The 141,344-nt window shown below is 47.8% G+C and overlaps 5 protein-coding genes, 1 long non-coding RNA gene and 1 pseudogene across 12 annotated transcripts in view; 5 read left to right on the top strand and 2 right to left on the bottom strand.

The window, feature by feature from the left end:
* ZNF567 (zinc finger protein 567) overlaps positions 1-16,337 on the top strand; it is a 23,405-nt gene extending 7,068 nt beyond the window's left edge. Inside the window, exons 2-4 of the mRNA XM_070062485.1 lie at positions 7,184-7,316; positions 7,590-7,673; positions 13,980-16,337. Of these exons, the coding sequence (XP_069918586.1) occupies positions 7,274-7,316; positions 7,590-7,673; positions 13,980-15,712 (1,860 nt within the window). The 5' untranslated portion in view covers positions 7,184-7,273 and the 3' untranslated portion in view covers positions 15,713-16,337. The remainder of the gene's footprint in view (positions 1-7,183; positions 7,317-7,589; positions 7,674-13,979) is intronic.
* Positions 7,266-26,226, top strand: LOC127488169 (ubiquitin-ribosomal protein eS31 fusion protein-like; annotated as a pseudogene).
* Positions 26,227-43,241: 17,015 nt separating this feature from the next.
* On the bottom strand, positions 43,242-64,677 carry ZNF146 (zinc finger protein 146). 4 transcript variants are annotated; one of them, XM_070062487.1, is made up of 4 exons: positions 64,461-64,547; positions 62,123-62,246; positions 54,435-54,615; positions 43,242-45,643 (listed from the first exon to the last, which is right to left on the bottom strand). In XM_070062487.1, exon 4 carries the CDS (start codon positions 45,512-45,514, stop codon positions 44,636-44,638), a length of 879 nt encoding a protein of 292 aa, XP_069918588.1. In that variant the 5' UTR covers positions 45,515-45,643; positions 54,435-54,615; positions 62,123-62,246; positions 64,461-64,547; the 3' UTR covers positions 43,242-44,635. The 4 variants fall into 4 exon arrangements, with proteins under 4 accessions (XP_069918588.1, XP_069918589.1, XP_008247785.1 ...); XM_070062488.1 differs by lacking the exon at positions 64,461-64,547 and adding an exon at positions 64,381-64,428; XM_008249563.4 differs by lacking the exon at positions 62,123-62,246 and having other exon boundaries at positions 64,461-64,677.
* Positions 64,678-64,881: 204 nt separating this feature from the next.
* Positions 64,882-96,104, top strand: ZNF565 (zinc finger protein 565). Of its 4 annotated transcripts, XM_008249566.4 has the most exons (7): positions 64,898-65,015; positions 73,084-73,108; positions 75,904-75,994; positions 79,314-79,366; positions 84,695-84,821; positions 85,505-85,600; positions 94,513-96,104. In XM_008249566.4, the coding sequence occupies exons 4-7, from the start codon at positions 79,358-79,360 to the stop codon at positions 95,781-95,783; spliced, it is 1,503 nt and encodes a 500-aa protein (XP_008247788.1). In that variant the 5' UTR covers positions 64,898-65,015; positions 73,084-73,108; positions 75,904-75,994; positions 79,314-79,357; the 3' UTR covers positions 95,784-96,104. The 4 variants fall into 4 exon arrangements, with proteins under 4 accessions (XP_002722297.2, XP_008247787.2, XP_008247788.1 ...); XM_008249565.4 differs by lacking the exon at positions 75,904-75,994 and having other exon boundaries at positions 64,890-65,015; XM_002722251.5 differs by lacking the exons at positions 73,084-73,108; positions 75,904-75,994 and having other exon boundaries at positions 64,882-65,015.
* A 22,925-nt stretch (positions 96,105-119,029) lies between these two features.
* On the top strand, positions 119,030-120,513 carry COX7A1 (cytochrome c oxidase subunit 7A1). Its single transcript, XM_051836093.2, has 4 exons — positions 119,030-119,182; positions 119,732-119,818; positions 119,947-120,031; positions 120,400-120,513. Exons 1-4 carry the CDS (start codon positions 119,168-119,170, stop codon positions 120,453-120,455), a joined length of 243 nt encoding a protein of 80 aa, XP_051692053.1. The 5' UTR covers positions 119,030-119,167; the 3' UTR covers positions 120,456-120,513.
* Positions 120,514-121,123: 610 nt separating this feature from the next.
* CAPNS1 (calpain small subunit 1) lies at positions 121,124-129,570 on the bottom strand. Its single transcript, NM_001082264.1, is given in 11 exon segments — positions 121,124-121,671; positions 121,757-121,815; positions 125,024-125,140; positions 125,271-125,349; positions 125,431-125,499; positions 126,801-126,865; positions 126,948-127,005; positions 127,152-127,241; positions 127,553-127,586; positions 128,545-128,758; positions 129,430-129,570. Coding segments are annotated over 10 exon segments (795 nt in total). The 5' UTR covers positions 128,742-128,758; positions 129,430-129,570; the 3' UTR covers positions 121,124-121,644.
* LOC108175738 (uncharacterized) lies at positions 128,844-134,438 on the top strand. The gene is made up of 5 exons (XR_011384015.1): positions 128,844-128,930; positions 131,407-131,551; positions 132,676-132,761; positions 133,157-133,289; positions 134,335-134,438. It is a non-coding gene; the product is annotated as an uncharacterized lncRNA (long non-coding RNA).
* The last annotated feature ends 6,906 nt before the right edge of the window (positions 134,439-141,344 follow it).

The raw sequence follows: 141,344 nt of genomic DNA, 5'->3' as shown, positions 1-141,344 counted from the left end.
TAAACTATTTGTATATTTGGTATCTAAAATGTTCTTTTTTATTTTAGAATTTTTAATTTTCACTCCATTTGAGAGACAGAGACAGACTGATAAAGAACTTCATTCACTGATTCACTCCCCAGATGCCCACAACAGTCAGAGCTGGGCCAGGCCCAAGCCAGGAGCTCAGAACTCAGAATCTGAGTCTCCCACATAGTTGGCATGGTCCCAAGAACTTGAATCATCATCTGTTGCCTCCCAGGGTACACACTAGCAGGAAGCTAGATTGGAAGTGGAGGAGCTGGGACTTGAACCAGGCAAATATGGGTAAAGTGGTGACTTAACCATTTTATCACACACCCATCCCAAAATATGTGTCTTTAACACTGAATATATTTGAGTTTTCTTTTTTAGACATTTTAATAATGTCTTCCTTCTTAAAGGAGTGCTTAATCCATTTTGGGTGGCCAGTTTTTTTTTTGTTTTTGTTTTTTTTTAAGACAGAGAGAGAAACCAATCTTCTATCCACTGGTTCTCTCCCCAGATTACCGCAATGGCCAGGGCTGGGCCATGCTGAAACCAAGAGCAAGGAACTTCTTCAGGTCTCCCACATGGGTGGTAGGGGCCCAAGTACTTGGGCTGTCTTCCACTGCTTTTCCCAGGCTATTAATAGGGAGCTGAATTGGAAGTGAAGCAGCTGGGACACAAATCAGCACCCATATGGGATGCCAGTGTCATAGTTGGCAGCTTTACCAACTATGCTACAACACTGGCCCAACTCTGCTTTTTTTTTTTTTTTTTTTTTTTTTTTTTTTTTTTTTTGACAAGCAGAGTGGGCAGTGAGAGAGAGAGAGACAGAGAGAAAGGTCTTCCTTTGCCGTTGGTTCACCCTCCAATGGTCGCCGCGGCCGGCGCACCGCGCTGATCCGATGGCAGGAGCCAGGTGCTTCTCCTGGTCTCCCATGGGATGCAGGGCCAAAGCACTTGGGCCATCCTCCACTGCACTCCCGGGCCACAGCAGAGAGCTGGCCTGGAAGAGGGGCAACCGGGACAGAATCCGGCGCCCTGACCGGGACTAGAACCCGGTGTGCCAGCGCCGCAAGGCGGAGGATTAGCCTAGTGAGCCGCGGCGCCGGCCTATTTTTTAAATTATAATATTTAATTTTTAACAGGTTCAGTGTGGTTTGTAGGTACAATCCTAAGAGCATAATATCCCCTTCCTCTCTCCCTCTTTGCTATTTTTAACTGTTTAACCTATTTTTAAATATAATTTATTTTTTTATTATAACAATTTTAGGTTCAAAGCAGTACTGAGCAGAAAACAGAGAACAGAGTGTACAGGTTCCCCCACTACAGCATCCTGTACCACAGTGGTATATTTGTTATAGTAAACTACCTTGACACATCATTATCACCTAAAGTCCATTTTTATATTAGGGTTTACTCTTTTTTTTTTTTTTTTAAGATTTATTTTTATGTATTTGAAAGACAGTTACAGAGAGAGGTAGAGCCAGAGAGAAAGTCTTCCATTCTACTGGTTCACTCCCCAAATGGCTGCAGCGCCCAGAACTTAGCTGATCCAAAGCCAGGAGCCAGGAGCTTCTTCTGGATCTCCCACGTGGGTGCAGGGGCCCAAGGAGTAGGGCCATCTTCTACTGCCTTCCCAGGCCATAGCAGAGAGCTGGAGTGGAGCAGCCGGGACTCAAACCGGTGTCCATATGGGATGCCGGTACTGCAAGCTGGGGCCTTAACCTGCTGCACCATAGCGCTGGCCCCTAGAGTTTACTCTTAGTAAGTGTATATTCTGTGGATCACCATTATACTGTCATACAGAACAGTTTCACTGTCCTAAGAATCTGATTGATTCTGCATGTTCATCCCTCTTCTCCCTGCCCCACTGAACCCTTGACAACCACTGATGTTTTTATTTATTCCAGAGTTTTGCCATTGATCTTGCACCATTATAGTTTCGTTTACTTATGCCCTATGTTTTGTTTTTCATTTGCCATGTATGTGATATTTATGTTTGTAATGAATGGTATTAAAATGTTTAAACCAAGAATCTAAAGCCCACAGGCCAGGTGTGGGCGCTGTGGGGCAGTGAGTTAAGCTGCTGCTTGAGATACCTGCATCCCACATTGGAGTGCTGATCTGGGTTCTGGCGACTCTGCTCCTGATCCAGCTTCCTGCATGCATCCTTGGAGGCAACAGATGACGGCTCACGTGTTCAGGGCTCTGCCACCCACATGGGACACCTGGATGGAGTTCTGGACTCCTGGCTTCATCCTGGCCCAGCTTTGCCTGTTGCAGGCATTTGGGGAATAAACTAGCAGATGAAAGACCTCTTTCTGTTATTTTAAAATAGATGAAAATATATAAATATTTAAAAGCATTTAAAAATTTTTTTAAGATTTATATTTTTATTTGAAAGGCAAAGTTACAGAGATGCAGAGGCAGAGAGAGAGAGACATATCTTCATCTGCTGGTTCACTCCCCAGATGGCAGCAACAGAGCTGGGCCAACTTGAAGCCAGGAGCCAGGAGCTTCTTCCAGGTCTCCCATGCGGGTACAGGTGCCAAAGGACTTGGGCCATCTTCTACTGCTTTCCTGGGCCATAGCAGAGAGCCAGATTGGAAGTGGAGCAGCTGGAACTGGAACCGGTGCCCATATGAGATGCTGGCACTGTAGGCAGCAGCTTTACTCACTAAGCCATAGCACTGGCACCTAAAAATAATTTTAAAAAAGTAAATAAGCCTGCAGGTAAATTCAACCTGCTGCCTGTTTTTATACACATTTGGAGCTACGAGTAGTTTTTACCTTTGAAATGTTTGAAAAAATTCAAAATAAAATTTTTTCACATGAAAATTATATAAAATTCAAATTTCAGTATCCAAAAATAAGTTCTATTGACATACAACTTTGTTCATTCACTTACATATTATTTATGGGTTCTTTTATGCTAAAATAGCAGAAAATATTCATCAGCTACTTTAAAAGATAAATGATATATTTTAAAGAAGAAAGATAATTAATACTTATGACTATTATGTATATCTTCTCATTTTTGTCATTACTTCCTGAAGACTTTAGTTAACACCTGGTGTTATTTTTATCTTCAGCCTAAAGAACTTCCTTTTTCAGCTTATTTAATGATAGAAATTTTTTTTTAAAGATTTATTTTATCTTAAAGCCAGAGTGACAGAGAAAGAGATTTTTCATCTGCTGGTTCCCTCCCCAAATGACCACATCAGCTAGGGCTGGGCCAGGCCAAATCTAGGAGTCCAGAATTCTATCTAGGTCTCCCACGTGGGTGGCAGGGGCCTAGGTACTTGGGCCATCCTCCACTACTTTTCAAGGCGCATCAGTCAGGAGCAGAAACAGAAGTGGAGCAGTCAGGACTTGAACCAGGACTCCAAACATTGGATACCACTGTTGTAGGTGGCACCTTAACTCATTGTGCCACAATGCCAGCCCCTTGCCTTGATGGTGCAGTTCTGCTGCTGTTAAATTCTCCCAGGTTTTATCTGTGCTGCCTTTACATACTTATACTGGATATAGAATTCCTAGTTTGCATTATCTTTGGGTTTTAGCAATTTAATTTGGATTTGGCCAAGTGTACTCTTTATTTTGGGACCATACACTGTGTCACAAATTTTTTGCTAACTTTGAATATGTTGGGCCATTATTTCCTTAACATTTTTCATTTTCATTCCCTTTTGAGGGACTCCAGCTGCAACTGGGTTGGATTACTTTGACCCATAGACCTGTGTGATTCTATTCACTTTTTCATGTTGTTTTGCTGTTGTTCTACTCAAAGTTCTTATTTTCTGTTGATCTGTTTATAAGGTTACTGATTCTTTTGTGATGTGCTTTTGAGTGTTTTCTACTGAAATTTTTCATTTCAGTTAGTGTGCTTTCTCATTCCTGAGTTTTCATTTGTTGCTTTCTTAATAGTTTATATTTTGAGATTCCACTTCAGAGTTTACATACTTTCTTTGAACACATTTAGAATAGCTTTTTTTTTTTTTTTTTTTTGGACAGGCAGAGTTAGACAGTGAGAGAGAAACAGAGAGAAAGGTCTTCCTTCTGTTGGTTCACCCCCCAAATGGCCGCCACGGCTGACGCTGCACCAATCCAAAGCCAGGAGCCAGGTGCTTCCTCCTGGTCTCCCGTGGGGTGCAGGGCCCAAGCACTTGGGCCATCCTCCACTGCCTTCCCGGGCCACAGCAGAGAGCTGGACTGGAAGAGGAACAACTGGGACTAGTACCCGGCACCCCAACCGGGACTAGAACCTGGGGTGCTGGCGCCGCAGGCAGAGTATTAGCCTGTGAGCCGCAGCGCCGGCCTAGAATAGCTGCTTTGAAGGTTTTTTTGTTTTTTTTCCTTTGGCAAAATCAAACCCCAGAGCTCACAAGGGATCAGTTTCTCTGTGTTTACGTGAATATAGATCATATTCCATATTCCCCTTATACATTCTGTTTTGTTTGAATGTACACTGTTTTCTGCTGGAAACTGCAACTGATGAGTAATAAATTAATCTAAATTTTTATGTTGTTCTGAGGATAATTGTGGTTCCCCTCTCCCCGCCCCGCAAGTAGACAGTTAACTTGCTTAGAATGAAACCTCAGGGGCCGGCGCCGTGTCTCACTTGGTTAATCCTCCGCCTGCAGCGCCGGCATCCCATGTGGATGCCGGTTCTAGTCCTGGCTGCTCCTCTTCCAGTCCAGCTCTCTGCTGTGGCCCAGGAGGGCAGTGGAGGATGGCTCAAGTGTTTGGGCCCCTGAACCTGCATGGGAGACCAGGAGGAAGCACCAGGCTCCTGGCTTCGGATTGGAGCAGCGCCAGCTGTGGCGGCCTTTTGGGGAGTGAACCAACGGAAGAAGACCTTTCTCTCTCTCTCTCTCACTGTCTATAACTCTACCTGTCAAATAAAAAAACTATTTAATTTTTTTTTTTTAAGATTTTATTTATTTGAGAGGTAGAATTACAGAGAGAGGGAAACACAGAGAGAAAGGTCTTCCATCTGCTGGTTCACTCCCCAAATAGCTGCAATAGTCAGAGCTTAGGTGATCCAAAGCCAGGAGCCAGGAGTTTCTTTAGTGTTTCCCACGTGGCTGCAGGGGCCCAAGGACTTGGGCATCCTCTACTGCTTTCTCAGGCCATAGCAGAGAGCTGGATTAGAAGTGGAGCAGCTGGGACTTGAACTGGCACCCCAATATGGGATGCCAGCACTGCAGGCATGGTGTTTTTTTTTTTTGTTTTTTTTTGTTTTTTTTTTTTGATAGAGTGGACAGTGAGAGAGAGAGACAGAGAGAAAGGTCTTCCTTTGCCGTTGGTTCACCCTTCAATGGCCGCCAGGGCTGGCGCGCTGCGGCCGGCACACCGCGCTGATCCGATGGCAGGAGCCAGGTACTTCTCCTGGTCTCCCATGGGGTGCAGGGCCCAAGCACCTGGGCCATCCTCCACTGTACTCCCTGGCCACAGCAGAGAGCTGGCCTGGAAGAGGGGCAACCGGGACAGAATCCGGCGCCCCGACCGGGACTAGAACCCGGTGTGCCGGCGCCGCAAGGCAGAGGATTAGTCTAGTGAGCTGCGGCGCCGGCCAGGCAGCAGCTTTACCCGCTACACCACAGTGCCTCCCATATAATTTTCTTCTTTACCTAACACATTTGTGTGAGGAAGATGGAAGTCTTCCTTCTTGGTGAAACCTAAGTAATTATTCCACTTTTGTGATACATTGTATCTTGTATATATTTTCATGTTGTACCTGTCACACCATTTTGAAGGTTTGTGCTTATATATATACTTTCTTTCATGTATTATATGCCTCTGAGACTATAACTTCTCCTGAGCAGGGGCAATTTCATTTGCTTTGGCACCTCCTTAAACCAGTACAGTCTTTTTGTTTTTAAACCAGTACAGGTTTGGGGCATAAAGTAACTTCACAGGGCAGGGGAAATCTGCCTAGTTGACAATTAAGATGGCCTAAGATGACAATTAAGATGACCTGTATCCCATATCAGAGTGCCAGGGTTCAATACCCAGCTCCTGCTCCTGACTTCAGCTTCCTGCTAATGCAGACCCTGGAAAGCAATGGTAATGACTCAAGTAACTGGGTGTCTGCCACCCAAGTGGAACGCCTGGATTGAGTTACTGTCTCCCAACTTAGGCCCCTGGCCCAGTTCAGTGCCACTGCAACTATTTGTGGGGTGGAAGTAGTGTTAGGGAGAACCAGCAGGTGGGAGTGCCCTCCCTCTCCTGACTGTTCTTAAATAAATAAATATATAGATACATAGATAAAGGAACTTGACACTGAATGCTTTCTTTTTTTTTTTTTCTTTTTTTTTTTTGACAGGCAGAGTGGACAGTGAGAGAGAGAGAGACAGAGAGAAAGGTCTTCCTTTTTTTGCCGTTGGTTCACTCTCCAATGGCCACCGCGGCCGGCGCATCGCGCTGATCTGATGGCAGGAGCCAGGAGCCAGGTGCTTTTCCTGGTCTCCCATGGGGTGCAGGGTCCAAGTACTTGGGCCATCCTCCACTGCACTCCCTGGCCACAGCAGAGAGCTGGCCTGGAAGAGGAGCAACCTGGACAGAATCCGGCGCCCCGACCGGGACTAGAACCCGGTGTGCCGGCGCCGCAAGGCGGAGGATTAGCTTAGTGAGCCACGGCGCCGGCGGGACACTGAATGCTTTTAGAATGCATTATTAGAGAGTTCAGTGGCAGGTATTTTCCCCCACATTATAAATCACAAAATTATAATCTTCACTTTACAAAGTTTCATAATTAATACTATAATGGGGCAGAGTTAAAAGTGGTTCCCGGGACTGGTGCTGTGGCGTAGCAGGTAAAACCTACAGTGCCAGCATCCCATATAGGCGCCAGCTCGAGTCCCAGCTGCTCCACTTCCAATCCAGCTCTCTGGTATGGCCTGGGAAAGCAGTAGAAGATGGCCCAAGTCCTTGGGCCCCTGCACCCATGTGGGAGACCCAGAAGAAGCTCCTGGCTCCTGGCTTCAGATTGATGCAGCTCCGGCCATTAAGGCCAATTTGGGAGTGAACCGGTGGATGGAAGACCTCTCTCTCTCTGCCTCTCCTTCTCTCTCTGTGTAACTCTGACTTTCAAATAAATAAATAAATCTTATAAAAAAATTTTTAAAAAGAGTGGTTCCCAGTGTTTGGTCAATCTGATCACAATTCCAATCAGTTACAGGGATCATTGTCATTCAAAGATGTGACTGTGGACTTTACTCAAGAAGAGTGGCAGCACCTTGATCCTGCTCAGAAGACTCTCTACATGGATGTGATGTTGGAAAACTATTGCCACCTCATCTCTGTGGGTAAGAAAAACCATTTGGAACGTCCAGTATCATTCATTTCTTCTTCTAGTACCTGAAATATGTGTAACCTTGAATTTCAGGGATACAGGGTGATGAATTCCTTTTGGGAGCAGAAAGGATTCTTGTGTCTTAACTTGCTTTATGTAAGCTGCTAAGTTTACTGTTACACAAATTAGTATCATCATTTATAGTAACTGAACATAACACCTTACTCCTTTATCAAAGATATTGAAGCCAACCAACTTCAGTTAAGTCTTTATTTTTCCATATCAGGGTGTCACATGACCAAGCCTGATGTGATCCTCAAACTGGAACGAGGAGAAGAGCCATGGACATCATTTTTAGGTCATACCTTAGGTGAGTTTCTAATTGCCCAGCAGATGATACCTAATGCAGAGCAAGTTTTAAAGGGGTCAAACTGAGGTTAGTACTTTTGAAGTGTTTTAGGATTATCTATTTAAATGGCCTTCATAAATACAAAACTTAAAACGAGACTCTTAAATATTGTTCTTCCCAAATACATTGTTTTCTAGTTTTTTTGTTATATCAAGACAGTTGCCAGTTTGTCTAAAAGGCGGTATATAGGGGCCTGTATTGCGCTGTAGTGAGTTTAAGCCACCGCCTGTGCTATCAGTACCTCATATGAGTATTAACTGGTTCATTACCTAGCTGCTCCACTTTGGATCCAACTCCCTACTGGTGGCCTGGAAAAGCAGCTAAAGATGGCCTAAATGCTTTGGCCTCAGCCACCCATGTAGGAGACCTGGATGAAGCTCCTGGCTATTGGCTTCAGCCTAGCCTAGTGCCAGCTGCTGCAGCCATTTGGAGAATGACCCAGCAGATGGAAGACAGACTCTCTTTCTCTCCCTCTCTCTCCATATCTCTATAACTCTGCAGGGCTTTTGTTTGTTTTTAAAGAGTTAGAGGGAGAGACAGAGAAATCTTCCAGCCACTGGTTCACTCCCCAGATGGCCACAATGGCTAGGGCTGGCCCAAAACTAGGAGTCAGGAACTTTATCTGGTCTACCACATGGGTGCAAGGGCCCCAGTACTTGGGCCATCTTCAGCTGCTTTTCCAGGCCATTAGCAGGGAGGTACACTGGAAGCGGAGCTGGGACCAAAACTGGTATATGGGATGCTGGCTATCACAGGCGGGGGCTTTAACTGCTACGCCATGAGGTGGCTCCATTCTGCCTTTCAGATAAATAAATAAATCTTTTTGTTTTAAAGGCTTATGGCTCATTTCTACTAAGTTTTTTCTTGATTAATGTCTCTCTATATAGCATTCTTAGTCCTTATGATGATATCATAGATTTTTTTCAAGTATTCTTTTTCTTTAAAAAAGACAAACTTCTTGGTTGGGCCTGGTGCTGTGGATCACTTGGTTAATCCTCCACCTGTGGCGCCAGCATCCCATATGGGCGCCAGGTGCCAGGTTCTAGTCCCAGTTACTCCTCTTCCAGTCCAGCTCTCTGCTGTGGCCCGGGAGGGCAGTGGAGGATGGCCTAAGTGCTTGGGCCCCTGCACCTGCATGGGAGACCAGGAGAAGCACCTGGCTCCTGACTGGCTTTGAATCAGCACAGCACTGGCTGTAGTGGCCATTTGGAGAGTGAACCAAAGGAAGGAAGACCTTTCTCTCTCTGTCTCTCTCTCTCTCTCTCTCTCTCTGTCTGTAACTCTACCTGTCAAATAAATTAAAAAAAAAAAAAAGAGAGAGAGAGAGAGCAACTTCTTGGCTAATTGTGGTGGAATGAGAAGGCCATGCCAAGAAGGCCACTGGCAGGCTAGCATCAGTTAGGACTGGCTTCGGAAACCCCCTGGGAAACCACCTGGCAACAGAGCCTGCCTGGCAATGGGCTATGATTGATTAGGGCATAAACTGCCTCTTGACCAGATTGGCTGCCTCGGCTATAAAAGCTGCTGTACCAACTGAAATAAACGAGTCTGCCAGCTGCTTGCCTCTGGCCCGCTTTCACCGGACTCCCGGGGTCTGTGTGGTAACTCTGCACCTCTTGCCCCCACCTCGCTCCTCCTCTCAGAACGAATCAACAGCAATAGTTAATGTTCTGTTTAGTTACTTACTATTTCCTTTCTTTAGCTTTCCTTCATTATACCTCAGATTTGTTTTCTGTACCAGGTCTAAGTTACCATTCTCACCATAAATCTAGCTGTTGGGCGGCTGGCATTGTTTCATAATGGGTTAAGCTGCCTCCTGGAATGTCAGGTTCACATATGGGTGCTCATTGATTCCCAGCTGCTCCACTTTTGATCCAGCTCTCTGCTGATGTGCCTGAGAAAGCAATGGAGGATGGCCCAAGTACTTGGGCCCCTGCACCCACATGGGAGACCTGGATGATGTTCCTGGCTCCTGGCCTTGACCTGGCCCAGTTCCGACCATTGAGGCCATTTAGGGAGTGAACCAGCAGATGGAAGATCTCTCCCTTTATCTCTGCCTCTGTGTGTGTGTGTGTGTGTGTAATTCTGTCTTTCAAAAGAAAAAAAAAATCTAGCTGTTAATTTTCAAATTCATTTGGCTCAGCTCAGACTGATAATTCCACAATTATCATTTTCTTCCATTAAATTTTTGTGGCTCATTTTATATAACTGGTCATTATTCCTGAAATCAACACTTGGTTTTGCTAAAACAGACCTCATTCCTTATTACCATGTTCCTTGTGTGCTTAATGCAAATTTTCTCTTTTCTTCCCCACTGTGACCATTATTATCTGAACAATGCCTAGCACATGATAATATCACACACACACACACACTTTAATAGATGTTGTTTCACTGTACTTCACTCTTATTTCACTAATTTGTCCTCAAGGGATCTGCTTCTAAATTATAATCCCAGGGCCAGTGCTGTGGTGAAGCGGATAAAACTGCTGCCTACAGCACGGGCATTCCACGTGTCTGCCGGTTCAAGCCCCAGCTGCTCCACTTCTGATCCAGCTCCCGCTAATGCACCTGGGAGAGCAGCCGAAGAAGGCCCAAATACTTTGGCTCCTGGTCCCACATGGGAGACCCAGAAGAAGCTCCTGGGTCCTGGCTTTGGATCAGCTCAACTCCCCTCTGGCTATTGCAGCCATTTGTGGAGTGAACCAGAGGATGGAAGATCTCTCTTCTTTCTCTCTAACTCTTTCAAATAAAATAAATAAATCTTTTAAAAAAATTATAATCCCATCTGTTGTCAGACATAAGCTCTTGGCTTTATGTAAATGGCTCTAACACTCATTTTTTCGTATTACCACTGTAATCCCTCAGGATTTGTACAGTCTGTCTTTTTGCCTATTTTGTGATATGTCAGAAATTAAAACCACTTTTTTCAGCTCTTAAATTTGTTTCCATTATCTATTTCTAAATTATTTTGTTCCAGCCATGATGTCAGTTTGAATCTTCTTTGTCCTCATTTTTTGTGGATCTGTTTACAATTTGTGATCAGTCTGTGAAATACATTGATCCAACAGAATTCTCATTTGTCACTGATTTTATACAAAATGAGCACTCCTATTTCATGTCTTCATTATTGTAATTATGGTCTGGTTTTGTGATAATTTTGTCCTAACTCATGCAATTTACAGTGTTATTTTCCTAACAGTAAATATAACCACGTGTTTTATATTTTTTATTACTTATTTTACAAAATTTATTTTCTTTGAGACATGAAGCCATCTGTTCTTTTCAGCTCTTTTTTGTAGAAACTTCTTTCTAATGTCCGATTGATCTAATCTTTCAAATATTCTCCACAAATGTAGGCATTAAATGGGTACTTTTCATTGTGTTGTTCTATCCTTTCCTATAATACATGTTGTTTAAGTCTCAAGATTTTTTCTCTATGAACTATTCTTTGATTTCTTCATGTATCTACCTTTCCGTATTCTGAATTCTGTGCTACCTATACTCTGCTCCCCAACACATACATACCTTGCTTTAATATGGCAATATAATTTGATGCCATATAGTATATGCCTTATGCTTAAGGATTCCTTCCCCCCAAAGATAAGATCCTGTGTTTGAATTTCTCTCTTTTTTTTTTTATTTTTTTTTTTATTTTTTTTTTTGACAGGCAGAGTGGACAGTGAGAGAGAGAGACAGAGAGAAAGGTCTTCCTTTGCCGTTGGTTCACCCTCCAATGGCCGCCGCGGCCGGCGCACCGCGCTGATCCGATGGCAGGAGCCAGGAGCCAGGTGCTTTTCCTGGTCCCCCATGGGGTGCAGGGCCCAAGCACCTGGGCCATCCTCCACTGCACTCCCTGGCCACAGCAGAGGGCTGGCTTGGAAGAGGGACAACCGGGACAGAATCTGGAGCCCCGACCGGGACTAGAACCCGGTGTGCCGGCGCCGCTAGGCGGAGGATTAGCCTAGTGAGCCGCAGCGCCGGCTGAATTTCTTTACTATAGTATATTCAGTACTTCATTGTTACTTCATTGTTTGTGGAGCTATGTAGGGGAGATATGTTTTTCATTCATTCATAAAGCATATACTGGTTAAAATTCTTTCAGCTATACCTGCTCATGCCATGACCCTAAATATGCTTTTTCAGGTGATTAGACTCTATACCACCTATCAGTGATACACAAAATAATTTAAACTCAGAGGGGTTCAAAAATATAACCAGTTAATTGTTAGTTTCTATAAGAGGGTTACTATCAAATCTGTATTTTTCATGAAGTATTTGGCAATATGCAAGATTCTTAAAATTACTTCTCTAGACCATAAATAAATTCACATTTTAAGGAAACAGCTTAAAGAGGTGGGGAAATATGTGAAGTGTTTTTGAAATCATAGAATGTTGGTATTTTCTTCAGGTTTTTCTAAATATGAGTAGAAGGAAGACTGAGGCTACTTGAGTCAAAGAACATAAACACAGGACAGGGAGTAAGCAAGGTATGCTTAGAACAGTTAAGTGACTGACATAAACATACTTCTTCGGGCTGACATTGGTCAGATATGTGAACAACCCTGAAAAGCTGTGTGAATATTAAAAGTAAGCCTGATATAAAGTTTTGTGGGGCTGGCACTGTGGCATAGTTAGGTCTCCTCTGGTGGTGCCAGCGTCCCATAAAGGTCCCAGTTCAAGTCCTAGCTGCTCCACTTCCCATCCAGCTCCCTGCTGATGGCCTGGGAAAGCAGTAGAAGATGGCCCAGGTGCTTGTGCCCCTGCACCCACGTTGGGGACCTGGAAGAGGCTCCTGGCTTTTGGTTTTGGATCAATCCAGCTCCAGCTGTTGCAGCCATTTGGGGAGTGAACCAGCCAATGGAAGATTTCTCTGTGTCTCCCTTCCTCTATAACTCTGCTCTCAAATTAATAAAGGAAAGGTTTTTTTTGTTTTTGTTTTTGTTTTTTGACAGGTAGAGTTAGACAGTGACAGAGAGAGAGAGAGGTCTTCCTTCCATTGGTTAACCCCTCAAATGGCCGCTACGGCTGGCGTGCTGCACCGATCCAAAGCCAGGAGCCAGGTGCTTCCTCCTGGTCTCCCATGCAGGTGCAGGGCCCAAGCACTTGGGCCATCCTCCACTGCCTTCCTGAGCCACAGCAGAGAGCTGGACTGGAAGAGGAGCAACTGGGACAGAATCCAGCACCCCAACTGGGACTAGAACCCGGAGTGCTGGCGCCAAAGGCGGAGGATTAGCCTAGTGAGTCATGGAACCGGCAAAAGTTTTATATATAAGAGAAATTCCTTGGTTATGTTAAATGGACTCAGGAAGAAACAGATTTTTGATGCTAGTTTTATCATTGTTTCATTAGATTAAATGATTGCAGGGTAACTAACATCAAATATAACTAAAATTTATAAGAGAAATAAAAATTTAAACTTATTGAATGACCTAGAACCAAATTGAACAAACTTGTCTTTCTGGTGTACCATATGAAAAACTGGAATGAAGGAATGCTACTTTATTGGAGAAAGCTTTAAACCAATATTTTCCCTAAAACTGAAAAGGTAAAAGCAGCTAAAAAGAATAGTAATTATAATTGATGGTCATGAGAGTTTTGTTATTGAAGTATTCTGAAATAACTGATGTAGCAGCAACCTGGAAATTTCAATTGAACATATTCTAGTCTGTTTGAAATTTCTTGTTAGGGTATTTTTCTACTTTTCCCCTCACATGAGAATATTATTCCCAGCTATTTGAAGGATTAGAGCTTAGATAATGGAATTTTTTCATAAATACTTAGGAAGTAGTTGATACTTAAAAGGTTTAAGTAGCAAATAATAGCTACATGGAAAGGGAAAGTGTGTGGAACAATCAAAAGTGTTTTACTTCAGTAATCTAGGGATCCATATATGAAAATATAGGCATTCTGTGTACTCCAAAAGTAATCCTTCCTCTAATATTTTCTTTGAACAAACATTACTACTCGTTCTTTTTGTCTTAGAGTTTTATGCCCTTGATAGAGTCACCTTATTTTCTTTGAATCCACATATCTAACCATCAATCCCTTTTCCACATTCTTTGACTTCTGTTTGGCTTTCTGTATGAAGTTCTATTGCAAGGTGGACAACGTGTTTCAAGGATCATTGCTTATTTTTTTCATCTGTTTCCCACTGAAGCAAGAGTTTTTGTTTAAGTTTAATGTTTATATTCCAGGTAGGCAGTAATTTGTCCTGGGTCTTTATGTGAAGATTCATAAGTTGTTATAAATTATATTCTTTTCTAGAAGAAAACTGGAAAACTGAAGACTTTTTAGTAAAATTCAAGGAACATAAAGATAAGTATTCCAGATCAATTGTATGCATCAACCATAAGAAACCAATTAAAGAGAAGAGTAACATATATGAAAAGTCAAAATCAATCATTCTAGGCAAAAACTCTGTTGATTCAAAAATATTACCTCCTGAATATGATACTCATGGAAAGATTTTGGAAAGTGTTTCAGAATTAATCATCGGTAATCTAAGTCCTGCAAGAAAGAGACTTAGTGAGTATAATGGATATGGGAACTCACTCCTCAGTACGAAGCAAGAGAAAGCTCATCCTCAAGTCAGATCCCATAATCAGAATGCCAGGGCTTTCAACCATAATGAAGGGCTTATGCAGTATCAGAAGATGGGAACTCCAGCTCAGTCATTTGGATATGATGAAAGTGAGAAATCATTCCTTAAAAGGGGAGGCTTAGTTACAGTTACACATAACAGAGCATACAGAGGGGAAAACTCATCTGTGTTCAATAAAAAGAGAAGAGCAACTAATATTGAAAAAAAACATACATGCTCTGAATGTGGGAAATCCTTCTGCAGGAAGTCAGTATTGATTCTTCATCAGGGAATTCACACAGAGGAAAAACCCTATCAGTGCCATCAGTGTGGAAATGCATTTAGAAGGAAGTCATATCTCATTGATCACCAAAGAACTCACACAGGAGAGAAACCCTTTGTTTGTAATGAATGTGGAAAGTCTTTCCGTTTAAAGACAGCTCTCACAGATCATCAGAGAACACATACAGGGGAGAAATCATATGAATGTCCACAGTGTAGGAATGCCTTCAGATTGAAGTCACACCTCATTCGTCACCAGAGAACTCATACAGGAGAGAAACCATATGAATGCAATGACTGCGGGAAGTCCTTCCGTCAGAAGACAACACTGTCTCTACATCAGAGGATTCATACTGGGGAGAAACCCTATATTTGTAAAGAATGTGGGAAGTCTTTTCACCAAAAGGCAAACCTTACTGTCCATCAGAGAACTCACACAGGGGAGAAGCCATATATTTGTAATGAGTGTGGGAAATCCTTCTCCCAGAAGACAACCCTTGCTCTTCATGAGAAAACTCATAATGAGGAGAAACCTTACATTTGTAATGAATGTGGAAAGTCCTTCCGCCAGAAGACAACTCTTGTAGCACATCAGAGAACACACACAGGAGAGAAATCTTATGAATGTCCTCACTGTGGGAAGGCCTTTAGAATGAAGTCATACCTCATTGATCACCACAGAACTCATACAGGGGAAAAACCATATGAATGTAATGAATGTGGGAAGTCATTCAGTCAGAAGACAAATCTCAATCTGCATCAGAGAATTCACACAGGGGAGAAACCCTATATCTGTAATGAATGTGGGAAGTCCTTTCGCCAGAAAGCAACCCTCACTGTACACCAGAAAATACATACAGGGCAGAAATCCTATGAATGTCCTCAATGTGGGAAAGCTTTTAGTAGGAAGTCATATCTCATTCATCATCAAAGAACTCACACTGGAGAGAAACCATATAAATGTAATGAATGTGGAAAGTGCTTCCGCCAGAAGACGAATCTCATTGTACATCAGAGAACTCACACAGGTGAGAAGCCTTATGTTTGTAATGAGTGTGGGAAGTCCTTTAGTTATAAGAGAAATCTCATTGTCCATCAGAGAACTCACAAGGCAGAAAATATGGAAATGCAATAAATGATTTGATTTCTTTGTGAGGTCTTCACAAGTTATTGTTAATTTTTAGGGTTTTTTAAAGAAAGCATGTTTTACAGTTCTATGTAATTTTAATCACAAACGTAATCATGGTTGTTAAGTACCATACCACATAACTACTGTTTATTAGTGAATAAAATGGGTATAATCATTTTAGTGAAGTCTTACAGCTATGAACTATTTTTGAAAGTTTTTAACTCATACTTTATTTTTTAAAAAATACATGCAGAGGCAGAGGCAAATTATGAAGTGGTTATAAGCATTGGTTTCTCCAGATGAGAAACAAAATATCTATGAACTATTTCTCATTGTACTCTGTGTAATAAAGAGTAGTTAGTTTCTTTTCCAAAGATTACCATTTCCCTGGCTTGTAATGTCATAAAGTAGTTTTTTGCATGTTTTATATATGATCATACATCATGAATGTGTCTTGCTTCACTCAACATTTTAAAGACTTGTACATTATTGCATGTGGCAGTAGTGTATTTTAATTTTGTATGCTATTCCATTTTAAGAATATATTGGCTATTTATCCTATTGCTGGATATTTGTATTTTTTTATAATTTTCTGTTTTAATAAAAATACTGCTATAAGTATTTGTTTATATATTTTGGTTTTTGTGTTTGTATTTATGTTTGATTTACACCTAGGACTGGAGTTACTAAGTCCAAGGGTACATGTAAGTCTTTTCAGCTAGAGTAGATACTAGCAAACATCCAGAAGTGTCTCAACATAAAATTATTCATTTTAGAGATGAACAACTCCAGATGTAATCATTGTAGACAGGTCTTTAGTAGGGATTCAAACTGGAAAAACTCAACTAAAAAGAAACCTAATAATTGTGTTAATGTACAAGACCATTCTGGATATATGGACTCAAATATAAAAGCCTTTACCTATAACTCAACACTTAGACAAAACTAGATCATTCATATTTGAGGGAAATCCTTTAGGTCTCATTATATAAATATATATTTAGCAATAGCTTAACTTCTACCTGATTCAACATAAAAGAATTCATGCAAGAGAGGCCGGCGCCGCGGCTCACTAGGCTAATCCTCCGCCTTGCGGCGCCGGCACACCGGGTTCTAGTCCCGGTCGGGGCGCCGGATTCTGTCCCGGTTGCCCCTCTTCCAGGCCAGCCCTCTGCTGTGGCCAGGGAGTGCAGTGGAGGATGGCCCAAGTGCTTGGGCCCTGCACCCCATGGAAGACCAGGAAAAGCACCTGGCTCCTGGCTCCTGCCATCGGATCAGCGCGGTGCGCCGGCCGCGGCGGCCATTGGAGGGTGAACCAACGGCAAAAGGAAGACCTTTCTCTCTGTCTCTCTCTCACTGTCCACTCTGCCTGTCAAAAAAATAAAAAAAATTCAAAAAAAAATAAAATCATGCAAGAGAAAGGGATTAGGAGAAGGGAGATACACTAGTAAAATTTCAGTGAACAGAAATAACAAAAGAGAATTGTGAGAAATATTTTCTATATACTAGATCCTTTTGTACTTTAATCTACCTCAAAGGAAATGTGGGTCTTTAAAAACTCAAATAGAAAATAGCAAAATTTGATGTTTGAAAATTGGAAACCTGCTAAGATAATAACTTCTCAGCATTGTAAGAATAGTATACTCAACATTAACTATATTATTGAAGGCCCACTTTGAGAACGATCTCTTATAACCAAATGTACAGCATATGAACATGCTGTCATTGTAGGCATTTAAATGAACTTTTTTTTTTTTTAATGGACAAACTATAAGCCATATCTCAATAATCAGGAAGACAGGTCATGGTTCTGGCCTATGCAAAGGGACCACAATTGTTAACATAAAAGCATTTCCACATACTTTTCAGTCCTGCTCTCAAATACTCAGTGCAATAAACAGTGATAAGGAAAAACACATGATAAAAATTTAGACCTGACGGCCAGCGCCGCGGTTCAATAGGCTAATCCTCCGCCTAGCGGCGCCGGCACACCGGGTTCTAGTCCTGGTCAGGGCGCCGGATTCTGTCTCGGTTGCCCCTCTTCCAGGCCAGCTCTCTGCTGTGGCCCGGGAGTGCAGTGGAGGATGGCCCAAGTGCTTGGGCCCTGCACCCCATGGGAGACCAGGAGAAGCACCTGGCTCCTGCCTTCGGATCAGCGCGGTGCGCCAGTTGCGGCGGCCATTGGAGGGTGAACCAATGGCAAAGGAAGACCTTTCTCTCTGTCTCTCTCTCTCTCACTGTCACTCTGCCTGTAAAAAGAAAAAATTTAGACTAGATAGGGGCGTAGGTAAAATATGTAATTCCTTATCTGAGCAAAACCTCACTGAATTTCAGCCCTATTTGTAATTATGTTTAGAGAGGGGGTATGATGAGAACAGGCAGGATGAACATAGTAGAGTGAAATAATTAGAGCAAATAGGTAAGGTCACAGACTTACATTGAGAACTGTGAGGACCTAGGGCTTATTTCATTTGAAAAGAAATTTATTTCTAGATGATTCAATATTGTAATACTCGCAATGGTGACTAACAAGAATTGTATTAATGAGCAAAGATGCAAGTCACTCATTCCATGGGTGAGCAATGAATGGTGAGAATGGGCTGAGCATTGTGGCTTCAAGTCCTGAACTGATGCTCTTGAACACCTTCCCAGATGTTTCACTATGTGACACAAAAAATAAAAAGTATTTGTGGCATCTCTACATGTGCCATCCTCCTCTTGACTTAGTGATTATATCATCAAATAGCTATGTTCTGTGGAACATTGTATCCACATTACCGTTTTATTTTTCAGTATTTATTTATTTGAAAGAATTAGAAGGACAGAGAGAGATCTTCCATCTGCTGGTTCACTTCCCAAATGGGCACTAGGGCCAGGGCTGAGCCAGGCGGAAGCCAGGAGCTTTAACTGGGTCTTCCACATAGGTGGCAGGGACTCAACACTTGGGCCATCCTCCACTGCTTTTCCCAGGCCATTAGCAGGGAGCTGGGTTGAAAGTGGAGCAACGGGGACACAAACCATCACCCATATGGGATACCAGTGTTGCAGTTGGTAGCTTTACCTGCTATGCCACAACATCAGCCACACAATTTATTTTTATAGATAGGACATGGATTCATATATATATATTTTTATTTATTTATTTTTTATTTTTTTCTTTTGACAGGCAGAGTGGACAGTGAGAGAGGGAGAGAGACAGAGAGAAAGGTCTTCCTTTGCCGTTGGTTCATCCCCCAATGGCCGCCGCGGCCGGCGCACCACGCCGATCCGATGGAAGGAGCCAGGTACTTCTGGACTCCCATGGGGTGCAGAGCCCAAGCACTTGGGCCATCCTCCACTGCACTCCCTGGCCACAGCATATATATTTTTAAGTGCAAAGAACTAGAAATTATGGCGTACTAATGGACAGCTTTTTAAATAGCTAAACTTTTTTTTAAGACTTAATTATCTGAAAGATTTACAGAGAGGTAGAGCCAAAGAGAGAGAGGTCATCCAATCCGCTGGTTCACTCCCCAAATGACCATAACCGGCAGAGCTGAGCTGATCAGGAGCCAGGAGCTTCTTCCAGGTCTCCCATGGTGAGTGCAGGGGCCTATGGACTTGGGCCATCTGCTTTTTGCAGGCCATGCCGAGAGCTGGATAGGAAGAGAAGCAGCTAGGACACGAACTAGCATCCATGTGGGATGCCGGTGGTGTAGTCTGGGGCTTTAACCGCTGTGCCATAGTGCTGGCCTCCTTAAATAGCTAAACTTTAAAAGTACAATTATAAACTTACAGATGATCAAGGATGTTTTCTTATGTAAGAAAACTCCCAGTATAGGCTATGTAAATAAGTTTTGATTATTTGTATAGTAATCTTTGGACATTTCCACATTTGTGCTTAAGTTTTAAGTCTCAACATGTCCTCTTTGTGGAAAATTTTTAACTTGGGACTGGTGGTGTGGCACAGCAGGTAAAGCTGTCGTGTGTAATGCTGGCATGCTATATGGGCACCAGTTCCAGTCCTAGCTGCTCCACTTCTGATGCAGTTCCCTGATAATGGCATGGGAAAGCAGCAGATGGTCCAAATGCTTTGGGCCCTACCCATAACATAGGAGACCTGGAAGAAACTCCTGGGTTTTGTCTGGCCCAGCCTTGGTGGTTGCAGCCATTTTGGAAGTGAACCAGCGGAATAGAAGATCGATCTCCCTCTCCCTTTCCCCAGCCCTCCCCCTGCCTCCTTTTCAAATAAATAAACCATTAAAAAAAGTTTCTTATGAAATCCATGGTTGCATCATGGTAATTCTGCACTTTTTCAAAAAATTTTAAAAAAAGAGCCAGTGTTGTGTAGCAGGTTAAGCTGCTGCTAGTGATGCCAGAATCCTGTATGGGTGCTGGTTTGTGTCCCTGCTGCTCCACTTCTGATCCAGCTCCCTGCTTATGCACCTGGGAAAGCCGCAGGAGATGGCCGCCACATGCTTGGCCCCTGCTACCCATGTGGGAGACCAGGAAGGTGGCTCCTGGCTTCAGCCTGGCCCAGCCCTGGCCATTGTGGCCATCTGGGGAGTGAACCAGTGGATGAAAGATCTCTGTCCCTCTCTCTCCGAGTTTCAAATATTTTTTTTTTAAACAGGCAGAGTGGACAGTGAGAGAGAGAGAGAAAGGTCTTCCTTTTTGCCGTTGGTTCACCCTCCAATGGCTGCCGCGGCCGGCACTCTGCGACCGGCGCATCGCGCTGATCCGAAGCCAGGAGCCAGGTGCTTCTCCTGGTCTCCCATGTTGGTGCAGAGCCCAAGCACTTGGGCCATCCTCCACTGCACTCCCTGGTCACAGCAGAGAGCTGGCCTGGAAGAGGGGCAACTGGGACAGAATCCGGCGCCCCAACCGGGACTAGAACCCAGTGTGCCGGCGCCGCAAGGCGGAGGATTAGCCTATTGAGCCGGGCGCTGGCCTCAAATAAATCTTTTAAAAAATAATTCTAGGGGCTGGCGCTGCGGTATAGCAGGTAAAGCTGCCACCTGCAGTGCTGGCTTTCCATATGGGCACCAATTCAAGTCCCATCTACTCCACTTCCAATCCAGCTCTCTCTATGGCCTGATAAAGCAGTAGAAGATGGCCCACGTACTTGGACCTCTGCACCTGCATGGGAGACCTGGAAAAAGCTCCAGCCACTGCGGCCATTTGGGGAGAGAACCGGCAGGTGGAAGAACTCTCTCTGCCTCTGCCTATCTGTAACTGTGCCTTTTGAATAAATAAATCTTTTAAAAATAATTCTAATTTTTAAGCAGGTGCCGCATTGTTCCACTGCAACATCACTATCCAACATTTTCAATGGCGATATACAAGGACTCAGATTTCATGACACCATAGCATCACTTATATTCCATTAAAAAATCATTAACATGACAACCATAGTAGGCGTAAAGTGGTATCATGATATTTATTTGCATGTCCCCAATTAATAATGTAGGTATCCTTCATTCTTGGAAAACTTTGGATTAATACTTATTTCTTCCAGTGCCTCAAAATGTGTCATTTCTTTCTGTGGTTTCTCATAAGAAATCTGCACTTTCAGGTTTTCCCCCCTCTCAAAAGTAAGGGACTTTTCTCTTGCTACTTTCAAGAGTTTTATGTGATCTTTAGTTTTCTGAATTTCAACTATTATGTGTTGTGTTGCTCTGCGTAGAGGAGGAGGACGAAAATTGTTGAATGCAGTTTCTTCAGTCTGTTTGTCTTTAACCAACTTGGAGGGGGGATTTTTAATCATTATTTCAGTACTTTTCCAACCATTTTTTTCTTCAAGATTTTCATTACAGTGAATGTTAGATCTTCTGTTCCTGAGCCATCCTAGCACACACACACACATACACACACCCCTGTTTCGTCTCTTGTTCAGACTGAGTAATCTATTGTCCTATATTACAGGTCACTGTTTCCTTTGTCCTTTCCATTTCTTCTCTTTGCCCTCCGTGGAGCTTATTTCAACTGTATTTCCCAAATTACTCTGTTTATCTTGTATATATTCTAATTTCTTTTCTGGACATCCAAGTTCTGTGGAGACTGTTTTCTATTTGTTTCAAATGTGGTTATTGTCGCTCCCCCTCTTCGTGGAGGAGCAACACTGGACCCTGCGCTGTTCTTTCGTCTGCTCGGCCCTCCCCGGGATTGCTGTTGGTTCTTCCCGGGTTGGCTACTATCCCTTCCACCTCCGTGGAAGGGCAGTTCCCCCTGGCCGCATTCCCCACTTCCGCAGGGGAGCGGCACACCGCCGGCCGGCTTTCTCGGGGGCTGCACGGGTTCCCTTAGATGTTCCCCATAGATGTTCCTGGTGCATGCCGTCTCTCTCCTCCCTTATAGTCCTCCTCTGCCAATCCCAACTCGGCTGCCCACACGCCGAGTACGCTGCTCTCCAATCAGGAGCAAGTCCTACAGTTTATTGGTTGAACTGGAGGCAGCTGGGTAGAAGCTGTTTTCTCCTCTCCCAGCGCCATATTGTAGGAGAGCAGATGCATAGAATAAGTCTTAATTCCAGTAACTTAGTCTAGTCCGAGCTGCTCCCCACAGATCCCCCTTTCTTTTTATTTTTTTGGCGTTGATACGCGCCTGTCTTCGGTGTCCCGCAGCACACACTCTGCTCTACTTGCTAGAGTTGCCACAGGTTCTTACAAGTCCTATCAATGAGGCAAACCGAATCCGGGTCCTCTCTTCGCCATGTTGTGAGGAGGTTTTTAGGCGCTGATGCATGCCTGTGTTCGGTGCCCTGCAGCGCATGCTCTGGTCGAGCCTGCAGGGGCTTACAAGCCCTATCAGGCAAACCGAATCCAAGCCTTCTCATTGCCTTTTTGTGGGGAGGCCTTACTGATGTTAATTCGTGCCTGTCTTCGGTGACCTGCGGTGCATAAGCTGCTAGCTGCCCGCAGGTGCTCATCGCCTCACTTAATCAGGCAGACCGAATCCAAGCTTTCTTATTGCCATGTTGAGGGGAGGCCTTTCTATTTCTCTATTTCTCTATCTCCGGGCATTCCTATTTCTCCCATTCCACTTCTATCTTCCAGCATTCCTATTTCTCTCACTTTACTTCTAAAACTTCTGTTTCTCTTATCCCTGCGGCTTTCCGGCGCCCGCCCCGAGACTGCTTCTCGGCGACTTCCCGGCTCTGAGCCGCTTCAGCCCGCGCTTCTCCGATCTGTGCGGCTTCCCGGCTTTGCGCGGCTTCCCGGCGCCTCGCCCCGCCGGCGGGTTCCCGGCTCTGCGCGCACGCTCCGCGGTCTCCACGCACTTCGCGCCCGCACCACGGCCTCGCGCCAGCGTTCCCTATCTATTCACGCCCCGTGCTCTCTCTGCACGCGGCGGCTTCCGCGAATGTTTCCGCCACCACCGGCATTCAGTCCAAGTTCCCCGGACTAACCTGGAGAATCCTGGCGGCCCACGTCTCTGCCTCTGGTTCCAGATCTTCGCCTCTTGCTCCCCGGGGTGACTTGAAGAATTCCAAGGTGGCTTGGCCTGCACTCGCGGCTTCATCCTCCCTAACATTTTTCTCTACCCGGCATGCTTCCCCAAGTTTTCTTCCAACAATATTTCTCCCTCATTTCTCCTGGCTTCTCCCCACAGTCCATATCCGAGTCCAAGTTTCCTCTAGGTTTCACTTTCACTTTCAACCTGCAGTCCGTATCTAAGTTTCTTCTTGCTTTCACTTTAAATCCTAACTTCTTTCCCACAGTCCATATCCGAGTCTCTGCCTAGGCTTTCAATAGCTTCTTCCGGCACCTAGGCTCTTTGCTAGTCTCTCTCTCCGGTATTTTCCTACTTCTTCCCGTTTCTTCCCTCCTAAGTTTGCTATCCGTCCTAGGTTTCCTATCCGAGTCAGGTTTCCTAATCCGAGTCACGGCACCATTATGTCGCTCCCCCTCTTCGTGGAGGAGCAACACTGGACCCTGCGCTGTTCTTTCGTCTGCTCGGCCCTCCCCGGGATTGCTGTTGGTTCTTCCCGGGTTGGCTACTATCCCTTCCACCTCCGTGGAAGGGCAGTTCCCCCTGGCCGCATTCCCCACTTCCGCAGGGGAGCGGCACACCGCCGGCCGGCTTTCTCGGGGGCTGCACGGGTTCCCTTAGATGTTCCCCATAGATGTTCCTGGTGCATGCCGTCTCTCTCCTCCCTTATAGTCCTCCTCTGCCAATCCCAACTCGGCTGCCCGCACGCCGAGTACGCTGCTCTCCAATCAGGAGCAAGTCCTACAGTTTATTGGTTGAACTGGAGGCAGCTGGGTAGAAGCTGTTTTCTCCTCTCCCAGCGCCATATTGTAGGAGAGCAGATGCATAGAATAAGTCTTAATTCCAGTAACTTAGTCTAGTCCGAGCTGCTCCCCACAGTTATGATGTTCAGGAACTTTTAAGACGTCTCCTTTCTATATTAGATAAGAGTCTAACATCTCTTTCCTCTCTATGCTCTTTTCTTTTCTTTTTTCTTTTTTTTTTTTCTTTTTTGACAGGCAGAGTGGACAGTGAGAGAGAGAGACAGAGAGAAAGGTCCTCCTTTGCCGTTGGTTCACCCTCCAATGGCCACCGCGGCCAGGGCGCTGTGGCCGGTGCACCGCGCTGATCTGATGGCAGGAGCCAGGTACTTATCCTGGTCTCCCATGGGGTGCAGGGCCCAAGTACTTGGGCCACCCTCCACTGCACTCCCTGGCCACAGCAGAGAGCTGGCCTGGAAGAGGGGCAACCAGGACAGAATCCGGCGCCCCAACTGAGACTAGAATCCGGTGCCCCAACTGGGACTAGAATCCGGTGTGCCGGCGCTGCGGCTCACTAGGCTAATCCTCTGCCTTGTGGCACCAGCTCTATGCTCTTTTTCTTAATGTTTATTTTCATCTACTTGAAAGGCAGAGGGAGACACACACACACAGACATCTCCCATCTACTGGTTCACTCCCTAAATGCCACAAAAGTCGAGGGCTGGACCAGGCTGAACCCAGAAGCCCATAACTCCATCTGGGTGTCCCACATAGGTAGCAGGCAACAAAAACTTGAGCCATCATCTGCTACTTTCCAGCATGCATTACCAGGAAGCTGGATCAGAAGTCGAGTAGCTGGGACTCAGACTGGCTGATAAGGATGTAGGCATTCCAAGTTGTGGCTTAACCCCTCAGCATACCACAAGGCCTTGCTCTTGTGCTCTTTTGATTATCTTTTTTAATTATTGATTTCTAATTGAAATGTGGACATTTGTCTATTATGACATTGTAAATCTTATTTAAACCTCTTTTAGCTGGCTTTCTCTGACACTACTCTGGAGTAGAGGGTATGGTGGGAGGGGGGAGTGTGCCATTTTGTTAGGCACACCAGGATTAGAAATTCAGGTTTCTGCACTCTCCACTGACACCTGATAGGGTATTGCTCCTTTCTATTAGGTATGAATGGGAGTTCTGGCTCCATAATAAACTTCTTTGGAAACCTCTCTGGTTAAAAGATAGGAGTGTTGTTCACTTACCCTCCATATATACCACAAAGCAGGAGATGGCTGTGTTTAAGCTAAGAAGTGTTGAAGGTCTGACTGTACTACACCTGTGGCACTGACCCAGCAGGTGATTTGAGGAACACCTTTTCATACTGAGTTAGGGGATGAAAAATCCAGGCTCTCCACATGAATCCAGAAGCCCATTTAATTGAGAGCTCAAATGACAATCCTGGTTCCATTCCATTCCGTCTTCCTGAACCACCCTGGCAGGGGCACTGGGGGTATTGCTATTGCTTGTTGACAGCAGAAATCCAGGGTCTTTACAGGGCCTCAATAGCATGGGTATGAGGCATCTTTTTCCGGGGGTCTTTGGCTGGAGTAGATCAGTTTCCCCACAGCCTCACCAACAGAGTGTATTGTCAAGTGTTTATTATTATTGTTATTTTTGTCAATCTGATAAGTACAAATGGCTTATCAGTATATTTTAGTTATATTTCTTAGTACGACTGAATTGTAACTAACATGTTCTCAACATGTTTAAAAGACATTTTAACTTTCTGATCCATCATCTGTTGTGGGATTGCCACCAAGATGCAGATTTTCATAAAAACCATTACGGGGAAGACCATCTCACTTGAGCTTGAACCCTCGGATACAAAAGAAAATGTAAAGGTTGAGATCCAAGATACGGATGGAATTCCTCCTGATCAGCAAATATTGATCTTTGCTGGCAAGCAACGGGAAGATGGAAGAACTGCATCTGATTACAGCATTCAAAAGGAGGATAATCTTCATCATGGTGCTGTTATGGAAGAAGTCTTAGACCACACCCAGGAAGTACTTAGAGTACTGTAAGGTGGAGGACAAGGGTTGTCCTGAGTGCTGTAAGGTTGGAGAGAATGGCAGAACTAGTCGGCTTGGTTGGGAGTGCCCTTCTGATGAATGCGTTTATGCCCAGTCACTTTAACAGACATTATTGTGGCAAATGTTTTCTAACTTACTGTTTTGACAAACCAAAAGACAAGTAATTGTATATGAAGAGTTCATTAAAGACATTAAAGACATGAACTAATATTTTAAAGAAAAAGCGATTTTAATATATTTTTATGGCTTGCCGAAAGGTAAAACAACTTTAAAAACCTTAATACATTTCTTGGTGGGTGCATCCATTTTCAAACTGCTATCTGTGAGTGGTAGAATTGAGCAAATAGTAAATGTAATGATAACTCATGAGCCAGGTCTCGGATTAGAGGACAATACAAATATGAAATGGGAAAAGGTAAGAAACAAACTTGTTAGGTAGCATTGGAATTTGATACATCAAGATGGTGTTGTTTTAATATAGAATTATTGTAATATGTATATCTCCTAGCTCTGTCCATTATAAAGGCCTAGAAGCAGTGGCATCACAGTAGTAGTAGTAAGTACATCAGTGCACTAGTCCTGCTTACGAACACCATTCGTACTCAGAGGAACTAAGGTTCATTGAAAAAATAGCTAATTTCAGGGCTGAGTTAGAAACAGCACAAGATGAAACTGGAACATGTCATTGGTCTACAAAGTAAGGATAAGCTCAAAAAATGATGAATATGTAGCCAAATGATAAAGAAAAACAAATCTATAGTAATGTATTAAAATCCATTAAATATTTAAAAAGGAATTTGTGAATTCATATGAAATAAAGGGACAGATAAATAATGGAACGATGGAGAGGTCGGATTCGGGGAGTAGCAGGTTTAAGCCATTGCCTGAAAAACCAGCATCCCAAACAGGTGCCAGTTCCTGTCCTAGCTGCTCCACTTCCAATCCAACTCCCTGATAATGGCCTGGGAAAGCAGCAGAGGATGGCCCACATACTTGGGTCCCTGTCACCCACGTAGGAGAAGTGAATGAAGCTCCTGGCTCCTGGCTTTGCATCAGCTCAGCTGAGCTCTAGCTGTTGTGGTCATTTGGTAAGTGAATCAGTGGATGCAAGACCTCTCTCGCTCGCTCTCTGGCTCTACCTCTCTGTAACTCTGTCTTTCAAATAAATAAAATAAGTCTTAAAAAAAAATGAATGATGGGGACTGGTGCTGTGCGTAGCAGATAATGCCACCACCTATAATGCCAGCATCCCATATGGGCACCAGTTCCTGTCCTGGCTGCTCCACTTCCAATCCATCTCTCTACTAACGTGCTTTCAAAAGCAGTGGAGGATGGCCCGGGTACTTAGGCTTCTGTACCCACATGGGAGACCAGGATAAAGCTGCTGGTTCCTGGCTTCAGCTTGGCCCAGCCCTGCCCTTTGTAGACATTTGGGGAGTGAACCAGCAAATGGAAGGTATCTGAGTCTCTATCTCTCCTCTCTGTTAGCTCTGCCTTTCAAATAAATCTTTTTAAAAAATGAATGATGGTGTTAGAAAATCATCCTTTTGTAGGCTGGTGAAACGGCTCACTAGGCTAATCCTCTGCCTGTGGCGCCAGCACCCCAGGTTCTAGTCCCGGTCAGGGCGCCGGATTCTGTCCCGATTGCTCCTCTTCCAGGCCAGCTCTCTGCTGTGGCCCGGGAGTGCAGTGGAGGATGGCCCAGGTGCTCGGGCCCGGAGCCAGCATGGGAGACCAGGAAGAAGCACCTGGCTCCTGGCTTTGGATCGGTGCAATGCGCCACGGTGGCCATAGCGGCCATTTTGGAGGTGAACCAATGGAAGGAAGACCTTTCTCTCTGTCTCTCTCTCTCTCTCTCTCTCACTGTCTAACTCTGCCTGTCAAAAAAAAAAAAAAAAAAAAAAAAAAAAAAAAAGAAGAAGAAGAAGAAAACAAAATCACCCTTTGTAAACATTTCAGTAACAACTGATTCATGCAACAATCATTAGTGGATGCTAAAATTTGGGAATGACAATTCAAATGAAACTTTCAAGTTACTTATTACAAAAGGATAATGATAATTTTGGAGTGGAGAAACCTGAGAGATAACTTATCAAAGACATTAGTGCCGACAGTATATAAACCAACATCACACGCCTTCTGATGTGATGCACTGATGCATCACTTCTGCAATGGTAGTTCTACAGAAAATGTATAACCTGTATCTAAAATTAGAAAACACCTGACAAGTCAAAATTAAGGTTACTAAGAATAAGAGTTCTATTTAGGTAAATAGCAAGCAGAAAAGTAAGTACTCTGTAAATCTAAATTTGAACTGGAAATATCACTCTGTATAATCCAGCAGCAATACCTATCACTGTATACAGATTATGGTATCAGTAGACCATCTCCTGCTAAAATAAGCCAGAATTTCTTGGGAGAAATGGCTGTTTCTAATGTTGAATAGAAAATGTACAAAATGAGCCTGCAGTATTTCCTTCAAACCAGGTAACAATGCAACTATTTAAAAATCAGTTGACAGGGGCTGGTGTTGTTGCACAATGGGTAAAGCCACCACCTGTGACAACTTGTATCCCATATGGGTGCCGGTTTCAGTCTTGGCTGCTCCACATTTGATCCAGTCCCCTGCTAATGTACCTGGGAGAGCAGAAGATAACCCCAGTGCTTGGGCCCCTGCACCCACATGGGAGACCCAGAAGAATCTCCTGGCTTCTGGCTTCAGCCTGGCCCAGCTCTGGTCATTGTGGCCATTTGGGGAGTAAATCAGTGGATGGATGCTTTTTCACTCTGTCTCTTCCTCTAATTCTGCATTTAAAAGTAACTAATTAATTAAATCTTAAAAAAAAATCAGTTGGCTAATGGCAAAGGACTCAAGAGCGAACTGGAAAGGCTTCAAATAGCTAAGCTTGGCTTCCAATACAAGAAAGGCTTCCATTACAGGCTTAAATCTGGAAGATAACTGAAGCACATCAAATACATTTCAATTTGTGGCAGGCAATGTGGTGCTGTAGCACAGTGGCCTAAAGCTCCAGCCTGCAGCACCAGCATCCCACATGGGCACCGGTTCAAGTGTCGGCTGCTCCACTTCTGGTCCAGCTCCCTGCTAATGCGGCTGGGAAAGCAGCAGAAGACGGCCCAAGTGCCTGGGCCACTGCATCCACGTGGAAGACCTGGAAAAAGCTCCTGCTACTGGCTTCGGATCAGTTCTGCTCCAGCTGTTGCAGCCATTTGGGGGAAGTGAACCAGCGGATGGAAGACCTCTCTCTCTGTCTCTACATCTCTCTGTAACTCTTTCAAATAAATAAATCTCTTAAAAATCCATTTCAATTCATGAGTTTATAATAATATTATGACCTTGTGATGCAACAGGCTAAACTGCCACTTGTGATGTCGGCATCTCGTACCAGAGTGCCTATTTGACTTTCAGCTACTATGTTTCTGGTCCTCCTTGCTAAAGTGCTTGAGAAGGAACAGAAGATGGCCCAGTTACAAGGGCCCCTGCCACCTGTGGAAGACTGGGATGGAATTCCTGCTCCTGGTTTCAGCCGGGCCTGGATCTGGCTGTTGCAGATAGTCGGAAAGTGAACTAGTGGATGGAAGCGGATGCTCTCTCTCTGCCTTTCAATTATATAAGTCTCTTAAAAACCCAGCTGGAGGCCAGCGCTGTGGCGTAGTGGGTTAGAGCCCCAGTCTACAGCACCAGCATCCCATATGGGCACCAGTTAGAGTCCTGGCTGCTTCACTTCCGACCCAGCTCTCTGCTATGGCTTAGGAAAGCAGTAGAAGGCCCAAATCCTTGGGCCCTGCACCCACGTGAGAGACCCAGAAGAAGCTCCTGGCTCCTGGCTTCGGATTGGCAAAGCCCCAGCCCTTACGGCCAATTGTCTCTGTCTCTTCCGCCAAAGAGTTTTTTTTTTTTTACTTGAGAGTCAAAGTTACACAGAGAGAGGAGAGGCAGAGAGAGAGAGATATCTTCCATCCATTGGTTCACTCCCCAATTGGCCGCAATGGCAAGAGCTGCGCCGATCTGAAGCCAGAAGCCAGGAGCTTCTTCCAGGTCTCCCACTTGGGTGCAGGGGCCCAAGGACTTGGGCCACCTTCTACTGCTTTCCCAGGCCATAGCAGAGAGCTCGATCAGAAGAGGAGAAGCCGGGGCTAATCCTCTGCCTGCGGCGCCGACACACCGGGTTCTAGTCCCAGTCGGGGCACCAGATTCTGTCCCGGTTGCCCCTCTTCCAAGCCAGCTCTCTGCTGTGGCCAGGGAGTGCAGTGGAGGATGGCCCAAGTGCTTGGGCCCTGCACCCACATGGGAGACCAGGAGGAAGCACCTGGCTCCTGGCTTTGGATCAGCGCGGTGCGCCGGCCGCAGCGCAGCAGCCATTGGGGGATGAACCAATGGAAAAGGAAGACTTTTCTCTCTGTCTCTCTCTCTCACTGTCCACTCTGCCTGTCAAAAAATAAATAAATAAAAGAAATAAATAAAAAAGAAGAAGAGGAGCAGCCAGGACTAGAAACAGTGCCCATAGGGGATGCCAGTGCTTCAGGCCAGGGCGTTAACCCACTGCGCCACAGCGCCAGCCCCTAAAAGGGAACTTTAACATGGAGAGATTTTGCATACTAGATCTAGGAGGTAGCAGATAGTTGGATTCCTGCTACCCATGTGGGAGATCTAGATTGAGTTCCCGGCTTTGACTGGCTCCGCCCTTGTTGTGGTGGCCATTTGGGGAGTGAACCAGAAAATGAGAAATGTCTCTCTCCGCCTTGCTGTGTCTCCACAAATATGTGCCTCTTTAGTGTATGAAAAATACATCGTTTATGAAATATTCTTGCAAAATTACTTAACCCAAACTTAAAAAAAAAAAAAAGGTATGAAAGGCAGTTAAGGGGAGAGACAGATTTTCCATCTGCTGGTTCGTTCCCCATTGTAAACAATATCTAATTGTGAGAATAGCTATAAACCTTTGTTAAGATCATTTAGCAAATAAGTACTAGTTACTCTTGTTCCTCTGAAGATCAGCAATAGTGAAGTTTCCTCCTGGGATCTCCAGCTGTGGAGTTGAAGTCCTCACTGTGGATGAGTTCAGCTGCAGGGCTGAGTTATCTGATAGAACGTCAGGCTGCCAGAATCAGCTGAGGGTAATGTTACAATCCTCACTAGGTATGTAATAATCCTGAGCCAAATTTAGGCAAAAAACCCTTGTCAGTCAGGAATTCACAGAAATTCATGTAGCTGGATAATGAAGTCCACAGTGAACAAGAAAAGGGGTAACTTTGTTTTCATCAAATCGGGATATAGTTCCAAACAAGATCCATCACACACACCCCTTTATGAGGATTTCCACTGCCTTTTTTTTAAAGATTTATTTATTTTACTTGAAAGAGTTACACAGAGATTGGCGGGGGTGAGATATCTTCCATCCAATGGTTCACTCCCCAGATTGCTGCAACGGCCGGAGCTGCGCCAATCTGAAGCCAGAAGCCAGGAGCTTCTTCTGGGTCTCCCACGTGGGTGCAGGGGCCCAAGGACTTGGGCCACCTTCTACTGCTTTCCCAGGCCATAGCAGAGAGCTCGATCAGAAGAGGAGAAGCCGGGGCTAATCCTCTGCCTGCGGCGCCGACACACCGGGTTCTAGTCCCAGTCGGGGCACCAGATTCTGTCCCGGTTGCCCCTCTTCCAAGCCAGCTCTCTGCTGTGGCCAGGGAGTGCAGTGGAGGATGGCCCAAGTGCTTGGGCCCTGCACCCACATGGGAGACCAGGAGGAAGCACCTGGCTCCTGGCTTTGGATCAGCGCGGTGCGCCGGCCGCAGCGCAGCAGCCATTGGGGGATGAACCAATGGAAAAGGAAGACTTTTCTCTCTGTCTCTCTCTCTCACTGTCCACTCTGCCTGTCAAAAAATAAATAAATAAAAGAAATAAATAAAAAAGAAGAAGAGGAGCAGCCAGGACTAGAAACAGTGCCCATAGGGGATGCCAGTGCTTCAGGCCAGGGCGTTAACCCACTGCGCCACAGCGCCAGCCCCTAAAAGGGAACTTTAACATGGAGAGATTTTGCATACTAGATCTAGGAGGTAGCAGATAGTTGGATTCCTGCTACCCATGTGGGAGATCTAGATTGAGTTCCCGGCTTTGACTGGCTCCGCCCTTGTTGTGGTGGCCATTTGGGGAGTGAACCAGAAAATGAGAAATGTCTCTCTCCGCCTTGCTGTGTCTCCACAAATATGTGCCTCTTTAGTGTATGAAAAATACATCGTTTATGAAATATTCTTGCAAAATTACTTAACCCAAACTTAAAAAAAAAAAAAAGGTATGAAAGGCAGTTAAGGGGAGAGACAGATTTTCCATCTGCTGGTTCGTTCCCCATTGTAAACAATATCTAATTGTGAGAATAGCTATAAACCTTTGTTAAGATCATTTAGCAAATAAGTACTAGTTACTCTTGTTCCTCTGAAGATCAGCAATAGTGAAGTTTCCTCCTGGGATCTCCAGCTGTGGAGTTGAAGTCCTCACTGTGGATGAGTTCAGCTGCAGGGCTGAGTTATCTGATAGAACGTCAGGCTGCCAGAATCAGCTGAGGGTAATGTTACAATCCTCACTAGGTATGTAATAATCCTGAGCCAAATTTAGGCAAAAAACCCTTGTCAGTCAGGAATTCACAGAAATTCATGTAGCTGGATAATGAAGTCCACAGTGAACAAGAAAAGGGGTAACTTTGTTTTCATCAAATCGGGATATAGTTCCAAACAAGATCCATCACACACACCCCTTTATGAGGATTTCCACTGCCTTTTTTTTAAAGATTTATTTATTTTACTTGAAAGAGTTACACAGAGATTGGCGGGGGTGAGATATCTTCCATCCAATGGTTCACTCCCCAGATTGCTGCAACGGCCGGAGCTGCGCCAATCTGAAGCCAGAAGCCAGGAGCTTCTTCTGGGTCTCCCACGTGGGTGCAGGGGCCAAAGGACTTGGGCCATCTTCTACTGCTTTCCCAGGCCATAGCAGAGAGCTGGATCGGAAGTGAAGAAGCCAGGTCTCGAACCGGCACACATATGGAATGCTGGCCCTGCCACTGCCTTTTCAATAATGCTCTGACATGTACTTTCATGTTGAGAGGCAAAATATAGAAACAGGGGCATGGGCATTAACAAGAGGTTTAACAGAGAAGTATAAAAAATTTGAGGACATAATTCAAAACTGCCCCAGATGGTAATTACTTGTGGTACATCAGGGTGGGGAAGTTAAGTTTCAAACTCCTTGTCAATCCTTCTTTTCACCTCCATGCTTTACACCTACCTTTTGAGACACTTAGTTCCTCCAATCTATGAGCTGTGGTAGTGATCTGTTTATACCTTTTTTCTCTCTGGTATTCTTTCCTGCAAGCACTTTTATCTGAGCTTCTTCATTCTACTGTCAATGGACAGTGTTCCATCTCATTGCCATCTTTGAAAAGTTTCTTGGGGCTGGTGCTGTGGCATAGAAGTTAAAGCTGCCACCTGCAATGTTGGCATCCCATATATGGGCACCAGTTTGAGTCCTGGCTGCTCCATGCTGATCCAGCTCTCTGCTATGTCCTGGGAAAGCAAGAGAAGATGGCCCAAGTCCTTGAGACCCTGCACCAACATGGAAAGTCCCAGAGGAAGCTCCTTGCTCCTGGCTTCGGATTGGCGGAGCTCTGGCCATTGCAGCCAGTCAGGGAGTGAACCAGTGATGGAAGACCTCTCTCTCTCTTTCTGCCTCTCATCTGTGTAACTCTTTTTTTTTTTTTTTTTTTTTTTTTGGACAGGCAGAGTGGACAGCGAGAGAGAGAGAGAGAGAAAGGTCTTCCTTTGCTGTTGGTTCACCCTCCAATGGCCACCGCACCGCGCTGATCCGATGGCAGGAGCCAGGTGCTTCTCCTTGTCTCTCATGGGGTGCAGGGCCCAAGCACTTGGGCCATCCTCCACTGCACTCCCTGGCCACAGCAGAGAGCTGGCCTGGAAGAGGGGCAACCGGGACAGAATCTGGTGCCCCAACCTGGACTAGAACCCGGTGTGCCGGCGCCGCAAGGTGGAGTGTTAGCCTAGTGAGCCGCGGCGCCGGCCTGTGTAACTCTTTCAAATAAATAAATAAATCTTTAAAAAAAATTGTTGACAAATCTCTTTTATCAGTTCATATTGTCCTACCTTCTCAGTTACATAATATTAGGGAAGTTTCTGAAGGAAGCAGAAATAAATGCATCAATCCACTATTTAATACTCCTATGTCCTATTTGTATGTTTATGCCTCTGGTCATTTTGTCCTCCCTCTAAACAAATAAATAGACTTCTTATGAACTTACTCTTTCAGCTTGTTACTCATTTTCTGATTTTTTTCATTTTGCTGATTTCTGAGTTATAGAATGTTAATTTAAAAGCATACAAAGGTACACGTACTAATCAAACGTTAATGTTCTACCCAAAGTTACACTATTCAGGAGTGTTACACTATATAGGAGTGCTTTCCTTTTCCTTACACTTTCCTTTTCAAAATCATAGGGCTCCAATGGACAAAAGCTGGTTAGGGTGCGGAGAAAAGTGAAGCCATTACACACTACTGGGTGGAATGAAAATTAGTACAGCTGTTATGGAGGACAGTACATGGGTTTCCTTAAAAAATTCAAAGCAGATCTACCATATGACCCAGCTATCTCACTTCTTAGTATATCAAAAGGAAGTTAAATTAGCATATGAAAGAAATACCTGCAGGAGCTAGCATTGTGGCATAGAGATAAAGCCACTACCAGCAATGCCGACATCCCACATGGGCGCCAGTTCTAGTTCTGCCTGCTCCACTTCCAATCCAGCTCCCTGCTAATGTGCTTAGGAAAGTGAAGCAATGGAAGATAGCCCAAGTGCTTGGGTGCCGACACCCATATAGGAGACCTGGAAGAAGCTCCTTGCTCTTGGCTTCAATCTGACCCAGTCCTGGCCGTCGTGGCTATTTGGGGAGTGAACCAGCAGATGAAAGCTCTCTCTCTCTCTCTCTGAAAGTCTTTCAAATAAATATTTTTAAAAAGAAATAAAGAAATACCTGCACACTCAGGTTCTTTGCAGCACTATGCAAAGTAGATAAGATATGGAACAAACGTAGATGTCCATTGGTGGATGGATGAGTAAAGAAAATGCGGTGGGGCCAGCATTGTGGCATAGTGGGTAAAGCCCTGCCTGAGATGCCAGCATCCCATATGGGTGCCAGTTTGAGTTCCCAGCTGCTCCACTTCTGAATCAACTCCCTATTAATGTGCCTGGGAATAAGTGGAACATGGCCCAACTCCTTGGGCCCCTGCACCCACATGGGAGACCCATAAGAGGCTGCTGGCTTTAACCTGGCCCAGCCCTGGGCCCTTGCGACCATTTGGAGAATGAACCAGTGGATGGAAGATCTTTCTGTGTGGGTGTGTGTCTCCCTCTCTCTCTCTCTCTGGAACTGTACCTTTCAAATAAACAAATAAGAGTGCTGGTTCAGTCCTGGCTGCTGTGCTTCCGATCCAGCTTTCTACTAACACGTCTTAGAAGGCAGCAATGGCTCAAGTACTTGGCTTCCTGCCATCTGTGTGGGAGACCTGGATGGAGTTGTGGGTTCCTGGCTTTGGCTTGGCCCAGCCCTGGCTGCTGTAGGCACTTGGGAATTGAATCAGCAGATGGAAGATCTCTATCTCTCCCTTCTGTCACTCTGCCTTTCAAATAAATAAATCTAAAAAACAAAAATGTTATTTAATATAAACACTTTCATCACTATGAAAAATTTTGTAATAGTATTTTTATTAGATGCATGATATTCCATTGTATAAACACAAAATGATTTACATGATAATTTATCTCTTATTGGATATGAACTCGATTGTCTTTGCATATACGTAATTCTACATATCTCTCAGTATATCCATGAAATAAATATCCAGAAGTTAGAGTTACTGAAAATGAAAGATCATTCCTAGGTATTGCAGTCTTTGATTCTAAAAAAATCATTCTACATCTTTTGGAGCTGGACTTCTGTACGAAGATATTCTTTCCTCAAAGGATAAAACCAGATTTTTGGGGTCTATCCTAAATATATATATATATATATATATATGCCATACATGTAAAGTTTTCTTGTAGCTACATTTAAAAACAAGTAAAATACATTTAAAAATAAGTAAAAATTAATTTTAAAATATTTCACTTAATTCAATATTTCCAAATATGCTATGCAATAAATATAAAGTATGTACCAATGGGAAACATCATTCTCATATTTTCATACTAAGTCTGAAACCTAAGAATATTTTAAGTTTTTTTTTTTTTTTTTTTTTAGTCAGAATTACAAAGAGAGGGAGACAAAGAGAAATCTTCTAACTGCTGGTTCACTCCCCAGATAGCCGCAAGAGCCAGTGCTATTGTCCAAGCCAAAGCCAGTAGCCAGGAGCTTCATCTGGGTCTCCTACATGGGTGGCAGGGGGTCCAAGCATTTGTACCATCTTCTGCTGCTTATCCCAGGACATTAGCAGGGAACTGGCTCAAAAGAGAAGCAGTTGGGACACTAACCAGCATCCATATGGGATGCCAGCATTGCAGGCAGCAGCTTAACCCACGACACACAACACTGGCCTGTAAGTACCTTTTTACACCTACAGCACATCTCAGTTCAAACCAGCAACATTTCAAAGAGCTCCTCAAGTACATTTTATATCCCCTTGAAGTGGTGGCTACCCTACTGCAGAGCACATCCCCCATGCCAGGGCTTCCACTACCGTTCACATAGAAGCACCTAGAGGAGAGGTCACTTGGTAGGCTTTAATAATTTCCAGGAGAAGGAAAACCAAACACACTCGTATTTCACTTTCAGGGAAGAAAGCAAATATCTACTCACCTCATAGCTCATAGATTTCCATTTTGTTTCTTCATCCCTGGCACCTTTCTCCAAAATGGCAGAAGTAGAGGAGGAAGAAATCACAAAATACTCTCTTGTAGCCCTGACTGACCAGGACAGAAACGACAGCCTCAGGGCCCACACTGTGGTGCAGTAGATTGGGCTGCCACTTGCAAGACTGTCATCCCATGTCAGGCTGCAGGGCTGGGTCTTAGCTAGGCCACATCTGACCCAGCTTCTTGCTAATACACCTGGGAAGGCAGTGGAGGATGGTCAAAATACTTGGGTCCCTGCTCTGCATGTAGGAGACCAGGCTGGAGTTCTCCGCCTGGACCAGCCCTAGCTGTTGTGAACATTTGGAGAATGAACCAATGGATGGTCTCTCTCTGGGAAGGAAAGGGGAGGGGTGGAAGGAAGGAAGAGTGGATGGGTGGGAGGGAGGGAGGGAGGAAGTCTTAATCCTCCTTCCCAGTATTTGTAACGGACCTAGAGTTAGAATCAAGGAAACAGACCCCAGGATCAGAGACCGGCCAAGCTCTGCACAAGGGGTTCTGAAGGTAGAGCAATTCAGGAAGTGTAAGGGGGTGTTTTCCTTCTATTACAGGAACTAAACTAGGACAACTTTGAACCCTAATTTTCACACTAAGGCCTGGTGTAGGGCACAGATTCTCTTCACCAGAAATCTTGACTTTGGGTCTTGTTCCTACCTGAGAAGCATTTCTGTGGAACTGAGGCGCTCATGACAAGGTGGGTGGAGAGAGGAGCAAAAGTAATATGATATTCACAAGCCTCTAGAAAGCCTGGGACTCGCAGTCAGCCTTAGGGTGCACACCACTCACTCTTAGGATGCCCAATATGCGTCCACTTCTGGTATAGGATGAGTAGGATCTGTTGCCCTAAAATTCACGCACCTGTTTAAACTCTTAAGAACTGATGTTAATGGCTGAGGGATTATAGGTGGAGCCTTGATCTGATTTTGGTGCCTAAGAGGTGGGCGAACCCAAGGAGTTTGGTTCTCTCCAGAGGTTTGATTTATCTGAGTTCAAGGCGGCCTAGGTTCTCCCTCTCACTTCCTGGTTCACAATGTGACTGTCTGCACCCCAACACCAGCAGCCTTCATCGGCACAAAATCATGGGATCACCTGACCCTGTAACCTCCACTGTAAGCTAAAATAAACCGGAGATCCTTTCTGTTAAACCAGACTAAGACAACTCCTAACAAGATTCAGGAGGAGATAAAAAGAAAAAAAAAAAAAAAAAAAAAAAGTACCGGGTCTGCTCCCTGAGACAGAAACAGGGAAGGACCCTTTTATCAATACCACAAACATGGAGATAATATCCTGTACCCATTCCCTGCCAGTTGCTACTACAGTCAACACTGACCCGTGACCACACACACAACACTTCCCTCACAGTCTCACTCAAAAAGTCCAAAAAAACCCACCATTACCCAACAGAGATGCCAGAAACCCTAAAGTGAACACAAAACTTCTCCCACAGCTACTCACCTCACACATTTCTACCTGCCTTCACAGCCTCCAACAGCCGTACATGCAACGGTGACATCATAATCCCTCAGTCTGACACAGCCGCATAACGCAGTACGCATGCGCACTTGCCTGCACACGCACTGGCCGCCACTGTGCAGGCTCAGCAACCCCAGCCTGGAGGCCCCGCCCCCTGCTCCAGGCTCTGGAAGCTAACCTCTGGCCTCTCACCGGTTGGTCCGGTAGGGTTCAGTATTGGCTGAACGCTAGTGCCCAAGCTGTGTGAGCAGAGCAGCCCTACCAAGCACTCCTAGGCAAACAGTCACCTCTGCACCAAAGGCTTCTGGGAAATGTAACCCAGGGATCCCACAGCCGCAGCTCAGCGCCAAGGTCATAGATGCAAACCAGGCAACCCGAGGCATCGTTAACTGCGACTCCTTAAGGGATTCTGAGCAGACTCACCCCGACCACCAGAGCGCCAACCAAAGCACGAATCTGAGCAGTGGTAATGAGGTGGGGTGGATCCCAGAAGATGTAGAGTTGAAGCCAGGACTTTCCGGTTGCAGTGACCGTCACTTTTAGAGTCCGCCAGGTCTGCTATTACAATGCCCGGCGAGACCCTCCGACTAGAACTGAACCTCTTCCACGACTGGCCAACTTGTGTCCTCTACGTGCCAGTCGGTGTGCCCTTGGGATGTGTGGGAGTTCCAGAGGGAGAAACCCCTCGCGCAGAGTGGAGGGAAGCATGTGGGACAAAGTTAAGTAGTATTACTCCTGTAGGGGGCAGCGAGGGGGGGTCCTTATGTGAGGCTGTGGGTCACAAGGAAATAAAGTTAAATAATAGAGTTAGAGTTGCACAAGTTTTCTAGCCACTGAATGGGGATTTAAGAAGAGAACAGAGGAAATATAAAAATCACCACGTAGAAAATGTTCCCAAATGACAAACATTGGTTAACAAGATGAAAGTAAATGGAGTACCAAGCACAGTGGGTAAAAAAAATACAACTCAAGGCATATAATTGGATAATTCCTAATACTCTGGGATGGTAGACTACCAATACTAGCCAAGAAGCAATACGTACTTTAAAACAACTCATCAATTACTTTGAACACTGTGGACCAAAAACAAAACCAACTACGGGAGCACAGGACTCAAATATAAATAACCCTAATGTGATTCCATCCTCCGGGGCTGTCCTTCTTGGGGCAGTAGTCAGCTATCTACACCTGCCTTCTCTCCCACTGAGTACACACCAGTACCCCAGGATTCTGTGGACTTGGACTCGAGGTCCAGGAACTATTTTAGGTTATGAACTAAAGACCAACAAAGACGAACACTGATAAAAATGAGCACCAAGTATCTTTACGAATAGTTTGAGGGCTGGTGTTGTGGTGTACCGGGTGAAGCCATTGCCTGTGATGTAGGCATCCCATATGGGCAGTTTGGTATCCCGGCTGTGCCACTTCTGATCTAGCTCCTTGCTAATGGCCTGGGAAAAGCAGCAGAAAGCCTAACTGTTTGGGCCCCTGCACCCACGTGGGAGACCAGGATGAAATTCCTGGCTCCTGGATTCGCCTGGTCCAGCATTGGCTAGTTGTGGTCATCTGGGGAGTGAACAAGAGGATGGAAGATAGATCCTTGTCTCTCCCGCTCTGCTTCTCCCTCTAAAATAAAATCTTTAAAAAAAATTTAAGTTTAGGTATGCAAAGGATGAATTGCATGTTGAAGCAGAGGCAATGAATTATGGATAGAGTAACCCTGGCACCTCTGAAAATGTCTATAAAGCCACTTATTTCCCTTGGGCGCTTTGAAATAACACAATTGTGGTCTTAAGTTTGAAGTGTGGTTTGGGGCCTGCGCATGTTAGTGGATTGCACTTAAGAACTGTGCAACAAGATGCAGTCAGATTAAAGATTTAAAACTCGAGTAGATCTAGAAAGCTATTTGTGCCTGGAAGTGGTCGCAAGGTACCATAGAAAAAATAATTAACTGATGAAAAAAAAATAATTAACTGATGAAAAAGTTGATGATGATTTTGACGAGCAAACTAGTTCCAGTGAGGAAACCTGAGATACTCAAGCCAAAAATGCACAAAAATCAAACCACAATGGTTTTGCCTTAAAAGCATCAACACTGGGGCTAGCGCTATGGCATAGTGGGTAAAGCCGCCGCCTGTAGTGCCAGCATCCCATATGGGCACCGGTTCGAGACCCAGCTGCTCCACTTCCAATCCAGCTCTGCCACAGCCTGGGAAAGCAGATCGCCCAAGTCCTTGAGCCCCTGCACCCACGTGAGAGAACTGGAGGAAGCTCCTGATTGGCTCAGCTCCAGCCGTTGTAGTCATCTGGGGAGTGAACCAGCAGATGCAGGACTGACCTCTCTGTGTGTAACTCTGCTCCAGCTATCGTGGCCATTTGGGGGGAGTGAACCAGTGGATCAAAGACCTCTCTCTGCCTCTCTGTAACACTGCCTTTCAAATAAATTAATCTTTTTTTTTTTTAATAAAAGTCAAAACTTCAAAAAACACAAAAATACACCCAACGGGCATAGTTTTGTAGGACATTAAAGCAAAAATGCAAGTATAGAAAAAGGTGCTTCTCCTCCCAAAGTGAATGCCAAATTCATCAACTATGTAAACAATTGCTTCTTTAAAACTGAGTAGCAGAGCCGGCGCCGTGGCTCAATAGGCTAATCCTCCACCTTGCGGCGCCGGCACACCGGGTTCTAGTCCCGGTTGGGGCGCCGGATTCTGTCCCGGTCGCCCCTCTTCCAGGCCAGCTCTCTGCTATGGCCAGGGAGTGCAGTGGAGGATGGCCCAGGTGCTTGGGCCCTGCACCCCATGGGAGACCAGGAAAAGCACCTGGCTCCTGCCAGGATCAGCGCGGTGCGCCGGCTGCAGCGGCGGCCATTGGAGGGTGAACCAACGGCAAAGGAAGACCTTTCTCTCTCTGTCTCTCTCTCACTGTCCACTCTGCCTGTCAAAAAAAAAAAAAAAAAAAAAAACAAAACTGAGTAGCAGGCTACTCAAGATCTCTGGCAATACAGGGAATCGCTTCAAGAAAATCGTTTAAACAGCTTGTTAAAATTTTCCCCTATTTTTCTAGCAGTTGCTATTAGGCTTTCCTTTTTATAATACAGAATGAGAATTTTCTCTACTGTGTTTGATAATTGTCATCCATCTGGGGCCCCTGCCACCCACATGGAAGACCAGGATTAAGCTAGCTTCTGCCCATGCTGCTGGTTGTGGCCATCTGGGGAGTTAACTAGTGGAAGATCAATTTCTGTCTCTCCCTCACTTTCAAATAAATCAATCTTTAAAGAACTACAAAGGAGAGACAGGCTGATCTTCCTTCCAACCACTGGGCTCACTCTCCAAGTGGCCCCAACAACCAGGGCTAAGCCAGGAGCTTCATCTTGGCTTAATAAATCTTCATCCCATATGGGATGCTGGTGTTGGCAGTTTTACCAGCTATGTCACATCAACCCCTTAATACTTCAAAAAAGAAAAACTATACAGAAGTGGAACAGACTCAAAGAAGCATAATGGCTCTGATAACCAGAGTGATATAAAACACCAAAGGCTCAGACTAACCTCAGAACAGCACTTGTGTGGGGGAGACCCAAAGCTAGTTAGTACTTGAAAACACAACTGATACTGGATCCAGAGCAAACATTTAGCCTACAAGTTAGGATGCCCACATCTCATGTTGTAGTGTCTGGTTTAATTTCCAATTCTGGCTCCTAACTCCAGCTTCCTGCTACTGTACTGTAGATCCTGTGAGGCTCAAGTGATTGAGTTCCTGCCATGGACATGGGAGACCTGGGTTGAGGCCTCAACTTCTGGGGCCAGCACTGTGGCACAGGCTAGGCTGCCTATGCCACTGATATTGCCAGTTTGAGTGCCAGCTGCTCCACTTCCAATCCAGTTCCCCGCTAACGCATCCGGGAAAACCAGCAAAAGATGACCCAAGTGCTTGGGCCCTTGCCACCCACACAGGAGACCCAGGTGGAGTTCCTGGCTTCCACCCTGTCCAGCTCTGGCCATTGCAGCCATTTGAGTCAACCAGCAGATGGAAGCTATGTCTTTCCTTCTCTCTGTAATGTTTTCAAATAAATCTAGGTCTATGGCTTCTGACTCCAGCTCCAGCCCTTATATAAGCCTACCATTGCAGGCATCTGTAGTATCTTTCTATCCCTCAAACAAATTTAATCTCCAGGATAAAATCCAAAATTATTCGATAAACAAAGAACTAGAAAAATGTGACCCATTATCATGGGAAAATAAGATCAACAGATGTCAAAGTTAAGAGTACCTAGATTTTTAAATGTCAACTAAAGACTTTTTGAGATTAACACTATGCTACATTAAGTAAACATGAACACACTTGAATAGATGGAATTATAGACTTTGAATATGAAAACCCTTAACAATGAAAAATACAAGAGCTACAGTTTAAAAAATGTTAGGATGGGCTTGAAAGCAGAACTGATATAACAGAGGAGTCACTTAACAAATGTTCAATAAAAATTACTCTTGGAACCAGCATTTTAGTACAGTGGTTAAGCCACTACTTGTGATCCTCATCCAACCCAGCTTCCTGCTAATAGTCCTGGGAAGGCAGCAGAAGACAGGCCAAGTACTTGGGCTCCTGCCATGTTCCTGCGTCCTGGCTTTGGGCTGCCCCACACCTGGCTGCTGTGGCCATTTGGGGGTGTGAACCAGCAGACAAATTTTTGTCTCTCTGCCTTTCTGATCAATCAATAAATCTTTGTTGTTATTCATAAAAATGTCTAAGCCCAAATGATGTGTCACAAATGTTAGGAATGCAAAGACACAGACTATAGTATACATAACATTTTAAAATAAAACAGATTTGGAGTATGCTGTCATTTTTAATTTTAATAAAATAGATAATTTCATATTACATAGAGAGCAAGTCGATTCACACATCGTTGATAAAATTTTAGAAATATATTCTATAAAAAGTTTAGTATTTGGGAATTAATTCATTATAACATGATTTCTACAGGTACAGTGTTCCCATCCTCACCCCCATTCTTATTAATTTTGAAATTTAAAAAATACAGAAAAGTACAAAAAATAAGACAAGATATCCATATACCACACTCCAGAAGTAGCCACTATTTTCATACTTACTTGCAAATCTTTAGGAGATGCTTCTATAAAAAGCCAAAGTCCCCTTTAACCACCCACCTCCCACATTCATGCCCTACCCTCTCCACTCTTCACAGACGACCAATGTCAGGTCTGTATCCTTCCAATTAATTTCAAAAACATTTACATACATATGTGTGTGCACGTGTGTGTATGTGTGTATATATACATATATATCTATTACCAATGTTAAGTACTGTTTTGTTAAGAGTTTTAATTCAAATTTACAAACTCATTGTACTATATGCATCACTCTGCAACTTGATTTTCCCCTCAATTTCTGGAATATTCCTGTTAATGCATGTTAATCTCATTTGCTCCATTTTTACAAATATATGTACAGTATTCCATTCCAAGAATCTTCTTTTCTATTCCCAAAAAGCATTTAAGTTATTTCCAATTTTTGGCTGCGATAAATCAAGCCATAGTAAATATTCTGGCGCATATTTTCTTTGCATACATACAGGTAGAATTGCTAAGTGTTTTTGAATGTTATAAGCAATGTTTCCCTACTCTTAATGTCACAACTATTTTACCACATCTTTTGAGATATTCCTGTTTTCAATCCTTGTAGATTTTACTTTTGTGTATAGTTCTGTTATTTTTTCCTTTTGGAGAACAAGTTATCTCCAAACAGTTTCCAAAATCATCTCATTTCTTTACCCACTGATGCCATTTCTGTCATATCCCAAATTCTAACACATGCATAGGTCTCTCTGGAAGATTCCTTCTGTTCTGCTGAATCAATTCCACAAGTTTTATATTATTTGTAGGTGATCATATCTACTTTTGTCTCTTCCTTTCCAATTCTTACAACTTAATTTTCTTATGCTGGTGAAGATCTCCAGATCTATGCTGATAATAGTAATAGGCATCTGTTTTCTGCTCCCAATTTTAGTGGAAATGTGTCTAAAATTTCAGCATTACCTTTGCTGTTTGCTGTAGTTTTTTTGTTGTTGGATACAGGCTTTTTATCATACAACTGTCCTTTTCTTCAGCATGAACTTGCTGGTGTCCCCTAAGTTTTCAGTATTTGTTAAAGTTTATTTCATTTGTATTTCAAATTCCTGGTGAATTTTCAAAATATTTACAGGGTTTTTAATGAGTATGAATTTTCTGGTGTCGAATGTGGTGTGACTTCTGGCTGAAAGCCTTCCCACACTCACTACACTGATAAGGCTTCTTACCTGTGTGGATTCTCAAATGCAGAGCAAGGGTTGAGAACTGAGAGAAAGCTTTCCCACATTCATTGCAGCCATAGGGTTTCTCACCGGTGTGGCTTCTCACATGTACAGTAAGAGATGAACTCTGAGAGAAGGCTTTTCCACAAACATTGCATTCATAAGGCTTATCACCTGAATGAATTCTCACATGCACAATCAGTGACGTTCGTTGAGAGAAGGCTTTTCCACATTCATTACATTCATAGGGTTTTTCTCCAGTGTGAATGTTCTGATGTTTTATGAGGTACTTCTTCTGGCCAAAAGCTGTTCCACATTCATTACATTTAAAGGGTTTCTCTCCAATATGAATTTTCTCATGCTCAGTAAGGTTTGATTTGCCACTAAAGGTTTTCCCACACTCCTTACATACAAAGGGCTTTTCTCCCGTGTGAGTTCTCTGGTGTCTGATGAGGTTGGACTTCTGAATAAAAGCTTTCCCACAATCTTTACACTCAAAAGGTTTCTCTCCAGTGTGAATTTTCTGATGGGTAAGCAGGTTTTCCTTCTGGCTAAAGGATTTCCCACAATCATTACATTCAAAAAGCTTCTCTCCAGTATGGGTGTTTTGATGTTTAATGACATACTGCTTTTGGCTAAAGGCTTTCCCACATTCATTACACTCAAAAGGCTTCTCTCTAGTATGAAAATGTTCATGCTCAGTGAGATTTGATTTGTGGCTGAAGCCTTTCCCACATACCTTACAGGAAAAGGGGTTTTCCCCACTATAAATTCTCTGCTGACTGCTGCGTGACATCTGAATAGAAGCTTTCCCACATTCACAAGGTTTCTCTCCAGTAATAATTTTTTGATGAACGAAGATCTACTTTCAGCTGAAGATATTTCCACATTTCTTATAAATATAAGTCTCCTCCATGGATATGACCTTTTAAACGCAAAGTAAGAAAAGTTTGAGAAAATTTTATCATTCTCAGTACATTCAAAAATTTGCTAATATTCAATGAAGTTTCGTGATAATCAGTGGTTACTACCCAGCATGAATTTTCTGTTTAATGAGATTTTTAATCCAGTTAAACACTTCTCAATATTCCTTAGAAGCACCGAATTTCTTCTGATGCTTTTTACATTAAATGAGATAACATGTAAGGAACAGGTTTCCCTACATTCAGTAAATTTATATAATTTTTCTCCAGTGAATACTCTGGGATCAGATGGGGCATAACTCTCAACTGAAGGCATTTCTACATTAATATATTAAAAAAAATTTTCCTTTTCTTTTCTTTATTTGAAATGCTGAGTAGGAGAGATCTTCCATCTGCTGGTACACTCCCTAAATGGTCCTAACAGCCATGACTGTGCCAGACTGAAGCCAGGAGCCAGGAGCCCCATGCAGGTACCCACCATGGGTGCAGGGGCCCAAGGACTTGGGCCATCCTCTGCTGCTTTCCCAGGAGCATTAGCAGAGAGCTGGATCAGAAGTGGGGCAGCCAGGATCTGAACTAGCACCCACGTGGGATGTCAGTGCCACAGACAGTGGCCATACCCACTGGTCCCTAATTTACATTTAAAGGGAGTTTTACCATAAATGAGTAAGCAATGTTAGAGGATTTCTAAACTAAGTCGTTAAGTCTTTTGTATACAACTTCCCTTATGATTAAGTCTAAATTGTGCTTCAAACTCAAAACTTCAAAAAGATATTGCCTTAAAAGAAATAAAGTTGAGATCAGAGGAATGACTTCTCAGTTCTCTTATATTAACTTTTTTTCCTCAGTCTGTAGTTTACTAGAGATGAATGCACTTGCCTTCCAAATATTGTTGCCCCAAATATTGTTGTCTGCTCATCATCATCTTAGGCTTCACTTAAAATGGAATACACACAATCATTTTAAAAGAAGATAACAGTTGGGGCCGGCACAGTGGCATGGCGGGTAAAGCCATTGCCTGCAGTGCTGGCATCCCATATGGGCGTCAGTTCAAGTTTTGGCTGTTCCACTTCCGATCCAGCTCTCTGCTGTGGCCTGGGAAAGCAGTAGAAGATGGCCCAACTCTTTGGGCCCCTGCACCCTCATGGGAGACCCGGAGGAAACTCTTGGCTCCTGGTTTCGCATTGGCACAGCTCCAGCTGTTGCAGCCAACTGGGGAATGAACCAGTGGATGGAAGACCTCTCTCTCTCTGCCTCTTTGTAACTCTGACTTTCAAATAAATAAGCAGGGGCTGGCACCGTGGTGCAGCAGGTTAACGCCCTGGCCTGAAGCGCCAGCATCCCATATGGGTGCCGGTTTGAGACCTGCCCACTCCACTTCTGATCCAGCTCTCTGCTATGGCCTGGGAAAGCAGTGGTCCAGGTCCTTGGGCTCCCGTACCTACGTGGGAGACCTGGAAGAAGCTCCTGGCTTCCGATCGGCACAGTTCTGGCCGTTGCGGCAATCTGGAGAGTGAACCTTCGGATAGAAGTCCTCTCTCTCTCTCTCTGCCTCTCCTCTCTGTGTGTAACTCTGACTTTCAAATAAATAAATAAATCTTTCAAAAACAAACAAACAAACAAATTTTTTTTTAAAAAAAGTTAAGGCCAAAGACCAGTGATGTGGTGTAATGGGTAAAGTTGCTGCCTGTAGTGCCAGCATCCCATGTGGGTGCCAGTTGAGGTCCTGGCTGCTCTACTTCTAATCCAGCTCTCTGCTATGGCCTGGAAAAGCAGTAGAAGATGGCCCAAGTCCTTGGGTCCCTGCCCCATGTACGAGACCCAGAAGAAGCTCCAGGAACCTGGCTTCAGTTCAGCCCAGCTCCAGCCATTGCGGCCATTTGGGGAGTGAACTAGTGGGTGGAAGACCTCCCTTTCTCTACCTCTGCCTCTGTAACTCCACCTTTCAAATAAACAAAAAGGGGCTGGCACTGTGACATTGAGGGTAAAGCCGCAGCTTGTAGTGCTGGATCCCATATGGCGCCAGTCAAGTCTCGGCTGTTCCACTTCTGATCCAGCTCTCTGCTATGGGCTGGGAAAGCAGCAGAGGATGGTCCAAGTCCTCGAGACCTCTCTCTCTGCCTCTGCAACTCTACCTTTCAAATAAATAAATCTTTAAAAAAAAAAAAAAAAAAACTTAAGGCAAAAAGTGCTCAGAATCATGTTTGGCACATGGTAAGCACTCAATAAATACTACTGTTATTTGTGCATTGAGAGGATTAATTCTGGCAGCCTATCAGTATGAAATAATCCGTATGACTAATGTCTTCAACTACATTTTGGGAAGGAGGGCAGGCATTTAGGCTAGTGGTTGACAACTGAGATACCTATGTCCTGAATCAGAATGCCTTTTCATACCTACTTCTGACTCCAGACTCCAGCTTTCTGCTAATGCAGACCTTGAAGAGAGGCAGCAGTGATGGCCCAAGCAGTTGGGTTTTGCCGCCACATGGGAGACCTAGACTGAGTTCTGGCTTCTGACTTCAGCGTCAGTCCAGCCTCAGCCATGGTGGGCATCTGAAAGTAAACCAGCGGGGGCTGGTGTTGTGGCACAGTGGGTTTAGCCGCTGCAATGCCAGCATCCCACATGAGTGCCAGTTCAAGTCCAAGCTGCTCCACTTCCAATCCAGCTCCCTGCTAATGTGCCTGGGAAAGCAGCAGAAGATAGCCCAAATCCCTGAGCCCCTGCCACCGACATGGGAAGACCCCAAAGAAGGTCCTTGCTCCAGCCTGGCCCAGCCCCAGTCATCGCAGCCACTTGGGGAGTGAACCAGTGGATGAAAGATTTCTCTGTCTTGCCTTCTCTTTCTGAAACTTTTTCAAATAAATAAATCATTTTTAAAAACTAAAATAAATCAGTGGATAGTCAGTCTTCTGTGTCTCTCAAATAAGTGAATAACTTAAAATAAAATAGATTTGGGGAAGGGAATCCCTATGGAGGATACTAGGTGAAAAATTAACATTCACAGGGTCACAAAGCTTACTTGACTCTTGAGAAAAATCTTTTCCAATTCTGAACTTAACAAACTGCGTGACAAAGAAAAATTACCAAATAGGATAAAAAGGATGACCACATAAAAATGAGAAAGTCTACCTGGATGCTTAAGAAAGGGAAAAGATTAACCAACAACTGCTTTCTCCCAAACCACATTAAAATGACATGAAAAAAAGGAAATGAGATAAACTTACAAAAAAACAATATCTGGGGAGCTTGGCATACAACAGACATTAACAAAATTTTCAATAATGAAAAACATATGGAAGCTTTTCAATGCATAGCAGAGTAGTATCTGAGAAAGTTCATGTAAAGGTATTATAGCAAGCAATGCCAATGTCAAGCAAATCTGTTTTCTGTCACAAAATGAGAAAGACTCAAGAAATGAAAGGAATCAAGTATCTCAGGAAAAGGAATTAAGGATAGGAGCTGAACAAAAAAACAATAAAAAGAAATGCTGCATTTGCATCCTCCCAGCCAGGATGGCAAAAGCAGTGCAAAGTTCTTGGGCCCCTGCTCCTATGTGGGAGACCCAGAAGAAGCTTCTGGTTCCTGGCTTCAGGCCCAAATCCAGCCTTGTGGCCATCTGGGGAATGAACTGCAGATGGAAGATCTCACTCTATCTCTCTGCCTTTCAAATAAAAAGATAAATCTTAAAAAAAAAAAAAAAAAGTTCAAGAGACCAAAAAATTTGAGAACATATATTCAAATATTTCTCATTATTCATTAAATGAGTATTTTTTGTCTTTTTACTATGTGTGCATTTCTAGGCTCTACGGATTGATAGCACTGGACAAAACTGACAATTCCTTGCCCTCATCAAATTTACAATCTAGTGGACAAGAGAAAAACAAGAAAGGAGACGATTTGTTAAAAAGTCTTAAGTGGGGCCGGTTCTGTGATGTGGCAGATAAAGCCCCAGCCTGCAGCATCGGCATCCCATATGGGCAGCCGAGTCCCGGCTGTTCCACTTCCAATCCAGCTTCCTGCTATGGCCTGGGAAAGCAGTAGAAGATGGCCCAAGTCCTTAGACCTCTGCACCCACGTGGGAGACCCAGAAGAAGCTCCTGGATTCTGGCTTTGGATCAGCCCAGCTCCAGCTGTTGCAGCCACCTGGGGAGTGAACCAGCAGATGGAAGACTTCTCTCTCTCTCTCCAACTCTGCCTTTCAAATAAATAAGTCTTTAAAAAAAAAAAAAAGCCTCTTAAAAAGGCATTTTATCTACTAGGCCACAGGGCAGCAAAGGAAGGGCATTTTAATTTTTTTTCTTTTTTTGACAGGCAGAGTGGACAGTGAGAGAGACAGAGAGAAAGGTCTTCCTTTTTTCCGTTGGTTCACCCCCAATGGCCACTGCGGCCGGCGCACCACACTGATCCGAAGACAGGAGCCAGGTGCTTCTCCTGGTCTCCCATGGGGTGCAGGGCCCAAGGACTTGGGCCATCCTCCACTGCCTTTCTGGGCCACAGCAGAGAGCTGACCTGGAAGAGGAGCAACCAGAACAGAATCCAGCGCCCTGACCGGGACTAGAACCCGGTGTGCTGGCACCGCAGGCAGAGGATTAGCCTATTGAGCCACAGCGCTCGCCATAAGGGCATTTTAAATAGAAGTTAAGTGAGTCCACAGGCCCTGAAGTCTGCCAAGTGTATTAAATATATAACCTATGAATTATACTTTGGTATATCACATTCCTCATGTCTTCCTGATAATAATAATAGCAAGAAGTACTTATAATTCTAGTGTCACATGAGGAAGGCTGTGAGCAGATAGCTGCTACTGACATTCTAAGGAAAAGTCCTCACATGTGGTGCCCCCCCAAAATCATAAGGCTCAGTGTAAAGAGCCAAAGTGCAGCTCCTTGTTTATGACAACAGAATCCAGGAATGCAGCCTGGTTGAAAGGAGACTTACTGGACCCACTGGCATTTCTGAATGACAGGGAATCATAGACTGAAGCAAAGAAATGCAGATAACATCCTTTTTCTTTTTTTTTAAATCAGGCCGAGTTACAGACAAAGGAGAGACAGAGAAAGATATCTTCCATCTGCTGGTTCACTCCCCAAATAGCTACCACTACCAGAGCTCTGCCAGGTTGAAGCCAGCAGCCAGGAGCCTCCTCTGGGTCTCCCACAGAAACCCAAGAACCCAGGCCATCCTTTGCTGCCCTCCCAGGCACACTAGCAGGGAGCCTGACAGGGACTCGATGTGGGATGCCGGCACCTCAGGCTGTGGCTTTAACCCACTGTGCCACAGCACTGGGCCCAAAGACACCATCCTTGAATAAAGTAGCCTATTAGTATAGATGGACAGATGAGGTCATAGTTTTCCATGTCTACTTGAATATGAACAGAAGATGATCAACAGGGATGCCACTAAAAACAAGTCCAAAAAAAAACTCCTGAACTCTCAACATTCCAATAGTTTTCTACTTCAGTAAATAGGAATCATCAACTCCAGTCAGTTTTCCTCTTATAATCTATAACAATCTACCCTTTAAACTATCTCTCTCTCTTTTTTTTTTTGGACAGGCAGAGTTAGACAGTGAGAGAGAGAGAAAGGTCTTCCTTTTTCCGCTGGTTCACCCCTCAAGTGGCTGCTATGGCCGGTGCACTGCAGCAGGCGCGCTGCGCAGATCCGAAGCCAGGAGCCAGGTGCTTCCTCCTGGCCTCCCATGTGGGTGCAGGGCCCAAGCACTTGGGCCATCCTCCACTGCCTTCCTGGGCCACAGCAGAGAGCTGGACTGGAGGAGCAGCAACCGGGACTAGAACCCGGGGTGCTGGCGCCACAGGCAGAGGATTAGCCTAGTGAGCCGTGGCGCTGGCCCCTTTAAACTATCTCAAGCACTGCACTCTATGGGGCCACGGTTGTGGTACACCAGGTTAAACCACCACCTTTGATGCTGGCATCCATACGAGCACAGGTTCAAGACCAGGCTATTCCACTCTGTTCCGGCTCCCTGCTGATGGGCCTGGTAAAGAAGTAAATGATGACCCTAGTACTGGGGCCCCTGCCACTCACCTGGAAGACATGGATAGAATTTTAGGTTCCTGGTTTCTACAGCCATGTGGGGAGTAAACCAGTGGATAGAAGATATCTCGATTCTACCCCAATCCCACTTCTCTTAGGAATCTTGCCTTTCAGATAAATTTATCTTTGAAAAACAAAAACAAAAAAATCAAAATCCTTCTTGTCATTAAACTACCACCACATTCTCACCTGGATTCCTACAATGGTTTCTCTAAGCCACGTTCCCCTATCTACTTTATTCTCTATATAACACACCAATTATTCCTTTCATAATGTAATTCTGATCTTATTACTCTTCTCAATTATTACTGGTCTCCCAAACCACTCAGAATAAAGGTCACAGCCTGGGATTTGGCTTGTTACCAAATCTACTCCTATTCCCTTTCACATACTCTGCTCCAGCCCACTGCCCTGATCACTATTCCTTGAATATGACAATAAGCTACTTCCTTATGGCACTTAATGAGTTTTCTGTTCCTTCTGGCTCAACGTTCTTCCACCAAATAACATGTCTCACTGTCACTCTTTAGATCTTTTCATAAGTCACTTGGGGCCGGCGCTGTGGTGCAGCAGGTTAAAGCCCCAGCCTGCAGTGCAGGCGTGCTATGTGGGCACCGGTTCTAGTCCCGGCTGCTGCACTTCTGACCCAGCTCTCTGCTATGGCTTGGGAAAGCAGTAGAAGATGGCCCAAGTCCTTGGGCCCCTGCACCTGCCTGGAGACACGGAAGACACTCCTGGCTGGATCAGCTCAGCTCTGGCCGTTGGGGTCATTTGGGAAGTGAACCAATGGATGGAGGATCTCTCTCTCTCTCTGGCTCTACGTCTCTCTGTAACTTTGCCTTTCAAGTAAGTAAGTAAGTAAATAAATAAATAAATCTTTAAAAAAAAAAGTCACTGATAGGCCTTTCTCTGGCCAACTTATTTAAAATTACACTCCCAACTGGCCCCCTCTGTGAGTTTTCCTTGTTGTATCTTTTTGCATAACAACTGTCACCATATGATGGAATGCTTTTGCACTTAATTACTCATAATCTGTCTTCCCCAACTGCAACACAGATTCTCAGAAGGGAGAGTTTTTTTTTTTTTAAAAGGATTGATTTGGCTAATCCTCCGCCTTGCGGCGCCAGCACACCGGATTCTAGTCCCGGTCAGGGCGCCGGATTCTGTCCCGGTTGCCCCTCTTCCAGGCCAGCTCTCTGCTGTGGCCAGGGAGTGCAGTGGAGGATGGCCCAAGTGCTTGGGCCCTGCACCCCATGGGAGACCAGGAGAAGCACCTGGCTCCTGCCATCGGATCAGCGTGGTGCGCCGGCTGCAGCGCGCCGGCCGCGGCAGCCATTGGAGGGTGAACCAACGGCAAAAGGAAGACCTTTCTCTCTGTCTCTCTCTCTCTCACTGTCCACTCTGCCTGTCAAAAAAAAAAAAAAAAAAAAAAAAAAAGATTGATTTTATTTATTTGAAAGTCAGAATCACAAAGAGAGGTCTTTTTTTTTTTTTTTTTTTTTGGACAGGCAGAGTGGACAGTGAGAGAGAGAGACAGAGAGAAAGGTCTTCCTTTGCCGTTGGTTCACCCTCCAATGGCCGCCGCGGCCAGCGCGCTGCAGCCAGCGCACCGCGCTGATCTGATGGCAGGAGCCAGGAGCCAGGTGCTTTTCCTGGTCTCCCAAGGGGTGCAGGGCCCAAGCACCTGGGTCATCCTCCACTGCACTCCCTGGCCACAGCAGAGAGCTGGCCTGGAAGAGGGGCAACCGGGACAGAATCCGGTGCCCCGACCGGGACTAGAACCCAGTGTGCCGGCCCCGCAAGGCGGAGGATTAGCCTAGTGAGCCGCGGCGCCAGCCTCAAAGAGAGGTCTTACATCTGCTGGTTCACTCCTCAGTTGGCCCCAACAGCTAGAGCTGCACCGATCCGAAGTCAGGAGCCAGGAGTTTCCTCTGGGTCTGTCTCTCTCTCTCTCTCTCTCTCTGTAACTCTGACTTTCAAATAAATAAATAAATCTTAAAAAAAAAAAAAAAAAACAACAACACAAGGACAATGTATGAAGACATACATATGAAAAGGTGGACAGGAAACTGGATATGACTAAAAGAGAATCCTAACAGAGGCAATATGAAATGAAGTAAAAATGTTACACAAGTGGCTGGCGCCATGGCTCACTTGGCTAATCCTCTGCCTGCGGCGCCGGCACACCAGGTTCTAGTCCTGGTTGCCCCTCTTCCAGTCCAGCTCTCTGCTGTGGCCCAGGAGGGCAGTAGAGGATGGTGCAAGTGCTTGGGCCCTGCCTGCGCATGGGAGTTCGCGAGGAAGTACCTGGCTCCTGGCTTCAGATCAGCGCAGCATCGGCCGTAGCGGCCATTTAGGGGTGAACCAACGGAAGGAAGACCTTTCTCTCAAACTCTTTCCCTCACTTTCTGTCTCTCTCTCTCTCACTAACTCTGCCTGTCAAAAAAAAAAAAAAAAAAAAACAACCTGGCTTTGGCCTGGCCCAGCCCCACCTATTGTGGGCATTTGGGGAGAGAACCAATAGATAGAAGATCTCTCTCTCTCTGCCTTTCAAATAAAAATAAATGAATAAAAAAGTAGAATACTGAAACTGAAAAAATAATGATGTGTCACTCAGGTGTCAGAAATTTATATCAAGTGATACTCAAAGAGTTCTAAAGAAATATCTTTCAAAGCACTTCAGAGGTATCAATGTTGACTGAACAGTTGGATCTGCCTCATTGTCATTCACTTACCTGGACACACGTGCTTTCCACTTCTTTCTTTCATGTACAATCTGGTCACGTTACAACCTCTACTGAGGTAGTATGACACAGTACTACAACATTAATGCTGGTGCCAAAGTACCATCGTAGAACTCAGGCTGAGCCCTGGGGCCTCCAAGCCCTCTGACCAGGATTGCACAAGGAAGCGGCCCTGTAAAACAAAACAGAGTAATGACCTTCTGCCTTAGAGCCTAGAGCACACACAATCATGTGAGCTGGGGTACCAGGACTCTCTGAATCCTGAATTTCAAAACTATACTCAGTAAACCATTTAAAGAGGGCAGGCATCTGGCACAGTGGTTAAGATGCTGGCTGAGATGGCTATAAGGTGGTTAGGTCCCTGTCACCCATGTGGAAGGTCTAGACTGAGTTCTTAGCTCCCAGGTTCAGCCCAGTCCAGCCTTAGCTGTTGTAGGCATTTGAGGAGTAGGCCAGTGGAGGAAAACTGTCTCTCTGGGTGTTTGCCTAATGAATTGAACAAAAATCTGTAATTAAAGTCTCCAGACATCCAGAAACTGAGAGGAAGAAAAAACTTGCAGAATTTAATTTTACTTACACAGGAAAACCTTTCACTCCTTGCATGACTGGTTGTTATTGTTCTCTGGCACCACATTTATGAACAGGTTCCTGAATGGGTTTTAATTATGGCTCTTAATCCTGGATGCATTCAATACACACATCAGAACTAAGCTACATGGGTACAATATCCAGGAAGCTGTTCTGACTGTATTCAGGGATAAAGTCAAAAGTTGGGACAGATATTAGGTACAGGGATGAAGTCGCCAGTTAGGACACAAGCATCCCATTTTGGAGTGGTTTGAGACTTGGCTACTCCAATTCCAATCCAGCTACCCACTAAGGTGTCTGGGAAGCAGGAGACAATGGTCCAAATTCTTGGGTTCTTGCCACCCACATGGGATACCTGGATGGAGTTCCAGGCATTTTGGGAGTGAGCCAGCAGACAGAAGATCTCTCTTTGTCTCTCCCTCTTTCTATCACCTACCCTTTCAAATAAATTAATAAACAAATCTTGGGGGGGGGGGTATCAAAACCAATGGCAGAAGAACTAGCTAATCCATTCACTGTATGTTTAGTCAAGCTGGTAGAGAAATATGTTAGCTCTAAATTACATGCAAGAGTGGCCCAGAACACCCACAACAGCGTGGTAGAAAGAGCAAGTCAGAGAAGTCCTTGAGGTAACAGATCTCAGAAATAATTAGTAAACAGCCATCGCTAAATAGGGGACCCATTCTCAGTGAGACTGCTGTTAACTGAGTCTAATAACACACAACAAAACCAGAAAAAACTCCAACCTCCATCTGACACAGATTCCTGAATAGGAGGCCGCAACAGGAAGCTGAAAAGCCTCAAAAGAACTGGGAATACTGGGAAGGTGTCTAAGAACCTGAAGAGATCAGAAATCTGTAGCTAGTATTTCCTTATCAAATGAGAAAAAAGAAGGAATTAACAAAAAGCAGAACCTAGATTAAAGAGAAAAGGACCACAGGAGGAAGCAGAAAACACAATCTTAAAAAGTACCTGCGGGTGTGATCCAGAGAGGCCAAATTTAGCAGTTTCTAATAGAGAAAGCACAAGCCAAAGGCCAAGCACCGGAAAGCACAGGGCTGCGGAAGGAAATCAGCTAACACTCGGAGAGGCTCGCGAAGCTTCACACACAGAATGCTAGCTTTTTCCCTCTTGCTTGTCCAGGAAAAGCACACAGACATGAGTAACATAAAATAACTTCTTTGTCCATATAAAGACACTTTAACAAAAACGGTGAAAATGAGTAGCATAATTTCCCTGATTTCCCAACAAATTTGCCTCTTAGGATCCTCTAGTGCTACAGCAAAGGCCTTCCGCCCCTTCAACGGCTCACTGACCCTAACCTGGTTCAGGCTCACTTCTTTCAGCAGCCTGGTTTCCCATAATTCGCTTTTAGAAGTTGCTAAATTTGGCATCTCTGAATGCCACTGCCAAGTACTTCTCAAGTCTATGATTTCTGCTCACCCCTGCAGTCCTCTGCTGTTTAATGTAAACTCTTTAAATAAATTCATCAGAAAAATACTGTCACAAAGCAGATTAAAACAGAAACACAACATAATTAAATGAACGAAAGATGACAACTTCTAATAAAGATTGCAGTACCATAGACTTTAGAGGTATTTTGTTTAATTAACATCTTTCCTGGCTGTTGCACCTAGGGCACAGCACTAGGCTCAGCTTAAAATCTATACTCCCAGAGCCACTGCTGTGGTGCAGCAGGTAAAGTCGGCACCTGCAGTGCCAGCATCCCATATAGGCACCAGTTTGAAACACAGCTGATACACTTCTGATGCAGCTCTCTGCTGTGGCCTGGGAAAGCAATGGAAGATGGCCCAAGTCCTTGGGCCCTAGCACCTGTGTGGGAAACCCAGAAGATTCTCCTGGCTCCTGGCTCCAGATTAGCCCAGCTCCGGTCATTACAGCCGTTCGGGGAATGAACCAGTGGATGGAAGACCTTTCTTTGTCTCTCCCTCTGCCTCTGTCACTCTGCCTTCCAAATAAATCAGTCTTAAAAAAAAATTTATACTCCTGGGGATGGCAGAGTAGCATAGCTCATAAAGCCAATGTCTATAGTGCCAGCACCCCATATGGGTGCTGGCTCAAGTCCCAGCTGCTCCACTTCCCATCCAGCTCTCTGCTAATGTATCTGGGAAAGTAGGAGAACATGGCCCAGGTCTTTGGGCCCCTGGGCCTATGTGGGAGAAACCCTAGCTTTGGTCAGGCCCAGTCCTGGCCATTATGAGAATGAACCAGTAGATGAAGATTTCTCTTTCTCTTCCTCTGTTTCTCTCTCTCTCTCTAACTCTGCCTTCCAAATAAAAATAAATCTTTAGGGGCTGGTGCTGTGGCCTAACAGTTAAAGCTGCCATATGTGATGCCAGGTACCAGTTCGTGTCCTTGTTGCCGCCATCTGGGGAAGGAATCAGCAGATGGAAGATCACATTCTCTCTGCCTCTCCCTCTCTCACTGTAACTCTACATTTCAAATAATAAATAAAATCTTAAAAAAATAAAACTTTATATTCCCAGAGATCCAATCAGTCTGGGCAAGCTCTAGCTACATATCTCTGCCTATCAATAATCATAATCTATATCTGACCACAAAAGCCAGCATCTTAACTAATATAAAAACACTGGAGGTATTTCTATTGAATTCTAAATAAAAAGAAGGATGCCACCTGCCTCAGAATTATTTACTAGTTATTACAAATATCACAGCAAGTTAAGCAGAGGAAAAAATTAACATAGAAATCAGTAGGCTTCATATATTCTTCTATCAAAAAATGACAAGAACATTTAGAAATAAACTTAGTAAACAAACAGGGTTTAAAACCTCTGACGTTTTAAGACACTCGAGAGAAACTAAAAGGAAGTTAGAATGAGTAAATACTTATCACATACATGGGTGGGAATATTTAATGTCATAAAGGTGTTCCTTTACCCTGTTATTTTTATAAATTTTATGCAATCTTCCCTAAAGGCTAGCGTTGTGCTGTAGCAGTTAAGCCACTTTCTGTGACACTGGCAACTCATACAGGTACAAAGATTCCAGACTGCTCCACTTCTGATCCAGCTCCCTGCTAACGTGCCTGGAAAAGCAGTGGAAGATAACTCAAGTAACTGGGCCCCTGCCACCCACACTGGAGACCAGGATGGCATTCCAGGCTCCTGGGTTCAGCCTGGCACAGCTGTTACAGCCCTTTGGAGAGTGAACAAGATGGAAGGTTTCTGTGTAATTCTTTAAAATAAATAAATAAATCTTTTTTGAAAAAGAGTTTTTATAGCCGGCGCCGTGGCTCAACAGGCTAATCCTCCGCCTAGCGGCGCCGGCACACCGGGTTCTAGTCCCGGTTGCCCCTCTTCCAGGCCAGCTCTCTGCTATGGCCAGGGAGTGCAGCGGAGGATGGCCCAAGTGCTTGGGCCCTGCACCCCATGGGAGACCAGGATAAGTACCTGGCTCCTGCCATTGGATCAGCACGGTGCGCCGGCCGCAGCGCGCTGGCTGCGGTGGCCATTGGAGGGTAAACCAACGGCAAAAAGGAAGACCTTTCTCCCTGTCTCTCTCTCACTGTCCACTCTGCCTGTCAAAAGAAAAAAAAAAAAAGAGTTTTTATTTATTTCAAAGGCAGAGCTACAAAGAGGAAGAGGCAGAGAGAAAGAGATCTTCATCCGCTGGCTCACTCCCCAAATGGCCCCAACAGCCAGAGCTGGGCCGATCCAAAGCCAGGAGCTTCTTCCAGATCTCCCACGTGGGTGCAGAGGCCCAAGGAGTTGGGCCATCCTCCACTGCATTCCCTGGCCATAGCAGAGAACTGGATCAGAAGTGGAGCAGCTGGGACTTGAACCTGCTGTGCCACAGCACCAGCCCCAGTAAATCTCTTTAAAAAGTTTTCTCCTTCTTTCTGGAACTTAAATAAGCTAATGCTAAACTTTACATATAAAAATAAGCAAGAACATCCAGGAAACTCTAAAAAAGATAAAGCAATAACAATAGACTAGTTACAGCAGACATTAACACAATTATAAAACCTTAAGATAAATAGGATCACAGGCTTAAAAAAGATGGACGAAAATATAAAGTTCAAAAACAGAACAAATACATACGAGCATTTACATGCTATCAAAAAGTGCATTTTAAAATACCAAGCTCTTGGGGGCTGGCACTGTGGCTCACTTGGCTAATCCTCTGCCTGCAACGCCAGCATCCCATATGGGAGCCAGGTTCTAGTCCTGGCTGCTCCTCTTCCAGTCCAGCTCTCTGCTGTGGCCCGGGAGGGCAGTGGAGGATGGCCCCAGTCCTTGGGCACCTGCACCTGCATGGGAGACCAGGAGGAAGCACCTGGCTCCTGATAGGCGTAGCTCTGGCCCTAGCGGCCATTTGGGGGGGTGGACCAACGGAAGGAAGACCTTTCTCTCTGTCTTTCTCACTGTCTAACTCTGTCAAGTAAAAAAAAATTAAAAAAACAAAAAACAAGGCCGGCGCCGCAGCTCACTAGGCTAATCCTCCGCCTAGCGGCGCCGGCACACCGGGTTCTAGTCCCGGTCGGGGCGCCGGATTCTGTCCCGGTTGCCCCTCTTCCAGGCCAGCTCTCTGCTGTGGCCCGGGAGTGCAGTGGAGGATGGCCCAGGTGCTTGGGCCCTGCACCCCTTGGGAGACCAGGAAAAGCACCTGGCTCCTGGCTCCTGCCATCGGATCAGCGCGGTGCGCCAGCCACAGCGCGCCGGCCGCGGCGGCCATTGGAGGGTGAACCAACGGCAAAGGAAGACCTTTCTCTCTGTCTCTCTCTCTCACTGTCCACTCTGCCTGTCAAAAAATAAAAATAAAAAAAATAAAAATAAAAAAAAAAACAAGCTCTTTTAATGGTGTTAAAACTGAGAACCGGGGGACCAGCGCTGTGCCATAGCAGATAAAGACACTGCCTGCCGTGCTGGCATCCCATATGGGTGCCAGTTCAAGTCCTGGCTGCTCTACTTCCAATCCAGCTTTCTGCTGTGGCTTGGGAAAGCAGCAGCAGCAGCAGACGGCCCAAGTCCTTGGGTCCCTGCACCTGCATGGAAGACCTGTAAGAAACTCCTGGCTTCAACTGGCCCAGCTCTAGCCACTGCAGCCATTTGGGGAGTGAACCAGACCAAAGACCTCTCTCTTTCTCTGCCTCTCTGTAACTTTGCCTTTGAAATAAATAAATAAATAAATCAGAAGGAGGAGGAAGAGGAGAAGGAGGTGGCAGTGGCTGGCATTGTACAGTGAATTGAGCCTCTGCCTGCACCAGATGGAACACTGGCTGTTCTACCTGATCTAGCTCCCTGCTTATGGGCCTGGAAAAGTAGTGGAAGATGGTTCAAGTGCTTGGGCACTTAAATTCTACCTACTGGGGCCGGCACTGTGGCGCAGTGGGTTAATGCCCTGGTCTGAAGCGCCAGCATCCCATATGGGCGCTGCTCCTCTTCCAACCCAGCTCTCTACTGTGGCCTGGGAGAGCAATAGAAGATGGCCCAAGTCCTTGGGCCCCTGCACCCGCACGGGAGATCAAGATGAAGCTCCTGGCTCCGGACTGGCACAGCTCCAGCCATTGTGGCCATCTGGGGATCCAATCAGCAGATGAGATTTCTCTCTCTCTCTGCCTCTCCTCTCTCTGTGTAACTCTTTCAAATAAATAAATCTTAAAACCATATTTACTGGCCGGCGCCACGGCTCACTAGGCTAATCCTCCGCCTGCAGCGCTGGCACCCCGGGTTCTAGTCCTGGTCGGGTCACCAGATTCTGTCCCGGTTCCTCCTCTTCCAGTTCAGCTCTCTGCTGTGGCCAGGGAGTGCAGTGGAGGATGGCCCAAGTCCTTGGGCCCTGCACCCACATGGGAGACCAGAAGCATCTGGCTCCTGGCTTCGGATCAGAATGGTGCACAGGCCGCAGTGGCCATTGGGGGGTGAACCAACGGAAAAGGAAGACCTTTCTCTCTGTCTCACTGTCCACTCTGCCTGTCCAAAAAAAAAAAAATTTACTTGGGACAAAGAATTTGATTGGAGAGAAGCAGGATGAGGTTCCTATATTTTTGTTGAATCATAAAAACAGACTACTTGTTTTTAGAGTAATCAAATTCATTCCTTAGCTTGAAAACAAATTAAAATAAATAAACCTAATGAGACTAACAACAAAATAGCTACATGTATTATTAAATGTTACAGACATTTTGACATGATAAGGTTAATAGTATCAGTATTGTTAGTTTGAAATCATTCTCTTTTTATTACAGGATTAAGCAAGAAGGTATTTATTTATGCCAACTTGTTTCAAAATTTTTATTATAAAATACAAAGTAAGATCTAGGAAATTAAGTAAAAATACTGTGTAATTGAAGCTGGATTAGAAATATTAATGGAGGCTCATAACTTCAAAAGATGAATTTTCTAGCTCTGCCATTTAAAATGGCATTGAAACACTCTTACCCCAGAGGAACAAGCACCCTCTAGATCTTTGTCTCTATTACTATCCTTTAATAAAAAGAATCAGAGCTCCTGGGAGACAGGATCAATTCCGGGTCTGAGAGGGAAGCTACAAGGTGAGATTGCAGTACAAGAAACCTTTCAATAAATGTAAAGCCAAAATAAGAACAGCTGACTTGAAGAGTGTCCACAGGCTAAAACCATAACACAAACATCCACCCAAAAAGAAAAAAAAAGCTTACAAACGAAAAATTCAGAAGACATTTAATTAACATGTGAGTTAACAATCTACTAAATGTAAAAGGAATGAAAAGACAGCCAGGGGGCTGGTGTTGTGGTATAGCAAGTAAAGCTGCCACCCGCAATTCTACATCCCAAATGGGCTCGATTGGGGTCCCTGCTACTCTCCTCCACTTTCAATACTGCTCCATGCTAATGGCCTGGGGAAAGCAGCAGAAGATGGCCCAAATAAAGTTACCAGCTCCAGCCAGGGGACTGAGACCATTTGGTGAGCGAACCAGCAGACTGAAGACCTACTACCTCTCTCTTGCCCTCTGTAACTCTTTCAAATAAAAATAAATAATTTTTTTAAAAAGTGACACTTTGAACTAATTTTAAAAATCAGGGCCAAGTATTCAGTTAAGACGCTCCTTGAACTCCCACAAACCATACCCAGGTGCCAGGGTTCAAGTCAGATGGGGCTGGTGCCGTGGCACAGTCGGTTAATCCCCTGCTTGCGGCGCCGGCATCCATATGGGCGGTTCGAGTCCCAGCTGCTCCAGCTCTCTGCTGTGGCCTGGGAAAGGCAGTAGAAGATGGCCCCAGTCCTTGGGCCTCTGCACCCACGTGGGAGACTGGGAGGAAGCACCCGGCTCCTGGCTTTGGATTGATGCAGCTCCAGCTGTTGCAGCCATTTGGGGAGTGAACCAACAAAACAAAGACCCTTTCTGTCTCTCCCTCTCACTGTCTGCAACTCTACCTCTCAAATAAAATCTTAAAAAAAGAAAAAAGTCAGCTTCTGACTCCAGCTGATACATACCCTAGGACACGTGGACAGGGCTCAAGTACTTGAGTCTGACTCAAGTTTCAGGCTCTTGGGCTCCAAGCTAGGCTTCAGGGCATTCAGGGAGTAAGCCAGTTAAAAAACAACTTAAGAATGTCTGTCCATCTCTATTTGTTTTTAGACCGTTCAAATAAATTTTTAAAGCTAAGTAAAAAGGTATTTGCCTTTGCCCTATGTATTCCAGTACTCTCTCTCTCACAACAGAGACAGCCAGTTTCTTACACTGAGTTTCTCAATAGAAACACAACGATAAATTTTTATTACCCTACACTGTGCAGCACCTTGCTTTTTCCATTTAATTATACATTTTTGGTGTCAGCGTCACCACTATAGAAAGCTTCCTCTTCCTCCTTTGGTAGAGCGCATTACTGTTGCACACACTTTTTAGAACCAATCTAAATGGGCTTAGTTTCTAATCTTTTCTTAGGCCAAAGAGTGCTGCAACAAGCAACCTGGTACCTGTTCAGTTTCCTGCAAAGGCAGTATATTTGTTAAGATTAACCTCCAGATGTGAACAAGCTGGGTCCAAAAGTTATCACAGATGCCACCAAATCACCCTTCATGCACCTTTTCTTATGCCAGTCCTAATACCAAGTTCTGAGGCTCTGAAATGTGTGAACTGTTGGGCTCCCATCTCCCCACACTCCAACTGAGTTTCTTTTTCTTACTTTTACTAACTATTGCTGCCTGGCTACTTTTCTATATTAAGTATAAAATCCACTTACCTAATTACAAAAGAAAAAAAAAACCTGTCAATGCTTTTATGAGGATTGTATTAAACCAATTTACTGACGTTTCCACTCTCTAATGTAATGCAGTTGTTCCAATCTCATGCCTCTAAGCAGTAGTACTTACAAAGTCCCAAAGTTTTGCACATTTCCCTTATCTCTTTATCGCTATTAGAGTGGCTTTCTCCAATTACTTATTTACCTGCCAGAAGCCATAAGGATATTGATTTGCAGATCTTACTCTGCTACCCTTTAGTCTTTTTAACTCTTTCATTATTTAAAGCTTTATTATTTAAAAGAGGACGGCAAGGGAAGTCTTTAGAAAAAGCGTCCAAGGAGATGCACTCGGTCTTCTCCATTACAATTACAAAGCTCATGTAAATTGCGAACATCTCCACCTACTAAGGAGTCAGATCACCTAGTATCTAGTGTAGACTCGTGGATAAATATCTCAACAAGTAATTTTTCTCCAAAAAATGAAGATACTTGTGGCAACCTAGAACCCCCGAATCCCTCCCCTAACCCTGGGCTCCCAGCGTTAAATGACAACGCTTTTTAAAGTATAACACTAAGTAATATAAAAATGTAAAAAAAAAAAAAAAAAAAAAAAAAGTACGTCGCTAGTCTAAGGCTTTGCCTAGCAAACCTTATTAAAGTAGATTAGGGAAGCTGGGGCATTGAAAAGCAGGCACCCCATAACAAAAAAATTCCTTTGAAAATATTGTTTCCAAAAAGGATTAAGAAAGAAATCACGGAGACTCGTATTCTCCCCAAAGCAAAAAGAAATGAGCCTTTATCTAAAAATTCGCCTTAAAAATAATCCATGGCCAGCCTTCTCCTCCCCTTGCAAATTTTCAAGTAAACCAGACGCTCCAGGAAAATGGCACCGTTATAATTATCAGCACTTTCGACAAGGGAAGCGCGGCTCCGACGCCGCACTTCAGCGCCAGACTCCATATTTTCACGTTCGGCGCAACCACACACACTCCCGCACCCACAGTTTCACATCTACTCAACAATTCCAAACAACAGGTCAAACTTTGCGGTCAAACTCAGGGTCACACACACTCGAACCCGCCTCGGAGGCCTCCACCTCCGCCCCACACACAGGCCAAGCGCTCTTAAACCCACTCCCCAACCTCGCGCTGCGCCCCTGGAAATCCAGAATCCTCCCCTTCGACCTCCCCGGCCCGACCGACCCAAGAGGCCCAGAGCCCACCTCCTACTTTCGCGCCACGTGGACCCGAGGGCCGTACTGACCCGCGGACAAAGACCAAAATGTCCACTCGGTGCGCTGCGCCTGCGCACTCCGAGGGCGAGTAGGCACTCCCAGAAGTCTCCGCGGCTCGGCCCGGCTCCTTGACGAAGGCCAGGCCCAGGCTGGTACGCAGTTACCTTGTGTTACTGACAAGGGCGCTTTTCCTGCCGTGGACTACATTTCCCGTAAGGCTTTGCTGCTCGATTCTCTGTCTCCGCCACGCAAACTTGGCTGCCTCCTCTTGTGCTAAGGGGACTTTGAGGGTGCGTGGTCCTTTACTGAACTCAATCTCTGGCGTGCCGAAAGGTTTGCAGGGCGGATTCCCTCTTTGATGCCTCTGGGCCAAACCCAGACTCAGAGGTTAAAAAAAAAAAAAAACCGCCATCTTGTCCGTGGCTGCTTGGTCTGTGGACTACGTTTCCCAGAGCCCACAGCGGCCGACGTTTCGTCTCCTTTGACGTCGTGGCGAGATCGCAGGCTCCGCAAGGACCCGGACGCGACCAGGGGAGGCTGAAGGTGAGGGGTCTGGGAGTTCGGGGCGGGGACGGGGCGTGTCCGGAGACTCGGGTCTGTGCGCGCAGGCGGGAGCCGGCTGAGGATGCGCGTTGGGGCTGGGTGTGGGTTCCTGTGAGCGTGCAGTTCTGTTGGCTGGTTGTTTTTGTGGAAGAGTGTGTGATACTTTGTATTGGGGTGCGGGGTCCGTGTGATAAAATGCTTGTGGCTCCGGTGTGCGCCCTTAGCGCGCCTGCCTGCCTGTACGCCCTGTGCAGGTGTCTGTGCGGTTGTGACCGCGCGGCTCCAGGGTGGATGCATGGCTTTGGTTGTGTGATGCTAGCCTGTGCCACACTGCGTGTCGTTGCCGTGTGCCTGTGACTGGAGACTGCGTGTGTACGCCTGTTGTGAATATTGGAGAATGTGTGAGGGTGGGGGTGGGGGTGGGGGAGATGGTGACTGATGCTGTGTGTGCAGATAGGGACATCAGCTTGTGAAGGTGTGATCTCCCTCCTCTGTGTCATAGAGTAGGGGGATGACTTTTCTTTCCTTTTATTTATTTATTTATTTTAAGGCAGAGTTAACAGAGAGAGAGGTTTTCCATCTGCTGGTTCACTCCCCAAGATGGCCAGAACAGCTGGAGCTGGGCCCATCTGAAACCAGGAGCCTGGAATTCCATCCGGGTCTTCCTTGTGGGTGCAGGGGCCCAAGCACTTAGGCCGTCTTCCACTGGTTTTTCAGGCACATTAGCAGGGAGCTGGATCAGACTCGGAGCAACCAGGACACGGACCAGCGCCCATAAGGGATGGCAGTGTCACAGGCGGCAGCTTTGCCTGCTCTGCCACAATGCTGGTCCAGGGGATGACTTTTCAAAGCTGTCCTGGTCACTCAGGACTTTTTTCTCTTAACCCTTTGTCAAGAACAGTGTTAAAAGAAGGAAAGAATTGCTATTGACCTTCTAACCTAAATGCCAGACACATCAGGTTTTATTCCTTCCTTGGAAGCTTGCTTATTATTGTTTTCTTCTTTCTGAAACTCTGTAACAGAGCTACTGCCTACTCACCACCTGCCAGAGTGACCTAGTTTCCAGTATTTGCTGTGGGAGTCATTGAGTGCCCTGGAGATGGCCTGAAAGGTTCACATCCTTTCTGCTCCCTGTGCACCCAAGGTTTTTTAACATTGTTTTCATGTTGAATTAATTTTAGACTTCAAAATGTTATACAAATAGAATTCCCATATACTCTTTTTAAAATTATTTATTTGAAAGGCAGAATACAGAGAGAGAAGGAGAGAGAAATCTTCCATCTGCTGGTTCACTCCCCAGCAGGCCATAACGGCTAGAGCTGAGCAGATCTGAAGCCAGGAGCCAGGAGCTTCTAGCAGGTCTCCTGTCGCTCCCCCTCTTCGTGGAGGAGCAACACAGGACCCTGCGCTGTTCTTTCGTCTGCTCGGCCCTCCCCGGGTTTGCCGCTGGTTCTTCCCGGGTTGGCTACTATCCCTTCCACCTCCGTGGAAGGGCAGTTCCCCCTGGCCGCATTCCCCACTTCCGCAGGGGAGCGGCACACCGCCGGCCGGCTCTTCTCGGGGGCTGCACAGGTGTTCCCTCAGCTAGATGTTCCCCATAGATGTTGCTGGTGCATGTCGTCTCTCTCCTCCTTTATAGTCCTCCTCCGCCAATCCCAACTCGGCTGAGTACGCTGCTCTCCAATCAGGAGCAAGTCCTACAGTTAATTGGTTGAACTGGAGGCAGCTGTGCGGAAGCTGTTTACTTCTCTCCCAGCGCCATATTGTGGGAGAGCAGATGCATAGAATAAGTCCTAATTCGAGCAACTTAGTCTAGTCCGGATTGCTCCCCACAGATCCCCCTTTCTTTTTATTTTTTGGCGTTGATACGTGCCTGTCTTCGGTGTCCCGCAGCACACACTCTGCTGTACTTGCTAGAGTTGCCACAGGCTCTTACAAGTCCTATCAATCAGGAAAACCGAATCCGGGTCCTCTCTTCGCCATGTTGTGAGGAGGTTTCTAGGCGCTGATGCGTGCCTGTGTTCGGTGCCCTGCAGCGCATGCTCTGCTCTGCTAGAACTGCCCGCAGGTGTTTACAAAACCTATCAGGCAAACCGAATCCAAGCCTTCTCATTGCCGTATTGTGGGGGAGACTTATTAGTGTTGGTTCGTGCCTATCTTCGGTGACCTGCAGCTCATACTCTGGTCGAGCTTTGCTGGCGCTTACCGCCTTAAATCAGGCAGACCGAATCCAAGCCTCCTAATTGTTGCATTGTGGGGAAGCTTTACTGATGTTAATTCGTGCCTGTCTTCGGTGACCTGCGGCTAGCCGCCCAGGTGCTCACCGCCTCACTAATCGGGCAGACCGAATCCAAGCCTTCTAATTGGCATGTTGAGGGGAGGCCTTATTTCTCTCTATTTCTCTATCTCCGGGCATTCCTATTTCTCCCATTTTACTTCTATCTTCCAGCATTCCTATTTCTCTCACTTAACTTCTAAAACTTCTGTTTCTCTTATCCCCGCAGCTTCCCGGCACCTCGCCCCGCCGGCGGGTTCCCGGCTTTGCGCCGCTTCAGCCCGCGCGCCTCTCTCATCTGCGCAGCTTCCCGGCTTTGCGCGGCTCCGCGGTCTCCACGCTTAACCCTTTCGCGTCTGAACCACGGCCTACGCCAGCCCCGTTCCCTATCTACTCACGCCCCGTGCTCTCTCTGCACGCGGCGGCTTCCGCGAGTAACACAGCGTAGCTTGCGTCTCCACCACTAGCATTCAATCCAAGTTCCCCGGGCTAGCCTGGCGAATTCAACCCAGCGTACGTCTCCGCCCCACGGTTTGGCTTCCCGTCCTTTGCTCCCCGAGCTAATCAGACGGATCCCAATCTGGCTTGCGTCTCAGCTTCTGGTTTTAACTTTTCGCCCCCTATTCCCGGGCTAACTTGAGAATCCCAAAGTGGCTTTCGTTTCCGCCTTGGCCTGCCCCCCGCGGCTTCAATTTCCCTAACATTTTTCTCTACCCGGTATGTTTCCCCAAGCTTTCCTCCAACGATATTCCTCCCTCATTTCTCCTGGCCTCTCCCCACAGTCCGCGTCCGAGTCTGTTTGTTCTAGCTTTCACTTTCGCTTTCGACCTTAGAGATTTCTCCCAGCTTCCCCCCGTAGTCCGTATCCGAATCTATGCCTAGGCTTTCAATAGCTTCTTCCGGCTCCTTTTTCGTCCGGCTTTTCCCTAGGCTGTTTGCTAGTCTCTCCGATATTTTCCCTAGGCTGTTTGCTAGTTTCTCTCTCCGATATTTTCCCTAGTTCTTCCCGTTTCTTCCCGTTTCTTCCCTCCTAAGTTTCATATCCGTCCTAAGTTTCCTATCCGTTCTAGGTTTCCTATCCGTCCTGCGTTTCCTATCCGAGTCACGGCACCATTATGTCGCTCCCCCTCTTCGTGGAGGAGCAACACAGGACCCTGCGCTGTTCTTTCGTCTGCTCGGCCCTCCCCGGGTTTGCCGCTGGTTCTTCCCGGGTTGGCTACTATCCCTTCCACCTCCGTGGAAGGGCAGTTCCCCCTGGCCGCATTCCCCACTTCCGCAGGGGAGCGGCACACCGCCGGCCGGCTCTTCTCGGGGGCTGCACAGGTGTTCCCTCAGCTAGATGTTCCCCATAGATGTTGCTGGTGCATGTCGTCTCTCTCCTCCTTTATAGTCCTCCTCCGCCAATCCCAACTCGGCTGAGTACGCTGCTCTCCAATCAGGAGCAAGTCCTACAGTTAATTGGTTGAACTGGAGGCAGCTGTGCGGAAGCTGTTTACTTCTCTCCCAGCGCCATATTGTGGGAGAGCAGATGCATAGAATAAGTCCTAATTCGAGCAACTTAGTCTAGTCCGGATTGCTCCCCACAGTCTCCCATGTGGGTGCACTGGCCCGATGATTTAGACCGTCCTCCACTATTTTCCAGGCATATTAGCAGGGAGCTAGATCAGCAGTGAAGCAGCTGGGACTCGAACCAGTGCCCATATGGGATGCTGGTGCTGCAGGCAATGGCTTAACCCGCTATGCCACAGCACCAGCCCTGCAATTAGAACTCTTGTGCATTGTGCAGCTGGTAGGGGAAACAGTTTGTTGATTCCTCAAAAAGTTAAAGATATTGGCGGGGGGTGGCATTTGGCCTAGTGGTGAAGATGCCAGATAAGACATCTGTGTACTATGTCACAGTGTCTGCGTTCAATGCCGGGCTTCACCTCTGATTCCAGCTTTCTGCTGTTAAACACCCTAGGAAGCAATGGTGATGGCTCGAGTGCTTGGATTCCTGCCACCCATGTAGGCGACCTGAACTGAGTTCTTAACTTCTGGCCTGGGATCTTTGCAGGCATTTGGGTAGCAAAGCAGTGGTTGAAAGCGCACTCTGTCTCTCTCTGCCTCTCAAATGAAAAAGGAAAGAAAAAAAAGTTAAAGGTAAAAAGTCTGTGGAAATGGATAGTGGTGATGTGAGTGTACTTAATCCTCTACACTGAAAAATGATTACAGTGGTAAATTTTATGTATGTTTAACCATAAAACAAAATATTCACAGATTAACAAGAATGGTTACTATAGTGAAGGAATGGGAATAGGGTAGGAAGAATGGAAGAATAGGGAGAGAACAAACAATGGAGGAGTGACTGAATAGCTATTTCTGTCTAATTCTGACTTAGAACCATATTATTGTTTCACTTAATAAAAAATAATTAAAATCAACAAAAACATGAGGGGAGCCCAGACTTGTGTTTTCAAAAAAAATTTTTTGAGAGGCAGAGAAAGAGGGACAGACAGACAGACACAGAGACAGAAAAGAGACATAATTCCTAGCTACTGGTTCATTCTTCAGATACCTACAACAACTGGGACTGAGTTCAGCTGAAGCTGGGATCCTGGTGCTCTATCCAGATTTCCCATATAGATGGCAGGGATTCAATTACTTGAGCCATCACCACCACCTCCTAGAATCCAGATACTCCAATATGAGATACATGTGTCTTAACACAGGTATCTTAACTGCTAGACTAAAAGCACAATCCCCAAGACTCATTTCTTTAAATTTTAAATTTTATCTATTTATTTGAAAGGCAGACACACACACACAGAGAGAGAGAGAGAGAGAGGGAGAGAGAGTGAGAGAATCTTATCTCCCATCTGCTGGTTCACTCCCTAAATGTCAGCAACAGCCAGAGCTGGGCCAAGCCAAAGCTGGGAACTAGGAACTCAATCCAGGGCTCTCACTGGCTGCCAGGGATTCCAGGCACTTCTCCTGCTGCCTCACAGGGTGCACATTAACAGGAAGCTGGAATTGGAAGTGGAGCCAGGACTCAAACCCACACACTATGATACATGGAATGAGAGTGACCCCAGTGACATCCTAACTGCTAACCACTCACCCTCAAACTTATCTTTTAATTCCATTTTCCATGAATTTTAACAAATATCTTGATACAAAAGGCTGTAGGAAAAAAGTAATTTTAGAAACCTGGCACCTAGGCCGGTGCCGCGGCTCACTAGGCTAATCCTCCGCCTGCAAGCGCCAGCACACCGGGTTCTAGTCCTAATTGGGGCGCCGGTTCTGTCCCAGTTGCTCCTCTTCCAGTCCAGCTCTAAGCTGTGGCCTGGGAAGGCAGTGGAGGATGGCCCAAGTGCTTGGGCCCTGCACCTGCATGGGAGACCAAGAGAAAGCACCTGGCTCCTGGCTTTGGATCAGCGCAGTGTGTCGGCCGTGGCGGCCATTTGAGGGGTAAACCAATGGAAAAGGAAGACCTTTCTTTCTGTCTCTCACTGCCTAACTCTGCCTGTCAAAAACAAAAATAAAAACAAAACAAAAAACCGGCACCTGGCTCCTGGCTTCAGATAGGCCCAGTTCCGAACGTTGCAGTCATTTGGGGAGTGAACCAGTGGATGGAAGACTACTCTCTGAATTTCAGAAAGCTATATATTGTAAGACTAACGACAAAAAGAACTGAGTAGTATGTGAAGTAATTTTTTTTCTTTAAAGATTTTCCATTTTATTTGAAAGACAGACTTAGAGGGAGAGACAAAGAGAGAGCATATATCTGCTAGTTCACTCCACAAATGGCTGCAGTGGCTGGAGCTGGGTGGGTCCGAAGCCAGGAACATAGGTCTCCCACTTGGCTGCAGGGGCCCAAGCACTTAGGTCATTCTCTGCTGCTTTCCCAGGCCCATTAGCAGGGAACTGGATTGGAAGTGGAGTAGCCCGGACTCCAACCAGTACCCATATTGGATGCTGGCACTGGAAGTGGAGGTTTTACCCACTATACCACAATGCCAGCCCCTGCAGTAACTCTTAAACCACTTTTGACATAGGATTGTGCAAATAAGTATCATAATTATTGACATAGGATTGCGCAAATAAGTATCATAGTTAATGAGAAGCCAGGTTTTTCACTTTAGAGAAAGGAGTTACCACAAAGGAAGTAGAGGTTAAAATAAACCCTGTGGTGTTGAAGTGAAACTGCTATCATACAAACTCAGGGATTATTTGTATATGCACATAGACAAACACAGATGGGTTTGTGTGTACAGAGTTCATAGCTGAGCGAGCCTAAGAAGCAAAGACATCTCAGAAGTATTGTATATATCTAAGCTGGATTTCAAAATAGCATTTTCTAATAAAAGGAATCCATGTTCCCTGGGAAACCTGTTGATTCCGGGACAGGGGCAAGGAGAGTACAGAAATAGCCTGGAAATTTCATGGTGCCGGCCGGCGCCGCGGCTCACTAGGCTAATCCTCCGCCTAGCGGCGCCGGCACACCGCGTTCTAGTCCCGGTTGGGGCGCCGGATTCTATCCCGGTTGCCCCTCTTCCAGGCCAGCTCTCTGCTGTGGCCAGGGAGTGCAGTGGAGGATGGCCCAGGTGCTTGGGCCCTGCACCCCATGGGAGACCAGGAAAAGCACCTGGCTCCTGGCTCCTGCCATCAGATCAGCGCGGTGTGCCGGCCGCAGCGCGCCAACCGTGGCGGCCATTGGAGGGTAAACCAACGGCAAAAGAAGACCTTTCTCTCCGTCTCTCTCTCTCACTGTCCACTCTGCCTGTCAAAAAAATAAAAAAAAATTAAAAAAAATTTTTTTCATGGTGCCAGAAAATAAGGAAGTACTACCAAAAAAAAAAAAAAAAAAAAGTTGTGGGGAGGCATGCCACACTGAAACGGAGTCACAGGGGTTTCCACAGCCACATCTGTGACAATTTGAGCAACACAATAATGATAGTATTAGATTACAGTTTAAAGGATAAAAAATTCTAGTTAATATTTAAATAAGTAAACAAGAAGGAAAATCTCTTTCTAACAGTAATATTTTTCTTTATTTTAAATATGGCTGCAACAGTCTGAGTTGTGCTGATCTGAAGCCAGGAGCCAGGAGCTTCTTCTGGGTCTCCCACGTGGGTGCAGGGGCACAAGCACTTGGGCCATCTTCTACTGCTTTCCCAGGCCACAGCAGGGAGCTGGATTGGAAGTGGAGCAGCTGGGACTCAAACCAGTGCCCATATGGGATGCCAACACCGCAGGCAGCGGCTTTTACCAGCTACATCACAGTGCCAGCCCCCATCTAACACTAATATTCTAATAAATAAATCAATAAATGTGGGAGACTTGGATAAAGTTCCTGGCTCTTGGCTTCAGCCCAGCCCAGCGCTGGCTATTGTAGTCATTTGGGGAGTGAACCAGCAGATGGAGGATCTCTTGCTCTATCTCCCTCTCTCTCTGTAATTCTGCCTGTCAAATAAATACGATAAATATATATTTTTTTAATTTTGAGTTCTAATTTTTCCATCTATGCCAACCCTTGTTTTGGTAATAGTGATCCTATGGGGTGTCAAGTGACACTTCCCTAATGTTAGTGATGTTGAATATCTTTTCATGTGCTTGTTAGCTATTTATATGTCTTCTTTGGTGAAATGTCTGTTCAGGACCTTTGTTAACTTAAAAAATTGTGTTATATATATAAACTAAAAGTTACCATTTTAATCATTTTAATTGTGCATTTTAATGGCATTAAGTACATTTTTCACATTGTTTTACAACCATCACCAACATGCATCTCCACAATGTTTTTCTTCTTTTCAGGCTGAAGTCCCACACCAGTTAAAAGGTAACTCCCCATTTCTCCCTCTTCCCAGTTCCTGACAATTGCCATTATTTCTATCTCTATGAATTTGACTACTTTGGGATCCTCATATAAATGGAATCATACAGTATTTGTCTTTGTGTTGATTGACTAATTTCACTTAGCGTGCGTCCTTGTTGTAGTACATAGTACTACATGTTGGGCTACATAGTACTTCTTTGCACATATGGACCACATTTTGTTTATTCATTCATCTGTGGGCACTTGGGTTGCTTCTACCTTTTGGACTTTTGTGAATAATAATGCTGTTGTGACCATGAGACTACAAATGACTAACCTGTTCCACTCCCTGCTTACACAGCTTCTGGGTGTATATCCAAAATTAAATTGCCATGGTAATTCTTACGTTTGATTTCCTGAAGAATTACCATACCATTTTCCCCAGCAACTGTGCTGTTCTCACTAGCAGTACACAAAGTTTCCAATTTCTCCACATCCTCACCAGCACTTGTTATTTTCTTGTTAATTTCTTTGTAAGATAGTGCATTTTTAGGGCTTTTTAAAAATTTTTATTTTTTATTAATTCGAAAGGCAGAGTTACAGAGAGAGAGGGAGAGAGAGAGAGATACAGAGATGGGGCCAGCGCCGTGACTCACTTGGTTAATCCTCCACCTACGGCGCCGGCATCCCATATGGGCACCGGGTTCTAGTCCTGGCTGCTCCTCTTCCAGTCCAGCTCTCTGCTGTGGCCAGGGAGTGCAGTGGAGGATGGCCCAGGTCCTTGGTCCCTGTACCCGCACGGGAGACCAGGAGGAAGCACCTGGCTCCTGGCTTTGGATCGGCGTAGCTCTGGCAGTAGCAGCCATTTCGGGGGTGAACCATCGGAAGGAAGACTTTTCTCTCTGTCTCTCTCTCTCGCTGTCTAACTCTATCTGTCAAATAAAAAAAAAATTTTTTTTTTTAAAAGAGAGATACAGAGAGGGATCTTCCATCCATTGGTTCACCTCCCAAATGGCTGTAATGGCCCGGGGATGGGCCAAGCTGAAGCCAAGAGCTAGGAACTCCTTCCAGATCTCCTACATGGGTGCAGGGGCCCAAGCACTTGGGCCATCCTCTGCTGCTTTCCCAGGTGCATTATCAGGGAGCTGGATTGGAAGTGGAGCAGCCGGTACTCAAACCGGCCCATACGAGATGCCAGCATTGCAGCGGCACAACACTGGCCCTGCCTTTTTTTTTTTTTTTTTTTTTTGTAAATACACTTTTCTAATGAATCATTAGTATTTCTGAGCATCCTTTCACATGGTTATTGCTTATTTGTATATCATTTCTGGGAAAATGTCTACTCAATCCCTCCCCCATTTTTTTTAAGTTTTATTAATTTGAAAGGCAGAGAGACAGAGAGAAAGATCTCCATCCAAGGTTCACTCCCCAGACGGCTGCGTTGGCTGGGGCTGGTGCAGGCCCAATCTAGGAGCCCACGACTCCATCCAGGCCTTCCACGTAGATGACAGGCATCTAAACAGTTAATCCCATCATCTACTGCTTTCCCAGGTGCATTAGCAGGGAGCTGGGTCAGAAGCAGAGCAATCTGGGCTCAAAGCAGCACTCAGAGAGGGGACACCTGTGTAACAGGCAGGAGCTTAACCCTCTCTGCACACAAAGCCAGTGCCTAGAAAGTGTTAACGCTAGAGTTCTAAAGGAACTGAGTTTTTGCTGAGTCAAGGTCAGTTTCAAGGCAGGAAATCGCCCTGTGTGGTTAAGATGCCAGTAGGAATACCCACAGCTCACAATGGACTTCCTTTGTTCAATTCTACCTCCACTTCCAATTATAGCTTTCTGCTAATGCACACCCTGGGAGACAGCAGGCAGTGGCTCAGGTCTTGGGTCCTTGCCACCCACATGGGAAACCAGGATTGTTTCTGATTCCCAGCTTTGACTTGGCCCAGGCCCAATCTTTGCAGGCATTTGGGGACTGGACCAGAGGATGTAAGCTCTCTCATTCTCTCTGCCTGTGGGGAAACAAAAAAAAAAAATTAAAGGGGGGGGGGCAGTGCTGTGGCACAGAGGGTTAAGCACCCATCTGCTGTACCACATCCCACATCCGCACTGGTTCAAGTCCTGGCTGCTCCACTTCTGACTTAGCTTCCTGCTAATGTGCCTGGGAAAACAAAGGAAGATGGCCCAAGTGCTTGAGCCTCTGCACCCATGTGGGAGAGCCAGAAGAGGCTCCTGGCTCCTGGCTCCTGGCTTCAGCCTGGCCCAGCCCTGGCCATTGCAGCCATTTGGGAACTCTCTTCCCTCCTGCCCTGTCTCTCCCTTTCTCTCTCTGTAACTCTGACTTTCAAATAAATAAATAAATCTTAACTAACTAACAAAAAAAATTTTTTTTTCTGGAAAGGCAGAGTTACAGAGAGAGAAAAGGAGAGACAGAAGGAGATCTTCCATCCGCAGGACTTAGAAAATGATTTTAGATTTTTGCTCATGCTGTATATCTAGTATGGTTCAACAAGGTCCCAGACTGAAGGAAACTCCAGGATCCCACACCTGAACCATTTGATATGCACAGCTCCTTGGTCACCACATCCAGGAATAGGAAGATTAGCGAATTGTGCAGTCTTTCCCGTGTGGCTCAGACTGAAGTGATGCACAGCCCCAGCTCAATTTCCTTGGCCAAAACCAGTTCATGATCTTACCTAACTCCAAGAAGTTGGAAAATATTATCTTCTGAGGGCCAAAAAAGAAAAGAAAATGGGTTAATGGTGAAACATTAGTAATGTCTACCGTACTGGCTAAGGCCCATTTTTTTTCTCCATGTGTAGGAAGTTGCTTCTGTAAATTAGATGTAGTGTGTGTTTGTGGAGCAAAGAAGATATCTCTGGAGAGAAAGGGTTGACTTGAGCCAATGCACAGGTGAGTGAGGGGACTAAGAAATTAGGAAGGCTTTCCTGAGAGATTGCCTCTGTGGTGAGAGCTTTAGGGTCCTGGAGAAAACCAAACTCTCACCATCCAGGTTCCCAAAGGTGCACGTATATCTCCTTTTATAATCTACCACCCCATTAATTGTATTATTTATCTTTATAAAATTACAATATCTTTATAAAATATATGCTTAAGGAAAAAACTTGAAAATACAGGGCAAAACAAAGATCCCTTCATTATTATAACATACACAAGTGTAAAAATTTAATCGAGAATCCTTTCAGTCTGTCTTGTCTTCCATGCATACATTCATGCATACAGGTGTTCAGTGTGTATTTTTCCTGTAAGAATGGGATTCTAGGGGCAGGTATTGGACATAGCAGTTAAGGCATCACTTGGGATGCCTGAATCCTCTATCAAGTGTCTGGGTTCAAGTTCTAGCTCTGTGTCTGAATCCAGTTTCCTGCTAATATACCTGGGAGGCAGTGGATGATGACCCAAGTGGTTGGGTGCCTGCCACCCACATGGGTTTCCACATGGGAGACCTAGATGGAGTTCCTGGCTCCTGGCTTCAGTCTGGCTCAGCCGTAGCTGTTCCAGGCATTTAGGAAGCAAATCAGTGGATGGAAGGTCTCTATCTCTATCTCTTGTCTCACTCTACTTTTCAAATAAATAAATCTTTTATTAAAAAAATAGAACCAAAATGCTAACATTGACCTTCAAGCCCCGCATGGTCTGGCTTCCCATGCACTCTCACTCCTGCTATCTCTGTCTCCCTCCCTTTTCCCACCCTCTGTCAGGTGAGCCACTACCCCCTTCCTCTCATATATTCCATTCCTTCCCCTGTTCCTGCCTGAGGCCTTTGTAACTGCTGTTCTCTTCTACTGGAAGTGCACTCCCCGGGTGTCTGCACTGCTCTCTCACTCCATGCAGGCTGTGCTTCCATGTCACCTTCTCAGCACAAAGCCTCAGACCTCCCTCCGTTCCCCCAAAGCTCCCTGTCCCTTACTCTTCTCCATAGAACTTTGGCCGCCTCACAGGAATAGAAGGTAACATTTGTGGACTGCCTCTTCTCATTAGAATGTGAGATCCGCTGGGGCAGGGAGTTGATTTGTTGTATTTATTATGTTCCTGATCCCTAGAACTGTGCCAGTTGAGGTAGCAGCTGAGTAAATATGAAAGAGTTCCCTGGCTTCTCTTTCTCTGCCTCCATATCTGATCAGATGCCAAAACCTGTTGGTTTTACCTCTAATCTCCACCTTGAGTTCATCCCCCTCCTCCTCATGTCTACTGCTGCTGTTCTGGGTCAGGCCCTCTTTGTTGCCTTTGAAAAGTACAAGGATCTCTCAGTTTTGGCATCAGTTTTATTGATCTCATCACTTCCTTCTTAAAATTCTTCAGCTGCCTTCTATTTCATTAACGGGTGAAAGTCTAACTTTTATGTGGTTAGCCCGTGTGTATTGGTCACATGTGTTCTCCAGACACTGTGGACACCGTGCTGATGAGAGTGGTGATGAGACCCATTGGTCCTTGCCCTCACAGTTATTTCAGTCAGATGCCTTCATTTTCTGATCTCGGGTGTCATCCTCAGCTTTGTCCGCCTCAAGATTTGGAGCTAATTAAATTTAAATTTAGACCACTTGAGATTACATTTAATTGAAATTCAGTTCTTCAGACGTACTAGCCGCATTTTAAATGTTAAATGGCCATAAGAGGCAAGTGGCTACTATATTTATAACACAAATGTGAAGATTTCCACCATTGCAGAAAATTCTGTGGCACAAAACTTTCTCAAATTACTCAACTAATTTTAAATTATTCTGTTTACCTCAAACACACCATATACTTTAGTCCACTATTTTGGCCACTGCATTTCACTCTGCTTAGAGTGTTCTTTTCCTTTTTCTGCCTCTTAAACTTCCATGATTTTTTTTATAACCCCATTCATATTCTATATCTTACAGCAAATTTCCCATGATACCACCTCTATTGGTTACATTAATCTTCCTTCTCACCACTGATACCACCACAACCATAGGAAGCTTCTTATACCTCTAATTAGAATCAACTTTAATACCCTCCTTAAAATCCTGAATTTTCATTGCTGTTGAGAAATAGGACGTTCACCGGACTAATAACACTGCCAGCCCTGACAGTCGCTGAGGAAGTGATTTTCTTTTTCTTTTTTCTTGCCAGGCAGAGTTAGACAGTGAGAGAGAGAGACCGAGAGAGAGTCATAGACAGTGAGAGAGAGACAGAGAGAGAGGTCTTCCTTCTGTTGGTTCACTCCCCTAATGGCTGCTGCGGCCAGCGCTGCGCCCATCCAAAGCCAGGAGCTGGGTACTTCCTCCCTGTCTCCCATGCAGGTGCAGAGCCCAAGCACTTGGGCCATCCTCCGCTGCCCTCCCGGGCCATAGCAGAGAGCTGGACTGGAACAGAAGCAACTGGGACTAGTACCCGGCGCCCCAAGCAGGACTAGAACCCGGGGTGCCGGTGCCACAGGCAGAGGATTAGCCAGGTGAGCCACGGCGCTGGCCTGGAAGTGATGTTCTACAGGAAAGCAATAGGGTGAGCTTAGATGGGAAATACAGAGTGGTGGGTTAAGAAACTTGTAGAAACTGAGTTTCCACTGAGGTCAGTACTCTGGATGTGCAGGTATGCATGTAAGATGTGTGTGTTGCTGTGGCTTTCTTGCTCCTGTCTTGTGACTACAGCTGGGGCTGGAGGCTTTGATAGAACTGTTGATAGTGTCGCATTTTAGATGAGGAAGAAGGAAGTAGAGCAGGTGAGGTACCCAAGAGGTTTGGCCTGCTGACCCCCAGAGAACCTGGAAGACTTCTTCAGAGATGTCTTTTACTCAGGTTGTGGCCTGTGCAAAAGTTCTGTGCTCCTAGCCTGATGGTGTAAGGGATAAAGTGGGTGGGAATGAGTTAGGATTGTCCTTGCTGCAGTTTGGAGCAGGTGAGCTTCATAAAGGCCCCGTCTAGGCTTAGATTAGCATCAGCAAGATGGCGTACTGTCCAGACCTGAATCTGTGCCTCAGAGCTGCTTGAGCTCCAGGGCAGTGTCAGAGCACAGGTGCCTTGAAGACACAGTGCTGCTTAGGGGTTCCCTAGTGTTCATAAAGAGGCTGGGCTTTGTTAACTCTGCAGTTTTCAATATCAGTGTATGGTGGGACAGGGAGGGCAGGGAAGCAAAGCAAGGTCAGCAGAAGTACAGTTGTTTTATGCTCATCCATGTGGGAGTTCTCTGTTCATCCGAGTTTTACCCCATTCTCCCCTAACCTGCTTTTTGCTCTGCATTTGTCTAGAAGAATCCAGAGAAATCAGAGCCCATCAGATAGATCTGAAGGCCATGGCCCAGGTATGTTGAAATTTATTGTATCCTTGGAATAATCTTTCTTCCCTCCACATCGTATCAACGTTTCTGTTCTTTATCCTGAAACTTACTGTTCTGCACAGTCCGTTTTAGAACTTTTTCTTGAAGATTTATTTATTTGAGAGGCACAGCTATAGACAGAGGGAGAGACATAGAGAAAGGTCTTCCATCTGCTGGTTCACTTCCTAAGTGGCTGCAATAGTCCGAAGCCAGGAGCCAGGAGCTTCTGCATCTCCCATGAGAGTGCAAGAGCTCAAGTACTTGGGCCATCCTCTACTGCTTTCCCTGGCCATCTAATCCAGGGAGCTGGCTTAGAAGTAGAGCAGCCAAGATTCGAACTGGCACCCATAGGGGACGCTGGCTCTGTAGGTGGTGGCTTTACCCTCTACGCCACAGTGCTGGCCCCAATTTTAGAACAATTTTATCATCACAAAAAAAAAAAAAAAACCCAACTGTTAAATGTTAAGAGTGCTTTCTGTATTCTGGATACAAATCCCTTATCAGATATATGATTTGAAGATATTTTCCCATTCTGGTGGTGGGATTTTTCACTTTCTTAGTGGAATCATTTGTGGCACAAAAGTTTTTAATTTTTATAAAGTTCATTTATCTTTTTGACCTAGGAAACCAGTGCCTGACTCAAGGTCATGAAGATAGACTCCTATGTTTTTTTCTAGTTTTATTGATTTAGCTTTTCACACCTGGGTCTGTGATCATTTTGAGTTGGTTTTGCGTGTGGTGGGAGCTATGAATCCAGCTTCCTTTTTTTGTAAGTGGCGATTCCTTTAGTTGTCCTAACCCTGTTTGTTTAAAGAGACTGCTCTTTCCCCCACTGAATTATCTCGATGACTTAGTTTATTTTCTGGCAGTCCTTAGGGAACTGGCTAAATGATGCTCTCCATCAGAGAGGCTTTGCATGTTGGACGATTTTCAAACTCAGCACACTTTAATTTTTCACCTGGAGTTTCCTCCAACCACATGAATGATGTGATTTTTTGGAATTTCAGACTTCCTTGAGTGTTGGCCTTCAGTTAGAGATAGGCAATGGAAGTTGATAGTAGTAAGGATCATTCATGATAACGCCTTTTCTTCCCTCTCAAGCTGCAGGAGGTTCCTTGTCATTCTTCTTTCCCAGCAGGGTTCTCATAGGCCTACCATTTCACCGATTCTCTTCTAGGATCCCAACTTTTCATGGGTTCATACCCTGCTGTGTTCTAGGTCCCACACTAAGGTTGATCCCCAAAGCATTTCACTTCAGATTGGCCCCAGCTAACATATTTACTCACCTCTCTGGGTTGAGGAGTGTGTGTGTGCATGTGTGTATGTGTGTGTCTATGTGTTCTGTTAGCTCTGGGATTTTGTTTCCCTTACTTTCTTGAGAATTAGAAATGTGTTTAACATATAACAAGGGTGGGCTGGCACCATGGCTCACTTGGCTAATCCTCTGCCTGCAGTGCCAGCATCCCATATGGGCACCCGGTTCTAGTCCCAGTTACTCCTCTTCCAGTCCAGCTCTCTGCTGTGGCCCGGGAAGGCAGTGGAGAATGGCCCAGGTCCTTGGGCCCCTACACCCACATGGGAGACCAAGAGAAAGCACCTGGCTCCTGGCTTTGGATCGGTGCAGCGCCGGCCATAGCGACCATTTAGGGGGTGGACCAACAGAAGGAAGACCTTTCTTTCTGTCTCGCTCTCATTGTCTAACTCTACCTGTCAAATAAATAAAAAACAAAACAAAACAAAACAAAACCCATATAACAAGGGTGTTTGCTGTTACTATTCGACATTAGAATGTTTGCAACAGAAGCCCCCAGTCCTGTCTTTTCTGTGTGGACATGGTTGGAGCTGTAGTGTGTCGCTCCCCCTCTTCATGGAGGAACGACACAGGACCCTGCGCTGTTCTTTCGTCTGCTCGGCCCTCCCCGGGTTTGCTGCTGGTTCTTCCCGGGTTGGCTACTGTCCCTTCCACCTCCATGGAAGGGCAGTTCCCCCTGGCCACTTTCCCCACTTCCGCAGGGGAGCGGCACACCGCCGGCCGGCTCTCTCGGGGGCTGCACAGGTGTTCCCCTTAGATGTTCCCGTTAGATGTTCCTGGTGCATGCCGTCTCTCTCCTCCTTTATAGTCCTCCTCCGCCAATCCCAACTCGGCTGCCCACACGCCGAGCACGCTGCTCTCCTCCAATCAGGAGCAAGTCCTACAGTTTATTGGCTGAACTGGAGGCAGCTGTGTAGAAGCTGTTTTCTTCTCTCCCAGCACCATATTGTGGGAGAGCAGATGCATAGAATAAGTCTCAATTCCAGCAACTTAGTCTAGTCCGAGTTGCTCCCCACAGTAGTGGTTGGTCCTGGTCTCAATATATGGTAATGTCTCCTGTTTTGTGAGGCCTTTTAGACAAGGGCTGTGATTGGGAACTTTAGTTAGAAAACTTTCTGACATGTCCATGCCCTCTCACCCCTGCAAAATGGAAATCAAGACTCCAGACCTCGTTTCCATTTTACAGAAAGTTTAGAAGTAAAGCTGGGGGCAGCACTGTGACACAGTAGGCTAAGCCTCTGCCTGTGGCACCTGCATCTCATAGGAGCACTGGTTGGTGTCCCGGCTGCTCCTCTGATCCAGCTCTCTGCATATGACCTGGGGAGGCAATGGAGGATGGCCCAAGATTTTGGGCCACTGTACCCACATGGGAGATCTGGAAGAAGCTCCTGGCTCCTGGCTTTGGATTGGGTCAGCTCTGGCCATTGCTGCCATTTAGGGGCTGAACCAGCAAATGGAAGACCTCTCTCTCTGTCTTTCATTCTCTGTGTCTGTAACTCTGCCTCTGAAATAAATAATTAAAAAAAAAAAAAAAAAAAAAAAAAGAGGCCGGCGCTGCAGCTCAATAGGCTAATCCTCCGCCAGCAGTGCCGGCACCTCGGGTTCTAGTCCCGGTCAGGGCGCCGGATTCTTTCCCGGTTGCCCCTCTTCCAGGCCTGCTCTCTGCTGTGGCCCAGGAGTGCAGTGGAGGATGGCCCAGGTCCTTGGGCCTTGCACCTGTGTGGAGACCAGGAGAAGCTCCTGGCTCCTGGTGGTGCGCCGGCCGCAGCAGCCACTTGGGGGGTGAACCAACAGAAAAGGAAGACCTTTCTCTCTGTCTCTCTCTCTCTCTCTCTCTCACTGTCCACTCTGCCTGTCAAAATAAATAATAAATAAATAATAAAAATTTAAAAAAAGAAGAAAAAGTAAAGCTAGTGGCCAGTGCTGTGGCTCAGCAGGTTAAGTCGCCATTTGCGATGCTGACATCCTACATGGGCACCGGTTCAAGTCCTGGCTGCTCCACTTCCAATCCAGCTTCCTGCTAATGTACGTGTGAAAGCAGTGGAAGATAGCCCAAGTGTTTAGGCTCCTGTACCCATGTGGGAGACCAGACAAAGCTTCTGGCTTCAGCATGGCTGAACCCTGGCCATTGCAGCCATTTGAGGAGTGAACCAGCAGATGGAAGATCTCTCTCTTTCTCTCCATCTCTAACTATGCCTCTCAAATAAATAAATAAATAAACCAAAAAATAATGAGAAAAAATAAAGCTATGCCATGAAGATACAATCAGCCAAATCTAGAATATGGTGATTTCTACCAGATCAAATATGTCTTTAATAAACAAATGGTAATAAAATTTTAACAGGTTTGTGTGAACTGTTAAAGATTTGAGAGACTTTAGGGAACCAATCAACTAAATGCAATATGTGTGTCTTGTTTGAATCATGGTTTGACCAAACCAAGTGTTCAATCACTTTTGGGGGCCAGTGTTGTGGCATAGTGGGCAGAACTGCCACTTGTAACACTGGCATCCCATACAAGCACAGGTTCGTGTCCTGGCTGCTCCTCTTCTGGTCCATCTCTCTGCTAATGGCCCAGGAAAACCAGCAGAAGATGGTCCAAGTGTTTGGGCCCCTTCCACCTATGTGGAAGACCTAGATGAAGCTCTTGGCTCCTGCCTTCAACCTAGCCCAGCCCCAGACATTGTGGCCATCTAGGGGAGTGAACCAGCAAATAGAAGATCTCTCTCTCCCTCTCTCTGTCTTCTCCCTCTGTCTCTATACCTCTGACTTTCAAATAAAATAAATAAATATTTTTAAAGAAAATCACTTTTGAGGAGCAGGCATTTGACTTGGTGGTTAAGACACTGGTTAGGACATTCATGTCCCACATCAGCATCCCTAGCTTTGTTTGGTTTTGTTTTTTTTTTTTTTTTTTTTTTTTTTTTTTTTTTTTGACAGGCAGAGTGGACAGTGAGAGAGAGAGACAGAGAGAAAGGTCTTCCTTTGCCGTTGGTTCACCCTCCAATGGCCGCCGCGGAGGCACGCTGCGGCCGGCGCACCGCGCTGATCCGATGGCAGGAGCCAGGAGCCAGGTGCTTTTCCTGGTCTCCCATGGGGTGCAGGGCCCAAGCACCTGGGCCATCCTCCACTGCACTCCCTGGCCACAGCAGAGAGCTGGCCTGGAAGAGGGGCAACCGGGACAGAATCCAGCGCCCCGACCGGGACTAGAACCCGGTGTGCCGGCGCCGCTAGGCGGAGGATTAGCCTAGTGAGCCGCGGCGCCAGCCAGCATCCCTAGCTTTGATTCCCAGCCTCTAGCTCCTCATTCCAGCTTCCTGCTAATGACCCAAGTAGTTAGATTCCTTTTACCCATGTGGGAGACCTGAATCAAGTGTTCCGCCCCCAGCTTTGTAGCTGTAGGCATTTGGGGAGTGATTCTGGCAGAAAAGTGCTCTCTTAGTTTGTCTCTCTGCGTCATAAATAAATAAATAAATAAATAAGATCACTTTTGATACCACTTTGGATGGAAGATCTGTCTCTGTCTGTCTGTTTGTCTCTCTCTCTCTCTCCCCTCTCCCTTACCCTTTCTGTCTCTCTGTCCCTCTGCCTTTCCAATCAATCAAATTTTTTAAATCACATTTCAGAAGATTGAGATAATTTGAACTTAATCTGTTTATTGGGAAATTATCGTTAATTTTATTAAATGTGATAATATTCTGACTCTTATGCTTTTCTTTAGGAAAACAAAGTCTCTAACCTGTTAAATACTGAAGCATTTGTAGGTGAAGAATTGTGATGTTTGTTGTGTGAGATTTGCCTCAATACATAAGAGATAAAAGATGGAAGAGAGAAAACAAGAAATGCAAACCTTGTGGTTATTTGTTGAAGCAGAGTGTTAGGTGCATGGGGGTCGTTATGCTATTCTTTGTATTTTTGTGTATTTTGAAATATTTCATAATAAAAACTGAAGAACACAAAAGTCCTGGAATTCACTAGTCATGCATGGGCTTATTGTTTCAGGGATTGGTGACATTCAGGGATGTGGCCGTAGAGTTCTCTCAGGAAGAATGGAAGTGTCTGAAACCCGCCCAGAGGGACTTGTACAGAGACGTGACTTTGGAGAACTTTGGTAACTTGGTCTCACTAGGTAAGGATATTGTGTCACTCAGGGCCAGGCAGTAAATAAGGAGCCAGCAAGCACATTGGTGGGGGCCTGTTTCTGCCTCTAGCCTGAAAGGCCGAAGAGAAGAAACCAGGGTGCAGAGAAGGGCCCAGGCCAGCGACTGCAGTTCCCCCCAGAACTCCTGGCTCAAAGGAAGGAGACAGGGCTAAGAAAGGACCTGCATGCTCTCTGTTTCTGCCTGAACTCCTTCTGATACTTCCCATTTACCAAACCCAGTGGGAAAACATGGGCATGGATAATACCGTCCTTACAGGTAAGCTCTCTGGGCACAGAGCAGGACTCGGGACAGGGCCAGGAGCACTGAGGAGTGAATTGCAGGCAAAGGAGAAGGTTAATAGAGGATAACCACCCTCGTTGCCTAGTCCACATAATTCAGGCCAGCCTTCTGGAATTTCTGGTTTCTTCGTTGTGAATTTCTAGAGCAGTTTATGAGTTTCGGACTCAATTCCCGTTCTCTGTTCCCAGGAAAATTGTTTTGTGCTTTATGGAATTGGAAATAAGTGGTTTTGTTGAGCATCCCTGTCTTCCCATCCTTTGGACAACCTTCACACCTTCCTCCTATAATTTCTTCAGTTTCTTGGTGACGAGGGACTGGGCTTGAATTTCGAAACAGTGTGATCATACCCCATTTCTCTTCCTATAAACAGGGATTTCCATTTCTAAGCCTGATATCATCTCCTTGTTGGAGCAAGGGAAAGAGCCCTGGACGATTGCAAATGATATTACAGGACCATGGTGCCCAGGTGAGCGAGGATGATCTGTTGGGGGTGGTCGTGGGTGAGTCACGTGGTAGAGGTAACTACAGTTATGTGGAGACGCTCCCCTCATAGCCGTCCTGGGAAAGAAAGGCCTGGGACCTTACTGAGATTGGAGGATGTGAAGGACATGGATCTGGCGGCAGCAGCGTCTGAGCACACCGTTCCTGACCCCCGTTCCTGCCTCTCTGCTTACGTTTCCCTCCCACTTAAAACAAGGTTGTGCCGTCTCTTCCTCAGTGGCCACCACTTTGCCTGTGCGTATGGTCCTTTCTTCTGCAACTATCTTCATCCCTTAGAAAAGCTTGTTTCCCCAAGACTGCCACTCGTTTTATCTGATTCAGCAATTCATTCATTTATTCTCCTAACTTTGGAGTGCTGGGGTTGTGTAGTTGAGGGCACAGACTCTTAGTTTCAGACTGCCTGAGTTCCTTTCCTTCCTCTTCCACTTACTCACTATGTAGTTTGAGAAAATTATGTAAGTTCTCGGTGCTTCAGTTTTCTCCTCTGCAAATGGGATAAAAGCAGTGCCTTTCTCATGTACTTGTCATGGCTGTTATGAGGTGATTATGTGACAGTGCCCAGAACAATGCCAGGTCACTAAGTATATGCTAGCAAGTACAAGAAACTGGGACTTGCAGGGCAATATTGGAACCTTTGGCTACTTAACCATCAGTCATTCCTCTCCTAACTTCTCTGCTGTTGTCATATCCATTTTCATTTGGTGTCATTTTCTTTCTATTGGAAGAAAACACCCTTAACATTTGCTTTGTTAAAAAAATTTCCTTTGTGGACATCTGCTGTTGACAAATTCTCTCGATTTTTGGCCACATGAAAATGTTTTTATCCCACTTATTTCTTGATGAATATTTTCACTGGTATGGAATTCTATGTTGGCTGCTTTCTCCTTTGACTCTAAAAGAAAAAGACTGCCTTCTGTCTTCCATTGTTGTTGACAGTCAGATTGTTCCACTTTAGAAAAATGTTCCCACATGTACTTAAAACTAATCCTTGTGGTTCTATGAGGGTACTTCAAAAAGTTTGTGGAAGAATAGAATGAAAAGATAAATTTGAGGCAAGTGTTTGACCTGGTGGTTAAAATATCACTTGAAATGTGGCTGGCGCCGCGGCTCACTAGGCTAATCCTCCGCCTAGCGGCGCCGGCACACCGGGTTCTAGTCCCGGTTGGGGTGCCGGATTCTGTCCCGGTTGCCCCTCTTCCAGGCCAGCTCTCTGCTGTGGCCAGGGAGTGCAGTGGAGGATGGCCCAGGTGCTTGGGCCCTGCACCCCATGGGAGACCAGGAAAAGCACCTGGCTCCTGGCTCCTGCCATCGGATCAGCGCGGTGCACCGGCTGCAGCGCGCCGGCCACGGCGGCCATTGGAGGGTAAACCAACGGCAAAAGGAAGACCTTTCTCTCTGTCTCTCTCTCTCACTGTCCACTCTGCCTGTTAAAAAAAAAAAAAAAAAATCACTTGAAATGTTTGCATTCCATATCAGCTTGCCTGGATTCAAGTCCTGGCTCTAGTTCCAACTAATGTATACTTCAGGGGGTCGGGGGAGCAGCAGGTGTCAGCTCAAGTTCTTGAGTCCCTGCCACCAACGTGGGAGACCTGGATTGAGTTCCAGGTTCCTGGCTTCAGCGTAGCCCAGCTGTGGCTGTTGTGGGCATTTGGGAGAGTAAAGCAGCAGGTGGAATATTTCTTTCTCTCCCTCTCTGAAAGAATAAATGAAAATAAATAAAAACTTAAAAATAATAAAAGATACATTTATTTTGATGCAAAAAATTTTGAAGTTTTTGCCTAGTTTTTTATAATATACATTTCCATGAAGGTTTTGTAGAAGCCTCATGTTATTTAGACTCTACATATCTTTCGTCAGGGTAGGGAGGGAGTTTAAACCATACTTTATTTGTTACTATAACATTATCTCTCTTTTTTTTTTTAAAGATTTATTTGTTTATTTGAAAGGCAAGTTACACAGAGGCAAAGGCAGAGAGAGAGAGAGAGAGATCTTCCATCTGCTGATTCACTCCCCTAATGGCCGCAACAGTCAAAGCTGGGCCAATCCAAAGCTGGGAGCCAGGAGCTTCTTCTGGGTCTCCTGCATGAATGCAGAGGCCCAAGGACTTGGGCCATGTTCCACTGCTTTCCCAGGCCATAGCAGAGAGCTGGATCATGGAGGAAGTGGAGCAGCCGGAACATGTACTGGTACCCATATGGGATGCCGGCATTTTACCCATTACACCACAGACCAGGCCCCTCTCTTATTTATTTATTTATTTATTTATTTATTTATTTTATTTGAAATGCAGAGGAGTTAGGACATGGGCATCAGTTGTAAGGGGGCATTATTTCATCTACCATATTCTGTGGATTATTTTTGAGCAAAGATCATTGAGTATGTGTAAATTAATTTATATGGAATGATCCACTGTAATTCTGTATCAGAATAGTAAGTCTATTACTGCTGTTCCCATGGAAGTATTGTTATCTTTCAGAGAACATTTGGTTGGTGTGTTTTCTAACTTCTTGTAATTATGAAAACAAAAATTTTTCAATTATCATATAATTTTTGTAAAATATACATTGCATAAAATTTATCATTTAAACTACTTCTAAGTATATAATTCAGTGTTATTAAGTACACTTACAGTATATCCAAGTATATTAAATACATTGTGCAGCCATCACCATAATCCATTTCCATAATTTATTTATCATCCCAAATAGTAATTCTGTACCCAATAATTAACAGCTCTCCATTTCTCCCTCTTCCAGCCTGTAGTAACCTATTCTACTTTCCTATGAATCTGTCTATCCTGGGTACCTCATATAAGTCATAATATGTGGCTTTGGGATCTGGCTTATCTCACTAAGTGTGTTTTCAAGGTTCATCTGTACTATAGAATGTGCCAGAATTGCATTCCTTTTTATGGCTTAATAATCCACCGTGTGTGTGTGTATATTCATATGTGGATGTACAACTGTCTGTCAAGTCTCTGTTTTCACTGTTCTTGCTTCTTTTGTGTATGTACCTGGAATGCAATTGCTGGATCATATGATAATTCTATGTCTAAATTTTTTAGGAATTATGCTTATTTTAATATCAGTTAATTAATGAATTTGAAAGGTAGAGCAACAAACAGAGAAACAGAGAGACAGAGATCTTCCATCTTCTGGTTTGTTCTCCAATTGGCCACAACAGCCAGGGGTGGGCCAAGGTACAGCCTGGAACCCAGAACTCAATCCAAGTCTTCTGTATGGGTGGCAGGGATCCAAATACTTGGGCCAACATCTGCAACCCTCCCAGGAGCATTAGCAGGGAGCTGGATTGAGTCAGGAAGCACAGCTGCCCAGACTCAAACCAGCACCCCAATGGGATGCCAGCATTGCAGTTTTGGCTTAACCTGCTACAATGCTGGTCCTAATCTCATATTTTAAAAACATTTTCTCTCTAATTGTTGTGTACATGGTTTGCAAATGTGAATTTCTTTTAAGATTTTATTTTATTTATTTGGAAGGCAAAGTGATAGAGATATCTCTTCCATCCACTGGTTCACTCCCCAAATGGCCACAATAGTTGTGGCTGGCCCAGGCTAAAGCCAGAAGCCTGGAACTCCAAATGGGTTTCCCACATGGGTGGCAGGGGCCCAAACACTTGCGCTATCTTCCACTGCTTTCTTAGTCACTTTAGCAGGGAGCTGGATTGGAAGTGGAGCAGCTAGGACTCCATAACTCCGCCTTTCAAATAAATAAATTTTTTTAAAAATCTATTTTGTCTTAAACTAAGGTAAGTCTCATCCTTTTATTTATTTATTTAATTTTTTTGACAGGCAGAGTGGACAGTGAGAGAGAGAGACAGAGAGAAAGGTCTTCCTTTTGCCGTTGATTCACCCTCCAGTGGCCGCCACGGCTGGCGCGCTGCGGCTGGTGCACCGCACCGATCTGAAGGCAGGAGCCAGGTACTTCTCCCGGTCTCCCATGGGGTGCAGGGCCCAAGCACTTGGGCCATCCTCCACTGCCCTCCCTGGCCACAGCAGAGAGCTGGCCTGGAAGAGGGGCAACCAGGACAGAATCCGGCACCCCAACCAGGACTAGAACCCAGGGTGCCGGCGCCACAGGCAGAGGATTAGCCTAGTGAGCCGCGGCGCCGGCCGCAATTCTGCCTTTCAAATAAATTATTAGAAAAGATTTATTGGGCCGGCGCTGCGGCTCACTAGGCTAATCCTCTGCCTGTGGCGCCGGCACCCTGGGTTCTAGTCCCTGTCAGGGCGCCGGATTCTGTCCCAGTTGCCCCTCTTCCAGGCCAGCTCTCTGCTGTGGCCCGGGAGTGCAGTGGAGGATGGCCCAGGTCCTTGGGCCCTACACCCACATGGGAGACCAGGAGGAAGCACTTGGCTCCTGGCTTCGGATCGGCGCTGCGCGCCGGCTGCGATATACTGGCCATAGCAGCCACTTGGGGGGTGAACCAACAGAAAAGGAAGACCTTTCTCTCTGTCTCTGTCTCTCTCTCACTGTCTAACTCTGCCTGTCAAAAAAAAAAAAAAAAAAAAAAAAAAAAAGATTTATTTAGCAGCTGGAGCTGTAGCCTGTCAGGTAAAGCCACAACCTGCAGTGCTGGTATCCCATATGGGCACTGGGCATATGGGCTGCTCCACTTCTGATCCAGCTCTCTGATATGCCCTGGGAAAGTAGTAGTAGAAGATGGCCCAAGTCCTTGGGCCCCTGCACCCCCATGGGAGTCCTGGAGGAAGCTCCTGGCTCCTGACTTTGGATCGGCACAGCTCCAGCCATTTCGGCCATCTGGGGAGTTAACCAGCAGATGGTAGACCTCTCTCTCTCTCTCTCTCTCTCTCTCTCTCTCTCTCTCTCTGCCTCTCTGTAACTCTGCCTTTCAAATAAATGAATGAATCTTTTTTTAGGCAGAGCAACAGGAAAAGATCTTCTGTCCACTCTTTTGTTCCCTAAATGGCCACAACAGGGCTGGGCCAGGCTGAAGCCAGGAACCTGGAACTCTGTCTCATAGGTACAGGAGTCCAAGTACTTGGGCCATCTTCTGCTGTTTTCTCAAGCACATTAGCAGAGAGCCTGATCACAAGTGGAGCAGCTGGGACTTGAACCAGTGCTCCAATATGGGATCCTGGTGTCGCAGATGGCAGCTTAACCCTCTGTACCACAATACTAGCCCCCACTGGTTTTATAGTTTTACTTTCTATTTCTCTTCCGTTAGTGTTTATACTTAAATTTTCACAATGTGTTGTCAAGAAAAAAAAGAAAGTAATAAAAAATGACCACTAGGTTTTGGGGAATTGAGTGCCTGGTGAAAGGTGGAGCCCTACTGATATGGGGTAAAATAGGAGAGGAATGGATCTAGAGGAGATAACACAAGAATCTGGCATATTGCTTTGTAACTTCCTGTCAGCTCTCCACGTGGGGATGTTGAGCAGGCAGTGGGGTGAGTCTGGACCTCAGGATAGAAAGTAAGACTAGACCTAGAAACAGTGATGTCATCAGAATGCGAACAATTGTTAAAGCCATGCAGATGACTGAGACCGCCTAGGAGTGAAGGAGACCAAGGACTGAGCTCTGGGCACACCTGTATTGAGTTATTAGAAAGAGGATGCAGTCAGGGAGACCAAGAAGTGGGGTCTGTGAAGTAATGAGAGTTCCCAGGCCAGCGGGAGACACTGAGAACTGAGCGAGGGGAGCCGCAAAAGGCTGCCAGGATGTCCTGCTAGCTCTGGCAACCTGAGAGATGTTCAGCCTTGACTTAAGTCAGTACTGACTTGAGCCTTACTGTCAGTAAGACTGAAGGTTTTTATGGGCTTAGTAGGGGTGGTTCATTGGAGTATTGGTGTAAGAGCCTTTAGGGTGTGACTTAGAAAGTAGAACGTCAGGGACGGCGCCGCGGCTCACTAGGCTAATCCTCTGCCTTGCGGTGCCGGCACACCAGGTTCTAGTCCCGATTGGGGTGCTGGATTCTGTCCTGGTTGCCCCCCTTCCAGGCCAGCTCTCTGCTGTGGCCAGGGAGTGCAGTGGAGGATGGCCCAAGTGCTTGGGCCCTGCACCCCATGGGAGACCAGGAAAAGCACCTGGCTCCTGGCTCCTGGCTTCGGATCAGCGCGGTGTGCCAGTTGCAGTGCGCCGGCCGTGGCGGCCATTGGAGGGTGACCCAACGGCAAAGGAAGACCTTTCACTCTGTCTCTCTCTCTCACTGTCCACTCTGCCTGTCAAAAAAAAAAAAAAAAAAAAGTAGAACGTCAAACAGAGATGATAGTGAGTGTAGATGCCTCTTAGAAGCAATTTTATCCACAGGAAGCCGAGGAAGGGTTGATAATGGGCAATACAGAACTTTGAAAACCATAAGAATGACTGGGTTGGACAAGGAAATTAGTTATTTGTGGGAGTAGAAGCTGCCACACCACTCATTCATTCCCTTATTTCTGATTATTTGGTTGTGTTTTATCTCCTTATTCCAACTTCTGGGTTGAAATGATTTTATTTTGACTTGAGTTTATATTACTCATCTAGCCTACTGATGGCACCAGTGTTTCATTTCTTTATGCTGTTTGTCTAAAGATGGATCTGTCCATCCTTCTATCTGGGAAGCCATGCCTGCATTTTAAAAGGGGGAAAGAAGGCTTCTGTGAGTATTATAATAAATTCATTCAAAAATGCTCACACCATTTGGCAGCACCAGTGTACACGTACAATGGTTTCCTGTTGTCTCACTGATAAATGATGTCAGATTTATCATGGCCAAAAAGTAGTCTTTTAGTGTGACTTTAATTTGCATTTCCTTTGTTATGAGTCAACTTAAACATCTTTTTATATGTGTAACTTCTTTCCATGAACTATTTTTTTTTTTTAGATTTATTTCTTTATTTGAAAGTCAGAGTTACACAGAGGAGAGGCAGAGAGAGAGAGAGAGAGAGAGAGAGGTCTTCCATCCGCTGGTTCACTCCCAGTTAGCTGCAACAGCCGGAGCTGCACTGATCCAAAGCCAGGAGCCAGGAGCTTCCTCTGGATCCCCAACGCGGGTGCAAGGGACTAAGCACCCAGGCCATCCTCCACTGCCCTCCCAGGCCATAGCAGAGAGCTGGAATGGAAGTGGAGCAGCCGGGACTAGAACTGGTGCCCATAAGGGACGCCAGCACTGCAGGCAGCAACCCTACCCACCATGCCGGCCCCTGAACTGTCTATTAATGTGTTCATTTATTTTTACTTTTTTTTTTTAGTTAAGATTAATTTTATTTATTTGAAAGGCAGAGTTGATAGAAGGAGGGAGAGCTATCTACTGGTTCACTACCCAAATGACTGCAGTGGACAGTGCCAGGCTGGGCCAAAACCAGCAGCCTGGAACTCCAGGTTCCCATGTGAGTGGCAAGGGCTGAAGCACTTGGGCCATCATCTGTTGCTTTCTAGGTGCATTAGCAGGGAGCTGAATCAGACGTGGAGCGACCAGGACTTGAACCAGTGCCTACGTGGAATGCCGGCATTGCATGTGGTGACCCATCCTGCTGTACCACAGTGCTGGCCTCTTACTCTTCATTTTTATAGTACGGCCCAGCGCTGTGGCATAGTGGGTAAAGCTACTGCCTCCAGCACCAACATCCCATATGGGTGCTGGTTCAAGTCCCCAGTGCCACTTCCAGTCCAGCCCCCTGCTGTTGTGCCTAGGAAAGCAGCAGAAGATGGTCCAAGTCCTTGGACACTTGCACCTACCTGGGAGATCAGCCCATCTCTGGCCGTTGTAGCCATCTGGGGAGTGAACCTGCGGATGGAAGATCTCTCTTTCTCTCCTTCTCTCTCTGTAACTCTGCCTTTCAAATAATTAAATCTTTAAAAATTTTTATAGCAAACCTTGGTGAGTTTATTTCTCAAAAAACCCATTAAGGATTTTTAATTTAGGGGGAGGGCCTTGGGACACAATGGGTTAAAGTTGCTGTTTGAGAAGCCTGATCTCGTATCAGAGTGCCAGTTTAAGTACTGGCTGCCACTCCTCTGATACAGCTTCCTGCTCATGAATCTCGGGAGGCAGCAAATGATGCCTCAGGTGTTGAATCCCTGCCACCCACATGGGAGACGCAGATGGAGTTCCAGGTCTCCTGTCTTCGGCCTGGCCCAGGCCTGGTTATTGAGGGCATCTGGAGAGTGAACCAGCAAATAGAAGCCTTCCTCTACTCTGCTTTTCAAGATAGGTTGGTTGGAAGGAAGGAAAGAAGGAAGGGAGGTAGGAAGGAAGGGAGGTAGGTTGGTAGGTAGGTAGATAGATAAATAGACAGTCTTAGCTACATGAAATGCCAAGATTAGGCAAACTCATAGAGACGGAATTAGTGTTTCTCTACCATTAGTGATTGCCTGTGCCTGGAGGGAATAGAGAATGGAGGTGACTGCTTAATGACACAGGGTTTCTGTTTGGAGTGATGAAATATTCTCGGACTAAATATAGTGAGACTTTCTACAAACCACTGAATTATACATTTTTAAATGGTTTAAGTGGAGGAATTTTTTGCTATGTTAATTTTACCCCACTTAAAAATATATAGATAAAGACACACACTTTGGGCCTACTGCTGTAGATGTTGATTCCATCCGGGATGATGTTCGGATACTTTTTATTAACAGGCTTCCTAGTGATTCTGATGCATGTCAAAATTGTGACTCCCGGGCTCAATTTAATTTATTTTCCTGTTTCTTTCTGGAACCAGATGAGCTGTTATCATATTTCTGCTTTCATGTCCTTCTTAGAAATTATATAACATGTGAGACTTATGTAAGCTATTCACTTTTTATAGTTACTGTTTTCATTTCATCTCCCTATTTTACTGTAGAATTTTTTTTTTTATTTCTCATAGAAGAGGAGAACAGCTTGCATTTACTTTTTCTTATTTTTCAGACTTGGCATCCAGGTGTGAAACCTTCCCACAAAGAGAGATTTTTGAAATAGACTCATTCAATTGGGAGATAATGGAAAGCCTTCGGTGCTGTGATCTTGAAATCACCAGTTTTAAAGATGACTGGAAATGCAAAGGCCAGTTTGAGAGACAACACATGAATCAAGAGTGCTGTTTTCAACAGAGGAAAATCACCCGTGAAAACTTGCCCACTTTTGAGCACCATACATCTGCCACTCTACGTCAGAGCAGTGAGACTGGTGAGAGACTGATTGGATGTGATGACTGTGGGAAAACCTTTAGCCGGGGCTCACACCTTATTCAACATCAGAAAACTCATACTGGAGAAAAGCCCTTCGAGTGCGAGGAGTGTGGGAAGGCCTTTAGCCGAGCCTCGCACCTCGCTCAGCATCAGAGAATTCACACAGGTGAGAAACCTTATGACTGCAAGGACTGTGGGAAGGCCTTCGGACGCACTTCGGAACTCACTCTGCACCAGCGACTGCATACCGGTGTCAAACCCTATGAATGTAAGGAGTGTGGAAAGACCTTTAGGCAGCATTCCCAGCTTATTCTGCATCAAAGAACTCACACAGGTGAGAAACCCTACGTATGCAAAGACTGTGGGAAGGCTTTCATTCGTGGCTCACAACTTACTGTTCATCGCAGGATTCATACAGGTGCCAGACCCTATCAGTGCAAAGAATGTGGGAAAGCCTTTAGACAGCATTCGCAACTCACTGTACATCAGCGAATTCACACTGGGGAGAAGCCCTATGAATGTAAGGAGTGTGGGAAGGGCTTTATTCACAGCTCAGAAGTTACTCGACATCAAAGAATTCACTCTGGGGAGAAACCTTACGAATGTAAGGAATGTGGGAAGGCCTTCCGACAGCACGCACAGCTGACGCGACATCAGAGGGTTCACACCGGTGACAGACCCTATGAGTGCAAGGACTGCGGGAAGGCGTTTAGTCGGAGTTCGTACCTCATTCAGCATCAGCGAATCCACACAGGGGACAAACCCTACGAATGTAAGGAGTGTGGGAAGGCCTTTATTCGTGTCTCACAGCTGACTCACCATCAGCGAGTTCACACCTACGAGAAACCCTATGCGTGCAGGGAGTGTGGAATGGCCTTTATCCGCAGTTCCCAACTCACCGAACATCAGAGAATTCATCCAGGTATCAAACCTTATGAATGCAGAGAATGTGGGCAGGCCTTTATCCTCGGCTCACAGCTCATTGAACACTACAGAATTCATACTGGTTAGAAAATCTCAGCTGTTAAAGACGTAGAAAAGCCTGGATGTGGAGTTTAAACCTGATTCAAGATTAGATCATTTAATGTGATTATGTCAGAAAGCTTTCATTTGTCACTTCCATTATGGAACATCAGAGAACTCCTACCAGAAGAAAATTCAATAAATTCGGGAATTCTTATCGCCTATTTAATGTTTACCAAGGATCAGAGAACGTATGCTAAAAATGTCAATGTAGAAAAGCCTTCTGTTGCCACTCAAAATGTGTTAAATTTCTGAGGATTCGAAATAGAAAATGACCCTATTAAAATGTTTTGTGAATGTGCCTTTCACTGTGACATACAGTTTACTTAATAGTGTCTCATTTCCACTGATTACTGACTATTCAGCATTGTACAAATTATGCAGCCTTTCTGTCCCTCAATTTACATTTTTTTAACTGGTGGTAATTATACATATCCAAGAGAATTTTATTTTTAAATTTTACTTTATTTTATTTAAAAAGGTAGAGTAACAGAGAGATAAGGAGACAGAAAAATAAAGGGATCTTCCATCTGCTGGTTCACTCCCCAAATGGCTGTAGTGGTCGGGTCTGGGCCAGGCTGAAGCCAGGAGCCAGAAATCCATATGGGTCTCCCACGTGGGTTGCAGGGCCTATGTGCTTGGGCCATCTTCAGCTGCTTTCCCAGGCCCATTATTAAGGGTCTGGATTGGAAGCAGAGCAGCCAGAACTCAAACCAGCACTCATATGGGATGCCGGCATCACAGGCAGCAGCTTAACCCACTGTACCACAACATCGGCTCCCCAACTGAGTTTCTGTGAGGACCAAATCAGATATTTTTTAGAAAGCCTTGAGGCCGACGCCGCGGCTCAATAGGCTAATCCTCCGCCTGCAGCGCCAGCACCCCGGGTTCTAGTCCCGGTTGGGGCTCCGGATTCTGTCCTGGTTGTCCCTCTTCCAGGCCAGCTCTCTGCTGTGGTCCGGGAGGGCAGTGGAGGATGGCCCAAGTGCTTGGGCCCTGCACCCCATGGGAGACCAGGAGAAGCACCTGGCTCCTGCCTTCGGATCAGCGCGGTGCACCGGCCGCAGCACGGCAGCCATTGGGGGTTGAACCAACGGCAAAGGAAGACCTTTCTCTCTGTCTCTCTCTCTCACTGTCCACTCTGCCTGTCAAAAAAAAAAAAAAAAAGCCTTGAAAGCAGAATATCTGCACATACATACACGTGCTCAATGACCATAAGCCATTGTCTTTAAGTTTATTGTCAGTATCAGTGCCCATGTGACAGAATGGCATTTTGAATGTCTCAAATCAGAAAGCTTTCATAACCACTTAAAATTCATTCTTCAAAACAGTAGCAATAAGGGAAAGTTAATCACAAGGAGGTTTTCATTCAAAAGGTTGAAAATTCAGAAAATCAAACAGAAGAGTAACTGAAAAAAACTCAGAGATCTAAAACCATGTCTAAATATAACATAAAGAAAAAACAAAACTAAATTACAAGCTAGAAATGAGTGATATCAAAACCACTTCAGTGTGGCCAGTGCTGTACTCCTGTCGGACCCCAGGATGGAGGGATAGGAGCTGTGTTCTCCCAGTGTGGATCTCCAATACCTAGGCTTTGCCAGTCACGCGCTAGGCATGTTGGGTGAATGGTCAACTCTAAAAGATAGGAAAAAATAACAGCAAAAACCCAAGTCAGCAGTAGGAATGACTATTAAAGATAAAAGGAAAATTAACAAAATAGAAAAAGCAATAAACTTAATTTTAAGATTGTCTTTTTAACAGTAAACACTTTGTTTACAAGTGTGATCTAGGAAAAAAGTATGGCTAAAGAAGGGATGAAGTGTATCTTTAAATAGCTTACTGTGCATCTAATATATTTGAAAATCTAGAGACTTTTATGATAGAATGGATTTTTACAGATACATCAAAAATGGTTCAAGAGGATGTGAAATGCCTGAGTAGATCAATGACTACCGAAGGACGTAAAAAAGTCATCAAAAGTCTTTCCCTTTAAAAAGGAAAAAAAAAATTTGGGGGCCTGTGCTGTGGCAGACTGGTAAAGCCACTGCCTGCAGTGCCGGCATCTCATATGGGTGCCAGTTCAAGTCTCAGCTACTCCACTTCTGATCGAGCTCTCTGCTATGGCCTGGGAAAGCAGTGGAAGATGGCCCAGGTCCTTGGGCCCCTGCACCCACATGGGAAACCCGGAAGATGCTCTTGGCTCCTGGCTTCGGATCGGCCCAGCTCTGGCTGTTGAGGCCATTTGGGAGTGAGCTAGCAGATGGAGGATCTCTCACTCTGCCTCTGTCTTTCTGTAATTCTGCCTTTCAAATAAATGTCTTATAAATAAATAAATAAAACATTTTAACCTACAGAAACTTCAAGGAACAAATAACCTGTAAGGGAAACTTGTCAATTCATTTTCAAGGCTAGATGAAATTCTGATTTTACAAAAATATTAGATAAAAATAGCTCCCAAAAAGCAAATTGTGAATTATTGCCATTTGTGAAGATACATCTAAATAAAATTCCTGCTTATTTAATCATACTAAAATTAAGAAGCTAATTCCAAGTGGCATGTCTGGAACTTTACCTGTTATAGACTAATTATGTTTTCAGGATATTAATATTTTAACTCCAAGAGATTACAGTAGTGGAGAAAAGAGCCTTGATCCATCCCCAGTGATAGGGTTGTGAATCTTAGGACTATCAGGAAATGGATCCCCTCAGCCCTTGGAGTAGCCAGGCAATGTCTGGGCAGAGGCCCAGTTGCCCTGTGAAGCCAGGCATTTCATCAGTCATTCCAAGTGTTACAGAGAATCACCTACATTTTATACATGTACCATTGCCTACAGTGAATTAGAAATCAGTGTTGTGTATATCTTCTTTAAATTGCTTAACAATTAGGATGCACAGTTGGAGGGCTCAGAGCTATGGCGTTAAAAATTATAACTGAATAATTAAAGCACATGCCTGGGATAAAAATTTTAAAGTCACAATTTGGTATGCAGAAATAAGTGAGGCTTCATACGATCCCTGCCCCTTTCCCACCCAGTTACCCTTTATGAAACAATTGCTAATAATCAAGCTCCTCTATATACTAAGTTTAAATTTGTGTAAGCACAGCATACACATAACATACGGTTCATGAAAAATCTTTACATAAGTTGTAACAAGTTTCTATACATTGTTGTTTTTCTTATCCATACATCTTGATCATACCACATCAGTAGATATATGGCTGCCTCATTCATTTTTTTTACAACTCTGTGGTATTCCATTATATGTGTCTCATAATTTGATTATATCAATTTAGTCTCATGTTTAGCTTTGCAAACAATAATCTCATACTTCCCTTGCTCATAAATTATTTTTCTTGTGTGTGATATATCTTTTTTTTTTTTTTTTTTTTTTTTTTTTTTTTTGGACAGGCAGAGTGGACAGTGAGAAAGAGAGACAGAGAGAAAAGTCTTCCTTTGCCGTTGGTTCACCCTCTAATGGCTGCTGCGGCCGGCGCACCACGCTGATCCGAAGGCAGGAGCCAGGTGCTTCTCCTGGTCTCCCATGGGGTGCAGGACCCAAGTACTTGGGCCATCCTCCACTGCACTCCCGGGCCATAGCAGAGAGCTGGCCTGGAAGAGGGGCAACTGGGACTAGAACCTGGTGTGCCGGCACCACAAGGCGGAGGATTAGCCTGTTGAACCGCGGCGCCAGCCATGTGTGATATATCTTTTTTTTTTTTTTTTTTTTTTTACAGGCAGATTGGACAGTGAGAGAGAGAGAAAGACAGAGAGAAAGGTCTTCCTTTGCCGTTGGTTCACCCTCCAATGGCCACCACGGCCGGCGCACCGCACTGATCCGATGGCAGGAGCCAGGTGCTTCTGGTCTCCCATGGGGTGCAGGGCCCAAGCACTTGGGCCATCCTCCACTGCACTCCCTGACCACAGCAGAGAGCTGGCCTGGAAGAGGGGCAACCGGGACAGAATCCGGCACCCAACCGGGACTAGAACCCGGTGTGCCAGCGCCGCAAGGCGGAGGATTAGCCTAGTGAGCTGCGGTGCCGGCTGATATATCTTTAAGAGAAATTCCTAGAGTTGGAAATGCTAGAACAAAATAAATATCTACTTTTTAAAAACTTTATTATGAAAGCTTGGAAGATAAATAAAAATACACAGACTCTTAAAATGAGCTCCCATGACCCCATCCCTAGCTCCAATTATATCAGCTCTTGGTCAATTTTATTTTATCTGTATTCTCACCTACTTCCCTCACCTCCATGTTATTTTTGAAGATACATCATGATATCCGTGGATATTTCAGTATATATCTTTAAAAGATATCACAACTTTAGAAAAGATTTTCACTCATTTAAAAAAAAGGCATTGCTGCGTGAATACCATTGCATATATAATAGTGTTCCAATTTCTCTTTGTTTCATAAATGCCATTAAAAATAAGAGTCAAGATCCAAATAATGTCCATAAATTGCAGGTGAATGTTAGGTCTCAAGTCTCAATCTACGCATTTTCTCTTGTGCTTTCTTTTTTACCCTTGCAACTTTTTTGTTTGGTTTGCTTTATTTTTTTTTCTTAAATAAACTAGGTTATTTTATGTAGTTCCTCAGAGCCTGATTATTTTTTTTTTTGGTTGGCATCCACTGTGATACAATGTAACATGCTCCTCGCTTAGTATTGCCTTTAAATTGGTAATTGGGATTTAGAGGTTTGATCAAATTGAAATTCATTGTTTTGTTAAGATTACTTTTAAGTGATTAATATTAAGAGACAGAATGTTTAGGTGTCTTCCTTTTTGGTAAGTCTGTTACATTGTTGGGGTTGCAATACAGTTATATACTATTATTTACTGTATATTTTCATGAAGAAAAACTTTCCTTCATCTACTATTTGGTTAACCACTGTTTCAGTAATGAAAGGTGGAGTAAATACATCTTTCTTCCTGTTTTATTGGTTTCAAAAAAATAAGTTGGTTCCCTAGCATTCTGTCACGATTGCCAATGAATCTAGGTGGAGAGAGAGAGAAAGAGAGAGAGAGAGTGTGTGTGTGTGTGTGTGTGTGTATGTGTGTGTGTATTTAATATGCGTAAGTTCATTTAAGTTTTTCCCACAGTGCTGTTCAAATTGTTTGATGTTTAATGTGTGGGAGTCTCTCCCAGCAGTACCTGTGTCCTTTAGATACAACCCAAGTAGTCTTTGATCATTGCTTGTTCTCTGCCACAAAATGTTCTAGCTTCATGTGTTTCCTGTTGCCCTCACCTGGAAGTAGCCATTTATTTCCCAAAGAGCCCTCTTTCCCTTTTGTATGTTGGTACTTTCCCAAACGGTATTTGGAAACCACAACTGTGTTGCTAGGAGTGCTTCCAGCTCCGGGTTAGCCTTCTACCAGATGTATACACGCTTTAAGCCATAGTAGAACCGCATTAAGTGCCTTCAGAAAGATATCTGTACATCTACCTCCCTACGGTAGAAGAGATCCCAGAGCACCACACTCATCCAATGCTAGGGAACCGCCTGTATTTTGAACACAGGCCATTTAATAGGTGAGAAACGACATATCATTTGCATACCTTTGATTACGATTACTCTAGATGACCATTTGTCCAGGTCTTTGTTGACCATGGATGTTGCTTTTCTCATAATGCCTAAACAAAGTAGATGCTTAATAAATGTTTAATTGAATAAGTTGTATGTCCCTGTCCTTTGTTCATTTAATGTTGGCATAAAAGAGCTGTTTTTGAGAGGCTTAAATGTGTGTAAAGTTCCAAGTACAATGCCTGAAACTCAGCAAGTATTAGTTCCATTCCTTATTAGTTGCATATATTATCATTTATGTCTAAGAGTGGCGCATGCTTTTTTTTCTATTTTGAGGCTTAGGGAAAAGGAAATTAGGACCCAGAGAGGTGAAATAGCTTATGGAAGGCCAGTTTTTATCTTGATTTAAAAGACAAGAGCAGTAGGGTGGAATTTCATGCATACAGCTTTCAGTATATGTGACTGAGGGAAGGAAAAATAGATGTCTTTGCAAAAGACATATCTACCTACAAAATGCATTTTTTTTAATGGAAAGTCATTGCAACCAGGACTTCTTTTTATTCCTGTGTGTAAAACAGTCGAAGGTTGCACTTACTTATTGAGGTATTAGCTGCCTCCTCCCACCCCCGCATCTAGAAAACACACCTAGATCTCCTAGATGGCAGAACTGTGTCAAGTTCACTCACAACGCTTACGACAGACTAGACCCCCAAATATTGGTGAGCGGCTGAATTAATAAAGACAAACTTCAAGACGATGCTCCAGTGAGCAAATGAACCAGCCAACGTTTCTGCCAGGGTTCTTTGGGTCACCAGATTGATTTTGAGGAACCCAGATAGAATGCAAACAATCAAATGACAAACATGAGAATTCTTTCAGAACCTTTGGCAAGGAAAGGAGCGTCAGTTGGTTAGGTAATTTGAAAGAACAGTAAGGTTTAGGGTTTTTTGTAGATATTTCTGGGGGGAAATGGTAGACGAGAGATGGGAAATGCTGAGGAAAAGATGGAAAAATATGCAACAAAACGGACTCACTCTTACGTCACAAAGTAAAGGTAAAGGGAACAGGTGAGGAGGGAGGCAGTAAGGAAGTGGAGCTGATCTTAGAGAATCAGCGAGCAGGGGGGCAAGACTTGTGGGAAAGGGAGAAACTGTGACCCCTGTGGAAGAGTGTGAACAAAGGGTGAACAGTGGGATTTTTGATCAGCTCTGTGGATACCAAATAAAATCCAGCTCTTCCCTGATTCTAGTCATTCTGCCCACATCTGAATCCATCTGAATTTTCCTTGTTGCTAGGCTACATTGACAGATTTCCTACGAATGTACTTTTATATTAAGACGCAAATAAGTTTGTTGAAAATAGAGACGGCGGTTACACCAAGGAAGGCTTTTTACAGAGGCCTTGTTCACAAGCCAACTGGGAGAAGGCTTTGTCTTCAGGCGGGATGACAGCTCCGCACCACACTTCTTAGGAGAGCAAATGAAATACTATTCAGAGTTAAAGCAGAAGGAAATTCTGTCGTTTGGGACAATACAGATGAATGAACTTGGAGGACATTGTGCAAAGTCAAATAAGCCAGGCACAGAAAGACAAAAGGTGGAATGGAAAACAGTAAAACTCATAGACGCAGAGAGAAGAAGGTGAAGGCCAGGAGTGGGGAAATGAGAAGATGCTGGCGGAAGGGCAGAGTCGGCAGTTGGGAGGAATGAAATGGTAGGTGCTTAAAGTTCGAAAGGTGCTCATTAGTGTGAATCATTCCACACCATACACATATATCACTGTGTGCCCCATAGTTGTATATAATTGTACTTTGTGGAAAAAAGTAAAAATGCTCAAATAAGGGCTGGCGCTGTGGCTCACTAGGTTAATCCTCCACCTGTGGCACCAGCATCCCATATGGGCGCCAGGTTCTGTCCCGATTGCTCCTCTTCCAGGCCAGCTCTCTGCTGTGGCCCGGGAGTGCAGTGGAGGATGGCCCAAGTACTTGGGCCCTGCACCCACATGGGAGACCAGGAAGAGGCACCTGGCTCCTGGCTTCGGATTGGCGTAGCTCCGGCCGTGGCAGTCATTTGGGGGGTGAACCAACAGAAGGAAGACCTTTCTCTCTGTCTCTCTGTATCACTGTCTAACTCTGCCTGTCAAATAAAAAAAAATGCTCAAATTAAAAAAAATACAGAGAGTATAGGAAAATGGGAGAGAAAACACTGGTAGTAAGGTGTTTGGTTCCTCCTGACACCACATGCTTTGTGATCTTTGCTGACACCACCTCTCCAACTCTGTGACACCCCAGTATCAACCAGGCATCAAAAAATTCAACTCTAGTCTGACACTACCTGCAGTTAGTGTCAGATCCCACAAGATAAAGGACTCCGCCCCCTCTTCAGAGGCTAGTCGCAAGTGCTGGACAGCCCATCCTCGGGAACAAGCAAATGTTGAGTTGAAGGTTCTTACGACTCTCTTGGGTTTGATAATTGGCTAGAAAAGCTCCCAGGACTCAGGAAGGTACTCATGTTTACTAGTTTTTTTTTTTTTTTTTTAATTTATTTGCCAGGTAGAGTTATAGACAGAGAGAGAGAGAGACAGAGAAAGGTCTTCCTTCTGTTGGTTCACCCCCCAAATCGCCACTATGGCTGGAGCTGCACTGATCCGAAGTCAGGAGCCAGGTGCTTCCTCCTGGTCGCCCATGCGGGTGTAGGGCCCAAGCACTTGGGCCATCCTCCACTGCCCTCCCGAGCCACAGCCGAGAGCTGGACTAGAAGAGGAGCAACCAGGACTAGAACCCGGTGCCCATATGGGATGCCGGCACCGCAGGAGGAGGATTAACCAAGTGAGCCACAGTGCCGGCCCCTCATGTTTACTAGTTTTTTATGAAGGATATAACTCAAGAACAGCCAAAATAGAAGTGAGACGTAGAACAAAGGATGGAGGGGGTGTGGCTTAGAGCTTCCTCTCCATTTATAATTTAAACCACTGTTCACTGTTGGTTTTTTTTTTTTTAATTGGAAATGCAGAGTAGGAGAAAGAGAGGAAGAGAAAAAGAGATCTCCCATCCACTGGTTCACTGCCCTAATGGCCTCCATGGCCAGGTCTGGGCCAGGAGTCTGGAACTCCATCCTGGTTTCCCACATGGGCGGCCGAAGCCCAAGCACTCGGGCCGTCTTCTGCTGCCTTCCCAGGGGCATTAGCAGGGAGCTGGATCAGAAGTGGGGCAGCCAGGACTGGAACTGCTGCTCCAGCATGGGAGGCTGGCATTACAGGCAGCAGCCTAACCTGCTGCGCCACAGCCCTGGCCAGGGTGCCGGTGATGAACTCAGTCTCCAACTCTTCTCCCTTCCTCAGAAGGCTGCAGGTGGGGCTGAAAGTCCCTCTGATGTCAGACAAATTCGCAGGAAGTTAGTGTCCGATTGCTGGGCTACAAGCCACCGCCCCTGGTAATTCTATCCTCTTACCTGTCAATCAAAATGCCCCCTTTCCTGGGATGAAAACTGCTTCATGCAGGCCCTAAGGGAAATGCCATGAAAATATGGATATTGAGCTATTGAGCTCCACGTGGAACTTGTGGAGGTCCTGAATAATCCCCAGGTAGCTTCAAGCCTGGAGGGTCCACCCCCAACCTCACAAAGGCTGAGTCGCTCTCTCTCCTCCACCAGAGACCATGGCTGAAGGGGCTGCCAGGTGTTCTCTCTCTCATACCCCTCCTCCACCCCTTCTCTTCCTGGGCAAATCTTCCGGCCCCCTGCCCACTCGTAACAAGCATTTCTCTGTGTGGGGCAACCTAAGCTCAAGTGTGTATGTAGGTTCACTTTCTCACCTTTTAAATAAACTTTATCACTCTGCACTTTATTGGTGTCAGTACTTAGCATGTTTGTGCTTGACAAGAGCCTGGAGCAAAAAAATGAATACCCCTTCACCTATATTACCTTCAGCTATGTGCTCACCAACCCAGGAGCTCTGTGGAGCCCACTGTTTTGAGGTGTTTTATGGAGGTTTTATTACCTAGGCGTGATTGATACATGAAAGTTATCAGCACCAAGATGGAGTCACATGAGTCAAAGCCATACAACATAGGAGGTTGGGGGGAAGGGCCCTCACGCACACACCCCTGTGGTAAGAACTATTATGAAAAAGACTCTCTAAAGAGCTCTCATGCACACTTTGCCTCATAACAGGAACTATCACAACATTTTCCAAGCCACAGCTTGCTCCATGAGTCACACAGGGCATCTGGGGTTTGTACAGAAACAATTGCCTGACACGTTGTCTCCATGAATGAGCTCACTGTAGCCTATGGAGGAGTTACTGGATCTCCTGTTCTCTCTGTCTCAAACTTTCAGATGGTAGCAGAGATGGCCACTGGAACAGAGGTTCCTGTCTTCCAGCAGGACAGGAGGCAGAGAGTACCGGTAGGCAAAGCAGCGAGGTTTAAAGCAGCGGTGCCTCCAGCAGAATGGATGGGCCCCTCTGCAGACGGCGCTAAGACGGAGTGCCCAGGCATTCAGACCCGGGAAAGCAAGGCAACAAAGTTTCCCGAAGGAAAAACACCTGATAGGCCAGCTGGGTGGATTTCTCAGCGAAAGGACATGGAGCTGAGCGCAGTTTGCATTTAGACTGCGGCTTGCAAGGGTACCGGAGCCAGGTCTTCCCACCATTTCTCCTTCCCCCCACCCTCTTCTCCAGGACAAATGATTTCCTGGGTGTGAAATTGGAGAAATTCCTCCCAAGGTTTTATTACCCAACACCATCAGACCGGGTAGCCCACTTGGCACTGGGCAAAGAAGATTCTCCCGGAGTGCTTCCCTTAAGGGAAAAACCAGAACTACATCTAAAGTTATTGGGTAGGGGTACACGTAGTGTAAACAGGTGGTGTAAACTACTGGCCTGCTTCCCAGGAGGGCTCCCGAAGCTGCTGCATTCCTTTCTGCAGGTCCTTTGTTTTCCTTAGGCCCCTGCACACACCCAGGAGTTCCATCTTCCTCCCTTAGATGTACGGACTCTGCACTGCAGGGCCTTGCCATTCTGATAAAGCTGACTGCATTCTTCAGAGAACCTCTCTCTGGGTTGTTATTTAGATTAAAAGATTAAGTCATTGACGCTAGTGATTGATTTAGTCTCCAGTCCTTCTCCCTTCCCCCAGAAGTCTGGAGTGGGGGCTCAAAGTCCTAACCTTTTTTAAGAAAAAAAATTATTTTCTAAATGATGTAGCAGGGAGTTATTAATTTTTATTCCAGGCTCTTGGCTTTGCACATAAGCAAGCATTCTAAATGCAGACACATATAAGGTACACAAAGTGATAGCAAATTTTCTTCAAAAGGTAAGAAAGCAAACACACACACACACACACACACACACACACGTGAGCATGGGTTGCCCCATACAGAGAAAAACCCATCATGGCTTATGTGATAATGGCCTTATCAAAGCGTATCTCACTGTCACTATATGGTAAAAAAAAAAAAAAAAAAAAAAAAAACCATCATGAGTGGGCAGAGGCCAGAAGATTGCCCAAAAGGAGGGATGGGGGAGGGGAGAGAGAGCACACCCAGGCAGCATCTCCAGCTGTGGTCTGGGGGTGGGGGGAGTCAGTGAGCTCCTCCCCCAGTGTTGCCCTCTTTAGTGAGATCAAGGTGGTGTCTCACCGGGCGTGAAGCCACCTGGGAATTATATGGCAACTCCACAAGTTCCATGTGGAAATCAATATCTGTATTTTCCTGGCATTCTCTCATTTATGTCTCAGATGAGGCAAATGGATCCCAGGAAAGGAGGCGTTTTGATTGACAAGTAGGAGGATAGAATTACACATCGGGGCTTGCAATGACTTCCAGCTCAGCAGAACTAAGCTATCTGCTTCTCCCACGTCATGAATATTTATTTATTTGAAGGGTAGGGCAACAGATAGAGGGAGAGACAGAGATTTTCATTCACTGGTTCACTCCCCAAATGTCTGCACTGGGTAGGGCTGGGCCAGGAACTCCATCCAGGTCTCCCATGTGGGCGGCATGGGCCCAAGTACCTGGGTCATCTTCCTTTGCCTTCCTAGGGGCATTAGTAGGAAGCTGGATTGGAAACAGAGCAGCTGGGACTTGAACTGGCACTTGGATACAGGATGTGACCTCACATGTGGGAGCTTAACCTACTGGGCCACGACACTGGTCCGGGTCTCAGCCTTGTAATCATGCCTTGGTCTTCCTGCTGCCCAGTGACCATCCTGAAGCCATCCAGGGGCCTCCAGCCAGTGGTGGATGGAGCAGGATGCTACAACTCCGGAGAGTCAAGGGATTTTAGGAGCAGTGGGCGGTTAAGGATTTTAGGAGCAGCAGAGACAGAACCCAAACAATTTCCCATTGTACCAACAAGGACCTCAAACACAAATGGTATTGTCTTTACATGTTTCCTTCTCACTTTTAAATTTAAAAAATGATACTTTATCATGGAAAACTACAAATATTCAATATAAGAGTAAAAGTACAGTATTAGTAGCACTCATATCCCCATTACCAGCTACAAAAACCATCAACCTATGCCAGCCTTGTTTCTGCTGCAAATCCACTCCACTTATACTAGATTCTTTTGAAAGCAGAACTGAGATGTCATAGAATGACATCTGTAAATATTTCAGTAATTATCTCTAAAAGACAGACTAAAAATATCAGTGAGGATTTATAATTTTTTTAAAAGATTTTTATTTTATTTGTTTGAAAGGCAGAGTTACAGAAAGAGAGGGGGAGAGACAGAGAGAGAAATCTTCCATCTGCTGGTTCACGCCACCAAACAGCTGCAAAAGCCAGGGCCGGGCCGGGCTGAAGCCAGGAGACAGGAGTTCCATTCAGGTCTCCCATGTGAGTACAGGGGCCCAAGCACTTGGACCATCTTCTGCTGCTTTCCCAGGCGCATAAGCATAAGAGGAGCAACTGGGACCAGAACCCGGAGCTTATATGGGATGCCAGCGCCCACAGGGGATGCTGGCCTAAGTGGTTGCTTAACCTGCTCCTCCACAACTCCAGTCCCAAGAATGTATAACTAGATCTAAGCCATTAGAAGGGAGAGGAATAAAGTTTTCTACCAAAATCTCGTTAAAGTTCATATGATTTTCTTTCTTTCTTTCTTTCTTTTTTTTTTTTTTTTGGACAGGCAGAGTGGACAGTGAGTGAGGGACAGAGAGAAAGGTCTTCCTTTGCTGTTGGTTCACCCTCCAATGGCCGCCGCGGCCAGCACGCTGCGGCCAGCGCACCGCACTGATCCGAAGGCAGGAGCCAGGTGCTTCTCCTGGTCTCCCATGGGGTGCAGGGCCCAAGCACTTGGGCCATCCTCCACTGCACTCCCGGGCCACAGCAGAGAGCTGGCCTGGAAGAGGGGCAACCGGGACAGGATCCGGCGCCCTGACCGGGACTAGAACCCCGTGTGCCGGCGCCGCAAGGCGGAGGATTAGCCTAGTGAACCGCGGCGCCGGCCTAAGTTCATATGATTTTCATTGTGGTTACAGAGAAAGTTGTTTCATACGTATTAAGAGATTTAGAAATTTGGGGCCGGTGCCGTGGCTCACTTGGTTAAACCTCCGTCTGCGGCGCTGGCATCCCATATAAGCTCCGGGTTCTGGTCCCAGTTGCTCCTCTTCCAGTCTAGTTCTCTGCTGTGGCCTGGGAGAGCAGTGGAGGATGGCCCAGGTGCTTGGGCCCTGCACCCCATGGGAGACCAGGAGGAAGCTCCTGGCTCCTGGCTTCAGATCAGCGTGGTGCGCTGGACATGGTGGCCAACTGGGGAGTGAACCAACGGAAGGAAGACCTTTCTCTCTGTCTCTCACTCTCACTGTCCACTCTGCCTGTCAAAAAAAAAAATAATAATTAAAAAAGAGAGATCAGACAATGGCCAATCTAGAAGAAAACCTGGCCAGAGTGCTGGGGTGGGATCGCAGGAGCCCTGGCTGTCAGGAGACTGACTTCCTTTACTTTCCAGACTATGGGAGATGGGAAGAGTGGTGTCCCAGGCAGTCACTAAAGGTCAGGCTATTAACCTAATTTTAACACCTACTGCACTTTACTATAATTTTAAATCTTTGAATATTGAGAATGGTATCTGGTTTTGAGGCAATCAAATGCTTACTGAATGATCAACATAATGAATTTGGTAAATGAGAAAATATTTTTTTATGAAACGCGTGCTTATTTTAAATCAAAGTACCAAGCAGATACTTGCAAACAACGTACAGAGCAGAGCTCCCACACCATGAATGAGAGAATATTTTTAAGATGAAAAGATATAGGTAGATAGGGAAATTTCCTTAATATATATTTATATATATAAATATATATTATATATATATATTTCATATGCATGAAATTTCACACTTTGAAGTTAACCTGCCTTACAACTCTAGTGAAAAAGAATTTCACAAATCATTCCAAAGAATTCACATGTCATCTGTGGACACGATGTTCGGCATTTCATCTTTCTTAGATTTGTAAGCAACATTAATGATGCAACAGCTCGTGGTGCTACAACATGTAGACATTGCTCAGGCATCTCAAATGATATTTATATCGAAAACCAGATTTGTGGTTCCATTCCCTCCACCCTATACCTCCAAAATTCTCTTTTCCATCTGTGTTTCTAATATACCACATTTATCTCAGTCTGCCTGGTCCCTCAAGCAAGAAGCAGGCAGTCAGCTAAGACTTCTGGTACCTCTCCTCCACAGTCAGAATATTAGCTTTAGATTCAGGTCTGAACTCAAAGAGTTACGGGCTTTCAACAGTACTTCATAAAGCTTTCATGACAATTTATTAAAAAAAGATTTATTTATATTTGAAAGACAGAGTTAGAGAGAAGCAGAGGCAGAGAGAGAGAGATAAAGAGAGAGAGAGAGGTGTTCCATCCGCTGGTTCACTCCCCAGATGGCTGCAATGGCCAGAGCTGGGCCAATCTGAAACCAGGAGCCAGGAGCTTCTTCCAGGTCTCCCACACAGGTGCTTGGGTCATTTTCTGCTGCTTTTCTAGGCCATAGCAGAGAGCCAGATTGGAAGTGGAGCAGCTGGGACTGGAACAGGCACCCACATGGGATACCAGCCCTACAGGCAGTAGCTTTACCTGCTATGCCACAATGCTGGCCGCTGTCACGAAAATTTAAATGTGAAGTACCTAGCAGAGTTTCCAGAAAGAAAGCTTTGTCATATACAATAATTCAAAGTTACTCAAACAATTGCCAGCACGCTCCATCTCTGTCCTGGCTCCCGGCAAACGGCCCCACCTAGTTCCTGAAGCAAGACACCCAGGAACCAACCTTGGCCTCAACCTGATAATTGTGGAATCATTTGTTTCTGTCCACACAGACATACACGAGGTATGTTGAGCACCACAAAGAGAAGGAATTTAGAGTAACGGGTCCTGGAACCAGAAGTTCTGAGTTCAAGTGCAGGTTCCTGTACTTTACATGACCTTAAACAATTTTCATAACTTGTGCCTCTCTAGTGTTGTTATCAGGGTGTAAGTGCAGTTGGCTCACATACCTGTGGGTTCTGCTTCCATGGATTCAACCAACCTTGGATCAAAAAATAATTTTTTAAGATTTATTCATATATTTGAAAGGTAAAGTGACAGAGAGCGAGAGCGAGAGAGAGAGAGAAAATCTACTGGTTCACTCCCCAAGGGCTAAGGCTGGTCCAGGCTGAAGCCAGGAGCCAGGGACTCCATCTGGGTCTCCCCTGTGGGTGACAGAGGCCCAAATACTTGGGCCATTACCCACTGATTTCTCAAGCACGTTAGCAGGGAGTTGGATTGGAAGCAAAGCAGCTTATCTAGCACTCTGAGGCTTAACCAGCTGCCCCACAATGCCACCCCAACAGGTTAATAGAAATGAGATCACTCAAAATTCCAAGGGAGGGCTCTCGAACAAATGCTGCCACACTTGTGCCCAGTAGAAATTCTCAAGAGCCATTAACAAAGGAGCATGACCCAAGTGACCAAGAGCACTGATTCTGGTGCCTAGGATTGGCAGCCTGAACTAGCACCTGACTAACCACGCCCACAGGAGTTTGAGAGGCGCTATTCCAAAGAGGAAATCTGTTATCCTGCCTTCTGTTGGCCAGAAGTGCATTCTTCAGAGTACTCCAAAGACCAGGACTTACCAGCTGGGGAAGAGAAACAAAATCATGCAGATTTATGACTACTTGATAGGCATAGTTTCCACCAACAGCAAACACACACATACACACACACACACACACACAGAGACAGAGACAGAGACAGAGGGAGAGAAAGGGAAGGAGCTCTGTAAGATTGGAAGTGCTGGTATGTGTTGCCTACCTCTTACTTAGTGAGCTATATTGTGGGGAGCAACTCGGACTAGACTAAGTTACTGGAATTAAGACTTATCCTATGCATCTGCTCTCCCACAATATGGCACTGAGAGGGGAGAAACAGCTTCTACACAGCTGCCTCCAGTTCAACCAATAAACTGTAGGACCTGCTCCTGATTGGAGGGGAGCAGCGTACTCGGCGTGTGGGTAGCAGAGTTGGGATTGGCGGAAAAGGACTATAAAGGAGGAGAGAGACAACATGCACCAGGAACATCTAAGGGGAACATCTATCTGAAGGAACACCTGTGCAGCCCCCAAGAGAGCCGGCCGGCGGTGTGCCACTCCCCCGCGGAAGTGGGGAAAGTGGCTAGGGGGAACCGCCCTTCCACGGAGGTGGAAGGGATGGCAGCCAACCCGGGAAGAACCAGCAGCAAACCCGGGGAGGGCCGAGCAGACAAAAGAACAGCGCAGGGTCCTGTGTCGTTCCTCCACGAAGAGGGGGAGCGACATAATGGTGCCGTGACTCGGATATGAAGCCTAGGCAGGGTTCAGTGTCATTCCTCCACGAAGAGGGGGAGCGACACTATATTATTATTTTTAAAGATTTATTTTATTCTTTTTTTTTTTTTTTTTTTTTGACAGGCAGAGTGGACAGTAAGAGAGAGAGACAGAGAGAAAGGTCTTCCTTTTTGCCGTTGGTTCACCCTCCAATGGCCGCCGCGGCCCGCGCGCTGCGGCCGGCGCACCGCGCTGATCCGATGGCAGGAGCCAGGAGCCAGGTGCTTTTCCTGGTCTCCCATGGGGTGCAGGGCCCAAGCACCTGGGCCATCCTCCACTGCGCTCCCGGGCCACAGCAGAGAGCTGGCCTGGAAGAGGGGCAACCGGGACAGAATCCGGCGCCCCGACCGGGACTAGAACCTGGTGTGCCGGTGCCGCTAGGCGGAGGATTAGCCTAGTGAGCCGCGGCGCCGGCCCAAGATTTATTTTATTCTTTTTAAAGACAGAGTTGCGGGGGGGGGAGGAGCTTGCATACACTCGTTCACTCCTCAAATGGCCGCAACGGCCGAAGCTGAGCTGATCCGAAGCCAGGAGCCAGGAGCTTCTTTCGGATCTCCCAAGGACTTGGGCCATCCTCCCCTGCTTTCCCAGGCACATTAGCAGGGCACTGGATTGGAAGTTGAGAAACCGGGACTCAAACCAGCACCTACATGGGATGCCAGTGCTGCGGGCCAGGGCTTTAACCTGCTGTGCCACAGTGCTGGCCCCATGAGCTATATTTTTAAAGCAGGGTCATAATGCAAATGCCAACAGAGACAGAGGCCGGAAAGATTACTGAAACGAATAAGGCAAGCCACGTGAAGGAAACACACAGTGGAGGAACTGGGGTCTACTGGACAGTGTGTGTCCTGTCCATCCAGTTCATGGCTTCCACACAGGGACACAGGTATGGTGTTGTGACCCTCAATTTTTTTTTTTTAGGCAAAGCAAGCAATCCGAATTTTTATATGAAAATTCCCAATTCTGGATGCTACGCACATCAGACACAGCCTTTCTGAGGCCTCTGGAAGGGGCCAGTTTGTAAGCCCTACATGTTTTCCGTTTTCAGACTGAAATTCTCCCTGAATGCGAGAAACACCTGGAGCAAGACCAGCTCTCTCCGCCTCGCTCCGGGTTCTCCTCCATCAGCATGCAGAGGCTTGGGGTTGGAGTTGGAGTAAGCCTCTTTTCTTTGTATTTGGTGTCCAGGTGTCCTAGCACCATTTGCTACAGAGAGTGTTCCTTCCCAAGAATGATCCTGGGCTTCCTTTACTTTATCTGTCATCTTATCTTTGGCCTTGAGTTTCACGACTATCCATGGGGATGAAGAAGAAAGAAGGAAGCAGGGTGACTCCCAAATCACCCAAGCTTGAATCCAGCGTCACCCCCCTCCCGTCTGCCCACCCCCTCTCAGCCTCAGCCACCTCCACTGCGCTCATGAGGCTTCTCATTTTCAGCTGATTTATTCTGAGAGGCAAAGAGGGGTGTGGGGGACAGAGAGACAGAAAACTCCCATTTATGGGGGCCGGCGCTGTGGCACAGTGGCTTAAAGCCCCAGCCTGCAGCACCGGCATCCCATATGGGCGCCGGTTCGAGTCCTGGCTGCTCCACTTCCAATCCAGCTCCCTGCTAATGCACGTGGAAAAGCAGCAGAGGATGGCCCAAGTCCGCTGGCCCCTGCACCCATGTGGGAGACCTGGAGGAAGCTCCTGGCACCTGGCTTCGGATTGTCTCAGCTCTAGCCGTTGTGGCTATTTGGGGAGTGATCTCTCTCTACCTCTCTCTGTAACTCTTTTCCAAAGAAATAAAAATAAGTAAATAAATCTAACACACACACACACACACACACACACACACCCAAAACTCCCATTCACTTGTACACTCCCCAGATGTCTGAAACCACTGGGGCTGAACCCAGCTGGAGCTAGCAGCCAGGAGACAGGAGGAACTCAAGTCTGGCCTCCCACCTGGTTGGCAGGAAATCAATTACTTTAGTTATCATTGCTGCCCTGCAGGGTCTGCATTAGTAGGAAACTGGAATGGGAAATGGGGGTGAATCCAGGACTCAAACCAATACACAAGATGAGGCCCTGATGGAGTTCTGGGTTCCTGGCTTCAGCCTGGCCCAGCCCCTGCTGTTCTGGCATTTGGCGAGTGAACCAGCTGATGAGACTTCTCCCTCCACCTCACCCTCTCCTCTCTTGCTCTCCCTTTCAAACAAATCGAGGTGAGAGGAGCGGTTGTCCTGTGTCTGCCACAAGGTGGCAGCAGAGTGACACCAAAGCTGGGCCCTGGCCCCCAGCAGGCTGCCTGCCTCAGTCCCCCAGCCCGTACACACACACCAGCAGGTTCCTGCTGGGTGCTGGCCCACTTCTGTCTTGAGCTATGTGACAATGGCAGCGCTAAACCATCCCCAGATTCCTGGCCCACAGAAAGTGTGAGATATTTATAGTTTTAAGCGGCTATATTTCAAGGGTGATTTGTTCATTGTTAATAGAAAGCTAATACGTCAAACCATTCGAACACAAATATTTTTTCCAAAAAAATATTTTAATATGTATTTCTAAAATGCAAAGACAGGAATGGGCATTGTGGCACAGGTGGTTAAGTCACTGGGACTCCCATATCCCACATCGGAGTGCCTGGTGTCCTGTTCCAGGTCCATTTTTGAGCCAGCTTCATGGAAACTGCATTAGCATTGTGACGGTGCGGCGGCGGCGGGGGGGGGGGGGGGGGCGCTTTAAGAGATGATCAGGTTGCGGGAGGGCTGAGTGCCTTCATTATGGGAGTGAGCCGGTTGCCAAGAGGGCGGACTGTCATAAAGCCAATCCACCCCTTGCTCACTTCCCCTCCTGCCCCTCCACCATGGCAGGACCCAGCACGAGGCCAGCACCACGCCCTTGGGTTTCCCAGCCTCCAGGACCACGAGTCAGGTAAAGTTCTACTCTTTATAAATGACTTAGTCCCAGGTCCTCCACCAAAAGCAGCACACCAAGGCATCAAACTGTCTGCTCCTCAATCCCCATTGATTTTTATTTTCCTCTCTGCACACTGATGGCACAGCTGCAGATTCTAAGGGACAGATGCGTGCACGGGCCATGGGCACATCACTGGGGAGGCCCAGAAATCTCTCGGAGCTGGGCACAGGCTAGGAAAAGCGTGGCGATCCCACTTTATTAAGAGGTGGGGGTGACCCCGCCAGAGGACAGCTGGACTGGATTCCCTTGGGCAAATATTTACCAAGTCCCACCCAGAAGCCAGGTGCTGAGGGTGCCCCGTATGGTCTAAGGTCCACAGGTGGAGAAACAGCAGCCACACGGGTTTCCGTGCAGGGGAGGGGATAGGTACAGCACGGAGACAACTGGAGGGCAGTGCAGTCACTCCGGAGGTTAAACTTCTCATCAGCTTTGTCGATTCATGACAAGCCAAAAGAGAGCGCAGAAACACGCATGTAGCTGCTGGAAATAAACCCTCCCTTCCTTGCACTCAATGAGTCCATGTCCCAGGTGAGGGTGGGACCTGGGATGTGATCTATCATTTCCGCATGTAGAGGAGAAAAAGTAGCATCTTTCCCCCACCCATCACAGGGGGCGGAGCTGACAGTCCTACAGCCCAGGATAGATTAACCAGGTAAAGAAGATAACAGGTGGGGCCGGTGCTGTGGCGTAGCAGGGTAAAGCCACTGCTTGCAGTGCCGGCATCCCATATGGGCACCGGTTCAAGTCCCAGCTGCTCCACTTCTGATCCAGCTCTCTGCTGTGGCCTGGGAAAGCAGTGGAAGATGGCCCAAGTCCTTAGGCTCTTGCACCCAACATGAGATACCCGGATGAAGCTCCTGTCTCCTGGCTTCAGATTGGCCCAGCTCTGGCCACTACAGTCACTTGAGGAGTGAACCAGTGGATGGAAGACCTCTCTCTCTCTCCCTTTTGCACTCTGTGTAACTCTGCCTTTCAAATAAATAAATACATCTTAAAAAAAAAAATAAAGCAAGTTTATTTAACCAAGGGTGTTGCAGCACACAGGAGCCAGGGGATTGGGGCTGGATTTACACCTGGGTTCAGTGAAGAATGGGCAGTGATACACAGGGCTGCCTGGACACAAGGGGTGTGAGCTGATGGCAATAAACTGAGGAGGGGGCATCCCGCCGGGCTTGCTCGGTCAGATTCTTCCTGATCTTGGGTCTAAGGCAGGACCCCTCTGGAATGAGGGTCCTGTAACCTACTTTGAGGTGCGGCAGGGCAGGAATTTTATGACCATGATTCACACCCAAGTCGGGCAAAAGGCAGAGGTTAAGATCTGCTTCTGGCCGGTGCCGCCGCTCACTAGGCTAATCCTCCGCCTTGTGGCGCCCGCACACCGGGTTCTAGTCCCGGTCGGGGCGCCGGATTCTGTCCCGGTTGCCCCTCTTCCAGGCCAGCTCTCTGCTGTGGCCAGGGAGTGCAGTGGAGGATGGCCCAGGTGCTTGGGCCCTGCACCCCATGGGAGACCAGGAAAAGCACCTGGCTCCTGGCTCCTGCCATCGGATCAGTGCGGTGCGCCGGCTGCAGCGCGCTGGCCGCGGCAGCCATTGGAGGGTGAACCAATGGCAAAGGAAGACCTTTCTCTCTGTCTCTCTCTCTCACTGTCCACTCTGCCTGTCAAAAAAAAAAAAAAAAAAAATCTGCTTCTGTAGTTTGCTCACTTGCCCGAGAGCCTCAGTGGGAGCACCGTCTGCAGAACCCCAACATGTCGTTCTCGCCTCTCTCGCGAAAGACTTGAGTGCATTTTTCACACAACATCTTCCCTAAACCCAAAACCGATGCTGATGCTTTGTTAAAGCCACAATGAGGGGCCGGCGCTGTGGTGTAGCAGGGAAAGCCACCGCCTGCAGCGCCGGCATCCCACGTGGGCACCAGTTCGAGTCCCAGCTGTTCCACCTCCAATCCAGCTCTGCTGTGGCCTGGGAAAGCAGTAGAAGATGGCCCAAATGCTTGGGCCCCTGCACCTGCGTGGGTGACCCGGAAGAAGTTCCTGGCTCCTGGCTTCGGATTGGCTCAGCTCTGGCTGTTGTGACCATCTGGGGAGTGAACCAGCGGATAGAAGACCTCTCTCTCTGCCTCTCTGTAACTCTGACTTTCAAATAAATAATTCTTTTTTTATATATTAAATCAACTACAGGAAGAGTTGGTCAGTGAACTATTATAATCTGAAATGTAAAAACCATGCTAAAAGGGTCATTGAAGAGAACACTGCAGGTAAAAGTTTTGAGAGCAGAAATCAGAAATAAGCAGAACTTCTTGCCTATAGGACAGAAACAAGCAGGGGAACTTAATCAAATCCCATTGTTGGGGCTGGCACTGTGGCACAGCGGGGTACGCCACCGCCTGGGACATCTGCATCCCAGGTCGGAGTGTCGGCTGGAGTCCCGGCTTCTCTGCTTCTGATCCAGCTTCCCGCGAACGCATCCTGGGAAGCACTCAAGTGCTTGGGCCCCTGGCCACCCTAGATGCAGCTGCTCCCAGCTTTGACCCGGCCCCGCCCCACCTGTTGTGGCATTTGGGGAGTAAACTAGTGGATGCAAGATCTATCTCTCTGCCTTTCAAACAGATTTTTAAAAAAGTAAAATAGGCTGGCGCCGCGGCTCACTAGGCTAATCCTCCACTTGCGGCGCCAGCACACCCGGTTCTAGTCCCGGTCGGGGCACCGGATTCTGTCCTGGTTGCTCCTCTTCCAGGCCAGCTCTCTGCTGTGGCCCAGGAAGGCAGTGGAGGATGGCCCAAGTGCTTGGGCCCTGCACCCCATGGGAGACCAGGAGAAGCACCTGGCTCCTGGCTTCAAATCGGCACAGTGTACCGGCCATAGCGGCCATTTGGGGGGTGAGCCAACAGAAGGAAAACCTTTCTCTCTGTCTCTCTCTCTCTCTCACTGTCTCTGTCAAATAAAAAAAAAAAAAAACATTAAAAAAAAGTAAAATAAAATAAACATTTAAAAAATCAAAAAGAGTGGAGGAGATAAACAACAGTGTAATGGTGATAATCTCAAACCAAGAGATGGGTCATGGATTGGGGAACCTCATTATACCTTTCTCTTCGCTTTCGTCTGGGTTTGACAATCTCCTTGATAAAATGTAGGCTAGAGGCTGGAGCTGTGGCATAGCAGTAAAGTCTGCAGTGCCGGCATCCCACATGGTCGCCGGTTTGAGTCCCAGCTGCTCCACTTCTGATCCAGCTCTGGTGGCCTGGGAAAGCAGTAGAAGATGGCCCAAGTCCTTGGGCCCCTGCACCCGTGTGGGAGATCTGGAAGAAGCTCCTGGCTCCTGGCTTCAGATCAGCCCAGCATTGGCTGTTGTGGCCATCTGGGGGAGTGAACCAGTGGATGGAAGACCTCTCTCTCTCTCTGTGCCTCTCCTCTTCTCTCTCTGTGTAACTGATTTTCAGATAAATAATCTTTTTTTTTTTTTTTTTTTGAAGGAAGGTAGCCAAGTCCGAATACCGGTGAACACAGCATTTAACCATAACCACCATCCCCAAAATTGTAGGCTAATACAAAATACCTGATCTGTGAACTTACTTCTAAGAATAATGACTTTTTCTGAGGCCCTTAATGCTTTGAGAGAGACTGACTCGGTCCTCACGCTGCAGACACGGAAAATGGGGTTCGATCTTTCTCTAGGGAGATGGAACAAGGAGCTCAAACCCTAGCTTCTCTCAGCCCTCGCTCCCTTGCTCCGCCACCCCAGCCCAGCAGGGAGAGGCCCGGAGAGGAGCCCACTCGGCCCAGGTTTCCCTCTCCTCTCCTACGCACAGAAATTCCAGGGCAGAAGCCAGCGCGGGGCGCGGCGACCTGGCGCGGGGTCTTGTCGGCCCGTGGGGGACACTCCCGGGTTTGCCATCCGCTGCGCGCTCACCCCGCCCCGGCGCGGCCACGCCCCGCCAGCTGTCCGGCCGCGCGGCCTGGCCGGAGCTCCCCGCGGGGAGGGCGCTGTGTGTCCTTGGGCGGAGCCGGGAGGTGACTCTGGCCGAAGAGGACGACGCAGCATGAGGGCCCTGCGGGTGAGGGCCCCCAACGGCCGGGCCGGGCTCCCTGCTCAGCGCCCTTACCCTAAACATCCCGGGATCTGGGGCCGTGCAGCGTGAGCCCCCTCCAGGGTCTGGGACCCTCCCCCCCCAGTCCGAGCTGCGGAGGTAGCTGGGACCCCAGAGCCCCGGGGTTTAAAGCTCTTCCCTTCCTCTAGGGCCCCTGGGGGCTGGGAACCTAACACCCCTAACTCTCGCTGACACTTCAGGGGCTGCCTGGAAACCCCAGGGGACCTGCCGTCCAACCCCCCCACGTTCATGGGACCTGACCTCTCATTAATCCAGGGAGCCCCAGATCCCCCCAAAGCATCAAGACTTGGGCTCCCAGAGCATGAGTCTCCTTCAGGGCAGCCTGGTAACCTCCAAGTCAGTTCTCTTCTGGCCTTTTCTTGCCAAGAGCCCCCTCCCCACCTTCCCGGGCAGGTGAGAGGCCTGGGTAGGGTTCATCCCATGTCCAGGCCTCTCCTCCCCGCCATGCCAGACCCTCCAGGGGCCTCCAACACCACTCGCTCCCGACCCTCCCAGGTGTCCCAGGCGCTGGTCCGCTCTTTCAGCTCTACAGCCCGGAGCCGCTTTGAGAACCGAGTGGCCGAGAAACAGAAAGTCTTCCAGGTAGGGGCAGGGGAGTGAGGAGAACGCCCTGGCTGTAGACTGGGTCCCCTAGCAAGTGACGGGAGGGAGGGATACGCTGTATGGCATGGCCAGCACCCCCTTCTCATTGGCACCCCCCCCCAACCCAGGCGGACAACGACCTCCCGGTGCACCTGAAGGGTGGTGGGATGGACAACATCCTCTACCGCCTGACCATGACCCTGACTCTGGGAGGTGAGTGCAGAGCCCGTGTGGCCTGAGCTGCAGCCAGGGGCGGGGGTGGGGGGGACAGCTGGCTCTTGGTCTGGGGTTTGGGGAGAGGACCCTGAGCTGACCAGGCTGGGGACCACGACTGGTAACCAGGGAAGGAGACACCTAGGTTCCCGGTCCTGGGCTGGGGATGGGCCTGGGGCCCAGGTAGGAGCTGAGCAAGCACCCAGCCTGGTGCAGAACAATGCCAGGGGATCCCCACCTGGAGTCCAGTTTGGAAATGGATCCAGACTGGTGTCTGCAGAGCCTCGGTAGGGGCTTCAAATCCCAAGCCAGGAGGTTCAGGGTGGCGATTGGGGTCTCAGTCTGTCTCCCCCACTTCTGCTTCCCAGGCACTGTCTACAGCTTGTACTGCCTTGGCTGGGCCTCCTTCCCCCACAAGAAGTGAGAACAAGACGCCTGGAGGACACAGGGGACTTCAGTATCAATAAATGTGCTGGCTCTGGCCTCTGTGTGTGTGTGTCCAGGCCATGCTCCCATCAGCCCCCGGCCTGTGCCCTGTGGATGGCCTGCTGCCCCAGCCCCTGCCCCCCCAGGCTGGACCAGGGCTACTCCCCATCTCCCAGTATTGCTGTCGCTCCGCCCTCCACTGAGGCCTCCAAACACAGGCCTCGGGCTGTGCCTCGGGGCCTGGGGCCCTGGGGTGGTGTTCCTGAGTGGGACAGGAGTCCCGGGACCTGCTGTGCGGCCCTCTCCCCAAGGAGGAAGCCAATGCTGAGCACCGGCCAGCAGACACAGAGGCAGAGGCAAGTGAGGACAGACTCACCCAAGGCCGGGGCTGAAACAGCAGCGCACGTGGCCTCGAGGGACAGAGCCCGAGATGGCACTGGGACCTCCCAACAGCCTGGGCTTCCGGGTCCCAGGCTCAGCCTCCAAACCTGTGAGGGACTGAGCAAGAACCAGGCCACACCCCCCAGCATGAGACAAGGTCAGAGACGGGACCAGGAGCCAAGCAGATCCAGGCCTGGGGAAGGCAGGAGACAAAAGCCACCGCGCCCCACCCACTCCCCAGCGCCCAAGCCGGAGCCACCCCTCAGCTTTCAGAACAGGCGAGGTCCCATAGACAGCAGCCACTAGGGTGCATTTATTTCCTGCTTGGCCTGGCAGGCTGGGGGCAGAATACAAAGGCACTGGGTGTGTGGGACTGGGATGGCCTGCAGTGTGTTTGGCTGCCCGAGTGGTAACTGAATCTGTGTGTCAGGGTGTGTAGGGACCGGAGTGATCTTTCCAGAGCTGAGAGAGGGCCCTTGGGCATGGAAGCCACCCAAGGGCTGGGCTTGGCACAGACACAGGACAGAGGTTATACAGAAGGTATCAGATGGGTGTGGCAGGAGTGGGGTGACAGAGCATGCTAGAATGTCTTGGAGCCAGGGGTAACTTAGGGTGTGGCTCGCTGGGGCGTGTTGGGCTGTGGGTATTGCCTGAGAAGCTGGATGCCAAGGGCTGGGGGAATCAAAGGCCTGTGGGTCAGCAGGACCCAAGAAGACGCAAGGACAGACGGGACCTGCCCTGGGAGAGACCAGGGTCCGAGGTGACTCCTCCGGCGAGGCGGAAGGGGGCGGCTCTGGGGTTTCCACTCAGGAGTACATCGTCAGCTGCAGCCACTGTGGGGAAGAAGGCAGAGCTCAGAGCTGGCGCACGGGACAGCGGGGGGACCAGGCACCCGTGAGCCAGGAAGCGGGTTCTTACCTCCTGGATGTTCACCTGGATTTGCCCAGTGCCATCTTTGTCAAGAGATTTGAAGGCACCTGGGGGAGAGAGAGTACAAGTTAGATGGGAGGGGAGAGACGGGCTTTTCGGGATGATCTTACTCCGGCACACGGGATGACGGTGACGTTAACCGTCACAGCCGGCACGCCCCCGAATATTTACTCTGCAGGAACTCAACAAAGTGCTTTCCATGCTAACCCATCTAACCCAAGCGCCATTTGAAAAATGAGGCTCAGGGAAGTGGGGCGGTGTGCCCCAGGTCACAGAGCGAGAAAGTGAGAAGTTAGGATGGAAAGCCAGGCTGCTCCCCAGCTCAGGAATGGCCTCTGTCTCCCGACCTGCACCCCCCAGCCCCCACCGCCGTCTGTGCTCCACCCTCCCCGGTTCCAGCCCCGGCGCCGAGGCTCTGAGTCTCGGCGATTCCCACGCTTGCCCTGAATCGCGGCTCCATGTTCGCCACTCACAGCCAGCCCAGCCGAGTGGCGCCTGCGCTGTCTCTGCTTCTAGGCGTCCATCAGTCACCACCCCCAGTGGTGCTCTGGGCACCGCACTCCCTACCTGCCTAAGGGCTGTTTCTGGGGCTTCCTCATTTGTTACCCGTGGCTCCCGCCGTCCCCGTGGCCCTGACATCTCGCACAGCTGCCTCTGTTCCTCTAGCACACGCATTGCACTGTCCCCCCGAGGGTCTCTCTGCAGCCAAACCTGGTCTTGCTCCTGCCCTGCCTAGGACCCTCCTGGCTCTCCAAAGCCCCTGGTAGAGTCTGAGCACCGCCCTGGGATCTCGGGAGGCCAAAGGATCTTTCTGTAGTCAATCTTTTTATTTCTGTAATCCTTTTCTAAAAAAAGATTTATTTATTTGAAACGTGGGGTGGGGGCAGAGGGAGAGGGGACAAAGAGACCATTCATTCTCCAAATGGCTGCAACGGCTGGGGCTGGTCCAGGCTGAAGCCAGGAGCCTGGAGTTCCATCTGGATCTCCCACGTGGGTAGCAGGGACCCAAGCACTCTGGCCATCTTCCACTGCTTCCCCAACGCATCAGCAGGGAGCTGGATTGGAAGTGGAACAGCCAGGACTCGAACTGGCACCCATATGGGATGCCATACCCTGAGGCAAGAGCTTAGCTTGCTGTACCACAATGCCGGCTCTTCTTTAGCCAAACCTGATCCTGTTCCTTCCCTGTCTGGAACTTCAAGGCTCTCCAATCCCTTAGTAGAATCCGAGCACCATGGACCTGGCATTCACAGCCCCCTGCATGGCTCCTGCTTTCTGTTCAACTCCACCCACATCTCAGACAGATCCAAGGTCAAATTCCTTCCCAGGTTCCTAGCTGAGTGGCTGTGAGACTGCAACGTCACCTCTCTGAATCCTAGATTCCTCCTCCATGAAAAGGGGAAATAACTCCTACTTCTCAGGGATGTCTTAAGAATTCAGTCTGGGGCCAGCACTGTGGCGTAACAGATTAAGTAACTGTCTGCAGTGCCAGTATCCCATATGCGTGCTGGTTCGAGAACCAGCTGCTCTACTTCCAGTGCAGCTCCCTGCTAAGAGGCTTGGGAAAGCAGCAGAAGATGGCCCAGGTGGTTAGGCCCTTGCACCTGCATGGGAGACCCAGAAGAAGCTCCTGACTCCTGGTTTCAAATCAACACAGCTCTGGCCATTGCAGCCATCTGGGGAGTGAGCCAGCAGATGGAAGACCTCTCTCTCTCTCTCTCTCTGCCTCTCTGTAACTCTGCCTTTCAAATAAATAAATAAATCCTTAAAAAAAAAAAAGTATCCAATATATGGGGAGGGCATTTGGCACGATGATTAAAAAGCTGCCTGCATCTCATATTGGATTGCCTGGGTTCAAGTCTTGGCTCTATTTTGTATTCTAACTTCCTAGTAATAATATGTACACTAGGGGGCTGGCATCCCATACGGGCACTGGTTCATGTCCCAGCTGCTCCTCTTCTGATCCAGCTCTCTGCTATGGCCTGGGAAAGCAGTGGAAGATGGCCCAAGTGCTCTCACATGGGAGACCTGGAAGAAGCTCCTGGCTCCTGGCTTTGGATTGGCTCAGCTCCAGCCATTGTGGCCATTTGGGGAGTGAACCAGCTGATGGAAGATCTTTCTCTTTGTCTCTCCCTCTCTGTATAACTCTACCTCTCAAATAAATAAATAAATCTTTTTTTAAAAAATATGTACACTGGGATCATGGTTCGACACTCTGGGTCCCTGCCACCTTTATGGGAGTCCCGGAGTGAGTTCCCAGTTCTCTGCGTCAGCCTGGCCCAGCTGTAACAGTTGTGGACAACTGGGACTGAACCCTTGGCTGGGAGATCTCTGTCTCTCTTCTCTCTCTCCCTTCCTCCCTCTTTATCTTTCAAATAAAATAATTTTTTAAAAGATTTTATTTATTTCAAAGTCAGAATTACAAAGAGAAAGAGGGAAAGACAGAGAGAGGGAGAGATCTTCCATCCACTGGTTCACCTCCCAAATGGCCACCATGGCCAGGGCTAGGCAAGGCCAGAGCCCGGAGCCAGGAGCCATTAGTTTCTTCCAGGTCTCCCACATGGGTGCAGGGGCCCAAGAACCTGGGCCGTCTTCTGCTGCTTTCCCAGGTGCATTAGCAGGGAGCTGGATTGGAAGCGGGGCAGCCAGGACTCCAACTGGTGCCCATACGGGATCATATGGGATGTTGGCGCCGCAGACGGCAGCTTAACCTACTATACAACAGCACGGGCTCCAGTTTTCTTTCTTTCTTCTTCTTCTTCTTCTTTTTTTTTTTTTTTTAATTAAGCACAGTAACAGCCATAAAAGCCCTCATGGCCTAGTCCCTACCAACCCATCCCAACCTTATGCCTCCTTATCCCACCCTCTCTGCAGCACTCTTTGAGCTGTACGACTCTTCCCTACCCTCTTACTGAGTTCCCTCCTCCTTGGCTCTCACCCTACACATACTCTCCTCTAGGGAATCCACCCTGGTCCATCAGATTCGCCAAGTGCCTCCTAGGTTCAGGCAGCTCTCTGGGCAGCCCCAGGCACCACCTGAACACACTAGGCCTCCCCCGTCACAGCCCCGCCACTGTGACCCAGCCACAACCAGCTGGAGGGGTCACTACCTGGTGACTGGGTCTCCTCCCCTGCGGCTGTGCCAGTCACTGCAGGGGCCCTAGCCTCACCCACGTCTAGGTCAGGCTTAGAGACTTTGGCCAATGGAGGTTGAACAAGTCCCCACCCAGGACAGCAAGCGAGAGGGTGACTCACGGAACATGGCGTCCAGCCTGACCAAGCAGCTGATGAAGTTGTCAAAATCCATGTTTCCTGCCTCATCTGAATAGCGTCGGATGATCATGTTGTAGAGATGTTCATTCAGGTGGAACCCTGCCAACGGTTTCGTCCTCAGGCGTACGTTTTGGGGGAGGCACTCAGCTCACTCCCGTGCCCAGGACTCGGGCTCAGCCCAGCCTCGCCATCCCACCCCCAGCCCCGCTGGGTCCCTGCCAGGCCACACCTGCTGCCTCAAAGGCTCCCGGCAGTTCCCGGCTGCAGATGGTCCCTGATCGGTCAACATCAAACTGTTTGTATATGGCCTGTGGGGACAGAGGTCAGGGTTCAACGGGGCATCATGCGGCAAGGGGTCTCTGTGACTTGGGGGTCTGGATGCCACGCACCTGCCACTTTTTGATGTTGTTCCACAGGTACTTGAACTCCTCAAAGCCCAGCTTGCCCGTGGTGTCGCTCTGGGGGGAGGTTGTTAAGGACAGTGTGACAGCTGTGCCCAGATGCACGCCACGTGTGCGTTGTGTACGTGATGGGAACCCGGGCTGCAACTCCTGCTCCAGTGCAACCTAGTCATGGCCCCTGCGCTGTGGCTTTGTTACCTGTCTATCCACATAGCTCTGCGTTTATAGTTCTCGATAAGAATGCTCTTTAATTCCACTGGGAATGATACTGAACTCCAAACTCCCAAATGCCTCATCTACAAAGAGTTGTTAATTCCTCATTCATAACATTCTTGATATTAACTCATTTAATAAATGTTAAGACATATTTACAAAAAGGAAGAGTATTATAAAAATTCTAAGGAAGTAAGGTAAGCAAGTAGCTGCTGGATTTTTGGCAAAACTGAGATCCTGTTATAAAGTCCTTAGCTGAAGGCCTGGCATTTTAATAAGTGCTCAATAAACAACAACAACGGCCGAGACTCACCAAGTTGTCTAGTACATGCCCTACTCTGTACTCCACTCCTCAGGAACACTGCTTTTCTCACTAAGTCCTCAGGACACCAGCCCTACCAGAATTGGTCTCAGAGAAACAGACTCAAGGCGGAAAGGTCTTCCCAAGTAAGCCCACAGGAGCAGCCAATGGGTGCACGCCACGTGTGTTGTGCTGTGCTAAACCTTTTGCAGGGAGCTCGTTTGGTGTCGCCATGATGCACACTCCACTTTGCAGACAGGGAAAGTGCACAGAGAGGCCGTTAAACTGGGTAAAGGGTACAGCCAGGTTGTTTCACCCTAGGTAATATGTGCATGAGCACATGACACATATGTATGCACACGTGTTGTGCTACTCTGTGTGCTGGGTGTGCACGTATCGAAGAGCTGCTAACAACTGGCCCATATGCAAATACACATGTGTTCCCATGGACGTTCCTTCATATCCCTTCACGTGTGTATGTGTGTGTATGGGCATGTGAGTGTTATAAGCTTAGATTCTCAGGGCAAAAGATCTCAGTCCAAATTCCTATCCTGCTGCCTACTCTTGAATTATAGCTTCAGACAAATGACTGCTTCTGCCTGATGCTGAGTCCCCCACCAAGCACTGGAGTATAATAATGTGCCCACTTAACCGCATGGCTGTGAAGGGCCAGTCAGTCAACGTAAGAAAAGTGCCAGCTGCGACAGCTCATGTGTCACTTGTTGCCACGTGCCTACAGGTGGGTCCATGAGCGGGGGTACAGGAAAGCTAGCCTCTGTCTCATACTCGCAGAAAACCCTCTGTTCACCCAGGGCCCCTCCCCCAGACTGTCCCCCAAGGATACGTCCATCACGGCCACCATGCTGCGACATGTGTCAAGGCCAAAGCCATCGGTCTTCAGATCAGGGTCTGCGAGGAACAGGGTGAAGATCAGAGAACATAGGTCAGAGTCACCCCAGCCCCCATGCCTCCACAGCTGCCCAGTACTCACGTCGGGTCACGACCTTGTTGAGAATGTTCATGAGTTCTGTGGCACTCACCTCCATGTCCTGGGGGCAGAAGGCAGACACAAGTCAAGGGGGACAGCAAGAGGCCTGGGCAGGTCATGAAGCGGGAACTTTGGGGCCATGGGGGTCACACAGCCCAAGGTCAGGTGGGGCTGGGCTGGGGCAGGGCCAAGCCCCAGGCTACTTACATCTCCGGCCAGCTGGGCAAACAGTCTCCGGAACTGCCGGACCTCTTCGCTCTCGTTGGCCTCAATGTTGGAATAGTGGGTTCGTGGGGGCTGCCGAGGGAGGAGACCTCAGGGCTGGCTGGGGGCGGGTGCCCTGGCCAGGGCAGCTCCCTGAACCCCAGCACCCTTGGAGGGAAAGGCAGAGAAGGCTGGGCGGCGGGCTGATCGGAGGAGTGAGGGGTGGTCGGGGACCCAGAGGGGAGCAGCGCAGCACGGGTAGGGCCCCGGGACAAGCTGAGGGCCCTGGCCAGGAAGGCCCTTGATGGCGGAGGAAGTTCACTACCAGGGGAAGAGAGGTCAGACTTCTCTCAGGGGACAGGGATGGAACTTGGAGAAGGCCTCGGAGCAGAGGGGCGGCTTACCGGGGGCTCCGGGTTGTACTGCGCAGCTGCCTCGCTGAGAGGAGACAAGGGGGAGTTAGCGCCGGGGGCGGGGCCTCCAACGGGCAGCGCAGCGGAACCCGAACCGGAACCGGAACCGCCAGTTCCGACCCCCACACCCCAGCCCACCACCCTTCGCACCCGGTCCCTCTGCCCCTCGACCGCCTTCGTCCTCATGTGTCCCAGTCCCTACCGCCTCGTTCCTCTCCGTCAGGCCAACGCCAACGGCGGACCCGCCCCCGCGGGAGGCAGTGACCAGTGACCAGCCCCCCACTTCTGCCCTGACTCCTCCATATGCGCCGCCCCTTCGAGGGCTGCCGCCATGGGCTCTGCCCCCACTTCCCAGGGCTTCAGCTCCGTGAAGTCCCAGCTGCCCAGGACTCCACGCCATCACCCCCCTGCCAGAGGCCTGTCTTCTCAATGTCGCATTCCAGCCCCGCTGGTCCCCACCCATTTCCAGGGCTCGCTGCTTGCTGGCCACCTGGATCCCAACGACCTGTCCTACCCCTACCAATGCATTTTTCGTCCATTAATCCAGCCAATTCCTGGCCAGGCTCAGCCCCTTCTGGGCCATTTGGCCTATCCCATGGGGCCTTTGGCCTTTTCTGGGCCCACCTACCCAACGACCCCCCACTAGAAGCATAGGTCAAACTCTACTCCCATGAAGGGGCACCCACTCATTAGCCCCGCCTCCTAACACTCCTCTCCAGGTTAGCCAGAGCAGGTGCACCCAGTCCCAGAAGTCCCACAAGTCCCACTTCCCAAGGCAGATCCGGGAGCCATCCACGTGAGGCCCACATCCAAAATATGCCCGCGAAAATCCCCGCCCCCCTGAAGTGACATCCAGGCTCATTAGGGGTCTGCTTCTGATGCTAAGCCTTAATTAAAGCCCTCAAGGCAGACTCCAGATGAACCCTTGTGTCCTTAGACCACGCCCCTCCAGGCCCCGCCCCGGCCCCCAGGCCCCGCCTTACCTGATGGCGCTGATGACTCCGCCCAGGATGCGCATGGCTGTTCCGCCGCCGCCTGCTCCCCCGCCGCCGCCGCCGCCGCCGCCACCGCCCCCAGCCCCGCTGATCAGGCCTCCGAGAACATTCCCTAGGCCCCCGCCCAGGCCCCCGCCTCCCCCGCCGCCGCCGCCGCCCTTCAGGAACGAGTTAACCAGGAACATGGCTGCGGCTCAGACTCCTGAGGGGAGAAGGGAGTCCAGTGGCCGCCTCGCCCGGGCCTGCCCCCTCCCGCAAAATACGCATTTCCGGTAGCTGGACGTGGGGGGGACTCCGGGGCCCCTGGGCGGGGGCCGGTCCTCACACTGGGTCTGGGTGCCCTTTGCACGGCTGGGATGGGGACGGAGGAGCAGGTTTGGAACTCGTGGCGTGGCGGACGCAGCCCTGGCTGCAAGCCTGGCCAGCACTGAGGGGAGGGGTACAGCGGGGTTCTCCCGATGGGGTCCCAGGTTGGCGTGAGGGACCCCCGACGAGTCTGGGTGCTCAGCTCTGAGATCCAGGGTCCCATACTTGAACTTGGGGGTCCCGGGCGGGTCAAGAGGCTTTGGGCGGGGCTTAGGAAATCTAAGTCCCCGAGATGGGGACTGGGAGTCCTAGAGGCCCGGGAGAGCGGGGGTCCCCACCGGAATTCGGAGCTCGGATTTAGGATCTGGACGCCCCGTGGGAGGCTCTACAGGGCACTATTAAGTCGGTGGGCTTGTGTCCTGGGACAGGGAGGGTCCTAGGGACAGGATAACGGGGGGTCGGGCAGGACGGAGGGTTCGAATCTGAGGTCATGAGTCTGGGAGACCCCTGAGGCCAGGGATGCAAGGTGCAGGGGGAGTCCGGGCAGAGCGCTCCCGCTTCACTTACTCGTCCGGCGGTCCGGCGGTCCGTTGGTCTGCGGCTCCCGGGCCTCCCGCTGCGTCCGGCTCCGGAGGGCGGGGCCCGTGACTCATGCAGCGACTTTCGGGTTAAACCCTGGCGCAGCCGGGCCGCCATCCGCGCGGTCCTAGAGCTGCTCCGCCCTGCGCGTTTCCGCCGCCCGAGGCGCCAGCCCCGCCCCGGCTTGCTGGGTGCCAGGGCCTCTGCCCACCTCTGCGGCGCGAGAGCGATCGCGCCCGGGGACAAGATCTCCACGATGCACCTGTGCCTGCCTCGGACCAGGCCACGCCGCGGTGCGCTCTCGGAACTCGCATCCGTGGCAAGGACTGAGGCTAGACTGGACTCCCCTGGCCCCTGCGGCCGCCCACGGAGGCCGCCTGTGCCTTTTCCCACCTGTGTCGCTAGCCCACGGTGTCGCCTCGCTCTTCCCGCCTTAGAGGGCCGCGGGCACGGAGTAGTCCCCTGGCCGCGGCCTGGTTTCTCAGGGGGAGGGAGACAAGATGTCTGCCGCTTGCTCTCCAGTTCCAGCCTCCACCCTGTGAACGCCCAGTACTTTTCCGGGGCTTCTCAGAGGGACGGGAATCAGGCTCCCAGGTGCTCTGGCCCTCAGCCCCTCCCCCGGGGGGCGGCTAGAACTGAGCTGGGATCCCGACCTGCCGAACCCCCACCCCCCAGGCCCCTGTCAGAACTAAGTGACAAGAGTTTGGTGAATGGCAGCTGTCAGCTGCGGCATTGGAGCCCACCCGGACTCCTCAGCGACTGGACTTCTGCGCGTGCCATACGACAGAGTCAAATGACCGCCAGGCATTCCAAGCGCTTTCCATGTATCGGCCCGCTGGTGCTCCTAACGGCCCTTTGGGATGGGTGCTGTTTAATATCCCCATTTTACAGATATATAAACGGAGGCTCAGCCCAGGCAGCCAGGCTTCTAAAGCTATATCCTTAACCACTACCCTCGTGGTAACATCAACGGCATAATTAATATGATAATAACAAGATCACGCCTGACAAGCAGCGCTTCCTGAGGGCTTGCTGGGGCTGGGTCTTGTCTGAGGCGGGATCCAACCAGACAGGAGGTGCAGGCTCCCAAAGTCAGGGTCACAGCCGGTGACAGGACCAGCTCTGAACCCGACGAATCTTTCGGCAATGACTAATCTGAACGCCCTCCTGGGCTCAGCTCTCCCTGCCTCCTGCCAGAAGCAGACTCATTTGCATGGCCGGGACACTCCTGCCTTTTGTGTTGGATTTTTATTGTGGCCTGCTTGTGTGCTTACTTGGAGGGCTTTGGGTATCAGCTCAGGGGCCTCCTCTTCTAGGAAGCCCTCCTGGTCTTCACCCCCACCCGAAACTAGATAAGGCTTCCAGCTAAGTGCTCTCCAAATGCCTTGCACTTTTTCATGCCATTCACTGCCAATTACAGTCAGCTCTGTCTCCCTGGGCAGCCAGGTCTTGGGTTTGTTTCGGTCTCTTGTCTGTACCACACATGCCACAGATGCCACCTCCTCCCACGGCTTAAATGCCACCCTGCGGCTGCCAACACCCAGAGTTCTACCCTGCAGCCCAGGTGCCTCCAGGCTGCCACATCCGGCGTGCTCCGCCCGCGCCGGGGCAGAGGGTGCAGGATCTCAGAGGGATGTCAAGCTCCACACTCCTGAAACTGAGCTTCTGACCTTCTCCAAACTCGCCGCCTTCCACACCCGGGCCACAGCGTCACTGTCTCTGTGGAGAAACACGCCAGGCTGGTTCTTGAGCCCTCTCTCTCTCCACATCCACCCCACCCCCACCAGTCAGAACTTGCTGGCTCCATCTAAAGAATCTGGGGTCCTTCCCCTCACCTGCCATCCTGCACGGTGCTTGCCCCGGTCTGTGGAGGCTGTCGCAAGTGTGCATGGGCTTCCTCATTTTTTTTTTCTCACCATAATAAAAATCTTATATTTCTATTTCCCATGAAATGGACGCTGCCAGGCACAGCAGCCTCCTGCCTGCTCCCTGCTCTTGGTCCTGCCTCCTACAGTCTGCTCCCCCACGCAGCCCTGCAGGAAGCCCGTGGACATCTGAGTTGGGTTGGGGTCCTCCTGACTTCGCCCTCTCTGGCTGCATCTCATCCCAAGTAAGAGTCAAAGGTCTCTCTGCAGCCTCCACGTCCCTACCCTTCCCCTCTCTGCCCTCACCTCTTCCCTCCCGAGAAGCTGGGCCTGGGTGTTCCCAGCTGAGCGCACAATTCCACGAGGAGGCTCTGCGAGCTGGCAGTGTCCACACGGCCTCTGGCCCGGCGTTCAGGGCGCTGCTGCTCCACTACCGAGGCCCTCTGCAGCTCCCCTTCGTGCCCCACGTCTTACAGCCCAAGTGTCCCCGTCTAGGGCGCTCAGGAAGGTCCTCAGGTCTCCGATCATACCCCTAGCTGTCCTCAGTCATCAGCGGCTAGCATACCGTACACGTCACTTCTTTATCCCGTTCCTTGTCCATTGCCTCCGCTAACGTGAGCTCCCAGCAGGCAAGGATTCCTGCCTGGCTCATTCCCTGCTATGATCCCCCGTTCCTCAAGTCCTGCCACACCTTAGGTGCTCACCAGTACTTGTTGACTATAGGAATGAAACGTTTTCTGTGTGTTTCTCATTGAATTGTCAGCACCATCAGCGAGAGAGTAGAGCAAGCATTTCTAATGCCTTCCCCCATTTCCCAGGCTCCTTTGCATTCAGCCATGGTTACGCAAAGTGCTTTGGCCTTTGGTGAGTGGAAGTGTTGAGTGGGCTGCTTTAAGCCACGCAGTTGTTGTTCACTGCCTGGGCAACAGGGGGAGCTCTGCGAGCACAGAGGTTCCCCGGGCAGGAAGCCAGCTGTGCTGCTGAGGCTGGCAGGGAAGACAACTGGCCTATGTTGTTGTCCAGACCCACAGCTCACTTTGCATGAGAAATACGTCAGGGCTAGCACTGTGGCCCAGTGGGTTAGGCCACTGCTTACAATGCCTGCATCCCACATGGAAGGGTCAGCGGATCCAGTCCTGGCAACGCCACTTCCAATCCGGCTTCTTGCCGGCGGGCCTGGAAAGGAAGCAGGGGATGGCCCAGGCCCCACCCGTGGGGGCCATTTCAGTAGTGAACCAGCAAATGGAGGATGTTTCTCTGTCTCTCCCTCTCTAACTCTGCATTTCAAATAATGATACAATAAATACTTAAAAAAAAAGAAATTTCAAAGTGTTAACCCATAAGGCCTTGGGTGTATCTGCTGCTACAGTGTCACGGGGCCTAGGCTGACTGTTGCAGATCTTACAAGATCGGCACCCAGGGAGGTGGCATCACTTGCCCCGAAGCTCACAGCCGGTAAGCGTGGTTATCAAGACCCGGATGTGGGAAGTGAGCGTCGTCCCTTACGCTTTTAACTCTCACAGTGTGCTGCCTTAACAACATGAATGTTCTAGAACACCAGCTACTAAACTCCCCGTCATCATAACCACTCCAGCGAGTGCGCCACGGCGCCAGGCTGGAGTGATGGCTTTAAGGCCCGTCTCGCCAGGGCCTCTCACAACCCTCTGAGCAAAGAAGTGGAGACACAGAGAGGTGGAGGCCCTTGCCTGGGCCCACACCGTGGAAGGCAAGGCCAAGTTTGCACCCGTGCGTGGTTAATGCCAAGTTGTTGTGCAATGACTAATCCAGATACCTGTCCCGTGCCTACCAGCCTGCGGCGGGTCTGAGCCACTTCTGTTGCTCCTCCCCAGGTCCCCTGGCAGCCGGGCTCTCCCATGGGCTGGGACTCTGCAGGATGACCCCTCCCATCACTTCGCCAAGAAATCCTTTCTCACATCACCCACCACGGACGGGGAAGCTGTCCCACTACATCTTTCCGGGGAGGTGAGGCCTTTCGGACGTAATAAGTTCACTCAGGAAGGTTCATGACTTTCTTGCGGCTCTGGGCTCGTTCTGCAGAGTGGGTTGTTACGAATGAGCCCAGCCCCCTTGCGCTTGCGTCTTCGATGCCCACCTGCTTGCCTTCCCACTTTTCCCGATGTTCTGGGGGGGCACGAGGTGCCAGATGTCGCTGCCTGCTCTCGGACTGCCAGCCTCCAGCATCATGAGCCACAAACAAACAAACAAAGACTGCTGTCTTTTTTTTTTTTTTTTTTTAAGATTTATTTATCTATTTGAAAGGCAGAGTTACAGAGAGAGATGGAGAGAGAACTTCCATCCACTGGTTCACTCCCCCAGATGGCCGCAACGGCCAGAGCTAAGTTGATCCGGAGCCAGGAGCCAGGAGCCAGGAGCTTCCTCTGGGTCTCCCACATGGGTGCAGGGGCCCGAGGACTTGGGCCATCTTCTGCTGCTTTCCCAGGCAGAGAGCTGGATCAGAAGTGGAGCAGCTGGGACTTGAACCAGCGTCCATACGGGATGCTGGCACTGCAGGCGGCGGCTTTGCCTGCTAGGCCGCAGGCCCATTCCCTCGGGGAATCCCGTGCTGCCTGAACCCCAGCCCTGCCTCGCCGACAGCTGCTGGTTCCCTTGCTCCCAATCCTGTGAGCTGAGCAGTTGGGCGTTTGTGTTTTCCACAGGTGTGCTGATTTTTTTTTTTTTTTTTTTTTTTTTTTGGACAGACAGAGTGGACAGTGAGAGAGAGAGACAGAGAGAAATGTCTTCCTTTGCCGTTGGTTCACCCTCCAATGGCCGCCGCGGCCAGCGCACTGCGCTGATCCAATGGCAGGAGCCAGGTACTTCTGGTCTCCCATAGGGTGCAGGGCCCAAGCACTTGGGCCATCCTCCACTGCACTCTCGGGCCACAGCAGAGAGCTGACCTGGAAGAGGGGCAACCGGGACAGACTCCAGTGGCCCGACCGGGACTAGAACCCGGTGTGCCGGCGCCGCTAGGCGGAGGATTAGCCTAGTGAGCCGCGGCGCCAGCCAGGTGTGCTGATTTTCACAGTGACAGACTTTGGAAGCAGCTGGGAATGCTTGTTCATTGCACGCAATACAGCCGAGTCTATTAAAAATCGTCACCCGCTCTCCCGACATAGCCTCTCGTTAGATTTCTCCTCGGCTTTTTTCCTGGGAACACGGTAAGGCATTTTTGACCAGCCTGCACATGCAAATTTGCATCCTGCTCTCTTCTGCTGAGAGTCTGCATGACTCGGCAGTGAGCAGCTGCACGCCCTCGGCGGCGCACCTGGGACCTGACGTGACACAGCGGAATGACACAGCTGCTCTCAGTGACCCTCATCCTCAGTGAATAAATCAGACAGGAAGGCGGGGCTTCCATTTCTCGTGCGCCCGTGCTCTGGAGAAGTGGCGGAGTGAGTCTCCATTTCCTCTTTCTCCTTCTCACCGCCCGGAACGTGGCTGGGCTGGCAGCCATCTTGGATCACCCAGCCCTGGGTGCTCGCCCCATGCTCCAGGCAGACAGGAGGAAGAAGTGTGGGTGCTGGGTGCCAAGAAGCCTTGAAACCAGCCCTGCTCAGGCTGCCTTGGAAGAAACACAATCCTAGTTTCTTTAATCCACTGACATCCCGAGTTGTGTTATGGGGTTTATATGAAATCCCACGGAACCTACAGGGCCCTTTAACATATGCTCTGAGCACTCTCCCACGACCTTCAACATGTCATTTGCAAAGTGTTCCTGATAGTTCTTCATTTGAGAGTGACTTTCCCCGCATCGAGAGATACGAGCTACGTGCTCGCTTCTTACACCTGCGTGGTTGGTGACCACTCTGGTCAACAGCAGCACCGGGAGCTTCCAAGGCTGGGTTACAAAAGGCCAGGCGGATTTTGCCTGCTTCTCCCCTGACACTCCCTCGGGAGAAAGCCAGGAATAAATAGTTCAGCTGCTGCTGAGACCGCCCGGCTGGGAAGGCCGCATGGAGGTGCTCTGGTTACAGCCCCAGAGCCCAGCCGGCAGCCAAGCTGAGTCACCTCGGATAGCCAGCCTGGTGAGGCCTACACTCGAGGGGAGGGCTCTTAAAGAGAAACAGAACTAAGTGCTTTGTGGGCACACTGTAAACCCATCACCACCTGTGGGGCTGGTGCTGTGATGCCGCTGTATGCAACACTGGATCCCGTATCAGAGCGCTGGTTCAAGAGCTGACTGCCTGGCTTCTGATCCAGCTACCTGTTAATGCACTTGGGAAAGCAGAGGATGGCCCCTGCACCCACATCGGAGACCCGGATGGAGTTTTTGGCCTCTGATCCAGCCCTGGCTGTTGTGGCCATTTGGGGTGTGCACCAGGGGATGGAAGATGGATCTCTCTCTCTGTTTCTCTGTTACCCTGCCTTTCAAATAAATACATTTCTAAAGAAATAAATAAACCCACCGCAACAGAAGTTATAAACGCAGCCCCTAACTCTCACCCTAAAGAGGCCACATACTGTAAGCAGCGGCCTGGGCCTGGGGTAGGCGCTGGAGACGCACTCTGCCGCTCTGGGCCCGACGGCTCCATGCCCTTTCCTGTCTGCTGTAACCAGGGCTGCAGCTCCTAGGCGCCCCTTTCACTGGGGTTCACTGGGGGCTGAGCCAATGGAAGCACAGGTGAGAGACGGGGGGGGGGGGGCAGGAGCAAGAGGCCCTGGTGATTTTCCTCCTCGAGGGTAATTTTCCGTTTCTCCCTGTGGTTGTGCCTCCTGCATAGCTCCGGCCCCGCGGCTGGACAATTCCTCTGTGTCTGCAGCTAGTCTAGTGAGTGACTAATCTCCGGGGACATGGCTGACATCCCCTCCCCACTTTGTTCCTGCAGCCCTGAGTGGCAGCCGGGCAGCCCTGTCCCTCTGCTGCGTACAGCTGATTGCGTCGCTCGGCCCTCGGCTCCTCCATCCCAAGTCACCACCCCCCTGGGTTAATGGCCCTCAGTTTTCATGCCAGAGTGATCCGCACCACTCTGCCCCATCTCTCTGCCTTTTAAATAGGTAAAATAAAATTAAAAAAAAATTTTTTTGACAGGCAGAGTGGACAGTGAGAGAGAGAGAGACAGAGAGAAAGGTCTTCCTTTGCCGTTGGTTCACCCTCCAATGGCCACCGCGGCCGGCGCGCTGCGGCCCGCGCACCGCGCTGATCTGATGGCAGGAGCCAGGTACTTATCCTGGTCTCCCATGGGGTGCAGGGCCCAAGGACTTGGGCCATCCTCCACTGCACTCCCTGGCCACAGCAGAGAGCTGGCCTGGAAGAGGGGCAACCGGGACAGAATCCGGCGCCCCGACCGGGACTAGAAGCCGGTGTGCTGGCACTGCAAGGCAGAGGATTAGCCTAGTGAGCCGCGGCGCCAGCTGGGAGGTACATTCTAATAAAGGGGAGCCATGTCCTAATAAGGGGGAGGAATATTCATGGTTCTTCTGGGAGCTAGCTGCCGCCCCTCTTTGTTCCTTTTATGGCCCAGCGTTTCATGTCAGCGATGCTGGGTGGGAGCTGTGTCATTAGATGCTAATGAGGTACAGTGAACACAGGATAAACTAGAAGTCAATCTAGGTCATCCTCGGCCCCCTCAACTGTTATGAGCCAGGTCCGGGCAGGGGGTCGGTTTATCTTCAGATCAAGAGGACTGAATGGATACCCTATAGGTCTTTGGAGAACAGGGCTACTCTGTCTGGGGGCTACCCGCTTCCTCTGCCTCCCTGTCTCATTGCCAGAGTCCCTGGGTTGAGTTCTCAGCTCCCTGAAGACGGGGTCACCTCATGCCTTGGCCTGGCGGGAGAACTGAGCTTGGACGTGCAGAGCCCCCTGCATGTGGGTCCATGCGCGTGCCCGCAGCCCAGCGAGCCAATCTCTGACGCGTGGCAGAAGGTGGGTGTTCATGGCCAAGCGCAGGGCAAGCGGCTGGGCGGCTACTGCTGGATTCTCATGCTCCTTGCAGTGTTTGGGGTAAAGGTTCTCACAGGCTGCAGCTGGGGCTGCGGCGTGCATGCCCAGCCGTGCCGGTCCCTGGCCGCTCGGTGTGCTCGGGCCCTCTTTTGGTCACTAACAGCTCAAGGCTGGGGTTCCCTGAGAAGTCCTCGGAGAGAAACACCCTCATGAGTAATTTATGGGGGCCAGCTTACACCACTTCCTCAATTCAGCGAGTTAATTTTTAAGTGGTTGTTTATTTGGGGGAAAGAGAGACAGGGACAGGCAGCTCTCCCACCGGGGGGCTCACTGCCCGGATGTCCACAGCAGCCAGGACTAGGCCAGGTGGACGGCAGCAGCTGGGGCCTCCTTCTGGGTCTCCCATGTGGGTGGCAGGGACCCAAGTGCGTGAGCCAGGGCACACGCGAGCAGGAAGCTGGAATAGGAGGCGGAACCGGGCCCTCTCAAAGGGGACATAAGAGTGCCAAGGGACATCGTAATCTCTGTGCTGAACACTGGCCCCAGAGCGAGTTACGGGAGGAAGTCTAAGACCTCACAGCACTGTTGCAGGGGCACGGGAAGCGAATGGTTAAGATGCAGGAATGCACAGGCCCACTCCAGGACAGGAGTTCCTCGGGTTTCTCTCAGCAGGTGGCCCTGCTCCCCTTCTGGGAGCTGACCGGCGCCAGGCCGCCCGCGCCTGCGCACCAACGCCCTCCTTGTGCTGCGGGGCCGAGTCGCTCCATCCCACCATCCCCCGAGCAGCCTAGGGAGCAAGACCCAAGCTCCCAGACTCGAGCAGGAGGGGGCTGAGGATGTCACACGGCTTTCTGGGAAACGCGGTCTGCGCAGAGCACCAAGCTGAAGGCTCTGGCCCAGCCGCCCGCGAGACCGCGCGCCTCGCACGGCACCGCGTGCAGCGGCTGAGCGGCGCGCTGCTGCCCCCTCGTGGCAGGTGGTCGGTAATGGCCGACGCTGCGGACGCGGAGGGAACCCGGGAAGCAGGACCTGGGGCGGGAATCCTTTCCCTGGTGGGAGGCCGGGAAGAGCGGGATAGGGTGGGAAGGGGAGAAACCGTGAAGAGGGTGGGGACGAGGCTCGCTGTGAGGATTAGATGAAACCAGCACAGCCACTCCGGGCCGTTACGTGAGCGTCCCACGCGTCAGCCCACTCAGCCCTCGCACGGGTGTCTGAGGTGCTGTTTTCGGCCTCGCGTTACAGGAATGAGGCCGAAGCCCAGAGAGGGGGAATGCTGCTTGTCCCGGCTCGCGGCCGCTCAGCGACAGAGCTGGGGTGCGGACCAGGGCTGCCTGGCTCTCAACCAATTGAATCGGCATCTGTGAGTGGTGCACAGGTAACGCAAGGGGCCACTGGCATGTGAATCTCTAAGGATTTAGCGCAGCGCCAGAACCAGGGGTGCTTTCATTGCCGAGGGGTCTCTAAAGGGGCGACTTCCGGCTCAGCCAGCCCTCTCCTTTGGTTCAGGTGACTCCTATGCAAACATCCCCACGCCCCACATCCGGCTCTTCCCCGATAGCCGGCACACTGCTCGCTGGCACAGTTTGCACCCCATGCTTTTGGGACCCCTCTCTGTCAGGCCTGAGGCTGCAAACACCCATGAATTGGATGTAGGTAGCTCTTGGCTTGGAAGCTGGGGCCTTTTTTTTTTTTTTTTTAAAGAAATCTGGCTCCCTTTTTTTAAAGTTTTCTTTATTTGAAAGGCAGAGTTAGAGAGGTAGAGACAGAGGTCTTCCATCCACTGGTTCACTCTCCAAATGACCACAATGGCCAGAGCTGGGTTGATCCAAAACCACCAGGAGCCGGGAGCTTCTTCCGGGTCTCCCACTTGGGTGCAGGGGCCCAAGCACTCTCCCAGGTGCATCAGCAGGGAGCTGGATCGGAAGTGGAGAAACCGGGACTTGAACTGGCGCCCTTATGGGATGCCGGTGCTGCAGGCCAAGGCTTTAACCTGCTACGCCACAGTGCTGGCTGAATGCTTTCCTTTTTAAAATCATTCCCTGCATTCTCATTTGCTTTTTGACCTTTGCCAAGTGAATTACTTGAGCTCCTCTTTTTTTAAAATTTTCCCACTGATCTGAGAGCGGCTTATCTGTTCTTACTCTACTAGTGATTATGGATTTTCTTAAATCTGATTACAGATTTCAACTTACTTGTGTAATCCTGCTTGTGTAATAGGAGGGAGATGATAGTTATTCATTTTTAAAGATTGATTTTTTTAAAGATTGATTTTATTTATTTGAAAGACAGAGTTAGAGGTAGAGGTAGAGAGAGAGGTCTTCCATCCGCTGCTTCACTCCCCAGGTGGCGGCAACGGCTGGAGCTGGGCCGATCCGAAGCCAGGAGCCAGGAGCTTCTTCCGGGTCTCCCACGTGGGTGCAGGGGCCAAAGGACTTGGGTCATCTTTTACTGCTTTCCCAGGATATAGCAGAGAGCTGGATCGGAAGAGGAGCAGCTGGGACTAGAACCGGTGCCAGTTTGGGATGCTGGCGCTTCAGGCCAGAGTGTTAACCCACTGTGCCACAGCGCCGGCCCCAAGATTGAATTTTTTTTAGATTTATTTATTTACTTGAAAGAATTACACAGAGAGAAAAGGAGAGGCTGGTTCACTCCTCAGATGGCCACAATGGCCAGAGCTGAGCTGATCCAAAGCCAGAAGCTTCCTCCGGGCCTCCCACATGGGTGCAGGGGCCCAAGGACTTAGGCCATCCTCTACTGCTTTCCCAGGAGCATTAGCAGGGAGCTGGAAAGGAAGTGGAGCAGCCAGGACTCAAACCAGCGTCCAAATGGGAAACCGGTGCTGCAGGCTGGGGCTTTAACCAGCTGTGCCACAGCGTCCCCCAACCCCCGGATGGGGGTGCATCTTTACTGCTCCTTGTTCTGGCAGTTCTCTGACCTGAGGGGCCTAAGCCTGGGGTCCTTTCCTAAAGCACCTTTCTTGGGCAGGTTGGTAATTGCAGCATCATCACTCCTGCTGGGGGTGACAGTCATCCCGCCGAGAACCCCTTCCAGAAGCTGCTAAGGGATTTTCCTGTCACACAGGCACACCCGCGGTGACTCCAGGCCCTCAGAACACAGGGGCTGCACACAAATGTCACAGACCTGAAGGCACAGTGTCTCTTGCCAGGCTCCACAGTGCTACGCAGACCAACTTCATGTAACTTCTAAAGCCTTTTATTCCTTTAAAAAAATGAAAGGCCGGCGCTGTGGCGTAGCTGGAGCCACCGCCTGCAGTGCAGGCCTCCCAGAACCCACTGCCCCACTTCCTATCCAGCTCCCTGCTGACCGCCTGGGAAAGCAGCAGAAGATGGCCCAAGTGCTTGGGGCCCTGCGCCCACGTGGGAGAGCCGGATGAAGCTCCTGGCTTCACCCTGGCCCAGCCCTGGCAATTGCGGTCATTTGGGGAGTGAACCAGCAGATGGAAGACTTCTCTCTCTCTGCTTCTCTTGTAACTCTGCCTTTCAAATAAGTAAATCTTTAAAAAATAAATAAAAGATTAAATGACTGAGGTGGCGCTGTGGCACAGTGGGTTAGGCCACGGCCTGTGATGTTGGCATCTCACACGGGTGCCAGTTTGAGTGCCAGCCGCTCTGCTTCTGACCCAGCTCCTGGCTAGCTGCACCTGGGAAGGCAGTGGAGGATGGCCAAGTACTGGATCCCTGTCACCCCTGTGGGAGACCTGGAGCAAGCTCCAGGCTCCTGGCTTCAGCTTGGCCCAGCCTCAACCATCATGGCCATTTGGGGAGTAAACCAGCAGATGGAAGATTTCCTTCTCTCTGTCTCTCCCTCTCTCTCTGTCACTCTGCCTTTCAACTAAAACAAAACTAATCTTAAGAAGAGAAACAAAGTGAAACTTGGCTGACAGACTACTCCCCAGACATCTCTGCAGTTGCATACAGTCAGGGCCAAATCCTGGTCCATGAACCACACATCTTCCTCAAAGGCATAGCCTCTCCCTTCCCATTCTTCTGCGGATGGAACAAATAAAGTGGGAGTCACGAGGAGGAGACAGGAGAGCAAGAAAATAAGGAGATGGAGACTGGCTCTGACAGGGGGCCTGGTCCCGTTAGCTCCTGGTGACTGCGTGGAACTAG

The sequence above is a fragment of the Oryctolagus cuniculus genome, chromosome 18 (assembly GCF_964237555.1).
Source record: "Oryctolagus cuniculus chromosome 18, mOryCun1.1, whole genome shotgun sequence".
Taxonomy (NCBI): domain Eukaryota; kingdom Metazoa; phylum Chordata; class Mammalia; order Lagomorpha; family Leporidae; genus Oryctolagus; species Oryctolagus cuniculus.
The sequence above is the reverse complement of the archived record's forward strand: the minus strand, read 5'-3'. Positions and strand labels throughout refer to the sequence as shown.

What these genes read in the sequence shown, in the direction of transcription:
- ZNF146 (XM_008249563.4), bottom strand. Translation starts at nt 45,514, where the DNA reads ATGTCACGCAGCAGTCAGCAGAGAATTTATAGTGGGGAAAACCCCTTT.
- COX7A1 (XM_051836093.2), top strand. An exon ending in AGAAACAGAAAGTCTTCCAG is followed by an intron (nt 119,819 to 119,946) that starts GTAGGGGCAGGG and finishes CCCCCAACCCAG; the next exon opens with GCGGACAACGACCTCCCGGT. An exon ending in CATGACCCTGACTCTGGGAG is followed by an intron (nt 120,032 to 120,399) that starts GTGAGTGCAGAG and finishes TCTGCTTCCCAG; the next exon opens with GCACTGTCTACAGCTTGTAC.
- ZNF565 (XM_002722251.5), top strand. An exon ending in TGGTAACTTGGTCTCACTAG is followed by an intron (nt 84,822 to 85,504) that starts GTAAGGATATTG and finishes TCCTATAAACAG; the next exon opens with GGATTTCCATTTCTAAGCCT. An exon ending in TACAGGACCATGGTGCCCAG is followed by an intron (nt 85,601 to 94,512) that starts GTGAGCGAGGAT and finishes CTTATTTTTCAG; the next exon opens with ACTTGGCATCCAGGTGTGAA.